The sequence below is a fragment of the Amblyomma mixtum genome, chromosome 3 (assembly GCF_055824585.1).
Source record: "Amblyomma mixtum isolate Tamu chromosome 3, ASM5582458v1, whole genome shotgun sequence".
NCBI lineage: Eukaryota > Metazoa > Arthropoda > Arachnida > Ixodida > Ixodidae > Amblyomma > Amblyomma mixtum.
Genome location: NC_143014.1, coordinates 29,041,633 through 29,185,811, shown reverse-complemented (window position 1 = coordinate 29,185,811; position 144,179 = coordinate 29,041,633). Strand labels below are relative to the sequence as shown.

General features: G+C 46.9%; 3 protein-coding genes across 12 annotated transcripts; 1 reads left to right on the top strand and 2 right to left on the bottom strand.

Moving 5' to 3' along the window:
- Positions 1 to 22,543: 22,543 nt before the first annotated feature.
- Positions 22,544 to 23,989, bottom strand: LOC149349515 (uncharacterized). Its single transcript, XM_089575462.1, has one exon. It carries the CDS (start codon positions 23,987 to 23,989, stop codon positions 22,544 to 22,546), a length of 1,446 nt encoding a protein of 481 aa, XP_089431588.1.
- Positions 23,990 to 60,642: 36,653 nt separating this feature from the next.
- LOC149349514 (E3 ubiquitin-protein ligase TRIP12-like) lies at positions 60,643 to 73,356 on the bottom strand. Of its 5 annotated transcripts, none has more exons than XR_016290104.1 (7): positions 72,422 to 72,627; positions 72,245 to 72,302; positions 71,702 to 71,846; positions 67,246 to 67,833; positions 65,908 to 67,207; positions 64,759 to 64,915; positions 60,643 to 62,087 (listed from the first exon to the last, which is right to left on the bottom strand). XR_016290104.1 is itself a non-coding variant. In XM_089578487.1 (7 exons), exons 4-6 carry the CDS (start codon positions 67,793 to 67,795, stop codon positions 64,808 to 64,810), a joined length of 231 nt encoding a protein of 76 aa, XP_089434613.1. In that variant the 5' UTR covers positions 67,796 to 67,833; positions 71,702 to 71,846; positions 72,245 to 72,302; positions 72,422 to 72,623; the 3' UTR covers positions 60,643 to 62,087; positions 64,759 to 64,807. The 5 variants fall into 5 exon arrangements, 3 of the variants coding, with proteins under 3 accessions (XP_089434613.1, XP_089434614.1, XP_089434616.1); XM_089578487.1 differs by having other exon boundaries at positions 65,908 to 65,957; positions 67,723 to 67,833; positions 72,422 to 72,623; XR_016290105.1 differs by lacking the exon at positions 67,246 to 67,833 and having other exon boundaries at positions 65,908 to 65,957; positions 72,422 to 72,620.
- On the top strand, positions 72,861 to 110,282 carry LOC149349513 (pseudouridylate synthase TRUB1-like). Of its 6 annotated transcripts, none has more exons than XM_089578484.1 (7): positions 73,595 to 74,063; positions 74,482 to 74,562; positions 75,454 to 75,509; positions 76,272 to 76,389; positions 92,941 to 93,138; positions 99,747 to 99,803; positions 100,691 to 110,011. In XM_089578484.1, the coding sequence occupies exons 1-7, from the start codon at positions 73,922 to 73,924 to the stop codon at positions 100,741 to 100,743; spliced, it is 705 nt and encodes a 234-aa protein (XP_089434610.1). In that variant the 5' UTR covers positions 73,595 to 73,921; the 3' UTR covers positions 100,744 to 110,011. The 6 variants fall into 6 exon arrangements, with proteins under 6 accessions (XP_089434612.1, XP_089434609.1, XP_089434610.1 ...); XM_089578481.1 differs by lacking the exon at positions 100,691 to 110,011 and adding an exon at positions 110,018 to 110,282 and having other exon boundaries at positions 73,614 to 74,063; XM_089578482.1 differs by lacking the exon at positions 100,691 to 110,011 and adding an exon at positions 110,018 to 110,282 and having other exon boundaries at positions 73,621 to 74,063; positions 76,308 to 76,389.
- Positions 110,283 to 144,179: the final 33,897 nt, after the last annotated feature.

The following is a 144,179-nucleotide window of genomic DNA, read 5'->3' as shown; positions in this document are numbered from 1 at the left end:
ATTTGTTGATTTAAAGAAAGCGTTTGATACCGTCGATCACGCTATTATGCTCAACAAGTTAAACCATTATGGATTCCGCGGTGAAGTCTACCGCTTACTTTCCAGTTACATTGAAAACCGTCAACAAGCTGTAATTATGAATAACATTATATCATGCCTTCAATATTTAAAGACAGGGGTTCCTCAAGGATCTGTTTTAGGGCCCATGTTATTTTCATTATATTTGAATGACTTGCCGAAGGTCCTAAGTTGCTCGGATATTTTAATGTACGCAGATGACACTGCGATCATAGTTACAGCTGACAACCATGAGGATCTAGAAGCAAAAACAAACACTGAATTGGAAAAAAATTTCAAGCTGGTTTTTTACCAACAAGCTAACAATTAATTCAAGCAAAACCAAATATATAGTATTTAGCTCAAGAGGAAAAGTCATCCATAGCAACCAAATTAACATTTTTATTAATGGCCACTCACTTGAACGAACACACTCATTTAAGTATCTTGGAGTCATTCTAGATGAACATCTTCACTGGAAAAATCAGATTAACGCCGTCTGTTCGAAGTTGGCCTCAGGCTGTTACGCCTTACTACAGGCCCGCGATTGTTTTAACACACAAACATTGCGTACCCTTTATTTTGCACTTATTAATAGTCATTTAACATACTGTATAGAATCATGGGGTTTGACATACAATACTTACCTTGATCCTATCCGGCGATTACAAAAACGGGCTATCCGAATTGTAACACAAAGCAAGTATACCGAGCCAAGTAAACCACTTTTCCAGTTATTAAATATCCTTCCTTTTGACCTTTTGCGCTCTTTAAAGATAGCGGTGTGTGTAAACAACATAGTCAAATATAATCAACCTTTCAATGCCTCCCTGTTTCGCTCATCTTCTCGACTCACAAGAAACCTTACACATAGTAACTTTAATCTACCACCGAATTATAACGTTTACAGCGAAAGATTGGTGCAGTTTTCAGGAGCCAAGGTTTGGAATGCTTTACCCCCAGAAATAAAACAGTCTCATGAAACAAATAGAGCATTGCGAACATACTTTATGAGCCTTATTTGACATATGTGACAATTGTCTTCGGTTTGTGTCTGTTGTACCATGTTGTTCATGAAAGATTTTTTTTTCCTTCTGCTGTAAAATGCACATTATTTTATTTTTTCCTTGTTGTATGATGTATTTGGGTCTTTCGCCGTGATTTTGTGCTGTTCATTTTTCACAAGTGCTGTGTCATTGCCTTGATATATTTTGTTTCTGAACCCCACACTAGAGTCTGGCTATGGGTTCAGTCAGTGTTTTGGTAATTTGTATGGCAAAAGTAGAAATAAAATGAATGAATGAATGAATGGCTATGGAGTCTGCTGTGCACCTTCCCCGCATGAAGTCCGTCTGCTGCTCAGGAAGGAAGCCAGTCACTTGGGTGATCCAGGTGAGGCGGGCCAGGACGACTGCCTCCATGGACTTGCAGGCTGAGGAGGTGAGGGAGACCGGCCGGTAGGAGGATGGCAGGCGGGAGGGCTTCTTGGGTTTGAGGATGGGTACCACAAGTGCCGTCAGCCAGTCGTCGAGGAGGGTCGCGGAGTTCCAGATGGTGTTTAGGGTCGCGAGCAGAAGGTCACTCTCCGGGGCGTCGAGGTTGCGAAGCATCTGGTGTGTGATGCGGTTGACCCCCGGAGCAGTCCGTCTTCGTGGACGGTCCAGGACTGTCTGTAGCTCATGGGCCACGATGCTTGCATTGCATTTGGCAGCAGCCAGGGCCTGGGTCTCTGCAGGGATGGGGGGCCTGGGCCGGAGAGAAGGGCTTCCGAGAGAAATGGGGCCAGGTGAGCTGGGAGTGCAGAATTGGTCGGCCATCAGTTCTGCCAGGGTGTCGGCACTAATAACCCTGGAGATTGCGATGGCCAGGATGGGGTGCCTGGGGATACGCGGGTTCACCAGGGACCTCAGCAGGCGCCAGGTCTTGCCCGAGTGGCTGGACCTTTGGATCTCCGAGCACACCCCTGTCCAGCTCTCCCGGCGGCGGCGTCTGGCATGCCTCCGGCAGGCAGCGTCAATGCGGCGGTAGGCGGTCCAGTCTGTGGGCAGGCGGGTTCTCATGGCGATGCGTTCCTGGCGCCTCCGGTTTGCCCTGAGATTCAGGAGGCGGATGTCTGGATGGAACAGGAGAGCCCGCCGGGACCCTGGTGATGCTCATGGCCTGCCGGGCACAGGCTGCCACATGGTCCAGAAAGACTCCGTCGGCAGGGATCTCTTTGCAGAATGCGCGGAAATCCTGCCAGCGGACCACCGCCTATGACTTGTCCTGCGGGGACCGTCTGGAGGCGGGCCTGAGGAAGAGGGGAAAGTGGTCCGACCCCAGGTGTCGTCCGCCTTCTGGTAGGCGTACCGGACCCCTGAAGAGGTGAACGCCAGGTCCAGGGTGGAGGTGGGGTGGGGCGTAATAAAGGTGAAGGGTGGTGGCCTCAGGAGGTAGAATCCTGCCTGCAGCATGGTCTGCAGGAGGTCTAGCTCCCAGAGCGGGTGGTGGCACGGCAGCCCCACTTTTTGTTGTGGGCGTTGAACTCCCCACACACCACGGCCTTGGGTCCGAGGCGAGCCAGGACTTGCGCCAGCATGGAGGGATCCCAGCGCTGTTGAGGGTAGATGTAAGTTGATGCCACGGTGGTGTCCATGGCACCCATCCTCACAGTGATGGCACATGAATCCAGGGGGCCCGAGTGAAATGTAGTAGCGTGCGGCAGCCGAGCGGCCGCAGCAGAGAACCAGCCAAGACCGGTGCAGGACAAGGAATCCGCGTTTATTGGTCTGACGCTTCTTTTATAAGCAGCGGTTGCTTATCCGCTGCTGCTATCAGTGCGCGTCATGGCAGAGTGACGCGTCATGCACTTGACGCTATCACACCGAGAGTGCGTCATCCAGGGCTATGACGGCGTGGGGGAGGTCGGCCCGCACGTAGATGGCACTTTTCGGGCCCCGTTGCTGGTGGCCAGGGTCGGGGCAGGGGGAGTTGCAGCAGGCCGTCGTGGTGCAGCGCGTGGCTCCTGCATAGCCCAGGAACCCAGGCAGGCGGAGGTTGGAAGGCTCCAGGTTGGTCTCCTGGAGCGCCAGGACATCAAATGGCAGGCGGCCATCTGTGATGAGGCAGGCCAGCTCGGCGTGCCTGGCACGGAGTGACCTCACGTTCCACTGGAGAACGTGAGGCCTTGATGGGTTTTTAGTGCACCTCTCCATGATGGTGGTCTTGGGGGGTCTGTGCAGCCAGGGCGGCCATACAGAGCTGCCTTGCCTCAGAATTGGCTGGGAGCTGGGGGATGAGGGCCTGGACAGCCAGTCGAATGGCGGCGGTCACGGCAGGCTCAGCAGGCGTAGGTGCTGGAGTGCTGGACGGAGCCCTGCGGGACCGGACCGCCTCAGCATACGTGGGCCTGGGAGTGCCGGTAGACTTTGGGGGGGGGGGGGCACTGGATGGCAGCCTGGTAGGTAGTGGGGTTCCTTGTAGCTCCTGCATGACGGCCTTTCGGTCGCCAAGGCAGGCTGTCTGTTGGAGCGCTGTCGTTTTTTGGCTCTGCAGCCGTCTGGTGGGGCATTTCGGGTCCATGGCACTGTGCCTGCCCCCACAGGGGAGGCAGGTGGGCGTCTTGGCCGTGCAAGCTGAGCGGAGGTGGGGCCCGCTGCACTTCACACAGCGAGGGGGGCGGCTGCAGGTTGCTGCAGCGTGATTGTACCCCCCACATAGCCGGCACTGCATAGGGCGTGTTGTCAGAGGTTGGACCCGGAACCTCATGCCCGCGATGAGGACCTCTTCAGGGGGTGGGGCCGTGAAGCGGAAGACCACTGCTCTGGGGCCGCGCTTGACCCCCTTGATCTCTACCGTGGACTCGATGGATTCGGCGATGGTGGGCGCGTCCACTTCCCTGCTAACACCGTGTATGACGCCGATGTAGCCGTCAGCTGGCCGCGCCTCGAAGGCCACCACCGGGATGGGGAGGAGGGATCGCAGGCTAAGGAGGTGGAGTCGGGCCGCCTCTGCCAGGACGTCTGCGGAGATGAGGTTACGGCGCCGGTTTTTTTTTTTTTTCATTCATTCATTCATTCATTCATTTTATTTCTACTTTTGCCATACAAATTACCAAAACACTGACTGAACCCATAGCCAGAGGCTAGTGTGGGGTTCAGAAACAAAATATATGAAGGCAATGACACAGCGCTTATGAAAAATGAAAAGCACAAAATCACGGCGAAAGACCCAAATACATCATACAACAAAGAAAGAATAAAATAATGTGCATTTTACAGCAGAATGAAAAAAAAAATCTTTCATGAACAACATGGTACAACAGACACAAACCGAAGACAACTGTCACATATGTCAAATAAGGCTCATAAAGTATGTTCGCAATTCTCTATTTGTTTCATGAGACTGCTTTATTTCTGGGGGTAAAGCATTCCAAACCTTGGCTCCTGAAAACTGCACCAATCTTTCGCTGTAAACGTTATAATTCGGTGGTAGATTAAAGTTACTATGTGTAAGGTTTCTTGTGAGTCGAGAAGATGAGCGAAACAGGAAGGCATTGAAAGGTTGATTATATTTGACTATGTTGTTTACACACACCGCTATCTTTAAAGAGCGCAAAAGGCGTCTGCGAACATCGCAGACGCCTGGCATGGAGTAGAGGAGGGCACTCCAGTCTTCCTTCACCGCAGCCTGGAGTGTGGTGGCCGGTCGGGGCAGGAATAGAATGGTGGTGAGCCGGATATTGCGGATGGTCGGGCGCCTGTTCTTGCGGCAAACCAGGATCCATCCCGACAGGTCCTCCGCCTCTGGAGATGGGATGGGGGTTTGGGACCCTTGCAGTGGGGCCTGTGGGGAACTGGTGCTCGTGCTTGGTGCCTGGATGTCTCTGGGAATGTCCTCCTGGGTGGACGGCTGGCTGTGGGCTGGGGGGCAACCCGTGGAGGACTCCATGTGCACTGCCATGGTTCCAGGTGGGGCTGGTGTGTCAGCAGGCGTCGGGGGGTTGGCAGTGGATCTTCCCATGGAGAGGGACACTGGGCATTACAGTCTGGAGCAGGGCCTTCAGGGCGGGACCCTTTTCGTTGGCCGCTGCAGGTGAGGGGACGGTCTGGTTGGTATCCGGGCTAGGTGCAGTAGGGGGGGGGGGGGCTTGACAGGATGGCCCTTTTGGTCCACGACCCCTTTGAGCCCGTTTGGTAGTGCGTGGGGGGGGGGGGGGGCAGGGGTTTTTAAGAAATGGGTTCGGGACCGAGTGACGGCCGGGGATGTCAAGGCCGCGGGGGGCCTCCTTGATCTCTTGGAAGAGGAAGCAGGAGGGGCAGCCTGCAGCTGCTGGAGTGGCCTGGATGCTTGAAGAGGGGGAACAGCAGGCGCGGCCAGAAGGTGTTCTCCCCTTCGCCACTCTTGCAGGAGGAGGTCAACTCGGAGGCGGAGGTGGCGCAGAACAAACTCGGGGTCGCAATCCAGGCTGGTTGCCCTGCGCTGGCTTGAGCCCTTAAGGCGGCGGTACCACGCTAGCGGCGGTCAGCAGCCGTTTTTCGTCATGTTTGTGTGAGCGGTGTGGCTCATCCGTTTGCGCTAGAAAAATGATATTGAGCGCATTGTAAAGATAGTTGTATCTTCTTTGCGATGGTATGTGTCGCTAAAAGCTATTCACGTTAGTATAATAGCAGTGAGCAACAGAGCGAGGGGCATAAAACGATATTTTTGCTCGACTTGCCTGCGTTTGCCTTGCTGTTTACGAAAACTACTGCTCCGAAAAGAAAACTGCTTCTGCAGCTTTTAGATGAAGTGTGACTCGAGGACCTTGCGTCAAGTTATTGAGTTATATTGGGTAGTTATTTAGAACTGGTGCCATAAAAAAGAGTGAAATTTAAAAGAATGACGCATTCATATCTCCTAGTCCAATTCATAAATCACAAACATATTTAGTAGGATTGTAGATAGTACCCATGTTGCTAATTCTTGAAAATTTCATTGAGCTACATGTCATAATTTTTTAGTTTTCATTGTTCAAAGTTGGTCGTAACCTAGAAACTGCGCTTTTTTGATCTGAGCTTTAGAAGCAAGTAAACGTCGTATAGAGAACAAATTTGGCACGCGAAATATTTAGGAAACATTCAAGGACCTGCTCAAGGCGGAATTTCGCTATGACAAACAGAACGGTATTACTGCGCCATTCAATTGCGCCATTTTTTGGTGCGCCGTAACCTCCGCAAAATACATCCAGCGCGAAAGATCACTGTTATATTCCAGGCTTTTTTGACAGGAACTGAAGTCGCTGGTCTTAATACTACCAGTGATGTAAATTTGGGTATGATAAACGACTCATGTTAGCTCTCACTCGCCCCTTTGTTGGTCGACGGGGCTGCTGCATTTGAATCTCGCGGGCGTTTTGACTCAACAATGGAGTTCCGCCGGTCAACGACAGCGGCGCTGTCAAACATTTTGAAGCAAGACTTATGAGACAGACGACTGACTTCGCTGAAACCTGTCCTGCCTTTCGGTCGTTTCTTCGGCTGCTCAGCAGGCTGTCATCGGCGTATCGTGCTGTTTTGCTTGTTGGTGTTTTTTTTACTGTGCTTTTGTATTTGTGTGCAGCGCCGTTTTTTATCACTTTATCTTGCCAGTTTTTTGTGTGTAAAAGTGTCAAATGGGGAATCGGCGGAAACACCTTCAGCGCAAAAGGTCGACGATGACAAAGCTTCGTACGCGCATGGCTGATGACAGTGCCAAACGCAGGTGAGCCATTCGGACCGCAATTTTGTTATTAGTATGTGCATTGAAGTCCCAACTGTACCTGTGTCGCGTGCGTGAGCTACCTCGTAGTGTGTGTTATCGAGTGCGGTTTTTAATGAACGCGTGTGCAAGATTACCAGTGTCACGGCACTGTGATATTTCGTAAGGCGAGAGCAGAAATCTGCTGCATAATTATTTGTTCCTTAGCTGGGGGCCTGTAGAAGTGGCTCTAAATTGGAGAGTTGAGGGGCTTGTGTTTAGAAATAAGCGATGAGTTTTAAAAGACACAGAGGGCATTGAGAGATATTTTATGTATATGACGACTCTCGTCCTGAGCATGCGCACGTCGCGGGTTGGATCCAGATGTGGCAGATGGAATTTTTTCTTCATTCCGCTCTGAAGTAAGTCTATAAACTGTTGGCATTTCTAAAAAATCTACTCCAGCTTATCTAGGGCGATAAAATCACCTGCTGATTCTGCATTGCGCAAAATATTTCGCGTTTGCGTTTTGCATTCCTCCTGAGCTCGTTAGGAGCTCGCAGTGCGTGGAAGCGGCAGTTTGCGTTGTGGGGGATGGACACCTTTCTATGCGAGTGGCATTTGGCAGCTTATGTGTAGATTATGATGAGGGAGGGGCAAAGCGTTATGAAAAATCGTACAAGCGCACTGCGAGCCGTAGCTACTGCAGATACCTTAGTACCGGTGAAAAACTGTAGTTATTAGCACTTGAAATTTTTTGCTGAGGACGTTCAATTTTCTTCATTCATGCACCTAGCACGCGCCTATGATGCTGATTATCTTCTAGTTTCGTGCTAGGAGGGCGGTGCTTTTAAAGAAATATAATTGTGCTCGTGAAATTCACTGCATAACTGTGGCTAGAGAAATGCGCTAGTCAGTGCATGCTTCTGTTTCGTATTCACTGCAAGTAAATTTTTCTTCTCCTACTTCGCTGCAAGAATAAGTTGCTTGTGTGTATACCTCTTCAGTTAATCATCCCGGCGATCGTGAAGTACAATTTAAGGAAGTCGAAGAAGCCCAACTTCTCATTTTTTATTGTCTGTAGTGTTGGAAAGGGGCCAGAGAGCAAAACTTGTGTTGCTTTTGAGCACTGACATTTCCTGTCACTTCCTGAAAATAGACTCGCATATTTATTTATTTATTTATTCATATGACATTGGTATGGTTTGTTTGCTTGCAGGCAGCCACCATGATGTGCGGGGGAGTTGTGCAAGGCATCTGAACGTGCTTAGCAGATGTTGCAATAAAATGGTCCTGTTTTTATAAGGAACATGCGTTTGTCTTTTGAAAATGCACATCAATGGAAGTGAATGAAGCCTTCCGCTTTTGCCTCTACCAGTGGCGAAGTGCATGTGTGGACAGTGCGATTTCACTAGCATTGTAGTGAATGCAAAATCATGCCCCCAAAATTATATGTCAATCACACACTGCAAGAAAAAAAGAATGCACGGATAACATTCTTGAAAGGTATATGGGAGCGTAGCTGGTGATATGCACGCGCACAATGCAGCAAAAACAATGCCAGTATCTCTTGCCATTGTTCGCACTGCATGAAATACCAGTACCTTCCCTCAGTGGTGTGCAAACCACGGATACCGAAATCGTTAGAAATGCAATTAGTTGTCAGTCTCGGCTACAGGGTGTTATGATTCAAAACTAGCTCTTGTAAATGGCGCGGTTTCCGGAAGAGCTGCTCCGCAATAGTACAGCGACATTTACTGCGCATGGCGCTGCACGAATGCGCGTGTAGTGTCTAGATAGGAGTAGGTGAGTTGCATAAATATGAAGTCTGCTATGGTGCGCTTGCTGCTCGCACCGCTGGCACTTCCTCTATGTGCACGTGCCAACCTGCTCGCGGGTGCTCAAAAGGGGTGGTGTCCCTCGTTGTTAGTCATGGCTGGAATTCCGCTCCGGTCAAGAATGGAGAAAATTGTGCTGCCGGCATGCGGGGCAGCTTGGTGCATGCGAGTGAGAGGGGGAGCTTGCGGAGCGGGCGAGCATAGTGTCTGTGGTGTGTGTGTGTGTGAGAGAGAGAGAGAGCGCGCTCGCCCTCTCCCGAAGTGCGCGCCTCACGTGTCAGGTCGCCTGCAACGGGAGGCTGCTGGAACCTTTCACGGTCCTCCCCACTGGCTGTATCGCCTCGCGTAATGGAAATACAAGCAGGTGGGAAGGTATTCCCTCCTCTTCCCCTCTCTCTGTACCCTTTGTTTTCCCCCTCACTCTCATCTCGCTTTCCATTTCCTTCCCCCAGCCCCAGCTCAGGTGCTTCTAGACATGATAGCAGATGCCGGTGCTGGCAAGAATCCTTTTACCTTCCTTTTCATTTACAATAAAAGCCACTTACTACTACTACTCAGGATAGTTCCGTGAACACGAGGGGCCGAGAGCTTCCGGTGAAATTTCTTGGAAACCGGTATGAAGTCCTTTGGCTGCGTGGTCTGTGGATGGCATTGGTGAAAACATTTCGTCTAAGAGCTATTTTTCAGCAGATTTCGAAGCCCTCTCACCAACACCATCAAGGACTTCAGGATAATTCAGCAAGGTTATGCGGGAAGCAGGTTTTACATGGCAAATTGTTTTTTGACCTGGTTTACAGAGCGGGGAACACAAAATGACGTTAGTGTCGATCCGTATTCATAAATTAGAAGAAAGACTATAAATATTTTAAAAATGGTGCTTGTCTACCTGATAAACATTTACGGCCAGATTTTCATTAGCGTGGTTATAAAAAAAACCTAACTGGAAGGGGCCGGAACTCTACATTTCACCAGATCTGACGAACGCTTCAGCCTCTTGCTCAGGACGGTTCCTCATGCTTGTTTACAAAAAAGCATACAGCAGCAGCATGCTTGCATTGTCTTCGCATTCCGGCCTTGAAATAGCATTTGCCACAGCGGTTGCTTTTGTGTGCATGATCATGAAACGTGAAAAAAATCTGCCATCATTTACACAGACATCTATTTTCCTGAATATTTCATGAAATTCTAAGATATTACGGGAGTAGGCATTGCAGTGGTGTTTGTAATAAAAATCTTTAGCGCGGCACCGAACCCTTGCTCTCACCGTCGTGGTGAAGCGGTGCGTTGCGCGTTTCTTTCCATGAACGACGCTTGCTCGGTCAACAACTGCGGGGGTGGAGGGAATGTACACTGCCCGGTATGCCTGCTCATGGATGCAGCTGCGGACATATAACAAGACGAAAATAACTACACACACACAAATACGCCAGGCCTTGCGAGCCTTGCGCGAGTGCGTTTGTTGAGTCCATGTGGAGAAAGAAAACAAAGCAGTGTGCAGGGGCGTTATTGTTCATTTCCCCTATCCCCCTAGCTGACAGAGTCCCATTATCTAAAAGCGACCGTCCACCCGGAAAGGCGTGTAGTCGATTTTTTTTTTTTTCGGCAGCAGTGAAGAGAAATGACGGCTGAGAGCCTACATGTTGCGCCGCCGGGGTGGGGGGTGTGTGTGCGCTGCAGGAAATCCAGAAATATGAGTTTACCGTAGGAACTTCGTCCAGCGTACTTGTATATACGTGACGATAATTAACGGTTTTAAACCCTAATTTCTGAAAATGAAGTGGCATCATGTTTGAGTAGTAATTACATTTTGATAGTTTTCAAATGCAATTTAGTGACTTTTCAAAAATGGTTTACCGTGTATGATCATACAAGTCAAAGCTGTTTTTGAAACCGTGCCATTTTCCGTGTTTGTGCGCGTGCGTGCGGGGATTTATACCCCTGTCACACGGGCAACTTTAGTGATACTTTCACGAAGTGCACTCCCCATGAACGAATGGCACTTCCATTGCGCTGTCACATGGCAAAATAGGTGCTATTTGAAAATCATGATAGTGACGATGGGTGTTGCAGGTAGTGACGATCGGTGCTGCAGCACATTGTGAAAATTAGTTTGTTTTCGCAAATACTTGGAGAATATTTCATAGCAAATGTAATTGCTAAACGAACAGAGCCATGTTTCCGCTGATGAAAAACCTTTGAAATGTCGCCATGTAACTTCGAGAGTACTCCTAGGGAGCTATCGAGAAAGTACAATAGTACAATTTAGGGGTTCGCAGCCGACCTTCTGTAGCAAGGCAGCAGAGGCTAGGCAGGAAATGAAAAGAAACTGGCTTTGCGCTCGTGACGGCAGGAGTGGTTTACCCTATAATCAGCGCATAAAAAGCTTTCTTGACTGACCGTCGCCCCGACTGCTTTCCTTCGCCACTTCGTACCAGAGCCCGAACAATGACCAGCCCACTTGCCACTGCGCAGTGACAAAGATCAGTCTCCTTCAATACGTGGTACATTGCTGACGACACGCTGTCGCTCCGCCACAGAATAGTCTTGGAGTAGAACGCCTCCGCTTATTTTTCATGCAGACTACTTCCGCACCTTCGTGCCGGCTTGCAACCTTTCTCGGCCACGAGACAGCTCAGCGGTTTGTGCACACGTAATGGGCGTAGAAAAAGCACCAGTGCGAAAAGAGGCATGGTGAATGCTTTGCGGATTGTGCAGTTGGTGTGGTGTATGAAATTCGCAGCATGAGAGCACTCAAAATCGCTAGAAAAGGGAACTGGATCTAATTTACCTCTTCACTGCGCAGAGTGGAAATGTGAGCCGGCGCTTGACAGCATCAAGGTTCTTGGCAGGAGTCGCGAATAAGACAGCGCGCGACGTTCTTTGGGGCTTTTCTCATTGCAAAGGAGCCGCATGTTGTAGTGATTGTTCTGCTGCTCTTCGAAATAAGTAACCCGCATTCATTATATGTTTTTTTCATAATCACCAGGCCTTGATAGCAAATGACTTCTAATAAAGAAGTCCTTTCTGCGTGTTATGGATTTATTGTTATGCGCTGAAAGCGTTCTGTCGCTTTTGTTGTTTCTTGTTTGTTGTTCTCTTTGGCGATTTATTGTATATCACTGTATTTTGCCATGATTTTCTGACGCTGCTTCTGCAAAGATACTTTTGTACAATAAGCAGGAAACCGGAACTTGGAGATCTACGGTCAAATTGAAGATGCTGAAGTCGTTGCAAACTGTGATTCCACGAAGGAGGGTTGATGTGATAGCAGTTGTGCGCGGATCGTGTGACTGAGTGCCCTGTATATATTTGAGCCCCAGACTTGCGAATAAACAATTGGTAGTCCAGCCACTTTATTGTCTGTTTCTCTTTTCCGGTTTTTATATTTTTGGATGGTTATTTATTTCTCATAATAAAGAGTTTTAGTTGCTGCAGTTTTTGTGTTACGCAGGAGTGCTGACGCGGGCACAGCTCTCATCATGAGAAATTAGTTGCTAAGTTGAGCTTTGCGTTTCGAGTACACATGTAGTATGCAGTCTTCCTCGACTAGCCTGGCTTCCAGGACTATTGAGGATTTGAGGGCTCTAGGAGGCTCGTTTGTGGCAACCCTGTATCCCGGTAGCCGATCAACGTGCACATCGTACAAAAAATGAGGGTGCCAACAGGGGTGCCCTAACAGTGCTCGTAAGGCATCAACTGGGGGGTACTGACAAACTATGCCCCTCGTGTGCCTCTGGAGTGGATGCCATTATCAAATTTTCTGGGCAAGTGGCTTATCACGCTTTTGTCACGTGAATAACCTTTATAACAACTATACAGTCAGGTGTGGCTGAAGAAGCAGGTTCGACATCTGTGCGCGTGGTTGGTAGATTATGTTATTTTTTCAAAATGTTGATATGATCTGTTTAGACTTATGCCTTCGCTCCACTGTTGTTTCTTTTGGAACAGGCATGTTTCTTCAGAAAAATAGTTGCCGCTACGAATGTCGAGTATGCTGCTGTGCCGGCCCAAGATGGCTCGCACATGACGTTAGAGACTCCGGCGTACCGCGTGTCGCTGCCAAGGCGCAGGGGTTAGCGCATCAGGTGACTGCAACACTTCGCGAAAAAGTAAAAAAATAAAACCATACTGCCAGTTGGCGTATTTATTTCTCGCTTCCAGGGTATTTTTTCGCGCAGTTTTTTGAACACGATAGACGAAATAAGTGTTACTGCGAAATTTGCAGTTGGACTGCAGTTGGACCCTTGAGGCCTCTTACTCAAGCGCTTTTTGGACGTACTATCACCATCAAAAGAAATGCGATCAGAGCGCAGGTCGAGCTGAGTATTCGAAAGAGCAACTTTTGAGAAGGAAAACCGAGACTCCTCTACTCTCTTCCTCGATTTTTGTTTTTCACATTCCCTCAAAATGCGGACTCAACTCGACTTCTGTCCGGCTCATGTATCCACGGGACGAATACCCTGTGTTGGCTGACGCTCTGACAACCGGTTCCGTTGCGCAGTTTCCACAGCTATTCTAAAATAATTTTTTTTTTTTTCAGCGAGAGAGCTGCCGGGCGCTCCGTGTTAGAAGGAGCACAGGGAACGCTGCGAGTAGCGAGAGAGGAGGCGGCCAGAGATGATTATCCTAGGGCGAAGACACGATCTTGCACCCCTGCCTCGCGCTATGGCTCATCGGTTGAGAAGCGCTATCCTGAAACGCCGCCATATATTTCGCATCGGCTCCTGAACAATGCAGACCACTGGGAGGCCAGATCTGCGAATTTCCGCTACCTATCACCGAAATTCACTTATTCTGCAAGGATCGATTTGCCCGAGACTTCAGCGTGAGCACAAAATGTTTTCTTATGCTGGAGCAAACACGAAACAGAGCAGCAGAAGCGATTTCAGTTGAAAAGTGACGTGAAAGCAAAAGTCCACTGATTTTGCGGACATCAGCTAGAGGACTACCACGGTGCGTATAGCTCTGACTTCCCGCATTCCCGGGAATGGAGAAAAAATGAGCCTTGTAATATACAAATTTAATACACAAACAGTGCCAGTACAAAAAGATGGGAGGGGGTTGGGGGGTAGTGCAATATCCACATTCGATCGCTTATTTTCTAGACAGATGCTGCCGCACGCTCACATCCGTGTTCACAAGACAGCAGGGAATCAGAACTGTTGGAATTATCAGAATTTCGTGCTGATCACTAACGATATCAGAAAAGCAGGAACGTTGCCTCGTGTGGCAACAAAATGCAGTTCCAATGAATGGATGGAAATGCTATGCTAAGGCCACAGTAGAGAGAAACTCGACGCGATTGTAATGAGTACTTATTAGCTCTTGCCAGCTATGTCCCGCAGTCTCCAGTCGAAGTTTCACAGGCAGTGTTTCCTTTTCGTTTTTCGAACCTTGGTGGTGGTAGTAGTTTATTTGACAATAAAAAGTGAACGAAAAGAATGTTGCCGGCTGCGGCCGTAAGCGCTTTCGGGATTTTTGTTATCATGCATGGATGCGCGGGCGGAAAAAAAAAATTCAGCATTACTTGAAACGCATCTCAACGTCACAGACTACCTCTCCCAAGCTATTATCGAGAACGGGTGGGAGATGAAGGGGGCTAACACACTGTGATATTGCTTTCTTTTCCTCTCCGCAGGTACTGACCCAACGACTTGAACGCAATATGTTTGTACCTTTCTGATACGCCTTATTCTGCCACTTTTCTCTTATTTACTGTTACCATATCAGCTTTCTCTTAGAATTCTACATAGCACTGGCAGTGTGTGAGTAAACAATAAAAACACTCGCCATGCTTCGAAATCTCGGGTTGATGTTTCCCTCCAGGTGTTTTTCCTGGAATTGCGAAATAAACGTTTGCATGGCGAACGGGAATCAATAGCACACAAGCTACGCGCCACGCGCCTTTGACGGCAGAAAAGGCTGTGACAACACACATGGCAACCGCCCTTTGAAACCAAGAGGTCATCTACTATTCCGCTGCATTCATTTCGACATCATCCATAGTTTTACGAAGGCCATAGCCCATAGATGTCTTGTGGCCCTTTGTTATGGATGCCAGTGGAACCTACGAAGCTTTATTTTGTAATATTGTTTGCCGTGGCTGCCGCTGCTAGTCATCAAAATATTTTTCAGGGTCGTGAGAAAAGAATAACTACAAAACAACGTGTACAACTCTGGAAAAAATGGAAACAAAATATAATTTCTGTAAATGTAAAAGATATAGAGACTTTGTGTTCAGGAAAGTAAACACAGCGCTAAATTCTACACAAAACACACAGAAAGACGGACAGGACGGGCGCTGACTCCAACTGAACACAATGTCACATCAACTAGCCCCGCAAAAGGTCACATACGAAATAGTACCTCCTAAAAAAGAATCGCCAGGCACCATGGCAGGGCCGGTAAAGGGGTGCGTGGGGGCGAAAGAAGCAGTACGAGTGTGCCAAACACGTTCGAGCGCGGTCGGTCGTCATTGTCGGGGCGTCTATCCCCCCTCCGTGACTAACCGCCTCCTTCTGCCACCATGCGAGCGAGAGGAGGTCAAGGTAACGCAGAGAGGAGGATCAGACCGTCTCGGAGGAGCGCTTTTTCGCTTCCACGGACAAGTGGAGCCGCCCTGGTGGTTGAACTAACGTCTTGTCCAAGAGGGCCGCCGTGGTACCCCCGCCTTAAGGAGGCCCCGACCACGGTTGACGACCTCGGCCTCGTCCAGGGAGGATGGAACAGCGTCAGGATGTCCTGTAGGGCCTGGAGGGCTGTTGATGGTCATCTCCTCCATAACTTGAGGGGGGGGGGGGGGGGGGTGACTTGCACTCTGGGTGGATGCAGTACCAGCCGAGGGGGGGGGGGGGTAGGGGCTGGAGCAGGCAGGTGTAGCAGAGGTTGAGAGGCGGGAAAATCCGTCCAAGAGCTTCTCGGGGGATGGCCACGTGAGAGCACTAAGGGTCCGCGGGTGTCCAGGAGCACTCAATTCGCGGACACTAGCACACACACACACTGGGCACAATCACTGGCCTCGACGGCCGCGAGTTTGGGAGGGCGCGATAGCGCGAGGAACGGCCACGTGACAACACAGTCAAAGGCTACACACACTGGAAGGGCGCGACAGCGCGGGGGGCGACCACGAGCTAGCACAGACACTGGCTAAACGCACATGAAGGCGCCACAGTGCGGGGGATGGCCACGCGGTAACACACACTGGCTGAACACACTCGAGGGCGCGACAGCGCGGGGGCGGCCACAAGTTAGCACAAAGGCTACACACACTGGAAGTTCGCGACAGCGCGGGGAACTGCCACGTGGCAGCACAGACACCGGCTAAACACAATAGAAGGCGTGACAGCGCGGGGAGATGCCCACGTGCTAGCACGTGGACGCTGCCTAAATGAACGGCTACGAGAGCATCGCACGCTGGTGGATTCATTGGCGGGGGGCAGCCATTTGGCTACGCATTGTAAGCGGTGCGGGTGCGTGCCGGCGTTTGATGCCACGTGTGTGCTTGGTAGGGGAGGCACAAGGTTAGGTCGCGAGATTTGTGAGGCTTATCACATTATGAGGGAAGGTGACAAGTGTGTAAGCACGACGTCACTTGCCCTGACCAGGAAAGAAACCATGTATCTGCGAAACAGTTTGCCACTTCTTGATTAGTTTTTGTAACGCAGTGTGCGCATGTGCCACTGAAGTGTTTTAAGTACATGTTTGGTGTAGTAAACCTTTAGTTGATGTTTAGCGCTCGTCCTGTCTCCTTCTCTGTCTTTGTCCTAGTTTTATGCGCTAGTCTTTTAATTAACTATGTCAAACCAACTAGCCCAGCTTTCCGCCTTGACCGCCTTGAGTGCTAGCACAGTCAATGGCCAAAACACTGGAAGTTCGCGACAGTGCAGGGGACGGCCACGTGGTAGCACAAACACTGTAAAAACACGCTAGATAGGCGCGGGAGGCGGCCACGTGCAAGCACCGATGCTGGTAAAACGCACTGGACCGGCGCGAAAACGCGGGAAACGGCCACGTGCAAGCATACTGGCTAAACACATTGGGTGGGCGCGAAAGCGCGGGGAACGGCCACGTGCTTGCACAGTCACAGGCTAAACACTCAGAAAGGGCGCGCGGGACGCCACGTGCAAGCACAACACAAGCTAAATACTCTAGAAGGGCGCGACAGCGCGTAGAATGGCCACTTGGTATCAGAAAGTGTCCGTCAGCGTCGGGAAGCAAATCAGTCACTCACCGACCAACCAATGGGCTTCAAGGGCAGCTGGGGGTTGCAGCGAGTAGGCCTCAGGAGGTAGAATCCTGCCTGCAGCTTGGTCTGCAGGAGGACTCTCCCAGAGCGGGTGGTGGCACGGCAGCCCCACTCTTTGTTGTGGGCGTTGAAGTCCCCACACACCACGGCCTTGGGTCAGAGGCAAGCCAGGACTTGCGCCAGCATGGAGGGAACCCAGCGCTGTTGAGGGTAGATGTAAGTTGATGCCACGGTGGTGTCCATGGCACCCATGCTCACAGTGATGGCACATGCCTCCAGGGGGCCCGAGAGTGCGTCATCCAGGGCTATGACGGCGTGGGGGAGGTCGGCCCGCACGTAGATGGCACTTTTCGGGCCCTGTTGCTGGTGGCCAGGGTCGAGGCAGGGGGAGTTGCAGCAGGCCGTCGTGGTGCAGCGGGAGGCTCCTGCATAGCTCAGGAACACAACCAGGCGGAGGTTGAAAGGCTCCAGGTGGGTCTCCTGGAGCGCCAGGACATCAAATGGCAGGCGGCCATCTGTGATGAGGCAGGCCAGCTCGGCGTGCCTGGCACGGAGTGGCCTCACGTTCCACTGGAGAACGTGAGGCCTTGATGGGTTTTTAGTGCACCTCTCCATGATGGTGGTTTGGGGTGGTCTGTGCAGCCAGTGCGGCCATACAGAGCTGCCTTGCCTCAGAATTGGCTGGGAGCTGGGGGATGAGGGCCTGGACAGCCAGTCGAAGGGCAGCGGTCACGGCAGGCTCAGCTGGCGTAGGTGCTGGAGTGCTGGACGTTGCCCTGCGGGACCGGACAGCCTCAGTATACGTGGGCCTGGGGGTGCCGGTAGACTTGGGGGGGGGGGGGCACTGGATGGCAGCCTGGTAGGTAGTGGGGTTCCTGTAGCTCCTGCATGACGGCCTTTCAGTCGTCAAGGCTGGCTGTCTGTCGGAGCGCTGTCGTTCTTTGGCTCTGCAGCCGTCTGGTGGGGCATTTCGGGTCCATGGCACTGTGCCTGCCCCCACAGTGGAGGCAGGTGGGCGTCTCGGCCGTGCAAGCTGAGCGGAGGTGGGGCCCGCTGCACTTAACACAGCGAGGGGGGCGGCTGCAGGTTGCTGCAGCGTGATTGTACCCCCCACATAGCCGGCACTGCATAGGGCCGGTTGTCAGAGGCTGGACCCGGAACCTCATGCCCGCGATGAGGACCTCTTCAGGGGGTGGGGCCGTGAAGCGGACGACCACTGCTCTGGGGCCGAGCTTGACCCCCTTGATCTCTACCGTGGACTCGATGGATTCGGCGATGGTGGGCGCGTCCACTTCCCTGCTAACACCGTGTATGACGCCGATGTAGCCGTCAGCTGGCCGCGCCTCGAAGACCACCACCGGGATGGAGAGGAGGGATCGCAGGCTGAGGAGGTGGAGTCGGGCCTCCTCTGTCAGGACGTCTGCGGAGATGAGGTTACGGCGCCGGTTGATGCGAACATCGCAGACGCCTGGCATGGAGTAGACGAGGGCACTCCAGTCTTCCTTGACTGCAGCCTGGAGTGTGGTGGGCGGTCGGGGCCGAAAGAGGATGGTGGTGAGCCGGGTATTGCGGATGGTCGGGCGCCTGTTCTTGCGGCAAACCGGGATCCACCCCGACAGGTCCTCCGCCTCTGGAGATGGGATGGGGGGTTGGGACCCTTGCATTGGGGCCTGTGGGGAACTGGTGCTCGTGCTTGGAGCCTGGATGTCCCTGGGCATGTCCTCCTGGGTGGAGGGCTGGCTGTGGGGCAACCCGTGGAGGACTCCATGTGCACTGACATGGTTCCCGGTGGGGCTGGTGAGTCAGCAGGCGTCGGGGGGTTGGCAGTAGAGGTTCCCATGGGGAGGGACACTGGGCATGCAGTCTGGTGCAGGGCCTTCTGGGCGGGACCCTTTTGGTTGGCCGCTGCAGGTGAGGGGACGGTCTGGTTGGTATCCGGGCTAGGTGCAGTAGGTGGGGGGGGGCTTGACAGGATGGCCCTTTTGGTCCACGATCCCTTTGAGCCCGTTTGGTAGTGCGTGGGTTGAGGGGGGGGGGGGCTGGGGTCTTTAAGAAATGGGTTCGGGACCGAGTGACGGCCGGGGATGCCAAGGCCGCGGGGGGCCTCCTTGATCCCTTGGAAGAGGAAGCAGGAGGGGCAGCCTGCAGCTGCTGGAGTGGCCTGGATGCTTGAAGATGGGGAACAGCAGGCGCGGCCAGAAGATGCTCTCCCCTTCTCCATTCTTGCAGGAGGAGGTCAACTCGGAGGCGGAGGTGGCGCAGAACAAACTCGGGGTCGCAATCCAGGCTGGTTGCCCTGCGCTGGCTTGAGCCCTTAGGAGGCCCCGACCACGGTTGACGACCTCGACCTCGTCCAGGGAGGATGGAACAGCGTCAGGATGTCCTGTAGGGCCTGGAGGGCTGTTGATGGTAGTCTCCTCCATGACTTGAGGGGGGGGTGACTTCCACTCTGGGTGGATGCAGTACCATCCGAGGGGGGGTAGGGGCTGGAGCAGGCAGGTGTAGCAGAGGTTGGAGGCGGGAAAATCCGTCCAAGAGCTTCTCCGGGGATGGCCACGTGAGAGCACTAAGGGTCCGCGGGTGTCCAGGAGCACTCAATTCGCGGACACTAGCACACACACACACACACACTGGGCACAATCACTGGCCTCGACGGCCGCGAGTTTTGGAGGGCGCGATAGCGCGAGGAACTGCCACGTGACAACACAGTCAAAGGCTACACACACTGGAAGGGCGCGACAGCGCGGGGGGCGACCACGAGCTAGCACAGACACTGGCTAAACGCACATGAAGGCACCACAGTGCGGGGGATGGCCACGTGGTAACACAGACACTGGTTGAACACACTCGAGGGCGCGACAGCGCGGTGTGATGGTCTGCGCCCGGTCCTGACTCTGGTATGGTAAGTGCGCGGTCCTTCTCTTGGAGCATTGCCAGGTTTTACAACTTTGGGAATTTGTTAGCCTAGGCAATCGAAGGTTGGTAGAAGAGGCAGCTGGGGCTCCTCTAACCACGTGCAGTAGAGACTTGCCATTGCTGAAATAGTCATGGACTGGAAGAAGCTGCGCAAACCAGACCTGGCTCTTATATGCGGGGAATTGGGCGTTGATTGTGGGTCCATCCGTAGAAAACCGGAATTGGTTAAAGCAATTGAGGATTTCGGTGCGGACGCGGACGAGATAGCGGAATGTTGGGAGCTAATTCAGGAGGAATTAGCGAAGGCACAGGAAGAAAAGAGGAAACGCGAAGAGCATGAAAGAGAGATTGAGAAAAAACGGCTCGATGAAAAGAAGCGAGAGGATGAACAAAAAATGAAACGCGAAGAGCATGAAAGGGAGATGGAAAAAAAACAGCTCGATCTACAGATAGCTCAGGCTGCACAGGCAGAACGCACTTGGCTAGAGGTGCCAAACACTGTGGCGAGTCAGGCAGCATCAAGTGCAAAAATAAAGAACCTCTTGCTGCCGTACAAACTTGGAGAGGACATAGGGTTCTTTCTCGTGAACTTTGAGCGGGCGTGTGAAAGTTGCGAGTTGCCGACCGAGTCTTGGCCGCAGAAACTTCTGACCATTCTTCCATGTGAAGTGGCTCAAGTACTCGCTCGCCTGACAAAAGAAGAGGCGGCAGACTATACTAAAGTAAAGGCAGCACTCCTAAAGAAGTATCGCCTGTCCGCAGAGGCCTTTCGGCGCCGTTTCAGGGAAACCGGAAAATAGCCTAAACAGTCCTTTCCGGATTTTGCGTATAACCATAAGGCAGACCTGAAGGAATGGCTAAAGGGAGAATAGGCTTTCGGAACTCACGACAAGGTAATAGAGGTGATCTGCCTGGAACAATTTTATGGTTCTTTGGGGGAAGAAATGCGCGTGTGGGTACAGGACAGGCCGGGAAATAAAAGCCTAGAACGCGCAGCAGAGTTCTATGCCAGGCGTGAAGCAGAGGGTGCGCGTACCCGTGTAAGCCCCAAAGCGAACAAAAAATTTCCGCGGACCGAGACGGGAGGCGCGGCAAGCCGCAAGTGGGAGCGGGACGAGGGCCACAAAGCAGAAGCGAGTAACCCCCCAAAAGGGGCGCCCGAGAAAGAGAGGAGTAGGGTTTTTGAAGCCAGAAAAAAACCTGTGTGCTACCGATTTCACGAGCCCGGTCACCTCGCCCACGCGTGCAGGAAGGAGAAAATCGTTTTCTCGTTGGTGGAGGCGGGCGATGAGAATATGCGCCTGCTAGAGCCATACCTGAAAGACATGCAGGTTAATGGCAAAGCTTGCCGGGTTCTGAGGGACTCCGAGGCAACAATGGACGTAATCCACCCCACGTACGTGAATGCAGATGACTACACTGGGGAATGTGCATGGATTAAGCAGGTGGCTGAGGAGAGCAGTGCATGCTTGCCAATCGCACGAGCCAGAATAGAGGGCCCGTTTGGCGTTCTGGAAACGGAGGCAGCGGTATCGCGGAATCTGCCAGAGAAGTTTCCGAACCTCTTTTCAAATCGGTCGGAGCAGATGCTCCAGGTAGAGGGACGTAGTTTCGGCGATCGAACCGTCCAAGCGCTCACTCGTGCGAAGGCTCGCGAGATTGCAGCTGAAGTAAATCGAAGGAAGAACGAAGGTTCTTCCACGACGGGTCAGGCAGGAGCAAACCCACAAGGCGATGCTTCCGAGACCAGGGGAGAGGTTCGCGCCAGGGACGGATGCGACGCCGAGTGCAAGGAACCAGTATCCGAGACGCAGGGCGACTCAAGGGAGATCGAGTCAAATGTCGTGCAACCACGCCTGGAACCTTTTTTAGATCTAGCAAAAGTCGATAGAAACACGATTGCAGCCGAGCAGGCGGCGGACGTCACACTTCGAGCTTTATCCAGCCAGACAGCTGAAGAAGGTGTGGCAAAGAAAAACATCACTATCCGTAACCGTTCCGGGGTGTTGTACCGACAGTACAAGGACTCAAAGGGGGTCCAGTTTGATCAGATCATTGTGCCACAGAAATACCGCACCGGCGTCCTTGAATTGTGCCATGGGGGTGGTTGGTCCTGCCACCTTGGAGTGAAAAAAACGAAGGCTTCCCTCCGTAGTCTGCCTGCTTCGCCCTAATACGGTGTAGACCCTGGTCCCGATCCCCGAGCACATCAACTGGTGGCAGCGGTGGGATGCTGCTGCCCCGGCCACATCAGCGGGGAACTGCCATGTGGCAGCACAGACACCGGCTAAACACAATGGAAGGCGCGACAGCGCGAGTAGGTGGCCACGTGCTAGCACAGTCAATGGCCAAAACACTGGAAGTTCGCGACAGTGCAGGGGACGGCCACGTGGTAGCACAAACACTGTAAAAACACGCTAGATAGACGCGGGAGGCGGCCACGTGCAAGCACCGATGCTGGTAAAACGCACTGGACCGGCGCGAAAACGCGGGAAACGGCCACGTGCAAGCATACTGGCTAAACACATTGGGTGGGCGCGAAAGCGCGGGAGACGGCCACGTGCTAGCACAGTCACAGGCTAAACACTCAGAAAAGGCGCGAGGAACGCGACGTGCAAGCAAAATACAAGCTAAATACTCTAGAAGGGCGCGACAGCGCGTTGAATGGGCGCGTGGTATCAGAAAGTGTCCGTCGGCGTCCGGAAGCAAATCAGTCATTCACTCACCGAACTGTCAATGGGCCTCAAGGGCAGCTGGGGGTTGCAACGGGTAGGCCGGTGTCCTGGCTTTGTCAGCCACGAAGGTAACTAATCACCAAGTCGAGGTTCTCTTTCGCCACTTGTCGCCGCAGACGATCGACGTCATCTCGTGACACTGAATCGCAACCGATTACGGTTAGGGAGGCCAGGTCACTGTCAGCTGCCACGAGTGACCGCAGCCCTGCTCCAGACACACTGTCCACCCTAAACAGTTCCAACTCGCGGAGGTTTGCAAATGTTCCTGAAGCAACGAGGGCCTCCAGTGAGTTATCTCTAAGGTGGCAGAATCCCAAGCTTGCCTCGGTCAGCTTGCCGCCATCACGCAGCATCTCGAAGAGCTGCTCCGGAGTCACTGTGTTCATCTCATGGGGGCAAAACTTTAGCCGTTCTAGGTGCCGGAAGTGGGTGGGCTGCAGGGTGGGCGGCTGGTCCAAGAGGACCAGCGTCTGGAAATCTTCTATCTCCAGGTCTGTCAGCATCGGGCAGTGCTTGCTGACGGCGGCCACATCCATGTCTGGCATGGACAGGGTAAGAGTCTTTAGGTGGAAGCCCACCGTCATCAGCACAGGCTCCATCTGGAGGCGGAAAAAGCTCTCCGATGATGGTGCGATCACCCTAATGGTCAGGTCCGTCAGCGACTTGAGGTGCCCCAGCGACAGGATTGCCTCCTGGCCCGTCAACTTCAGGTAGACAGATGTTAATGACGGGCAGATGCTGACGATGTGCGGCAGCGAGGTGTCGCATAGAAGCGAGTTCGAGCCGCGTTCCGTGTACCGTTCCGTGTACTCCACCAGGGACAGCTTGCAGTTCTCGGGGAACAGGAGCAGCGCCTCGGTGAGAAACGGCATCTGGAGCGTGCGGAGGCGGGGCAGGCCGAGCAGCAAGTTTAACGTCGAGACCACGCTGATGGGCGGGCCCGCGTCGCTCTCAAGTGCCAACGAACGCAGCTGTGAGCACGCCACGAGTAGGTAGAGGCTCTCGTCCGTCACGCGCTGGCCGGACAGCTCCAGCCCTGTCAATTCCGGACAGTGCTCGGCGATGGAGCGCACCACACGGTCCGTCACATTACACAGGCGCAGCGTGAGCCGGCGTAGCCGCGGGAGCTTGCGCAGGGCCTCGACCAGCGACGCGTCCTCCTGGTCCACGGCGTCGAACGCGAGCTCGACCAGCGAGAGCTCGACGAGCTGCTTACCGTGTTCCGAGATCTGGCGCAGGAGGCGCGGAAGCGGCGACGGCTTGTCCACGGGTAGGTGATATTTAATGTGGATGCGGCGAAGACTGTGCGTCAGCAGGTGGTAAAGCGAGGTGTCATTTGAATGTCTGTCTGACTCCACCGCGTGCAACAAATCCTCGCTAACGTGAGAAGGCAGTACGCCTTCCTCTTCGTCGTCGTGCGCCGGACACAGCGAGTGGATTGTGCGGGCGACGTAGTCGACGCAGAGCTGATACAGCGCCTTCGGTGCTATGTGGCGCGGCATGTCCGTTCCGCGGGTTCGGCGCGCGACGGGTCTGCTCACGGGTCGTCTCTCGGTCGCTGCGCCGTAGACGTTGCCACACGGCGGCCTGGCGACGGTTGGACAGGGCTCAATGACACCACGACCACCGCTCCGTAGCTTCTGGCTCCTCCTGAGCGCTAGGGTCCGCACCGGCCGCGCTCCTCCTCGTGCTGCTGTTAAGAAATCCTTCGGTCGGCGTCAGCGTCGGTGCCCACCTAGAAACCGTGAACTAGAAGCCGCAGTCCCTCGACACAGTCACCCAGTCGCTGTGCGCCTCTACGCTGACTACGGCAACAACGGGCCGAATCTACGATGCACGCGGATTCCAAGCTGCATTGAGGCACGCGAAGAGAACGAGCTGGCTACGTGCTACGTGCACGTGCACGTGCACCTCAAAATGGCGGACGGCGGCGGTGCACCGAAGCGCCGCGGCGCGGATTTGCGCCAGTGCATACCATCGAACATGTTTTTCAAGTATCACTTCGCGACCAAACCTTCTAGATTGTGCCCACCATAGATTGCGTGCACAGTCTCATTATTTTGTTAGAAAACTTTGCGTAATACCCTTTCGCCATTAGTGTACCGTGTATGAGTTGCATGTTGTGCTGTATTGTGGAGATGAAATGTCGCCCTTGCTGATGGTCCTTGCAAAGCTTTGATGAAAGTGTACCATCACACTGGCGGGCATGAGTTCTTTCCTTCCTCCATGCTGGTGGGCCTGCATGCTCGTGCAGGACTGCTTCATCATTTTCGAGAGTGTTACATTTATTTTGTTTAAATGTTTAATTAATATTAGCAAAATATTATTTGAGCATCTATTTGTAACATTGTGAAACAGAAAAAAAACGACATTAAGAACAGTCAAACAATGTTTGACCGAAACAAGAATGTAATATTGTGTGATGATTCGTGCGCGTACACCCGTGGCCGCACAAACCCGGTCAGTGACTCCCGGGAAGCGGCAGACCGCGCCATCCTGGCGGCGTGTCGCCACGGAGGGTCAAGGCCACATAGCGCATAGGATGGCCGTCGACGACTCCTACGGTGGGGATTAAGCCTGTCACGAAGATTCCAGGGAAGAGCTGCGCTGAGTGGACCCGGTCAGCGACTCTACCGGGAAGCGACAGACTGGCGTCGTGTCGCTACGGAGGGGGGCTCGACGCTGTCACGAGGAGGGAGATCTGCGCGGAGGGAACAAAAGGAAGCGGCGAGCGGGCGGCATGAAGCAGCCAGCGGCTACGGCGAAGGGGGAGGCTGCAGAAGACGGGAGGAACGGGCAGACACGGGCAGACACTGTGGGCTACTTTGTGCATGTACAAAGCCGACGGTGCTTCCATACATGCACAAAGTCGCCAACAATTAAAAAAAAGTAGCAAACAGGCATGGTGTTCCGGTGGTTTTTTCGGCCCCAAAAAAGCTGGCTGGGTTATGGCGCGGGTACCACGGCGGCCATCTTGGACAAGACGTTAGTTCAACCACCAGGGCGGCTCCACTTGTCCGTGGAAGCTAGGGTGCCTCGATGCGCGCGCGCATCGAGGCACCCTAGTGGAAGCGAAAAAGCGCTCCTCCGAGACGGTCTGATCCTCCTCTCTGCGTTACCTTGACCTCCTCTCGCTCGCATGGTGGCAGAAGGAGGCGGTTAGTCACGGAGGGGGGATAGACGCCCCGACAATGACGACCGACCGCGCTCGAACGTGTTTGGCACACTCGTACTGCTTCTTTCGCCCCCACGCACCCCTTTACCGGCCCTGCCATGGTGCCTGGCGATTCTTTTTTAGGAGGTACTATTTCGTATGTGACCTTTTGCGGGGCTAGTTGATGTGACATTGTGTTCAGTTGGAGTCAGCGCCCGTCCTGTCCGTCTTTCTGTGTGTTTTGTGTAGAATTTAGCGCTGTGTTTACTTTCCTGAACACAAAGTCTCTATATCTTTTACATTTACAGAAATTATATTTTGTTTCCATTTTTTCCAGAGTTGTACACGTTGTTTTGTAGTTATTCTTTTCTCACGACCCTGAAAAATATTTTGATGACTAGCAGCGGCAGCCACGGCAAACAATATTACAAAATAAAGCTTCGTAGGTTCCACTGGCATCCATAACAAAGGGCCACAAGACATCTATGGGCTATGGCCTTCGTAAAACTATGGATGATGTCGAAATGAATGCAGCGGAATAGTAGATGACCTCTTGGTTTCAAAGGGCGGTTGCCATGTGTGTTGTCACAGCCTTTTCTGCCGTCAAAGGCGCGTGGCGCGTAGCTTGTGTGCTATTGATTTCCGTTCGCCATGCAAACGTTTATTTCGCAATTCCAGGAAAAACACCTGGAGTGAAACATCAACCCGAGATTTCGAAGCATGGCGAGTGTTTTTATTGTTTACTCACACACTGCCAGTGTTATGTAGAATTCTAAGAGAAAGCTGATATGGTAACAGTAAATAAGAGAAAATTGGCAGAATAAGGCGTATCAGAAAGGTACAAACATATTGCGTTCAAGTCGTTGGGTCAGTAGCTGCGGAGAGGAAAAGAAAGCAATATCACAGTGTGTTAGCCCCCTTCATCTCCCACCCGTTCCCGATAATAGCTTGGGAGAGGTAGTCTGTGACGTTGAGATGCGTTTCAAGTAATGCTGAATTTTTTTTTTCCGCCCGATCATCCATGCATGATAACAAAAATCCCGAAAGCGCTTACGGCCGCAGCCGGCAACATTCTTTTCGTTCACTTTTTATTGTCAAATAAACTACTACCACCACCAAGGTTCGAAAAACGAAAAGGAAACACTGCCTGTGAAACTTCGACTGGAGACTGCGGGACATAGCTGGCAAGAGCTAATAAGTACTCATTACAATCGCGTCGAGTTTCTCTCTACTGTGGCCTTAGCATAGCATTTCCATCCATTCATTGGAACTGCATTTTGTTGCCACACGAGGCAACGTTCCTGCTTTTCTGATATCTTTAGTGATCAGCACGAAATTCTGATAATTCCAACAGTTCTGATTCCCTGCTGTCTTGTGAACACGGATGTGAGCGTGCGGCAGCATCTGTCTAGAAAATAAGCGATCGAATGTGGATATTGCACTACCCCCCAACCCCCTCCCATCTTTTCGTACTGGCACTGTTTGTGTAGTAAATTTGTATATAAAAGGCTCATTTTTTCTCCATTCCGGGGAATGCGGGAAGTCAGAGCTATACGCACCGTGGTAGTCCTCTAGCTGATGTCCGCAAAATCAGTGGACTTTTGCTTTCACGTCACTTTTCAACTGAAATCGCTTCTGCTGCTCTGTTTCGTGTTTGCTCTAGCATAAGAAAACATTTTGTGCTCACGCTGAGGTCTGGGGCAAATCGATCCTTGCACAATAAGTGAATTTCGGTGATAGGTAGCGGAAATTCGCAGATCTGGCCTCCCAGTGGTCTGCATTGTCCAGGAGCCGATGCGAAATATATGGCGGCGTTTCAGGACAGCGCTTCTCAACCGATGAGCCATAGCGCGAGGCAGGGGTGCAAGATCGTGTCTTCGCCCTAGGATAATCATCTCTGGCCGCCTCCTCTCTCGCTACTCACAGCGTTCCCTGTGCTCCTCCTAACACGGAGCGCCCGGCAGCTCTCTCGCTGAAAAAAAAATTCTTTTAGAATAGCTGTGGAAACTGCGCAACGGAACCGGTTGTCAGAGCGTCAGCCAACACTGGGTATTCGTCCCGTGGATACATGAGCCCGACAGAAGTCGAGTTGAGTCCGCATTTTGAGGGAATGTGAAAAAAAAATCGAGGAAGAGAGCAGAGGAGTCTCGGTTTTCCTTCTCAAAAGTTGCTCTTTCGAATACTCAGCTCGACCTGCGCTCTGATCGCATTTCTTTTGATCGTGATAGTACGTTCAAAAAAGCGCTTGAGTAAGAGGCCTCAAGGGCCCAACTGCAGTCCAACTGCAAATTTTGCAGTAACACTTATTTCGTCTATCGTGTTCAAAAAACTGCGCGAAAAAATACCCTGGAAGCGAGAAATAAATACGCCAACCGGCAGTACGGTTTTATTTTTTTACTTTTTCGCGAAGTGTTGCAGTCACCTGATGCGCTAACCCCTGCGCCTTGGCAGCGACACGCGGTACGCCGGAGTCTCTAATGTCATGTGCGAGCCATCTTGGGCCGGCACAGCAGCATACTCAATATCCGTAGCGGCAACTATTTTTCTGAAGAAACATGCCTGTTCCAAAAGAAACAACAGTGGAGCGAAGACATAAGTCTAAACAGATCATATCAACATTTTGAAAAAATAACATAATCTACCAACCATGCGCACGGATGTCGAACCTGCTTCTTCAGCCACACCTGACTGTATAGTTGTTATAAAGGTTATTCACGCGACAAAAGCGTGATAAGCCACTTGCCCAGAAAATTTGATAATGGCATCCACTCCAGGGGCACACGAGGGGCATAGTTTGTCAGTACCCTCCAGTTGATGCCTTATGAGCACTGTTAGGGCACCCCTGTTGGCACCCTCATTTTTTGTACGATGTGCACGTTGATCGGCTACCGGGATACAGGGTTGCCACAAACGAGCCTCCTAGAGCCCTCAAATCCTCAATAGTCCTGGAAGCCAGGCTAGTCGAGGAAGACTGCATACTACATGTCTACTCGAAACGCAAAGCTCAACTTAGCAACTAATTTCTCATGATGAGAGCTGTCCCCGCTTCAGCACTCCCGCGTAACACAAAAACTGCAACAACTAAAACTCTTTATTATGAGAAATAAATAACCATCCAAAAATATAAAAACCGGAAAAGAGAAACAGACAATAAAGTGGCTGGACTACCAATTGTTTATTCACAAGTCTGGGGCTCAAATATATACAGGGCACTCAGTCACACGATCCGCGCACAACTGCTATCACATCAACCCTCCTTCGTGGAATCACAGTTTGCAACGACTTGAGCATCTTCAATCTGACCGTCGAACTCCAAGTTCCGGTTTCCTGCTTATTGTACAAAAGTATCTTTGCAGAAGCAGCGTCAGAAAATCATGGCAAAATACAGTGATATACAATAAATCGCCAAAAAGAACAACAAACAAGAAACAACAAAAGCGACAGAACGCTTTCAGCGCATAACAATAAATCCATGACACGCAGAAAGGACTTCTTTATTAGAAGTCATTCGCTATCAAGGCCTGGTGATTATGAAAAAAACATATAATGAATGCGGGTTACTTATTTCGAAGAGCAGCAGAACAATCACTACAACATGCGGTTCCTTTGCAATGAGAAAAGCCCCAAAGAACCTCGCGCGCTGTCTTATTCGCGACTCCTGCCAAGAACCTTGATGCTGTCAAGCGCCGGCTCACATTTCCACTCTGCGCAGTGAAGAGGTAAATTAGATCCAGTTCCCTTTTCTAGCGATTTTGAGTGCTCTCATGCTGCGAATTTCATATACCACACCAACTGCACAATCCGCAAAGCATTCACCATGCCTCTTTTCGCACTGGTGCTTTTTCTACGCCCATTACGTGTGCACAAACCGCTGAGCTGTCTCGTGGCCGAGAAAGGTTGCCAAGCCGGCACGAAGGTACGGAAGTAGTCTGCATGAAAAATAAGCGGAGGCGTTCTACTCCAAGACTATTCTGTGGCGGAGCGACAGCGTGTCGTCAGCAATGTACCATGTATTGAAGGAGACTGATCTTTGTCACTGCGCAGTGGCAAGTGGGCTGGTCATTGTTCGGGCTCTCGTACGAAGTGGCGAAGGAAAGCAGTCGGGGCGACGGTCAGTCAAGAAAGCTTTTTATGCGCTGATTATGGGGTAAACCACTCCTGCCGTCACGAGCGCAAAGCCAGTTTCTTTTCATTTCCTGCCTAGCCTCTGCTGCCTTGCTACAGAAGGCCGGCTGCGAACCCCTAAATTGTACTATTGTACTTTCTCGATAGCTCCCTAGGAGTACTCTCGAAATTACATGGCGACATTTCAAAGGTTTTTCATCAGCGGAAACATGGCTCTGTTCGTTTAGAAATTACATTTGCTATGAAATATTCTCCAAGTATTTGCGAAAACAAACTAGTTTTCACAATGTGCTGCAGCACCGATCGTCACTACCTGCAAAACCCATCGTCACTATCATGATTTTCAAATAGCACCTAATTTGCCATGTGACAGCGCAATGGAAGTGCCATTCGTTCATGGGGAGTGCACTTCGTGAAAGTATCACTAAAGTTGCCCGTGTGACAGGGGTATAAATCCCCGCACGCACGCGCACAAACACGGAAAATGGCACGGTTTCAAAAACAGCTTTGACTTGTGTGATCATACACGGTAAACCATTTTTGAAAAGTCACTAAATTGCATTTGAAAACTATCAAAATGTAGCAATTACTACTCAAACATGATGACACTTCACTTTCAGAAATTAGGGTTTAAAACCGTGAATTATCGTCACGTATATACAAGTACGCTGGACGAAGTTCCTACGGTAAACTCATATTTCTGGATTTCCTGCAGCGCACACACACCCCCACCCCGGCGGCGCAACATGTAGGCTCTCAGCCCTCATTTCTCTCCACTGCTGCCGAAAAAAAAAAATCGACTACACGCCTTTCCGGGTGGACGGTCGCTTTTAGATAATGGGACTCTGTCAGCTAGGGGGATAGGGGAAATGAACAATAACGCCCCTGCACACTGCTTTGTTTTCTTTCTCCACATGGACTCAACAAACGCACTCGCGCAAGGCTCGCAAGGCCTCGCGTATTTGTGTGTGTGTAGCTATTTTCGTCTTGTTATATGTCCGCAGCTGCATCCATGAGCAGGCATACCGGGCAGTGTACATTCCCCCCACCCCCGCAGTTGTTGACCGAGCAAGCGTCGTTCCTGGAAAGAAACGCGCAACGCACCGCTTCACCACGACGGTGAGAGCAAGGCTTCGGTGCCGCGCTAAAGATTTTTATTACAAACACCACTGCAATGCCTACTCCCGTAATATCTTAGAATTTCATGAAATATTCAGGAAAATAGATGTCTGTGTAAATGATGGCAGATTTTTTTCACGTTTCATGATCATGCACACAAAAGCAACCGCTGTGGCAAATGCTATTTCAAGGCCGGAATGCGAAGACAATGCAAGCATGCTGCTGCTGTATGCTTTTTTGTAAACAAGCATGAGGAACCGTCCTGAGCAAGAGGCTGAAGCGTTCGTCAGATCTGGTGAAATGTAGAGTTCCGGCCCCTTCCAGTTAGGTTTTTTTTATAACCACGCTAATGAAAATCTGGCCGTAAATGTTTATCAGGTAGACAAGCACCATTTTTAAAATATTTATAGTCTTTCTTCTAATTTATGAATACGGATCGACACTAACGTCATTTTGTGTTCCCCGCTCTGTAAACCAGGTCAAAAAACAATTTGCCATGTAAAACCTGCTTCCCGCATAACCTTGCTGAATTATCCTGAAGTCCTTGATGGTGTTGGTGAGAGGGCTTCGAAATCTGCTGAAAAATAGCTCTTAGACGAAATGTTTTCACCAATGCCATCCACAGACCACGCAGCCAAAGGACTTCATACCGGTTTCCAAGAAATTTCACCGGAAGCTCTCGGCCCCTCGTGTTCACGGAACTATCCTGAGTAGTAGTAGTAAGTGGCTTTTATTGTAAATGAAAAGGAAGGTAAAAGGATTCTTGCCAGCACCGGCATCTGCTATCATGTCTAGAAGCACCTGAGCTGGGGCTGGGGGAAGGAAATGGAAAGCGAGATGAGAGTGAGGGGGAAAACAAAGGGTACAGAGAGAGGGGAAGAGGAGGGAATACCTTCCCACCTGCTTGTATTTCCATTACGCGAGGCGATACAGCCAGTGGGGAGGACCGTGAAAGGTTCCAGCAGCCTCGCGTTGCAGGCGACCTGACACGTGAGGCGCGCACTTCGGGAGAGGGCGAGCACGCTCTCTCTCTCTCACACACACACACACACCGCAGACACTATGCTCGCCCGCTCCGCAAGCTCCCCCTCTCACTCGCATGCACCAAGCTGCCCCGCACGCCCGCAGCACAATTTTCTCCATTCTTGACCGGAGCGGAATTCCAGCCATGACTAACAACGAGGGACACCACCCCTTTTGAGCACCCGCGAGCAGGTTGGCACGTGCACATAGAGGAAGCACCAGCGGTGCGCTGCGAGCATCAAGCGCACTCACCTACTCCTATCTAGACACTATACGCGCATTCGTGCAGCGCCATGCGCAGTAAATGTCGCTGTACTATTGCGGAGCAGCTCTTCCGGAAACCGCGCCATTTACAAGAGCTAGTTTTGAATCATAATACCCTGTAGCCGAGTCTGACAACTAATTGCATTTCTAACGATTTCGGTATCCGTGGTTTGCACACCACTGAGGGAAGGTACTGGTATTTCATGCAGTGCGAACAATGGCAAGAGATACTGGCATTGTTTTTGCTGCATTGTGCGCGTGCATATCACCAGCTACGCTCCCATATACCTTTCAAGAATGTTATCCGTGCATTCTTTTTTTCTTGCAGTGTGTGATTGACATATAATTTTGGGGGCATGATTTTGCATTCACTACAATGCTAGTGAAATCGCACTGTCCACACATGCACTTCGCCACTGGTAGAGGCAAAAGCGGAAGGCTTCATTCACTTCCATTGATGTGCATTTTCAAAAGACAAACGCATGTTCCTTATAAAAACAGGACCATTTTATTGCAACATCTGCTAAGCACGTTCAGATGCCTTGCACAACTCCCCCGCACATCATGGTGGCTGCCTGCAAGCAAACAATCCATACCAATGTCATATGAATATATAAATAAATAAATATGCGAGTCTATTTTCAGGAAGTGACAGGAAATGTCAGTCAACACAAGTTTTGCTCTCTGGCCCCTTTTCAACACTACAGACAATAAAAAATGAGAAGTTGGGCTTCTTCGACTTCCTTAAATTGTACTTCACGATCGCCGGGATGATTAACTGAAGAGGTATACACACAAGCAACTTATTCTTGCAGCGAAGTAGGAGAAGAAAAATTTACTTGCAGTGAATACGAAACAGAAGCATGCACTGACTAGCGCATTTCTCTAGCCACAGTTATGCAGTGAATTTCACGAGCACAATTATATTTCTTTAAAAGCACCGCCCTCCTAGCACGAAACTAGAAGATAATCAGCATCATAGGCGCGTGCTAGGTGCATGAATGAAGAAAATTGAACGTCCTCAGCAAAAAATTTCAAGTGCTAAGAACTACAGTTTTTCACCGGTACTAAGGTATCTGCAGTAGCTACGGCTCGCAGTGCGCTTGTACGATTTTTCATCACGCTTTGCCCCTCCCTCATCATAATCTACACATAAGCTGCCAAATGCCACTCGCATAGAAAGGTGTCCATCCCCACAACGCAAACTGCCGCTTCCACGCACTGCGAGCTCCTAACGAGCTCAGGAGGAATGCAAAACGCAAACGCGAAATATTTTGCGCAATGCAGAATCAGCAGGTGATTTTATCGCCCTAGATAAGCTGGAGTAGATTTTTTAGAAATGCCAACAGTTTATAGACTTACTTCAGAGCGGAATGAAGAAAAAAATTCCATCTGCCACATCTGGATCCAACCCGCGACGTGCGCATGCTCAGGACGAGAGTCGTCGTATACATAAAATATCTCTCAATGCCCTCTGTGACTTTTAAAACTCATCGCTTATTTCTAAACACAAGCCCCTCAACTCTCCAATTTAGAGCCACTTCTACAGGCCCCCAGCTAAGGAACGAATAATTATGCAGCAGATTTCTGCTCTCGCCTTACGAAATGTCACAGTGCCGTGACACTGGTAATCTTGCACACGCGTTCATTAAAAACCGCACTCGATAACACACACTACGAGGTAGCTCACGCACGCGACACAGGTACAGTTGGGACTTCAATGCACATACTAATAACAAAATTGCGGTCCGAATGGCTCACCTGCATTTGGCCCTGTCATCAGCCATGCGCGTACGAAGCTTTGTCATCGTCGACCTTTTGCGCTGAAGGTGTTTCCGCCGATTCCCCATTTGACACTTTTACACACCAAAAAAACTGGCAAGATAAAGTGATAAAAAACGGCGCTGCACACAAATACAAAAGCACAGTAAAAAAAACACCAACAAGCAAAACAGCACGACACGCCGATGACAGCCTGCTGAGCAGCCGAAGAAACGACCGAAAGGCAGGACAGGTTTCAGCGAAGTCAGTCGTCTGTCTCATAAGTCTTGCTTCAAAATGTTTGACAGCGCCACTGTCGTTGACCGGCGGAACTCCATTGTTGAGTCAAAACGCCCGCGAGATTCAAATGCAGCAGCCCCGTCGACCAACAAAGGGGCGAGTGCGAGCTAACATGAGTCGTTTATCATACCCAAATTTACATCACTGGTAGTATTAAGACCAGCGACTTCAGTTCCTGTCAAAAAAGCCTGGAATATAACAGTGATCTTTCGCGCTGGATGTATTTTGCGGAGGTTACGGCGCACCAAAAAATGGCGCAATTGAATGGCGCAGTAATACCGTTCTGTTTGTCATAGCGAAATTCCGCCTTGAGCAGGTCCTTGAATATTTCCTAAATATTTCGCGTGCCAAATTTGTTCTCTATACGACGTTTACTTGCTTCTAACGTTCGGTTAAAAAAAGCGCAGTTTCTAGGTTACGACCAACTTTGAACAATGAAAACTAAAAAATTATGACATGTACCTCAATGAAATTTTCAAGAATTAACAACATGGGTACTATCTACAATCCTGCTAAACATGTTTGTGATTTATGAATTGGACTAGGAGTTATTAATGCATCATTCTTTTAAATTTCACACTTTTTTATGGCACCAGTTCTAAATAACTACCCAATATAACTCAATAACTTGCCTGTAAGGTCCTCGAATCACACTTCACTAAAAGCTGCAGAAGCAGTTTTCTTTTCGGAGCAGTAGTGTTCGTAAACAGCAAATCCAACGCAGGCAAGTCGAGCAAAAATATCGTTTTATGCCCCTCGCTCTGTTGCTCACTGCTATTATACTAACGTGAATAGCTTTTAGCGACACATACCATCGCAAAGAAGATACAATTATCTTTACAATGCGCTCAATATCATTTTTCTAGCGCAAACGGATGAGCCACACCGCTCACACAAACATGACGAAAAACGGCTGCTGACCGCCGCTAGCGTGGTACCGCCGCCTTATGCCCCAGGATCACCGAGGAAGGAGCCCCACGGAGCGTTTGTACAATAAAACATGCTGAACAGTACGTCAAATGTGCCACGGGCGTAGTCTATCAAATCCCGCTCAAGTGTGGACGCGTGTATGTCGGCCAAACTGGACGCTGCATCAATGAGCGCGCAGGGGAGCATGCTCTTTCTGTAAGAAAAAGAGACGGGGCGAACTTGCCTGCCCATTGCATTTCATGCTGTGGTTGAGAGCCGATGCTAAAATACATCAAGATTCTGGGCAAGAGCAAAAGCAAAATAGCCCGCGAACTTTTAGAAGCTTTCCACATCAGAGAAAAAGCCGAAAATTGTATTAGCGATACCTCGGTCACCTTATATGATAGGGAAAAGAATTTTATCCGTGGCTTTCGCTGACCTTTGCAGGCCTGACTTGCTATCCCCGTCCCCCCACTCCTTTTTTCCCTCTCCCTATTCTGTTTTGCACGTGTGATTGCTGCATATATATGCTGTTGCGAAAGCAATAAATCTAGTTGATAGTTTGCGCTCTTTCTGTCTTCTGCTCCTTCCTGTGTATGTTTATTTGTGTGCGCAACGCCATCCCAAGAAAGCTATGCACCAACTCGCCCAGCAAGAAGTTCTTCTACAGCCTGGTTACTTTTGACAAAGACTGTACGTCTCCCTCGCTCTGTGGGTCAGCTCTGCCCGAGCAACCCTAGCGTGAGCATGACCGTTGTAACGGTTACAGACGCACCAAGGAACATAATTGCGGCAAAATGCTCCTGCAAAGCCAGCATGAACGGCCGATGCAAGCATGCTTCGGCGCTCGCATTCGCTGTTGATTAAAAACGGCGTCCTGCACTAGCGCCAGTCGAAGTTGGGGTGATATTTACCCGAAAGGAAAAAGCCTGTGCTCATGGGATGACGGTACATTACCTCATTACTTACAGCAGAATCGAGGCGAGTTTCACGGTAATACGAGGGTGTTCACAACAGCCACTGGAATGCTTTTCTGGAATAAGCACCGCTAGATTGTAAGCGCGGTGCCAAACTTCTCTTGCTCTTCCTTGAACAAAAATGCCAGGGGTGCACTGAAGTATGCTTGGGTGTAGCAATGCGAAAGCATTCCTCTTATTGCTGCCAATAATATTAATTGCTGCGTGTTCGTTGTTTTATGCCTGTGCTGTTTCTAAGTCGTGTTTTCGCTCTAACTTCGGTTCTACCGCATCCGAAGACGTGGGTCCCGCTTCTAGAGCGTCTAGTAAGCACACCAAAGTACTAATTACTTAGTTAATTCAGATAATAATGAACTCATTCATGATTAAATTGTTGATGAATGCAAGAAGTAATGTACTTGTTTGGCTAATTAATTTGGTTAATAATTTAATTGCCAAACTAATTCAACTTTTCAGTGACTTAACTGAATGTAATGCAATTCAATTAAATAATCAAATAAATAATTTATAAATTCACGGGTTCAATTATATTACCGCTTTTTTAAGTAATTGATTAATTCAACTCAAATTAATTATTACCCTTTTAATTGATTGCCCTAGTGACCTCATTATTTGTGCGTGATATTGATTTATTTAATCAACTGTTTTATTAATTAATCCGATAATGGATGATTGACAGTTCTCGCGGACACACACTGCCGACACGCTCTGATGACAGGTCCTGTACACGCCACTCATGAGACAAGAAATGCTTTCGCATTAATAAGCGTGGGGGTCCTTTGCTAGCTTCCGAAGAGTTTCCCTCAGTTTCATACCTGAATGGTGCGGTCACGACTTTTGTTGCAAAGTTTTGAGATTTTCGCTTCTCATGTTATGACTTCCTCGAGAAAATGAGCTTTGAGGACCTGGAGTGCACATACTTGCAACTTTTTATTCCAGGAAAAAAAGCGCAGCTTGTATTTTATTCAGTCAGCGTTTCGCAAGCAAAAGTGATATATTGTATTTAAGTGTGTATGCAAAATGCTGTGCCAGAATGGAGAAAAAAATTAATCTGTTTAGAATTAAGCATCCGACGAGTTTGCATACCTGTTAGTGCAGCCAACAACACAACACGTTTACTTAGACTTCGTTTCAGCAGACACAATCACACAGAACACCACCTAAATTAAGACCACCAAAGCAAACTCCACAGAAACCAACAACAGACTGCGCACTCCAATGCACCGTCTGGAGCCGCGGCCCATTCCGGCGACGAGAAAAGCGCTGAGAGGCGGCGCCACCCGTCCAGCTGTCCGGTCTATTATGCAACTAGTTTTGCTCACCTCTGAACGGATATCAAGAAATGGAGTCAGGTTTACTGGGGATGTCCCATGAGTGATAGTGGCAAATGGGTTATAACCAAAGTTTTCTGACAAAATAAAAGGGGCTGCGCATGCAATCCATGGCGAGTACTATCTAAATTAGATGTGGTTGCGATGTATGAAAATCATCCTCACTGTAAAAACAGTCGGAAAAGTTCTGGAAATCAGTGCTCGAAATATCCCAGCAAACCACAAACCTCCCGGAGATGACCAGATTAAGTCTGAACGTCTATGTACCGAGGCAAAATCTCTCAGACGTCTTATTTACCAACATTCGTTCGTGGAAAAGCTGGAGACGTACCCACGACATTATACCTGCCTTAACCTAGACTCCTCGTAGATATTACTTGTCACGTCCTGGGAATGTAAGATATAATTTAAGAATTCCATATTTTTCAATCGTTCGATATTTCGTGTTGCCTTACTGCATTTAAAGTTGGAAATTGCTGTTGACTACAAATTGGAGGCATGAGCAGCGCTGCCCGTGTTTTTGTGTGTTTTCGTGCTCGCTTCACGGCAACATTATCCTACCTAAAAAGAAAAATACGGGAAGTAGTAAAGACAAATCTGGATGCACACCCATCAGGTTTCTGACTCAACTGTACGCAGTTGATTTAAAATGCCAGTCACTTTGGTCAGGATTCGCATTGTTATTTCGGTTGGTCAAATGTTTAGGGGAATCCCCCAAGGTGGAGTAGAGCTGTATAGCTTTCCATTGTAGCCGTATGGCTGCGCTCGGGTGGATGTCAGTGAGTAATTACTCCCTTATTGCATTGTTATTTCATTACTATTCTTACATTCAATTTATACCTTGTGCTACAGCCAATGCAAGCTATCTCAACTAGACTGAAAAGTGAGGACACACTGAAAAGCTTTTTTGTTATTCAGCAGCCAGGACTATAATAACAGTTTTTTCTGATTAAGCAACTTATCCAACTATTTAAATACAAAAATTGGTTCAGTTCAATTTTTGGGAGTTAATTTTTCTCAAAAATGCGTTAAATCTGATAATCGCGCTAGCAATGGTAACTATTGGAATGTTGAACTGAGGAAAGCTTTGTTTGGCATTTGTGTAGCTGAATGTGTGACCTCATATTTTTTGGGAATATACTTCTAGAGTCCAATCCCCGCCGCGGTGGCTCAGTGGTTACGGCGCTCGGCTGCTGACCCGGAAGAACGCGGGTTCGATCCCGGCCGCAGCGGCTGAATTTCTTGAAGGCGAAGTTCTAGAGGCCCGTGTGCTGTGCGATATCAGTGCACGTTATCACTACGGCGTCCCTCATAGCCTCAGTCGCTTTGGGACGTTAAACCCCAATAAACCAAACTTTTTATCACACCAGCCTATGTCCACTGCTGGCCACAAAGTTTTCCATTTAACCCTGTCCTGTGCCAGCGGCGGCCACCTTATCCCAGCAAACTTCCGAACCTCATCTGCCCACCTGACCTGATCCGCTCTGCTGTGCTTGGATTCTCTCGGAATCCAGCCCGTTACCCTAATGACAATTAGTTATCTTGCCTTCATGTTACATGCGCTGCCCATATTTCGACTATGATGTTTTTAACTTAGGTTAATAACATCGTAGTTGAAATAACAAAGCCGGCCAACATGATACCCCTTTGAAACTCAGTTGGAATTCAACTGGTCCCAGTTGGGGCCAAGGGGGAGGCAAATTGTACTAGTTTTCCAGCAACTGGGAAACATCGTTTTCCACTTGCTTGAAACTGGGAAACATCGGAAAACTTGGTTGGGAAACATCGTTCCCCAGTCGAGGGCCAAATGGGAGGAACTGGGGACCAACTGGGAAGTAAGTGAGTGGTTTCATTTGTGGGTCAAGTGGGAAGCAAAAATTCCCAATTGAGGGCCAACTGCGCGGAACTAGTCGTGGGTAAAAACCAAATGGGAAGTCTTTTTACGGCTTGGAGGACGATGAGGAGGAAATGAATGCTGCTGTGGCTAAGCAGTCATTAAGCGCAGAAATGAACGTACTGTGAAATTAGATTGAAGCTGGCTTATGGCCGAATATCAATCCGATAGTACTGTGTGCACTGCATGCGAAAATGCCGGTAGGCGCTCTCCTGGCGAATAACGCCACTTCCTTCAAAACTCTGCATTGCGAGTTTAGCATGGGTCGCACTGCAGCGAACATATCGTGTGCCCGCGTTTATAGCAATGCTATTTTTTCTTCTTTTTATTAAGCCCGCTCTCTTTCTATCTCCAGCCCGTTGTGACATAGGCGTTTCGGGCAGGGTAACATTATAATTATTTATTTATAACTGCCCAACCACCGAAACGAACTTCTAATGCTGAGACAGTGATTACCGAGACATGACGTGACAGCCGCGTACCGGCGGCGACGCGGAAAGCGCGGTGAAATTGTCAGCGCCGCCATCGCGTTGACGTTCGTATTATCCCAGCAAACCACAAACCTCCCATAGATGTCCAGATTAAGTCTGAACGTCTATGCACCAAAGCAAAATCTCTCAGACGTCTTATATACCAACCTTTTTCGTAGAAAAGCTGGAGACGTACCCACGACATTATATCTGCCTTAACCAGACTCCTCGCAGATATTACTTGTCACGTCCTGGGTATGTGAGATATATAATTTAAGAATTCCATATTTTTCAATCGTTCGATATTTCGTGTTGCCTTACTGCATTTAAAGTTGGAAATCGCTGTTGACTACAAATTGGAGGCATGACCAGCGCTGCCTGTGTTTTTGTGTTTTTTCGTGCTCGCTTCACGGCAACATTATCCTACCTAGAAAGAAGAAAAATACGGGAAGTAGTAAAGACAAATCTGAATGCACACGCATCAGGTTTCTGACTCAACTGTACGCAGTTGGTTTGAAATGCCAGTCACTTTGATCAGGATTCGCATTGTTATTTCATTACTATTCTTACATTCAATTTATACCTTGTGCTACAGCCTGCAAGCTATCTCAACCACACTGAAAAGTGAGGAGACACAAAAACCTTTTTGTTATTTAGCAGCCAGGACTATATAATAACCATTTTTTCTGATTAAGCATGTTTTATTCAACTATTTAAAGTACAAAAATTCGTTCAGTTCAATTTTTGGGAGTTATTTTTTCTCAAAAATGTCTTAAATCTGCTAATCGCGCTAGCAATGATAACTAACTATTGGAATGTCAAACTGAGGAAAGCTTAGACATTTGTGTAGCTGAATGTGTGACCTCATATTTCTTGAGAATAAACTTCTTGAGTCCCGCTTTTTATCATCATGTCAACACTGTAATCATGTCCAGTGCAGTCCAAAAATTTCTCCAGTTAACCCTACCCTGTGCCAGCGGCGGCCCCCTTATCCCAGCAAACTTCCGAACCTCATCTGCCCACCTGCCCTGATCCTCTCTGCTGTGCTTGCTTGCCTTCATGCTACATGCGCTGCCCATATGCCTGTTCTATGCCGCGGTAAAGTGTACTAGTCGCGGACAGGCGGCGGCGGGGAAAGCGCGGTGAATTGTCTACGCCGCCATCGCGTTGTAGTTCGTATCGTATTTTAACAATAATAGCGCAAACTGCGCATGGCGATTGCAGCTGTGAAAAAAAGTAATATGCTACAATTTAAAAATTATTAACTTATTTTTCGTGCCACAGCAAGCCTGCTACTAAGTACAAAAAAGAGACGATACAAAATATGTGATAGTTCCGCACATCCGCACGAGGCTAGGTTCAGCCATAACGGCAGTGGTAGAGCGCAGGGCGTGTGCAATTTCTCATCGTGTTCCGTGGTAACGTTGTGTTTGAAGAACCTCGACACAGAATTAATTATTCCCTTATTATTGCTGGCGAGATTGTTCAACCGTTCTTTCCTTGATGGAGCTGAAGGAAGACAGTTTGCTTGCTTTTACTACTCGGCGAAGTGGACCCGTCAGTACGAATTAGGACTACAAGTCGTTTTCACCGGCTGGAATCGTGACCTGTCCTGGTGCGTACTCAGTCTCAATTTACTCATTGAAGTGTATTTTATGCTATTTTTGCGTTCGTAATGAAAAAATTCTAACGCATTTATCGGCACGTTATATTTTTACGCTCACTCGTTTGGCTGTTTTGCCAAACTCGCTGTGTATTGAAACAAAGGCTGGTGATGTATGCAACTGGCCTCTACTACCGAAATGTGGGCATGCGTTCGGATGGTGTGCCGAAGTGCGTGTGCAGGCACACTCCGCTCAGCACGACTGCCTTTTAGTGCTGCAAGGGCAACCTTTGACGCTTCATAGACTTGCGTCGGTAAAAGTGGCGTAAATTACTGGGTTTGTTTGTTGTGGTTGCTGTGCCATTCTCTTGTCACCTGTATAAGTGAACAATTATGCTTTATTTTGTAGCAACCCTTGCTCATTGGGCTCGGCAGAAGAGTATTGATGCCACCGCAGCTGTAAACCTGACGATTATGCTCAACGAGAAGATTCAGTGAAAGCGCCGAGCGCAATAAAATACTGACGCACTCGGAAGTCATCTGCAATGTTTTGGGCTCCCGTGATGGCCATGTACTCGCTTACTCAACTGTATTTGAGCTAGCTGGAGTGCTTGGACGTCCCGACGACTCCATAGGGAAGTCTGTGGCTGGGATGCAGTAGGTCTCCGTTCCATCTGGAATTGTAACAGGTGTCAGCTGCATCTCGTGTTGCAGCTGGTTCCAGTCGCAACTGGTTTAAGGAACAAATTTCCAGTTGCAACAACTGGAAATGTGTCCCTTAAAACAGTTGGACTGGAACCAGTTAGAAATTTTCTCCTGGGTATTGATCTATGTATAGTCATATTCTGATGTCTGCAGTACGTACTTACAACGTGAACTGGACCCCGATTTTCATGTTGTAGGTACGTAGATTTTTCGTAAACGGTACTAAAATGGATGTCTAATGAAGGTGTCTAATGTCCAGCGTAAATATCTCGCTGATGTCTATGGTACCTTTTATGGTTTACTGGGATATTTTATCAATAATAGCGCGAACTGCGCATGGCGATTACAGCTGTGAAAAAAGTAATATGCTACAATTTAAAAATTATTAACTTACTTTTTGTGCCACAGCAAGAAGACTACTAAGTATAAAAAAAGAGACGATACAAACATGCGTCAGTTTCGCACACTCCGCATGAGGGTCGGCCATGGCGGCAGTGGTTGAGCGCACGGCGTGAGTGATTTTTTTTATTCGACCTGTTCGCCATTAGGCATAATGAAAAGGGAAAGAAGGTTATAAAAAGGAGTGCAAACAAGCCTAGCTTAAAAAGCGGCAAAAGTTCGCGATAAAACGATTATCATGAGTCCACTTATGATAGTCGCCGGCAACGTCCCATCGCAGGCCTACATTTCTTAGGAAGCGTCGTCTCACGGAAGCTGTAGCCGGGCAAGTCCACAGCAAGTGTTTTTCGTCACCGATGACGCACAGAAAGTGTCAGAGCCGCTCCTGCCCGAATCCGGCGCACAGATATCTCCTCCTCCCGAGTGAGACTCCGGGGGAGAGGGTACGAACACGGAGGAATTAGAGCGCGTGTTCGCTGACGCAAAGCCTGCTTCTCGGAAACATGGGACAGGAACGGATCTGAGGGAAGAGGGGAAGGTGGCGGGATATCGGATGTGTCAAGGTGTGTCATTGCATCCACATTCGCTTATTACTGCTGGCGAGATTGTTCAACAGTTCTTTCCTTGATAGAGCTGAAGGAAGATAGTTTGCTTGCTTTTACTACTCGGCGAAGTGGTCCCGTCAGTACGAATTAGGACTACATGTCGTTTTCACCGGCTGGAATCGTGACCTTTCCTGGTGCGTACTCAGTCTCAGCTCACTCATTGAAGTGTATTTTGTGCTATTTTTGCGTTCGTAACGAAAAATTCTAGCGCATTTATCGGCACGTTATATTTTTACGCTCACTCGTTTGGCTGTTTTGCCAAACTCGCGGTGTATTGAAACAAAGGCTGGTGATGTATGCAACTGACCTCTACTACCGAAATGTGGGCATACGTTCGGATGGTGTGCCGAAGTGCATGTGGAAGCACACTCCGCTCAGCACGACTGCCTTTTAGTGCCGCAAGGGCAACCTTTGACGCTTCATAGACTTGCGTCGGTAAAAAAGGCAAAAAATTATTGGGCTTGTTTGTTGTGGTTGCTATGCTATTCTCTTGTCACCTATAAAAGTGAACAATTACGCTTTCTTTTGCAGCAACCCTGACTTATTGGGCTCGACAGAAGAGTATTGATGCCACCGCAGCTGTAAACCTGACGATTATATGCTCAACGAGAAGATTCAAGATTCAGTGAAAGCGCCGAGCGCAATAAAGCACTGACGCACTCAAAAGCCATCTGCAGTGTTTTGGGCTCCCGTGATGGCCATGTACTTGCTTACTCAACTGTATTTGAGCTAGCTGGAGTGCTTGGACGTCCCGACGACTCCATAGGGAAGTCTGTGGCTGGGATGCAGTAGGTCTCCATTCCATCTGGAATTGTAACAGGTGTCAGCTGCATCTCGTATTGCAACTGGTTCCAGTCGCAACTGGTTTAAGGAACAAATTTCCAGTTGCAACAACTGGAAATGTGTCCCTTAAAAGAGTTCGGCTAGAACCAGTTAAGAAATTTTCACCTAGGTATTGATCTATGTATAGTCACATTCTGTTTATATAGGCTTGGTTGGTTTAAACACCAAACCATCTTTATATAGACGTCTAGACTACGTAGACGGCGTACTTACACCGTTCACAAATATCTGATAAATGTCGAGCTGGATGTCTGCACTTCCTACTTATAACGTGGACTGGACCCCAATTTTCGTGTTGTAGGTACATAGATTTTTCGTAAACGGTACTAAAATGGATGTCTAGTGGAGGTGTCTAATGTCCAGCGTAAATATCTCGCTAATGTCCATGTGACGTTTTATGGTTTACTGGGATATGTATAATGCTATCTTATAGTTGACTCTAACATTATAATAACGTTTAGTAGACTATATTAAAGGGGCTCTGAAGATGCTCCCAATAAAGTTGCGGTATGCATAGGATGTTAAAGGACGCCACTTCACAAATATCCTCCAGCAAGAATTTTCTTAATGCGTTTCATGGAAGCTGAATTATCTCCTGTCAAAGTTTGAATTTACGCATTCTCGCGCCTTTCTCTCTCTCATCACTTTTTGCAAGCTGACATGTCGGCGCCTCCGCCGGCCCTACCCACTCGGTCCCTCCGCCGGCTACCGAAGCACGCAGAAGGTGGGGGAGGGGGCGGAGCTTGCGGCCTTGGCCATGGGAGCTGTGTGACGTCAGGAAGAGGCGACACAGCGAACCAATGGCAGCCCTTTGCTGATGACGTAAAGAGCATGGCATGACGCGTTGTGCGCGAATTCGGGCGAAAGCTCGGCGCTGCAGGTCGCCGCGAGGCGCGGAAGCTCGAATTTTAAAATTTGTATTGGAAATGATCGGTTCGCTTTTGGCGTCCAGTACGCAGCATGACCACTCGGTGGCCTGTACTCTACATTGTGCAAGCGTATTATAGGTAACCCGGAACACCCTTTTCAGGGACCCTTTAATGATTGTTTAGAATGTTAAAATAATATTTTCTATACAACTTACAACGTTGTATGTAAATTTTTAACGTTAATTTAACATTACTATGGAACCTGTAACATTACTGCAACTTGCATAACATTTTTCTAACTATTCCAATGTTCGGTGCTACCTGGGGACGGAGAAAGAAAGAGCATTAAACTACAGGTAAAAAACGTAGAAGGTAAAAACTGGATTAAATGCGCTCTGAAGGGGCTTCCAATAAAGTTGAGGTATGTCTAGGATGTTAAAGTACACCGCTTGACAAAAAATTGGAGGCTTATCAAGGTTAAGCCCAGTGGATGCGAAGCATGTCCTTAGCGTTTGGAGGCATCTTGACCGCATACACGCCCGGCGCAAAGACGCTGGCGCGGTTGCGGGCACAGAGACTGACGCGACGGCGGGCGCGCGCCGCCTCATCCCTGGCGTGACGTCACATATCACGTGATGCAGCGATGGTGGCGCCGCCGCCGCGTCGCGCGCGACGGCGCGAACCGAAGCGTGGAGGCCACGTGGTGGAGGTATAGTGCCTAGAATATTCTAGGCACTATAGTGGAGGCCTCCGCCGGGCGACGTCCGACGGCGCGATATGAGGCCCCATCTGCAGCCGGTGTGACGTCATCACGTGACGTCACATCACGTGATCTCACTTCAAGGTCAATGGTGGCCACCGCCGGGAGGCGACCGACGGCGCGATATGAGGCCCCATCTGCAGCCGGTGTGACGTCATCACGTCATGTCACGTGACCTACTTGAAGGTCACTTGAAGGTCAATGGTGGCCACCGCCGGGCGTCGCGCGAAGGCCCGAAACCTACGTTAATATGCTTCGCATAATATCTTCCAGTAAGAATTTTTTTTGTGGAAGCTGTCCTTCGCTGGTGCACGGCCGGACTCGAGGGGGGCGAAAGAGCGAGCGCGCCCCCCTCGAGACCAGCGCGCCCCCCTCGAGTCCGGCCGTGGCTGGTGGTGTAAAGAGCGCGGCATGACGCGTTGTGCGCGGATTCGGGCCAAAGCTCGGCACTGCAGGTCGCCGCGAGGCGCGGGAGCGCGAAATTTAAAATTATATTGTAAATGATCGGTTCGCTTTTGAGGTCCATCCAGTACGCGGCATGAATACTCGGTCGCCTGTACTCTACATAATGCGAGCGTATTATCGCCAACCTCGAACACCCTTTTCAGGGACCCTTTAATTCAACAGAAAAGAAGCAGAATATACAACTCAGGAAGAATAGGCAGTGCCCTACTCTTCGAAGCGAGAGGGAGTCTTAGAACGCGCAGCTACATAAAGAAATTTAACGAAGATGGCACATTTGACGTTTGTGGTAAATCTGTAGACAACCTCATGCTCAAATGTGATGGTATCCATCCGGATGTTTTCTATGGAGGCGAAATTCTAGAGGCCCGTGTACTGTGCGATGTCAGTGCACGTTAAAGAACCCCAGGTGGTCGAAATTTCTGGAGTCCTTCACTACGGCGTCCCTCATAGCATGAGTCGCTTTGGAACGTTAAACCCCATAAACCAAACCAAACCATCCGGATGTCGATGCAGGAACATTCTCCCCCTGAGGTAGATATGTCTACCTGAGGCAGGCCCTACGGTGTAAGATTCTTACACCGTAGGGCCGTAGATTCTTACACCGTAGATTCTTACCGTAGATTCTTCCCTTGCTGGTAATGAGGCGGCTCATAACCTAGCTCGAGAACTATCCCGCCGAGCTGGGTCGTGCAGTCCACCCGCCCGATACTCCGGCAAGGACAGGTTGTTTTCTTACAGAGAAATCCTGCAGCACTACAGGCTTGCAAGACTCAGATTTCCCCCAGCAGATAAAACGCTTTCCAAGCAACAGGCCAAAGCCTGGTGTAAACTTCAAACTAAAACCTATCCAAATCCCCAATTGTGTAGCTTCTATTCGGATGGACTCTACTCAGACAAATGCAAAAATTGTGATGCCAAAGCCGATCTAAATCATATGATCTGGAACTGCCCGCAGTCCCTACCCGCGAGTCGCTTCATTACCGACTCTGATCATTGGGAGGCTCTATTGCTCAGCCCCGACCCGGGGACACAGATCAAGCTCCTCCAGCTGGCTGAAGACGCCGCCGCTGCCCAAGGGATAGCGGCCGCCGTTTAAGCGGAAATAAAGTTCCACCACCACCACCGTTAACAATGGTCATGTAAACAAATCTCTGTTGGAAGTTAGTAAAAAGCGATTCGAAGATTGGTTGCTCAAAAGCAGAGGGGTGACACAAGGTTCGAAGTGCCGGTCTGAAAACGTATTTAAAGAAAATGGTGAGTTTTAAGACCAATTTATAACGCAGTTGAATAAAGATAAAGAAAAAAAAAACGAGCATGGTATCAACTGCTAACACTTCGTTTCAAAGGGGACGCTTCTATCTCCTATCCATCTATACATCTACCCAAATTTTGAAGAGCGCGTGCTTGAGCACATATGGACCAGGTCAGGGTTGCCAGGTTTGGCTACTTTGCGCCAAATTGGCTACTTTTGAGAGCTCTTGGCGACAAAAATTTGAGCTTGGCTACTTGGCTACTTTTTGGCTACTTTTGAGGTGCTATTTATGAACACCATTATCCTGTTGTACCTGCCAAATGCGAACTAGTTGTGCAAGCGCTTCGGTTTTCACTTCAGTTTCGGTTCTAGGCATGGTTTTATTCGTCAAGCAGGCTTCAGACAAAGATCGGCGACTTAATCAGACTTAAGCTTCGTCTTAAGGGCATGACGAGATAGCATTAATGGGTTAATGCCCAGATATGTGGAATTGGTCATTATCTACACTTACTGATCGCTGTGAGTCCTACCACTCATGGCGCCGTGGTGCAGTGGTTAAGCAATACGCTACTTGTGCCCAGGTTGCTCTTCCCAAGCAACCAGTCTCAACCAACCAGTAAATTAACTTCCACAACTTGCAGGGTTGCCAGGTTTGGCTACTTTGCGCCAAATTGGCTACTTTTAGGACCGCTTGGCGACAAAGATTTGGCCGGCGTTATTGCGACCGGGTGAGAATAACGGAAATCCAAGCCAAAGCGTTATTGCTACCCGGTGGAAATAACGAAAAGCCGGCCCAAAGCGTTATTTTCACCCATGGATTGCCTTGGCTTCGTTTATTGTTGTCGGACGGGATTTGAGCCGCCGTTTTTGCATCGTTTGCTTGTGATTGCGGGGTCGCGCTTCGATTTTAGGCGGTGTGGTAAAGTTTCCTATGGTCATGCAGGCGTTTTGCATCATTCTCACCGTGTATATGTGACCTTGGCTTTTGCGTGACGCGTTGTGATCGCTTGATTCGTTGTGAAAGGACTCTTGTGTGCTTGCGTTGTTTGGGTGCTCGCGCTTGTGCAGTGCCTTCGAAGACGCTCCAGCTTTCTCCGGAAAATCTTGTTATAATTAATCGACATGAATATGTGCGCTCATTCATTTCGAGCATTCAACCTGATTTGCGCGGAGGATATGCAAGTTAATAATGTGAATTCATTACAACGTGGGGCCAGGGTCATAAATACGATCCAGGCACCGTGGTTTTGCAGTCTCCGAGGCATTCGTCACTTGAAGCGAGCAGTGGTTCCGTATGTACAAGGTCGTCCACCGCGAGTGCGTGGCCTCACTCTGGAGGGCCACTGCGTCCGGCGCGGCCGCTCATCGCAGTCAAGTGGCGCAGGAGAAGTTGGACCTGGACGTGGTGCTTCACCTGATCGACCACTTCGCTTCGATGCGCGGCCGTGTCGTGCGCAGTGGCCCTCCAGAGTGAGGCCACGCACTAGCGTGTTCGTACTAAGAGTGGACGACCCTGTACATTCTAGACGAAGGGCAGGAGTTTTCAAAACGCACCAGGTGAATATTGCCCACGTGCTAACTATAGTAAATTGCGCGGGGATTTCGCAAATGTTGAAGATGCTCTGCCTCGTTCGAAGTTCCCTGGAATCGTTTACTTTGCGACGATTAATTCGGTCTACATAGGGGGAGACAGCTAGAAACGTACCCAGGCGGCTGATGGAGCATCGCAGTGACGTCTGCTGGAATCGAACAGCTGCTGTGGCAGAACATGCACAACCAGGGCGTGAAATTGCTTGGGAGAATGTGGAAATCTTTGCCACTGAAAGAAATTTGTAAGTGTGGCTGCACCTGGAATCCTTTATAATATAAATGATGCTGAAGACAGTCATCAGAACAAAGGGAAACCTTCACCAGGCTTATGCAAAGTCATTGCCCTGATTAGTTAAGGAGCTGCTTTGTCATGACCGGTCCTTCATTTTGAACGAGCAACCTGTTAGGGTTCTGAAATGTCAGTGTGTTCAACATGGTCAGTGACCAACGTTTCATTCTACTATTAAGGCAAAATGGAAACTTCACGACAAAGTGTGCCCTATGCACCGAAGCTAACAGCAGTTGTGCCCTAAGCCCACAATATATTCCACAGTTAACATCAAAAAGGTGGCCAGCAGGCTCAGAATCTTTAATTGTTTTGTACCACTTCTTGTCTGAATCCACGCACTTTTTGTGTTAGAAAGCATGGGTGGCAGAAAAGACATTAAAACAATTGGTGTTCTGCATTGGTGTTCTGTGGGAATACTTAATTCTGTCAGTAGGTCATCCTAGATGGCGTGGTAATGGAGTGTACCCCCCCTTTAAAACATTCATTTACCTATGAGATTGAACGTCGTTTAAGAGATTAGGGTACTGGTTATAATAGCATAGACATGATGGCACATGAACAGCTTTCATAACTGGCTTGTCTTTTGAATTTTTTATTTAACTGCAGTATTGCTCTCCATTGAAGCCATACTAATGATGATTCATTTCTTCCTGTGTACAGTGCTTCAGCCAGGAAATAAATTGATTGGTTGCAGCTCATTTCCCATGTTTTCATTCCTTGTTTGTGTGCTTAAACTACTCAAACTGATATGATATGCTTTCTTCAATTCTAAGCCAACTTTCTCAATAATAACTCACCTTGTAAGCAATGCATATAAGCAGGAGTAATTCACAAGGCACATTTCACTTGTCCGTAAGTGTCACAAATACTCAAAATCAGTAACTTGGTATTGGTTAACAGCAAGGAAAACCTTTTTTTCATTGTAATAAATCTTGCTACTGTGTAGATATTTGTGTATGTTAGTTGCTGTTGAAATGAGGTGCTCGACGTGAGCATGGTCGGCCGCAATTTCATGGCACTTTGTGCACTGCCAACTTCGTGCTTCTGCTAGCAAGGTTTTTTGAAGTGCTGTTCAAAGAGCTGCGATCATGTATTGTTGGGATCAGCTTAGCGAGAACCACTGGAACTTGCAGAAGCACAATGAGTCCTTCAACTGGGGCTATTTGATCTTGCAGTGTAATGATCATTTTAATGTTGGATAGTTGTAATTCTGCTCTTGCTGTCTTATTAATATGAGTGGTAGACACCTTTGACCATGCCCCGAAATCTCTACTTTACAATTCAGAGGTATGGACACGTTATACAAAAAGTGTTTCAAATTGTGCTCCTAGGTATTACATGTTTCGAGAAAAATTTTTTACCAGTTTTGGCATTGGCAGAGCAGCAAAGGCGGGTATTAAATTTGAATCAAAATAGTTATTTTACCACACATTCTAAAATTCTCTGCAATTCTTGATAAAATTTGGGAGTGATATTAGGATGGCAAGATGTTTTTAACATTTCAATTGCCCTTTTTTTGACGACAAATTTGTCACAACAATATTGATATTTCTTTTGCTTTACTATAAATTTTTCTTTCTTTTTACCATTCAGTTTCAACACTGCAGACAGTCTTGTTTTCTGTTTTACAACATCTATTTCTTTCCTCTGGTGCACTGATTTTCAGCTTTTCACAAGCACTACAATGAGCCCTACATTTCATCACGTAATGACCACATGTTTAAAGTCTGTGTTCTTGCATGTCATATGGTCATTTTATCCACACACCAGTAACGACTGGAACCACTTTTTTGCCTTTGTCACTGCGATCGTCAATAACATCGCCTTCAAGAAAGCTGCAACTGATTTGTTCTGTTAATAATTTGTTCTGTTCACCCATTTCTCTAAATAATGCCCTTGAGCCTTGAGAGTGAATAAGTAAGGTGATGGAACAAAATATTTTAACGCATAATTTCTTTAAATTCAAATTGAATTTTCTTTTCGTGCAAAGAGGGAGCAGCCACAAAACGCTACTGCTGTCAGTGGCTTGACAAGGTGACCCAACAGGTGATGACAAATGCAGTGTATATACCGAAACACTGAACGAAAAGCATGGGCAGGCTGCCACGGTGGCTTAGTAGTTTTGGTGCTCAGGTGCTGACCTGAAAGATGTGGGCCTGATCCCGGCCTTGTTGGCCTCATTTCAATGAAGGCGTAATGCTAGAGGCCTTTTGTACTGTGCAATTTCGGTGCACGTTAAAGAACCCCAAGTGGTCGAAATTATCCACAGCCCGCCACTACGGCATCCCTCATAGCCTGAGTCACTTTGGGACGTACGATAAACCACATAAAACCAAACCTCAGACAAGCATGGGCTCATTCTACTCGGTCATAAACTGCACACACATACTCATTACAGCTTATTGAACAGCAGAACAAAAGCAAGTGGCCAACTGTCCTATATACGATACGAAAAATAAGTAGGTGAATAAGCAGCATTATTTAAAGACGTGGGGTGAAGCAACGAATCATCCATTTAATTTATACAAAGGGAAGAAAGTTGATATATGGCACCCACCAAGCTAAAGAATAGACAGACACTCCAACATAATCACCAGTAAACAAAATATATTGAGGAAAACGAGGTTTCAGACAAGTTTGTATGACACTTCAGATGTAACTGCAGCGCAAACACCCACATTCCAATTAAGGAACACACGCATCCATGGATTCTGCAGCAGCCGCATGTGTGTCTGAGAGAGAAACAGATTTATTATGACGCAACGTGAAGCGCCGTGGATATCTTGTGCCAGGGTCACCAAAGCCATCTGGTCCATATCAGCTTGTCCGATGCTGTGGGTAATGCTGTAATTGAAAGGCAATCATCATCATCAGCCTGACTACACCCACTGCAGGGCAAAGGCCTCTCCCATGTCTCTCCAATTAACCCGTTCTTTTGCCAGTTGCGGCCACTGTATCCCCGCAAACTTCTTAATCTCATCCGCCCACCTAACTTTCTGCTGTCCCCTGCTACGTTTGCCTTCTCTTGGAATCCACTCCGTTACCCTTGAGGACCAGCGGTTATCTTGCCTTCACATTACGTGCCCTGCCCAAGCCCATTTCTTCCTCTTGATTTCAGCTAGGATGTCATTAACCCCCATTTGTTCCCTCACCCACTCCGCCCCCTTCCAGTCTTTTAACGTCACACCTATCATTTTTCTTTCCATAGCTCGCTGCGTTGTTCTTAACTTAAGCTGAACCCTCTTTGTTAGCCTCCACGTTTCTGCCCCATAGGTGAGTACCGGTAGGATACAGCTGTTGTATACTTTTCTCTTCAGGGATATTGGTAAGCTACCATTCATGATCTGAGAGAACCTGCCATATGCGCTCCACCCCATTCTTATTCTTCTGGTTATTTCCCTCTTATGATCCAGATCTGCGGTCACTACCTGCCCTAAGTAGACATATCTCTAGCCACCTCCTCTGTGACTGCCCTCGTTTTGAGCGAGAGCGCAGTTGCCTAGTTGCTTCTCTGCTCCGCTTGGACTCGTGTCCTTTAACAGAGTCTAACGTTCTGGGTCCTTGGACACAACCTTCCAGACAACGGAAAGCGGTGAAAGCGCTCCTGAATTTCCTAAGGGACTCGGGGTTGCATTCCCGCCTATAATCTTTAAGTTTTCAGTGCGCGCCCTCTGTCCCTGTGACATAGTGGTCGCTGGTCACTTAGAAGACTCATTTCCTTGCCGCTCTTTTTCCTTTTTTCCCCTTTGTTCCCCTCCCAAAGTGTAGGGTAGCCAACTGGGCATCGCCTGGTTAACCTTCCTGCCTTTCCGTCCTTTTCTCTCTCTCTCTCTCTACTACTTCCAGCACCTTGCTACCAATTGCGAACTGCAGTTCCCTTGCTAGGCTGTTGAACATTACTTTGGTTTTCTGCATGTAAATTTTTAGCCCCACCGTTCTGCTCTGCCTGTCTAACTCATTGATCATGCTTTGCAGTTCTTGTCCTGAGTGGCTTAGCAAGGCGATGTCATCAGCGAATCGCAAATTACTCAGGTATTCTCCATTAACTCTTATCCCCAACTCTTCCCATTTCAGGCCCCGCAATACCTCCTGTAAGCAGGCAGTGAATAGCATTGGTGAGATTGTGTCTCCCTGCCTGACACCTTTCTGTACTGGAATTTTATTGCTGACTTTATGAAGAACTATAGTAGCTGTGCCATCGTTGTAAATATCTTCCAATATTTTCACATACCACTCTTCCACACCCTGATTCCGCAATGCCTGCATGACAGCTGAGGTTTCCACTGAGTCAAATGCTTTCTCGTAATCAATGAAGGCTATATACAGGGGTTGGTTATATTCTGTGCATTTCTCTGTCACCTGATTGACAGTGTGAATGTGGTCTATTGTCGAGTATCCTTTACGAACGCCTGCCTGATCATTGGTTGACTGAAGTATAAGGTTGTCCTGACTCTATTAGCGATTACCTTAGTATATACCTTGCAGGCAACGGACAGTAAGCTGATTGGTCTGTAATTCTTCAAGTCCTTGACGTCTCCTTTCTTATAAATTAAGATAATGTTAGCGTTCTTCCAAGCTTCTGGTACTCTCGGTCACAAGGCATTGCGCATACAGGGTGGCTAGTTTTTGTAGCACAATCTGTCCTCCGTCCTTCAACAAATCTGCTGTTACCTGATCCTCACCAGCTGCTTTCCCTCTTTGCATTGCTCCTAAGGCTTTCTTTGCTTCCTCCTTCGTTACTGGCGGAATGTCCCATTGCTGTGCTCGACTGCCTCTCTCAGTAACCTGATGATTGCATTCGCTGCTGTATAGGAAGGCAATGGAGTCCAGCTCAAGTTAAGGACATTTTTTTAACATTTTCTTTAACAAATTTTTTAAACATTCTGTGTTTTTTTAATCATGAGGAAGGCGATATTACAAGAAGGGGCATTACATTAATTCTTGACAAATTTGCAGCTGAGCTGTATTTGTCATTTGACAAATTGTTTAACTGCGCTTTTTTTCTCAGTGTTCAGAAAATCTTTGATGTGATAAAACATAGGATTTTACCAAGCAAACTGTACCTGCTAGGCTTTTGAGCTCCCTTTTTCGCTATCCTTGAGAATTTTTTGTATAGCCATTCATTATTAAATTAAATAGCCAAACTGAACCTGGTGGTAAACTACCAATATATAGAGGCTGGTAAACTGCTGGATTCTATTTTATCTTCCATACTATTTAAAAAAATTTAATCACTAATGGCTTGAGCTCGATAACTTCAGGTGCTTGGTCTTCTAGTGCATGGACTGCACAGTTTTGCTCACAGATCAAGTACACTTTGAAACAACAATGCATTAGTTGCAGGAAAACATAAATTATATATGCTTAAATCATTTTATGACAATGGAATTTCAGTTAACGCACAAAAACAATGATCTCTTTACTTAATCGTGGTTCTCTATCCTGCAGCTGTAATTCAATAGAATATGTGAACTATATCAAATATCCTAGCATATTCTCTTATACTATAGTGGTAGCTTATTATGTTTGTGTCACATTACAGAAGATTCTGTGGTTGCTCTTTAATGTGAAATCCTTGGCTCTAGTATGCATGAGAAAAAAACAATATTAGAACTCAGTTATGATACTCTTAGCTAAGATATTACAATATTTGTTTCAACTCCTTCATGTTTGCCATGTGGGCAATATAGCTCGAAGAATGTTTGAAATGTGTTTTGAATAGCCGTCTTCTGTCACCAAGTCTACACATTTTCCTGTTTCTAGGTCTTTCCATAGTCTTTCTTACAAACAGACATCACCATTTTTTACAAACAGAAATTACTCATCACCATTTTTAGATATGAAACTTTTCAACAGAATCTAGTACTTCCCATCGAAAGTTGCGGAACCACAAAATTTAGCTGGGTACAGCTAGGAAGGCAGCACACTGGCATATATATACCTGACAACTTTGGTGGATCACACAAACAGCTCTTTACTGTACCATCCGTGCACAGCCTAAAGGGGCAGCTGAAGCTGCTGTATTATTCTTCAGTGTTTTGCTGCATTACCACGCGCAGTCTTCTGGCAGTGAAAAAGGTGTGTGTGCGTGCAAGTTAAATGAAAGTGCTTTTCCGAGATGGCATCTTGGGAAAGAACAGGTGAGGCTGAAAATGTTTAAGCACACTTCTTGCAAAATCACATTCTCATTATTGATACACTAGGATCAGCATGACTGTAACATTTCAAAAAGAAAAAAAAATAATCTGTATTTGTTGTGCCTGTAATAATTGTTTCGTGTAGCTTTTGGTTGTTTTGATTCTTTTGCTTCCGGTAGGAGTAATTGCACAGTTTGCCCTTATGTATTTACAATTGTCAGGCTGTTTGTAATCTTTAATTTAATATTGTGTGAATGGAAGAAAAACAGCAAAGAGGTCTTTTCAAAAATGTGTGAACAGAACGAGTGCAGTACATTTTATTTGTTCTGCTCAGTAAATGACCTGATTTGAAACTTTGCAAACATTATTCTGAACATATTGATTTATGATTGATTTATACTGCAATCTGGGCCTTTAAATTATTTCACAGGGGCTGTTGGCTCTTATTGTACTGTCTGCATTATTTTTTCAGTGAGCACAGGTTCATCTGATGGTATGTTCTTCCATGCTTCATCTTTAATGGGGTAAAATGTGTGCTTTACACAATTTTCTTGCTCAGCAGCTTTGATAACAACTAAAGTCAAGAGCTTTCAACCTGACATCTTAACAATAAGCAAATTATTTCTACTTCTATTTAATAAGGAAAGTTGAGCTTTGTGATGACCAAGTAACCATATGACCCATGTCTCACATTGCAGTTCTAAATCCCCACTGTCTCTCTCTGCTTGATGAAAATGCCATCATACCTTTCAATGAAAATTAAGTGGGTCTTGTACTAATATTGCACTTACTTGAAGGAGCTTTAAACCTTTTTTTCTACAGTCATGAATGCAGTAGATAAGCTATAGTTCAGGTGAATATAATTTGCTTTCACTGGGCAATTGCCATCTGGATTTACATACGTGCAAGGGAAACATCCTAAACTGAGAATTTGGCATAGTAGCAGCTGATATGAACTAATATCACTCAGTCTCAAGCAGAAATCTGTTGGCCACAGTTTCAAATTAAGAATCATAGCTGTTTGCTAATATATGATGCCACACCTTCTCTTGCAAAGCAGCTTCACTGTTCGAGCTGGAACCAAGTGAAACTGTGTAATCAAAACTGAGGTGTGCCTGAAACATAATTGCAAATAGTTCCAGTTAATGACATAATAAAAGCCAAATGTTTGTCCTGGACCAATAGCAGGTCAACTTCACAAGCATGGCAGATTTCGAGTGGTCACCAGCTACGGAAACCACAGGGTTGTGTGTGATCTCAGCAGGGGTCAGTTGGGATTTGTGAGACTAAACTGTCTACATATTCAGTTGATACCTGTCAAAAGCCTGCAGGTATTTCAGCTGTGTTAAGGCTTCTGCTGTAATCTTTCTGTGGAAGATATGTCCTAGCTGGGATTAGTTCTTTTATAAGGAACAGCTCTTAAAGGGATCTGCTTTTACACTGGCTGAGCTTGAAAAACAGTAGCAGGGAATAAAGTGTGTATACACTTTAGTTACCGCAGTGGGAACTGCTCGAGGAAAGAGCTGGGTATGGACTTGTAGGCGTGGATGCGAGTGCTCCTGGCCCGTACAGTTTCGCCCATTTGGGCACCCCAAACTCAGTGCGCTGCAGCCGCGATGAGAATCACAATTTGAAAAATCTAAAAACTGATGCGGATATTACGGCCAGCTATAATCAACCTCTCAATAAATAAGGTGCATTACTGCAACTGGTAAAAAGTTAAATATGTTATATTAATTTACAAGCCTGCGGGTTAAATAAACATCTGAGCTGTATTTAATCTATTTAAAAAATTGCCACATCTTCAGTGAAACAATCCGTAGGCCATCAATTTTGAACTTATTATAGCTTGTAGAGTACTTTCTCGAAGATAAATTAGGATTGGCATATATACGTTGCAACTGAAAACTCTCACAGTCACCTGCTGAATCAATTTGATTTTATTTTCTTGTTTTTGCAGTACACGCTTGAGTTATTTTCTACTTCAGTGACTACTACACATTTCACATTGCAGTAAAAACCAGTTCAGCTGCAAATGTCGGTGCACATGCTACGACGCATTTCGCTAGTGATTACTTCTCTGTTGCAAGCGATCAACCTGTGCAAGCTCACCCCGTTACCCATGCTTCTGGCTGAAAACCTCAACTGCAGCCATGGAATCAGCATTCTTGAATATGCATGACATCTGTGGTCATGTTGTCGAGGTGGTGATGTACGTGATTTGTGTGCATCTGAGAGAGACAATATGAAGTTAAATTTTTGGGCAACATATACGCGTGTACAACCTAAAGTGAGAGTTCAGAGTGCACTCAAGTGTCCACATATAGTTGTTAAATGCACCAGAGCGTCGAATGCAACAAAACACATTGCTGCAGAGTTTTTCACAGGACCGCAAAAAAAAAAAGTAACAGCCAGGAAACGTAGATGAATGTTTAGCGTGAAAAAAAATTGTGCACCGTTGCCTGCAGTTTTTTTTTTATTATGACGTGTGCACCATGTCCTTCTCTGGATTGTTCTGCATGAGCAAAGAAGACCAAACAACACAAGTGATGAGTGTGCTATTTTTTTCCATGATGCTATGCAAACTGTAGCTCAAATGTCCATTCCGCTTCTGAGCAGCTGTCTGTGGAAGGGTTTTAGCAGCTAAGAGGGAGCATGCCCAGAGCGTGCGAAGCTGCGGTACGCGTGCTCCTCTTCGCTGTTATCACGGTGGCCGCGTTAATCCCATACAATCATCGCCTATTGGAATCTCGAAATTGTGTATCTTAAGGTGCAGGTGACAAGAATAAAGCGGATGGCAGAAACAAAACCATCGGAGCCAACGCGCGCAACCGCATCTCGTACAGTGCTGCTTGTGCCGTCTGCCGCGGCATAGTTTCGTTTTCGCGCTTTAGGGTCGTTCGCGCTGGCATCACAGCGGCGATGTAACTGTGCCAACAGCCCCACCAAAAATCACCTATTCTGTAAGCGTACTCGCTTTGGCGTGGGGGCTTCCCGCCATAAGTCGTCTTACACAGCGGCGGACAAGCGCCGATAGAGTGTATAGTTTGCTTTTTCTACCCGGCGCCGACATTGCATACGTATTGAACGAATGCCGGAACGGTGTAAACTATCACCGCGAGGCGACTTCCGCGGCATACGATGCGGAAATTATGCAACAATTGCGTTATGTAACAGATACAGGCGATCGAGTTTCAATTAAGTATACAAGGGCTTCGATCTGCGGCAGCTGGACTGGCTCATGAAAACGTACCACTGGTAAAACGCGGCAACCGCGAACGTAACAGCGGGGTTCTACTCAACGTTTGTTTTGAAAGAAAAAAAAAATCAATCCTTCCACTTTTCATTGTGAGGACTATAGAAGCGCCAGCTGCGGAACAACATATAACGCGTACTTCCATCTCGTATCGATATCATCGTTTCGCTGTTCCGCACGCAAGCACCACGATCAGTCCTTTTAGCGGCAAAACCTATTGATCACGACCCTTCCTCAAACACACACACTCACGGTGAACTCTCGTTGTTCGTGCTCGCTTTTTTAGCTCAAACTTTTGGTCAAATTCTATTCGAACTGAGGGTGCCAAGAGTGGACACGTGTGAACGGCGCGGTGGTTTTGTAGCCGCGTGCTCTTTTTGAGCAGTCTTATATTTATCTTTGTTGTAAGTAAACTTTTGAGATTTGCGCCAAGACTTTTGAAGACGAAAGTAAGGACCATCACGTTTAAAGCCAAATTGTGCGCGCGCCATATATATCGTTGCAACGCCAAGCGCCAATGGTCGGGCATATCTCGACGCTCAAATCATGCCGATTTGAAATTAAGGGTAAGGGGACCGAAAATAGTTCTTGACACACAGTTCGGAATAAAGAGAGCCCGACGAGAGGGTTTAATGCATTCACTGGTCTTGTCATTCTTATATGCGACCGCTCATCAGCACTGGCAGCATTAGCGGCGCCTCATAGATGCCACTCGATCGGCCTCGCATGTTCTAAAATAAACTGGCCCCACGTCGTGACAGGAGCGCAGGGTAAAAAAAAAAAAAAGAACTCCAGTGAAGCAGCCGCAGAGACCACAACCCACACCAAGCAACGCGCGCATAGTGCATGTAATGACCCTTCATAGACTGTCGGTCCGGGGGGGCTCGAAAGCACGATGGCCACGTGCAGCACGCTGCATTGCCATGCTTCATAATCGGTCATGACAGGTAAGCTGTACGGCCGTTGAATAAGCGTGTACTACCGGCAGTTTTGTCGCACTGAAATACGAGATTTTGACCGGACCGAAGTACCTTTCTGTAAATGGCGCAGATTTGAATGAGGCGATTTATATGTGTGTGTACAGTACACACCCTACATACCTCTCGGGCAATAATGGCCATTAGCAGATAAGAAAGGTCAGAGCAAGAAAAAAATTTAATCTGACATTAACAAGTGATGCGAATTCAATCAGCCACTGTTCTGTTTGAGGAAAGATAGGTCAGAAACGATAAGAGAAGACTGTAAATCGAATTTACCAAATATTTTAATCATTTAGGGTCCTTTTTTAACAGGTAAAGACCAACATTACCCAGTTTGTGCACCCAAAGCATCATGAAAACTGGGTGAAACCCAATTCCTGCTCAAAAAGTGCCTTCAAGAGAAATGTAGCCACGTGTTTTCCATGTCATGAATTACCGTGGAAGAGTTTCCTTTATGCTCTTTCAGAGTGCAGTTTAGGGAAATACCAATTTCACTAACTGCCAGCGAGAGCCAAGCGCTACAGAATCTGTCTAGTTTGTTGTTGGTTGGAACCCCAGTAGTGCTAGGACGGTTGCCTAGCCCTTTTGAAATACCTACAAAGACCATTCAATTAAAAGCACCCAGATTACAATATTCAGCAAGAGCTTTCCTAGCACTGTCAGTGCTGAATGAGGTGGCAGTATAGGTAGAAGCATCCCACACCAAGGGATGGTGCAATCAGAAAAGGCGCGACCTACCTGTAAAAAAAGTTGAAATTGGCCCCTCCTATGCATTGAAAGTACACGTGCAGCACCCACAAACATTCATTACCTGATTAACATTTCCACTGGGCTTCAGTACCCTTTTAGCAGTAGTCTCGGAGCAGCTTGTCAGTGAAATTTATTTTCCTCATTAACTCTGCAGCATTTTCTGCTGCAGGGGCACGAACAGAAAGGCAATATGCGGCTCTGCAGAGGAAACAATGTGGTGGCTGGGTATGGTCTCAACCGACTGTTTTGTAACATGGTTTGTCTATAGGGCCAACCAGTTGTTAGTAATCTATTCATACGCTTCATTAATCACCGACAAGGCATGTTGGTAGGAATGCTTTATTTGGCACAGCAGTTCCGGCCGACATAGGTCTATTGTCACTCTGGTTGCAGGCCAGGGTGCAGACTTGTGAGCACGTTCTTGAGCCAGTAGCCTGGAACGATGAACAGGTGCCTGGGACCAGAGAACGCCACGCCCCGCAAGGTCGGTTGCTGCAGTCCCTCCCCTAGTGTCAGCCATATGCAGGGTTGGATGCCATGAAAAGAGAACAAAAGTGGGCAAGCTGAGAAAAGTAAAATGCAACTAATAAACCACTAAGAGAAACCCACAAATTCACACAAAAACATGGAATGCATGCAAGACAGAAAAAGATTAGAACATCTCCCAACACACTATCGCAGCAGCCTACACACTCCTGTAGTGGCCTTGTGCATGGACATTTGAAAGATCTAAAAAAAAAGATAAAGGCAACATTGTTCAAGATGTGCTGGAAGAACGACACACAAAAAGTGTGCACAGAGCTCAAGAGAGAATGAAAATAGTCAAGACAAACAACAAAAGGGTTTCACTGGGTCAGACCAGTACTAATTAAGAGGATCAAATTATCAGGTATCAAGTCTTGGCAGTTAAGCTTGGCCAGCCAGCAACACTGCTGCATTTCCTTTTGTGGCTCCCGACGCTGGCGGCACACAGGAGGTCAAAGGCTCCATATGCTAAACCCAAGACCTATAATGGGGAAGGGAGGGGGACACCAAATTTTTTCGTTGGCGTCTTTGTTTGAAACATTGCGTATTGCCCCAGGGCACATATACATGCTGCACCATTGATATATGCACCATAAATAATTTATTATCGTGCTACTTATACTGAGTGGTTTCGCTTTCTGAGCGCCGGGGTGTGTCATAACGTCACTCCCAAGGAAGAGCAGCAACCCTGGTCACGCGGGCTCCAAAAGTAGAGACAAAGGAACTGCTGCGTCGTCTGCTCTCGTACACACGCTGTGTATAGCAGGGCTTTTCGAATTGCCGGCTGGTACTACGATATGCTTAGCAAAGACAAGCGGGTGAGGGGCAATGTCGAGTTTTGAAACCAAGCAGCTCACTTGGGACAATCACTGTTGGAATACGCGATTTGGCCGTTGTATTCAGCTTTGGTTTTTAGACTTGGAACACTCAGCCCATTCCAAAAGGATAAAAGGGTGCAACATTTTCCGGCAGTTTTTTTTGGTGATCTCGCACTGTATGTTGTGCATTCATAAGCAGATAAAATTTGTTTTGTACAATGCATTTTTAAAATAAATATTTGCTTTCCTTGTGATCTAGATGCCAACTGAAAGCAGCATCTGCTTGCATTGGATGAAAATGCTCCCAGTGCAGCGCATTGGTGCTATCCACATTGCACATAAAGTACGAATCCAATCCCACGCAAATATCTTTCCGCGTGCGTTACATGGTCGAGTTTCCTTGCAGTGTGGATGGAATAACAAAAATCTGCGGACAAAAAGACAAAAATGTAGCCGCTAAATGCATTCCTGAGTTAAATATGCTATCTAGGCGAGCTGGAACATTCAACAAAGAAAATTAAAACTGGGCGTCCAGCAAGCTACTCATTTTGAATTCCCGACGGTTGAGGCGAGAAACATAGTGGCGATAATAATGGACAGTATACATGATCAATTCACAGAAAAAATTTATGAAGCTGCAAAAGCTGCATTGAAAAGAGATTTGCTTTCCCTGTTTGAGAAAGCTCTTTTACGAAGTCCATCTCTTTATTATAGGTGGCTACCCTTTTCTTTATTCTTCCCAGCATTTGATGTTCTCTGCCAAGTGCGTGTCAACAAATTTTTCATTTTGAAGCAGACAATAGTAATAAAATTCACAGCAAATACAACTGAATATTCTAGAGTAGTTCAGATATTAATACAGATAGTTAAAATTACAATACAAACATGCTTCCTCAAAATGCAGCAATGAAACCGAGTATTCCACACCAATATTTTACTCCTCATAATATATCACATCCTAATGCTTATTGAGCATCTCAATGAATGAGGGGAAATCATGTAGAATGGTACAATTTGCCTGAAGCATAACTGTGAGCAGGGAAAAACATGACAGCCTGAATTTGTAAGCTGGCAAGTGGAGATGCTCCTCTTGTCACAGTTCGCACTGAAAGGGCGTATGACCTGATGTGGCACATTGCTGAGAAACAAAAGATTACACAAAAAAATAAATGAACAGCAGCTTAAGCTACAACGCGAGTGAGAGCTTTAACAAGACTACGTCTTCCACGCTGCCTCGTGACACCTAGAGACAGCTACAACCGTGGAATGCTGTCCCAGATGCATCATTCTTGACGGAACATGGCCTGCTTAACTCTTGTGTATGGGTTTCACCACACTGGAATCCCTTGCCATAACAGGCCCACAGATGCTGGCACATTTCAATTCGGAATCTGTGCAGCAATTTCGGCAGCTGTTTTCCGTCACACCAGACGAGAAGTGCCTCAGTGATCTGGGCTCTCAGATTTGGAAGTTTCTTAAAATTATGCTCACAAGTTTCTGCTCTCTTTTAATGGTTCATAAGAGTGGTGGCCATATGTGCTTTTACAGAAGAAACAAAGAGCACCACTTTGAGAAAATGCTGGAAAATTATCTAAATGAAACACTCCGCATGCTTTCAGGGGATTCATAAACTGCTCATTGTACTGCCAGAGATTATTTGGTTGGTTGGTTGGTTTATGGGGTTTAACGTCCCAAAGCGACTAAGGCTATGAGAGACGTCGTAGTGGAGGGCTCCGGAAATTTCGACCACCTGGGGTTCTTTAACGTGCACTGACATCGCACAGTACACGGGCCTCGAATTTCTCCTCCAAAGAAATTCAACCGCCGCGGCCGGGATCGAACCCGCGTCTTTCGGGACAGCAGCCGAGCACCATAGCCACTGAGCCACCGCGGCGGCGCCAGAGATTATTTCAGGCTTTCAAAGGTTGGTTTTTCTACCAGTGAAAAGTACTGCCTTTTCCTGCCTTTCCAATGAAGGCACCCGTGCTCACTCTGGCACCCCTTTCGACAACAGCAATGCCACGGGACAAGCACCAAGAGAATTCCTTGTGTTTGGCGCATGATAGCCATAGTTGCTTATGCGCCATAAAACCCCATATAACTAACCAAGAGATTTCCATAAAAAATATCAGCTTTTTATGACCTCATCACAGCTCAAACTGCAGAGAAACTAGCCTCTATTTGTTTCTGCAATGGCCTACAAGATTGACGAGGCCCGAGAGCAAGATTTCTCGATTGATTTTGATGCCACGCTAGGGTGGCAAATTTACTGTAGAGTCCAGGAACCTGTACAGAATGAACCAGAATATACAATGCTCACATCATGGATGAAAAGAAAAAGACACCTAAAACAGACAGGCTGCCATACCTTATACATGTTAGAAGCAAAAATATGCCATGCCAATGTGGAGAGACCGTGTGCTGGGCACTCGCAGTACCGTTGAAACTTGCGGCAGACCACTGCGTTAATTTCAGTCAGTCCTTTTTTCTAACTTGGCCACTTTCTTGATTGTATCCCTGACAATTCCCTCATTTCTCCAGGTAAAGAAAATTCCCCTGATGATTCAAGGTTGCTACACACCCTGCAAAGTCATCACAGCCCTTCAGAGAAATACAGTAGAACCTTGGTTCGTGTAATCTGCCGTATAACAAACGCAAAAATTATGCATCTTACGCTATTTTTCTTCACAATATAAATCCTGGATAAATTTCTAAAACAATTCCCTGGTGTACATGTCCATAATTTCGTGAAATTCTGACGGCATGATCCATTCAGAGACTAAGAGGAAATGCCAGCCAAGCTAGTCATCATTTTTCGATACTTTGCCCAAATGCACCTGAGCACTGCGGAGAAGGCTATGAAAAAAAAAAAGCAAGGAGACAAAGCATCTTAAGCACTATATAGTTATATCTGGTATCGTAAGCGGATTACGCTGTAGTTCAACTTTCAATATCACACTACAGGCAGTGCAAGGCATAAACAGTGAAAAGGTGATGAGCGTATGCAGCCCGGCGCTTGCTCATTTGTGAACCAGGACATAGTATGAAATGGTTGCAGTTGTAAAATAGCAGCCACAAGTGGACATGCAGGCACCAACCTCAATGATCTTGCAGTCAATGGAAGAGTATGGGTGCCATAGCCCTCCATCATCCCTCCACTTCCACAGCACTGCATCGGTCTGGTGGGCGTTGGGCTTTACAAGGAGTGAGTCCACCACAAAGATGCCATCTTGGGGCAGCACTGGCATCAGCTCTCTGTGAATGGAACATCACACAAGTTTCACAAAAGCGAAACAGCAACATTTTAAAGCAACATCCTGTTAACGGTACTGCCAATGAATCACACCATTACAACCAGCAGAGGTGGTGGTGGCATGCTTTTTCCAAGTATACACAGCAAGTAAATGGTCTTGCTAATGCTGTCAAATAATGATGCCCCCCAAAGAGCTAAGAAGTTCTACCCTAACTTGCAATTCAGAAGCCAGTCACGTCAGATAGCGAACAGAAGTAGCTCACTAAGAAACTAAATTAAAGCCTATATTTTGGCCTACTTTCAGAGAACCTACCTCATGCTCAACACGCTCTGAAACCTAATGTGTGCAATTGTTGTACCTTGCCACTGCTGTGTTGTCAATGTTAGATTTGAAGCAGAACAGCAGCAAAGAACAACATATAGTGTCCACGTCTACTGCCAAAACAATTTGCATAATGGTCATGACATTAACAGGCGGGTTCAATCCCGCAGCGGCCGGGATCGAACCCGCGTCTTTCGGGTCAGCACAGCCGAGCACCATAACCACTGAGCCGCAGTTCAACCTCGCTGATAGAGTCCTGGTGCGTACGCTCAAAATTGCAAGTAAAAATGTTCCATGGAGTTATACTCCATCTCTTCCAGTCAATACATTCCCAGATTACGCAATTTCTTAGCACCTACACTCAGAATGTAAACAAATTCTAGTCACACAATACAATTAGCAACCAACTGCACATGTGCAAACATAGAACTGTTTTTGAGAGCGATGAGTACAGTAACTTCTTCTTCAGTCTACAACATACTAGTATAATCAGCCAACTCACCCAGCAGAAAGTTTTACTGAAATACTAAAAGCTCCGGATTGGCAACTACAAAAAATTGAAAGCCTTCAATTGCAGCTAAAGCAAAATGCACTCCAATCAGAAATGGCCACAGTTACAAAAGGCAGTGGTAGAAATTCCACAAAGTGGATTTGGAAATCCACATCACTTACGCGATAAGTGATGTGATCTCGTAGAGCTCTTGGGGACTCCTTGGAACAAGCTGAAACAATGGAGGAAAAGAAGCACATGGTTAGAAATACCTTAAGAGCAGCGGCGGCTCCTCCACACTACACAAGTGCAATGGGACAAAGTATCTGAAAACGCCAAGGTTGATGGACTGGATGTGCCATGAAGCTCCCGCCCCATGAAAAACGAAAACATGGAAAGAACTTGCAAGCGCTAGAAAAGGAGCTTTCCAAAATTTGTGCCAGCACACACACACACACAAAAGTTTTAATGAAGTGAAAGTGCCAATAAATGCCAGGGATTAGGAAACAGTGCAAAACCTGGACATGGAGACAATCGTGTGCAGACCAGCAATCAAATTTTTTGAAGCTGCTAATTCAAGCTTCTTGCATAATACCAGTGGTGCTCCAGCCATTTCAAGTTCTGGAGCAATTTTTGGAGCAGAAAAATATCCATTCTGGAGCACATTTGTATCAGAACTAACCCTGGAGCAACATGGGAACAGCATGAACGGAATAAAGGAGTCACAAAGAGTTTGTTCCTAACGAGATAAGGTTCAGCCATGCGTAGCTAGGAAAAAAACAATCACAAAAACAGAGAAAATATTTTATTAATGCTCACACTGCCTTGCATGCAAGTTCAACCAAGTGTGCTTGACTAAAAGTCCAGAGAACACGTTTACTAGAATCATTCTTTTTTCATGTTGGCTCTACAGTTAAACGTGGTCATAACGAAATTTTTTAAAAGTGAGATTTTTCTTTACATTTTTCTTTACAACCACGCGGCAGTGATGGCCGCGCACTGCTCGTGTCTTTTCTTTTTTGCTATGCCCTATCATTTTTCGCTGCTTTTGAGCATGAACAGTTGTAACGCCACGTGGTATGACGTTCCTAAAGAGAAAGAGCCGGAGATGCGCCAACGGCACTGGAGCACGGCGCGTTGCGCCAACTGCAGCGGCTCGATGCGATCGGCGTTCCTCTCATGTCAGTTCGTGCTTTATCGTCACGGAACTTTCGCGTGGTTCTAACAAATTTTGAGTGGCTCAGCACTAACAGAGAGAGGGCGTAGCCAGTTCGTTACATCAAGGTCAACTCCCGCAACACCTTTACTACATGAAGGTCTGAAATCACGCGCTTCAATGGGGGCGGCGATGGTCTTTATGACTAGGCTTCACCGGACGCTCTCTGCTCAGTTTTTTCCCCTACGGGAGCCGGCTTCAAAAAATGTGAAGTAACAGCCTCTCCAGAGTTCTTTCCTTCCTCCATAAAAACTGGCTGCTAAATTCTACCACAAGGCCCTCCAACCAACCCACCAACGCCCACCAACGCCCTAGGTTGCCAACTGCGAAAACATTTTAGTAGGTTGTCAACCGAAATCCTGAACGGCTCTAAATATAGTAGCTTTCCCGCGACCGTGTCTTCTTTTTGGAGCAGCTAAGGAGCAATATTGATCAATTTGTCACTTTTGGAGCAGACTGGTGCAGCAAAATGTAAATGTATCAAAATGGAGCAAATGGAGCAGCTGGAGCACAGCACTCGCAACATCCAAGAAAAAAATAATAAAAGAAGGAGACAAAAAAAGGGCGGGGGGGAGGGGAGGTGGCAAAAACATTTGCAGACACTATCGCGTCAGGATTTTGCATTCATTGAAAAGCAGAGTGCAATCACCTTGAAATCAGTGAGTGGCCAAGCGGCTGCCTAGGGAACCTCTCAGTGTCCTTAAGTTCTTACGCAAACGATGATACCCTATCCAGTTTGCCACTTGTAACAATGCCCATGAGAAAAATGAATATTACGCACCACACAGCATGTGCAGAGGAGGGAATGGCCACGAGCATTTTGGAGCAGTCTTTGTCGCAAGCCAAAATTCCATTAGGAGTAGTTTTCCAGTTTTGTAGCTGGTGACCAATACTAAGAGAAGGTAAAGATATGGATGTGCAGTGTGTTAAGCTAACTGTGCCAAGGTTTAAAAAACTACTCGCTGCACAAAAGACGCCGTTTTTTTTTAAAAATGCATATTTAAAAAGGAAAGTTCATGAGTGCTCTTAATGCATACACCACACTGACATAATGAGACATGTTGCTGACATGCCTAGCCTACTTGCAGCTGCTTGATGCGTCTGGAAAGAGAGCACTCTTCCCTCCCATCGTCAAGGAAAGGGGGGGTGCCAGCCTGTCCCCACCACACCCGAGGCCCATCACTAACCTGTTTGCGGGTGCAGGTGTACGAGCAGCCACGGCCCTAGCCATGCAGATGTACCCATTGCGATAGCTACTGCTTACCGCTGTCACATGACTTAGCCTTTCTGCAGCAGATTTCAGTTTTCCACCATGCACCGCACCTACCATTGCTGCGTTGCCGGCTGATCTGCGCCACTGTGCAGCTGTGGTCCCGCCCCATCTCACTGCATTCTCATATCACCAACGTTTTCATGGATAGCGTGTTTCCCAAATGAAATAACCAGCATTGTGTCTCACATCAGGGCGAAGCTCTCAGTATCGACAGCCACGCTGCCTGTGAAGGGCTCTTTGCAGATGTTCTGCAGCAGGATGGCGGCGTCATCATCATCAGCCTGACTACACCCACTGCAGGGCAAAGGCCTCTCCCATGTATCTCCAATTAACCCTGTCCTTCGCCAGCTGCGGCCACCGTATCCCCACAAACTTCTTAATCTCATCCGCCCCCTGCTATGCTTGCCTCCTTTAAGGACCCTTAAGGACCAGCGGTTATTTTGCCTTCGGATTACACACCCTGCACAAGCTGCGTTCAAGGCTGAACGGTAGCTATGCAGTTAAAAGGTTTCGTGAGCACATTTTTAAAAATGCATCAGGTATCATTTTTTACCAGGTAAGTGGATATATTTAGGCTGCTTTCAGTTTGGGCATATTGCCGCTTTGCACATAGTTTTTCTGCAGTGCTACGAGGTACGCCTTAATGAGGTTTCACTGTACTTATGAGTAGTAAGGTTGCTGAATTTGGTGCGTCTCAATGTGAAATCTGAACCGACGATACATCTCCTGCAGTGAGGCCCATGACCCAACTATAAAAGTGAAGTTCTGATCTACTGCTATGCAATGCATTCAGAACAGGTGCTGCCCTTGATGACCTCACAGATAACTTTGAAAACAATGGCAACAGAGACATCAAAGTTTGCTCTCCACCATTGGCGCCATGTTTGCCGCTGCTCTAATGTCATTTTCCACAGTGGCCCACTCACAACTCACCTCAATTCTGACTGCGGTGCCAAACCAGCAAACAACCTAGAAGTGGTACTATGCGGATGGATCTTATGGCCATGCCACTGCTCTAATTACATCACACCACTTTCTCTCAGTCCCATGGCAACATTCCTAGCAAAGGTGGGGGAAGGAGGAAGTTGGAGCACCACAAAAGCCAAATGTACAACAGGGACACAGTGCAGTGGCCTCGCTCAAAGCTCTTGCCCAGAGCTCAAACAGCATAGGCATTTCTGGCTGAGCTTACAACTTTTGTCACACCCAAGTTGACACCTCACCAGCCACACACACTGCAACAATCACACACGCCAACAATACAAGATCTGGCGATATGATGTTAAGCCATCTGTGCTTTAACCAACCCGAAATTCTTACCACTCAGTCCAGTAGATGAATTCGGTTCTCTTTGGCAATACATCCAGCCCATTACTGTTCACACCTATGGTAAATTATCATTTCGACCTCTCAGATTCCCTCATCAAGAGGCATGAGGGCAATTGATTCAGTGTTTGGTTCTTGGGACCAAGAGGCATTAAGCAATAACTACAATTTCTGGGTAAACCCTCCCTGAAGGGGCCACAGAAAATCCTCCACCAAAGCTGCAAATTATACTTTTTGAACAGGAACTGCTTTTTGTTGTTTATTTATCAGTTTATCTGTACCTCAACGGCCCAAAGGCAGCATTGCATAAGGGGTGGGCTGACATGTAACCTCCTGCCACAGAATTTTTCACAAAAGGCAAACTGAAGAGCTAAACTGCCCATCCCCATCCTTGAGGCTTTTTTTCCTTTCATAATTCCTACTGCACTGGAAGCCCTACGTTGGTGCTTGAACCTGAATGCCACACACCCATAAGTGTGCCGCACACATCTTTTATCAGCATAGCACCATGCAAGATCATGACAAAGCCGCATTTGAGATCAAGAGGTGCAAGTACACAAAACAGTAGGAACGAAACGAAAACACTAAAGGCCCGTTCACACTTGCGAGTCGCAGAGGTCGCGCGACCGTTTTGGTCGAAAAGCGACAGTCGCAAACGGTCGCCCTGGTCGAAAAGCAACAGTCGCGGGCCAGTCACTCGCTGCTCGATTTATCAGCCTCGTGACTGCGAGTCGCAAACCGCTGAACCAATCAGCGAGCGAGCCAAGCTTCCGGCAACGACACCGCTCACAGGCGCGCCGGGCGACGACCTGCGCTGCTCCTAGTCGTCGCTAAGCCTAGCCGGTTTCATATCGATGCCGCAGCTGAGGGCGCTTTGGATCCTGGCCAGCGCTAGTAATTAAGATGCTGCTTTCATCACCGCTTTATTGTGGACCTTGTGTCATAATAATATCAAGACATGCTTGATTTCCGCGACGCCTTTAGCAGCGGGCTAGCAGACAACAGTCGAGCCGCGTTGGGCAGCAGCAGCAAAGCGGCTATCGGAAGAAATTTGCATGTGTCGCAGTTATCACTTTTGCCAGCAACTCGGTATTGGCCAGCGATCTTCAAAAATGTTTCACTGTTTACATTCCTCTACCCAAGGGCTTGGTATGTTCGCGAATAAGCAATATTGGCGCATTTTTCTGACACCGGAGGCCGACATACTGCAGGCTGGTAGGCCGGCCCTGCAGAGAAGCGCGCCTCTGTCCTCATAACGTTTGTACGACCGCGGTGCACATCAAAACCGCCACGACATCCTCCCCTTCGCTCAGGTCATCGTAGTACATTGCGAATAGCAGTTTAGAGGAACCGAGCGCTAGCGCAGGAGGCGCGGTCAAAACAGAGGAAACTCTTGAAAGCGCGCGAACAACGTCATTCCCTAGAGTTTCCGCTTCAAACGAGAAGGCGACCCGATGGTCGCGCTTGCAAGTGTGAACAACAGTGTTGTCGAGCTGCTGCCTGGTCGCAACCGACTGCTGGTCGCGTGCCCTTTGCGACTCGCAAGTGTGAATGGGCACCAATGCTGTGTGAGTCATCCCTGTGCTCCATCTCTTGGTAGCCTCAAAAAGTGAAACTACAACAAGTATCTACTTTTAACTTGTGGGAAAAAGAGAGACACAGAAGGAACAACACAAACAACGCCTTGTCCTTGTCTTTCCATGTGTTCTTCAAATATGGGAACTACTCCCTCATTCAGCTACCTGTCCTACCTACATTCGTCTATGGCTTCTCGCCACTGCTTGTCTCTAGAGGCACAAGCGTTCCCGGTTTCACAGCAGGAAGCCCACTTTCAAAATTATAATCTGCTAGATCCGTGACAGCCTGTCACACACTGCAACAGTGCCTTGCGAGCTTTATGCATCTCACAAGCTTCCAAAATATCAAAGGACATCAAGCACCTTGTCCACAACGTTCACCTCCTTCAGGCATCTCTGCAGCATCACCTGTAAAAAGGCTTTAAGCTTAGAGGATTTAAAAGAAAGCTTGCTTTTCCAGTTGCCTCATGCGCTCCATGCTAGTTAGCTACCTGGGTCCAAGCACCTTCCCCATGTAAAGCCGATGCTCAGTGCAGGTGGCACAGCACTCGAGTTATAAAATTCACAGAAGGTGGAGAGCTCACCCTGTGGCTGATTAATGCCTTTGCTGCTTCCGCATTTTATCGTCTCATTTGTTCAGCCTCTGCGCCAGCAAGCGAACGCCGGACTCGAAGCAGGAATCGGGAAGGTCCGTGCACACGAGTAAACTGCACTTCGGCTTTTCAAGTGCTGTGAAATGAAAATAAATTTAAAAAAAGAACATGTTTACGCGCTCCGGACACCAAAGCGTTTCGGAAAGCGGCTCGCATGGATTCACAGCAACACAACTGTATAATAAACCATTAAGTCAGTATTCGACACACTTTCCTAGCAGCGGGGTCACAAAAAGTCGGACCACGTACAAAACTCATCGCATAAACGGTTAGCTCAACTGGGCTGTTGTCAAAAGTTTCCCGCCCTTTTTTTTGGGCGCACGCTAAAGCTGGTAATCATGCGTGTTTTACATGGCCAAGAGTTACGCTAGGGACGGCTGACAAAAGGTACAAAAACATACTCAGCGTATATTCTTTTCTGTGAACTGCACTGAGCTTTTGAGCAGAACTCGGGATAAAACAGATGAGTCTCACCTTCAGGGCCTTTGTGTCCACTGCCGGGCAAGCGGGCTCAGTGCTAGTCCTGGGTGATCTGCAAACACAAAATATTTGGGCGCAAGGAAGTTGACAACGGAATGCCGAATGTCAGATAACGGGCAATCACTCAATACTTGCATACCAAAAGAAAGAAAGAACAGAGAAATTGCTCACGGGCAACACGAGCGCGCGCAGCACACACCGACCGGCCATACAGCTACTGCAAGCAATGCTTGGCTCGGCTCAAAATAAATCAAACAAAAAAATGGCCGGACGTGACGTCGTTTTTTTAAACCGGATGCGACGTCACGGGTGGAAATAACGCTTGCGTTATTTCGACCGGGTCGCAGGAGACACTTCCCAAAGATTTGAACTTGGCTACTTGGCTACTTTTTGGCTACTTTTGAAATCGAAGTTAGGCCTGTAATGGACCTCTTTTTCTGTCAATGGTCCATGCATCTTTGCTTGTCAGAATGCCATACGTGAACACCATTATTCTGCGGTGCCAGTCTTTCTGTTGAAATTTTGCCTGTAATCATGTCCCAGACTTAAAATACTTCTCGCTCTTGTGTTCTCCCAGGTGAGATTCCGCCTCCGCTATGCAATGCTGATATGTAGGTTTCCTTAGAACCAGCAGAGTCCCTCAATGAACCAGCAATAAGAAATGTCCCAAACCCATTGACTAAATGCGCTTCAGCTAAATAAGGATGTGAATTGCTACTTAGCTGATATACCTTGTTTCCTCAGTTGGATACTGGTTCAAAGCGCGTTGATCGGTCGCACATGCTAGCCCGACATCCAATTGGATGATGCTGAGAATTGCAGTCTATAAGTTAAAATTTTTCAGGGAAAATACGGTTTCCTTTTAGCCGATTACTGGGGAACGGGGAAGAGCAAAAGGCCTTGGAACGCGATGACGAAGGCTCTTTGTATCGTACAGCGATAACCCGAGAGCCATGAGTTCACCAGTATACGGCTGAAAAGGAAGCCATGTGACCTGAAAAAATTTGACCAAGACTATGCTTTCTATGCCTTTAGAACATATGAACTGCATGTGGCGATCAGTCTGTTTTCGCAATATAAAGCTGAAAAAAAGATCACAGGACAGAAACGGAAAAAGAAATAGGCATATCAAATCAAACCCTTGTTTATGGAGCAGTGAAGAAATTTCATGCAAAAATCAATGCCAGGCATGCCATATATATATAACGGAATTAAAATTGCCATGGCTGTGGCTTAGGAACCACAATTATTTCTCCTCTGAAAAGAAGAAAAACTTTTCTGATTGCTTTTCCCACACTCTCTTTCCCTTCAGAAATTCATCGCGCGTTTCCGTGCTTCTGTCCCATGGTGTTAATTTATTTCCTTTCATTTGATTTGCCATGATTTTGTAGTTCAGAGTTATTCGTATTCGCAATTACCCTGCGTCCTGCAAGAATTATATAATTCTTGCGCCGTTTATGCTTTTGGTGACGCTTTTATGCAACCTTGGCGTATTTTTGGCTACTTTTGACACTTCGGCAGCTGGTTGGCTACTTTTTTTGGCGACTTTTCTGCTTTTTGTGGCTCCTTTTAAAATTTCGGACCTGGCAACCCTGCATATGGTTCCGTGCTTGGTTCCGTGGCTGAGCGTGACGAAGTGATCCCGCGGTATTTTACCTACGGTTCATTAAAATGGGCGCAACATCTCTAATTAGTAATAGAGCATTGGTAAAAGAAGCAAGAAAAGTTGTGCGCGCAATATTTCCGGTGCTTAAAGAGAAGGGTGAACTTCTAAAGGACATCACAGAGAAGTTGTTGCTGGTTTTTAACCACGGTACGTATTATATGTGGTAGTGGAAAACTGAATTCATGAGAAAGTTCGTTGCGCTGCATCTTTTCGTTTAGTCAGACTTAGTGTTGTTGAACAATATGCTTCGACCATTGTGAATTTAGCGGAGTTGACTTTTGAGCGTTCGCATTTCTTTAGAAAGAACTGAACACAGTGTAAACGTTCGTAACGGAAGACGGTATTCTGCTCGCCGTTTACAGCAGTGCTAGTTTTAAGCGCCAATATGAGTCCCGAGTAATCAACGTATGTACTATACCTGTACTACTCGGAACGCCGCGTCTTCAGTTCTACCGCAGTTCGCAGAGATTCCCATTGCACATTTTCGTTTGATCTTTCACTTGAAAGTATAGTGTTGTGTTTCGGGTTGAGGCCAAAAAGCCGAAATTTATGTTTTTCTTCTTAGATTTGAACATCCGCCTGCAGCAGTATGCCATTCACGTGCTACCGATTGGACATCTGGATAACTTTGCCCGAGGTGTGATCGGTGAGTTGCCTTAGTTCTTTGAGTGAGTTCTTTGCATGTAAGTAGCCAGCCTTTCAGAAGGTAGCGCTGCACACTGTGTCTGGGTTTAAAAGAAGCTGAAGCCAACTTCGTACCTGTGCAGTTAATCAAACATGAATGGTTATGTCCTTAGCATCTGAAATTCTGTCACTAGGACTTTCACAGTGGTGTAGCGAAACAATCATCTTCATGTTTTCTTTAAGGTATTGGGCCCCTGAATGCCCTCATTGGCTGAGTCCCCGTTGATAAAGATATGCTGTTGCCTTGTTGGCAGGCATTATTGTGATCAGATTCTGTATTCTCTGTGCCACATTGAACCAAATGCACTAAAAAAAGAATATATATTCTTGTTGCATAAAATGCAAAATTCAGCCATAACTAACTTCAATGTCTAATTTCTTTTCCCCTTCCTTCATGGCACGTTCCAGGTGTCCACTCACTATGAGACTGCTTCGGTGCCTTTCCTTTCCTTATGACATGCTTATAACCCTTATGCAGACGGACGGGCACTCTGCCTGGATTTGGCAGAGCAAGGATGGTCACTTTTCGAACAGCGCTATAAATATGAAAAGGAAGCATTCTGCTTCATGGACCATGTCATGGTCTACCACGTTGGCACGGCCTTCACCCATGCACGTGGGAGGAGCCGGTCCTTTTTTTTTTTATCTCTGCCCCCTTCATCACTTCCTTTCCGCCCCACACTCCAGGTGATGCCCCAACATGTAACTACTTATAAGCTCTATACACACTCTGTGGCTTTGGCAGTGAGGACACTATGCTATGAATCAGATGTGATCCCCAACCTTGCTCTTCTGATGAATGCAGCTCACACAGCTATTCTTGTAAAATGCAAATGTCCCCCTGCACTTCCAGGCTACTCTGTGGGAACAAATATCACAGCATTACGTTGGTTGAGGCTTTCTAACAGGGTGAGTAATGAATGCAGGTAAGAAGTGATTTGTTAACTTGGTACCAATAATGGCACATGTGCGTTGTTATTCATATATGTGGAAGTCGCACTGTTTTGTGCTTAATGTTTTTCTTGGTGATGGTTTTCCTTTGTGTTCACTTCTGTTTGTAAAATACTGAGTTGTGTAGTTTCTCTTTGTTGTTTGGTATTCCAATATTGAGGACAGGTAGCAGATTTGATCCTAGCCTTGTTGGCTGCATTTCAGTGGAGACAATATGTCAAATGGTTCATTTTCTGTATTTTTTTTTCACTTTAAAACACCTTAGCTAGATTAAATTTATCGAGCCCTCCAGTATGGTGTGCCTCATAGTCACTCAGCTTTGGCACAAAAAGTTAATACATTTTTTCAGTAATTCCATAACTTGGGCTGGTATGGGAAATATGTTTTTTCTTGTTTTTCATTTGTGGGGTGCAGTGCTGCCTTTGCTTTTCTCCTGTTTAGGTACAGGGCAGTGTTCTACTATTGTAGAATGTTAGCAGAGATGAAGCAAAGACAAGAGATTATTAATTTTTTTAATTCCATGGCAGTGTGATATGTGAAAAATCTGTCTAGTGGAAAATAATGGTTAGCATCAGCTGGAAAAAAAAATGGCTTTAAATGAATGCAAACTTTCAAACAATTGGCTGTCGGTCAGTTCTAGTGGGTATATTTTCCTTTCTGTGCTAAATGTATGTATCTTGAAGTTTGTTTTGAAGTTTACAGCAACTTTACTTTGCACAGGTGAAGTTTGAGCTAATGCTCTTGTTGGATTTTCAGAAGTTTGTTGTGAAAGGATCCTTTGGTGTCGAAACTTCAACTTACAATTCATTGGGTAACGTCGTTGGGACAGCCTCATATGGTGAGAACCTTTCTTGATACGTCTTTTTATCGTTTCGTTTGTATGTCTGTTTGTGGAGTAAGGGTGAGTGGGTACTGGTAGTGACACAGTTCAATGTGTACAAAACAGCATTCAGTACCAACGTATTTCTGTTAGCACGCAGATGTCTCGCTGTGCTCTCAGCTCTCTTAGGTAGGTCTCCAGTGCACAGTTGTAGGTTCTTTGCTGTACCTTACCGCAGCGGTGGCCTAGTTGTTAGAGCATCTGCCTCGCATGTGGAAGGTGCGGGGTTCGATCCCCAGTGCCACCGTGTGCCCACCGGTGATACAATGGGTACAAGCTTCCCCTGGCCTGGTGCTCGGCTTATTCAGGGTGAATTGCTTGGGAAATGCGTCTTTGACCCCACCTTGAGTAGAAGAAAAAACCTTGTGCCATGGCGCTCTTTGGCCACAGATGTTCCTGTGCCATAAAAATTCATCATCATCATCTTTGCTGTACCTTACATTCAAGTTCTGCTATAATTCTGGTGCTTCTGCGGGCAAGTATGCCTTGAAATCTCAGACTGCTCAAGTGGCTTGAATTCTCAAACTCCCATTTTCAACTATTTTTTGCAACCGTGTATTTCTTTGCATGTTAGTCATTGTATATGTAGTTAACGGTTAGCAGTATATAGTATAGCATAGCGGAAGCTGCACAGTAAAAAAAAACAGTTCAGTTGTCAATTGCAAAATTTCCAATTGGAAACAATTGAATTTTCTGTTTGGAAATTTGTCCTCATTTGGTCCAATTGGGATTCAATCCAATTGGGCCAAAACCAATTGAGGCCCAAATAGAACCAATTGGACCGCTGGCAGATGCTGCCTTGCACCGGCATCTTTTGCAAGGAAATCAAAATTATGAAAATGCCTTGCTTCTGTGGAAGTCATGCCAAACAAACATGCAGCAGTGAACAAAGTCACACATGTCTAGCACGTACAAGCTCAATATTATACCTACAGAACTTGATATACTCCTTTCTTGAGACCCTTCTGCTGGAGTCGGTGGCACTTCTCCATTTATTGAAGTCATTTCATTTAATCATCACCCACAGTGTTAGGGGGAATAATGAAAGCAATTCAACAGATTAGCCTGCAAATTTATATGAAAAATCTAAAGTTCACTGTTCTGTATTTATAGAGAGCAATATGCAGATCACATTCAGAGAAATCATTCTCTCTCAGTTGCACATTCCAATTGAAAAACTTCTAGTTGAAAAATTTGATTGGAACCTAATGTTTTAGTTCTGTTAGTTTTTTTTCTAGAAAGCCAACTGCAGCTAGCCCCAACAAAAAAAAAAATGGAAATTTCAAACCAGTTGGAGGTCCAATTGGTTTTAGTTGTATTTTCAAATTGGGTCCAGCTGTGTTTCTAGCCACCCAACCAATTATTTATTCATTGGACCCATTAGGCAGGTATTGCATTCAGCAAGTATTCACAAATTTGTCACGAATAAATTGCACAAAATGCAATATATATGAGAAGTATTGAGACCATTTGGGCTCACCAGCTGGAAACTCAACAGGTCCAACGGGGGGTCCATTTAGACTACATCATTCCAATTGGAACCAGTTGGTTCCAACTGTTTTTTTTTTTTCACTGGATGTGCTTGAAGTGTGGGTTTTCACCATTCATCCTTGTTGACATGTCTGCTCAGAACTGTTTAAAATGTGCCAGTGATGAAACCAATAAATATCTGTTTGAATTTTTTGCAACAGGAAACAGTGCTGCAAACAAGGTACAAGTAACTAACAAGCATACCTGATACTGGCATTGTCTATCTAGCCTTGGCTGCACTGCGGCATGGATGAGGGCAAAAATTTGTTGTTCTGTGGTGGTGTTTATTTATTTATTTATTTATTATCAATACTTCAAATGCCCCAGAAATGGGGTATTACATGAGGGATGGGCTGAATGTTCCACTAATGAGAGATTGGATGGCAGCCTTGAAGTGCAATGGATCGGAGTGGTGCGCGGAGTCGATTGGCAGGCTGTTCCAATCTCGAGCAGTTTGCACGGAAAATGAGCGAAGATGAGCTGTAGTCTGTGCTGGGGGAGGGTAGACTGCTTTAGGGTGGTTGGTGTGGCTTGATAAACGATGAGCTGGCAAGATAGCTGAAACATCAAGTGGGCCGTGATAAAGTTTATGAAAGAGGCAGAACCGAAAGATGCAACATCTCGACTCGAGATTAGTAAGATTAGCCTCAGATTTAAGTGCAGTGATGCTGGTGTGATACGAGTAGTCTGAAAAAATAAATCTAACTGCGCGATTCTGAACTGATTCGAGGGTGTTAGAAAGGTTAGATTGATGAGGGTTCCAGACTGAGCATGCGTATTCCATCTTCGGCCGGACAAATGTGAGATATGTTAATGTTTTAATTGAAGCAGAAGAGAGTCGCAAGTTTCTACGGAGGTAGCCAAGAGTGCGATTGGCTTCGTTTGTTATGTTTGTTATGTGTGCTGACCAATTAAGTGTGTTAGAAAATGTGATGCCGAGATATTTATATGACTGAACAGATGATATTTCAGATGCACTTATTTCATACCTGAAGGGTTGATAGTTATAGCATCGATGGAAAGAAAGCAATGTCGTTTTATTGGTGTTTAAGGACATCAACCAAGTGTTGCACCAGTCTTCAACATGTTTAAGGTCGTCTTGAAGTAAGCGAGAGTCAAAGGTGTTATAGATGGGGCGGTAGATTACACAGTCGTCTGCAAATAGGTGGATATGAGAAGTGATATTATTAGGCAGGTCGTTAATATAGATTAGAAAGAGCAAATGCCCAAGTACGGTGCCTTGGGGGACACCGGAAAGGACCGAGGAGCAAGACGATGAGAGTTTATTTGTATACACGAATTGTTTGTGGTTAGTGAGAAAATTGCGTATCCAATCCAATACAAGGAGGTTAATGTGTAAGCTTGAAAGTTTAAGTAGAAGTCTGTGATGGGGAACCTTGTTGAATGCCTTTTCGAAATCCAAGAAGAGAGCGTCCACCAGAATGTTTAAATCAAGATTAGAGCTTATGTCTTTGATGAATAAAGCTAGTTGAGTATCACATGATAGCCCTTTGCGAAACCCATGCTCATTAGGATGCATTCTGTTGGTATTGGTAATGTCACTATGCATAAAGTGTTGGCTGCATTGGCCACGCTCTAATGGAAGGAGGGGGGGGATAGAAGCCATGTCTTTTCACAAGCCTTAGAAGCATGCGTAACCCAAACTGACGTGCAATGAGGTAGTTCGTTTTGGAATCAGACATGGCTAATGCCAATAGATTGAGACCACTGGGTGAGAAATATGCAGCTCGTTATTCTAATGTCCTTTCAAAGAAACGTAAGCTGAATTACTTTCACTTCAAGACAAAGGCCTCTTCCAATGCTCTTCAAGTATCCCTGTCACACACCAACCACGGCCATCTTATGCCAGCAAACTTCCTAATTTCTTCCCTGCACTTTACCTTCAGCTGTTCTTCGTTGGCTGTGTTTTCCTTGGGGAAATCAGTGGCATATAGTTCTGCTGAGGTGTTTGCCTTGCATGCTTCCAAGTTCTTTTTGTAGTCTCTTTTCTATTTTTGCACTCTTTCCAAGTCACAAGCCCAGCTGGTGGGCTGCTTTTATTTTTTTGCCCGTTTTGTTTACTGCTGGTAGTGTGAATGAGACCTTGGACCGGTTATTTAGATCCCTGAATGTCCAGTCCGGAAAACATCAATAAATAACTGCATATTTGGTGATATATGACTGTGAAGGTGCTAATACTTCACAAGTTATCTCATACCAACTGATCTCGTCACAATGCCTCCAGACACTGGTTTGGTTTGGTTTATGGGGTTTAACGTCCCAAAGCAACTAAGGCTATGAGAGACGCCGTAGTGGAGGGCTCCGAAAATTTCGACCACCTGGGGTTCTTTAACGTGCACTGACATCGCACAGTACACGGGCCTATAGAATTTCTTTGGAGGAGAAATTCTAGAGGCCCGTGCATTGTGCGATGTCTGCACGTTAAAGAACCCCAGGTGGTCGAAATTTCCGGAGCCCTCCACTACGACATCTCTCATAGCCTCAGTCGCTTTGGGACGTTAAAACCCCATAAACCAAACCAAACCAGTGTCTGCAGGCATTGTGAGGAGATCATAAAAAAAAAGAAATTACTGGGGAGGCTCCTGCAGTTGTATAAAAAAGCCAACTGACTAAAGAATGTTATGAGAAAATGGTTGAAATGAAAAGATCTTGCCTTATATTGATGGAATAAAGTATGACATTGCTGGTAAAATGGGGAATGCCAATTTTAATTCAGCATAAAAAATTGCAGGGAGCTAAATAAGGCAATGGTATGTGGTAAAACATCAGTACTGTTGGTGTATCCCACCATGTGCGCGCCGATCAGTACACCAGGTGTCCCAGCCAACGTTAGCCAAGCATTCAAAATATACCAAGGCAATGTAGGTGAAGGCAAATTCGACCATGTTGTTGACCATTGTGTATAATTAAAGTGTAGTGAAGCTCCGCCCACATCTGAACTGCCTCACACAATACCTCTACGACAAAAAAAAAAGTAGTCAGTTGTTGAACTTATCTTGTTACCTGAACAAGAAGATCAGCACGAAATTATAAGGTCAAGAATTTTGATGTATCTGGCTTGTTTAACGCAGTCAAGTATTAAAAAGCTGATTTCCTTTACTGTCGTGATTTCAGACCGGAGTAATACAGGGCGACGCGGGCCATAGTTTACTGTTACCAACTGCCGTTTTTGAAGCTAATAATTCAAATGAATAATTAAATAAAATAATATTTACTTTTTCGCTGTTTCATTTCCGGTGCGTATGCCAGTGCCAGATTGTAGAATGTGCCAAAAAACGTCTAATTCATCAGTTTTTATTTTGGTGTGTGGTATGCATGGTTTTGAAGTTTGTAAGCAAACATGGGTGCTGATCACCAATCTCCACTAGGGGACTGGATGGCACATTGGGCGCTTGAAAGTGAACCCACTGGAAGTAAGCGGCCTCGATCCAGAAGCCCTAGTGGGTAGGGCGCTTGGCTACTTAGGCATAGTTCGCGGGTTCGAACCCGGCCGCACTGGCCGTGTTTGATAGAGGCGAAACGCAAAGTCGCCCATGTGCTGTGTGATGGCAGTGCACGTTAAAGATGTGCAGGTTGTCGAAATTATTCCGGAGCCCTCTACTACGGCACCTCTTTCTTCTTTCACACCCACCTTCCCTTCCTTACGGCGCAGTTTGGATGTCCTCCGAGATGTGGGACAATTACTGCGCCATTTTTCTTTCCTCCTAAATCAATTTGATTTTTAACCCGCCATCGATGAGACATCGGCTGCCTGCAACTCGAAACTGAAACTGCAGCAGCTGTATAACGAGGGACGAGTGTCGGAATTTCCGCCATCGTTCACCTTTTTTTAGAGCAAAAGCTCTACGACTCCTCCCATACAAAGGTGAAGGTCATGTGGCTATGAAATTTGACCTTCAAACCAGGAGGAGCGAAGGCTTGGCTCTGACGTCATGCCATGTGATTCCCCTTGCCACAGCTGCGCACGTTGAGCCGACAGTGCTTGCTCGCCTCTCTAATATCGAATCACGAGACTCGTTGCGCCTCGCCACAGCTGCGTATGCGGAGCCGACAGCACTGACGCAACTGCCAGAAATCACGTGACGTGCCGTCTGCTATTTAAAAGTGTGTGGCGTGTGCTTACCTTCACACACAGCCATGGATGAGCAACATGCCGGAACTAGTGCTTTGACGATGTATCATCACCGTAAAGCGGAACCTGATGATCTTTTCGATATGGAAAGGTGTCAGATTAGGTGACCATGCTTAAAGGTGCGTTGAAGAGGATTCTGAGCTCATCTTTTTACCGTGGGAACTCGATCTCCACTCTTTGAGCATTCTTAGAAACTTCCAACTGTTCTCCTCTGCCGCCAATTTCTCTATTAAATTGAATTAAACATCTCGGCTCCCTCCTTTTTTTTTTTGAACTCGGTTCCGAAACTAGGAGGAGTCGACCAATGCATGGAGTGCCTTTCAGCCAGTCATGTGGTGGCTTCGCTTTCGCTTTTATTTTGTTTTTTGGGTTTCCATGAATAAGCCATTTCAGTCACAGACAACGTAGCCGCAAAGAGCAGCGCTCTCCAACGCAGGATTTCTGAACGCAGCCGTTTTCAATGGTGCTGCGAATGTGACGGGGCAAAAGGAATGATGGGCGCTGGCGGCAAAATTAACCTGGCCATGTTCAGTCGGAAAAGCAGCGGGCACGCTTGCTTCCGTTAGCTATGCGCAGGTTGAAATAAAGCGACATTTGTAGTCGTCGGTCAGGTATTTCGTCTGTCGGGCCATAAAAAAATCGCAATTTGAGAAACGAAGTGGCGCTTCTAAACATAAAGACTCTGCTTGCGAGGCGCCAGACGCGTAACGCTGTCTGCCAACTGGAAATAGGAACGCAGGTTAGTGTTTTGGCTTGCGTGTAGCTACCAGGAACCAGAGCGCCCGTTGGTTTTTCCACACTTAATGTGGCCAGGTCATCAGTGTTAATTTAAAAAAAAATTCAATTCTGCCGCCAGTGTCTGCTTTCCCCATCACAATCGCAGCACCATCGAAGCTGCTACGTTCACGAATTCCACTTTGGAGAGTGCTGCTGTCGCATTGCACAAGCGTGGTGTGCGTGTGCGTGTGTGCGTGCGTGCGTGTGTGTGTGTGTGTGTGTGCGTGCGCGCGCGCGTGTGTGTGTACATATACATATATATACACGCATACAAAGTATATATACATACACACACATACATACACAGGGTGTTCTGTATTTATCTGTCCGCGTTGTACAACATTCTCCTGCGCAAACCACTACTCTATTTCAGCTCAAGTACAGACCACAAGGTAGCTTACAATAGTCTGCGTTTTTCAATAAATAATTTAACATCGGAACTTGCCTGGACTGCCCAGAATCGGTGAAAAACTGGGGTCTTCTGCCTGCAGAATTTTCATCGAGGCGAGCAGGATAGCCAATTCGAGAGGCTGCACCTTCTGGCGAACTGCGAGGCAACCAGTATCCCTGCTTGGAGCTGGCCAGGTGGCGCAGCCTGTCAAATCTGCTGGTCTTCTCGCCTAGACGAAAATTCTCTGCGAGACGACTGCAGATTTTCGCCGATTCCGGACAATTCAGGCAAGTTCCAATGTTTATAAGATTTATTGAAAACGCAGACTATCAAAAGCTACCCTATGGTCTGTGCTTGGGCCCAAAGAGGCAAGTAGTTCGCGTAGGATATTTTACAACCCACACATAAATACGGAACACCCTGTGCGTGCGTGCGTGTGTGTGTATATATATATATTTCATATGTCACGTGGTGTCTTTTCAATGCGGAAAATACTCTATAGCACGCATCAAAATAAAAACTGGTGCATTAGACATTTTTTGGCATGCTCTGCAATTTCGCACCGAAATTTTTCCCGGAAACGAAATAGGTGAAAATTGGTTTTAAGGAAATGATGCTGTAACTGTCTCATATATCTCGGTGGACACCCAAACTGCACCATAAGGAAGGGATAAAGGAGGGAGTGGAAGGATAAAGGTGTGCCGTTGTGAAGAGCTCCGGAATAATTTCGACCACCTGGGAATCATTAACATGCTCCAACATCTCGCAGCATGCGGGCGCCTTTTGCGTTTTGCCTCCATCGAAACATGGCTGCCGTGGTAGGGTTCAAACCAGGTTACTCTGGCTCAGTAGGCAAGCGCCCTAACCACAATTTTTTTCTCAATTTATTTAATTATACAAATACAAAAATACTGGACTAGCTACACACAGTGGTCCATAGTATGATTGAAGTTGCCTCGGCTAATATTAGCTTGGACACCTGGCGCACAATGGACTTTTGTTAGCTCTGACTCGCTTAAAGGGGCACCGCGATGTTTTCCTCAATAAGGCTGATCTGATTCAATTGATTCCCCGTGCGTTCTAGAGACCAGTGAAAAAAGAATTATTGAAATCGGAGTGTGCAATCGAAAGTTATTCCACTTAAAAAAATTATTGAAATAGGAGCATGCAATCGAAAGTTATTCATTCCACTTCGAAAAATCAAAATATAAGATCAGATGAAAGAGCGTTTCACTTGCCATTTTCACTCACCCAGTGCTGAGATTTGGCGCTACCAATCAACCGCGCCTAACAGAGACGCAGCGGATGCAATTGTTGCTTTGCAGTGGCAGCCCACAACCGTTCATTTTGGTGGCATCGTACGCGCTATAGGCAGGGCAGGTGTGACGAACTCACCAAAGGAAGCTCCACGATGTTTCTTTGTTGGTAGGACTAGAAGGCTAACACCGCCCCCGCCTCGCCTCTTGTCCGGCTTTTCTCTTCACATTTTTGGGCAAGATAAGTCAGTTGGTTTTTATTTTTTATTTTTTGCTGCCATCTTGGTGTGGGCTGAACAACAGCGCTTGCCTCCACGAAAGTTTGAAGCGAATTTGAAGTTGTGGCCCCTACCGTTATTCTTGTTAATTTTCGTTTGCTTTCACTGGCTCTTTTCAGTTTTTGTGGCATGCGAAAAGCTTGCAGCACTCAGTGACATAATATTTTGGATCCATTTTGCGTGTATAAAGGCGCTAGGTTCAAACTGGATGCCCAACCAATTAAAGGCAGCACCCAATCTGGCTGCTTCCTCATTTCTGCTGCCGAAAATCTCCGCTGCATTGAGACACCATCGACTCGAAAGAGCATTTCTGTATTACGATTTCTGTCGATCTTTCAGCCAGGCATCACAGTCAGCATCCCTGCTTTAAAGGGGGGATGCTGGTCTTGGAACAATTTTTTTTTTAATTTATGGTAGCATTCTTATCATAACCACCATTAAAATGTGCTTTGTTATGGTGAGTCGAAATATGTAATTAGATTTTGAACAGCTCAAATAGGATATGAGTTATGTGGAGTTTTGTGGTTTTAATTGGGCTCTTTGTTACAGTCCATTTGCCAAGGAATGTTTTTAAATTATTAAAAATATTTAAGAGCTGCATCACCCAAGATGCCATTTGTGAAAATTGCATTGCTGAAAAAAAATATATGAATAGAACGCACAAAATGGGTTGGCGAATAATTTAGGAAAGCAACGACCGTAATTACTCGGGCAATTTGTGCACCCTTTAATTTATTACGTGGATTCTTAAAAAATATATACCTTTACTGGCATATTTTGCACTCCCTACTGCGTAAGCAAACCTGCATGCACGCAGATGCGCGTAGAGCAGGCTTGGGAAGATTGGCGCAGCTGCGTTGCCGTGTGTGGCTGCGAAAGACGAGTGGTGTCAAAAATGTTGGTAATTCATTTTAAATTGGTTCTGGTAAAGAGAAGTCAATTGCGCGCCCTTTACCCACTCGCTTGCTCCAGCGATCGCTTCCCCGTACGAATGGCTGCGAAAGCAAACTTCCGGTAACCTCTGGAGCGTGCATACTTCGCGTCAGAACCCGAAACTACTGAACTGTTGGCTGTTTGGCGCTACTGAACCGGGCCGCATGCGAGGGCGCCGTTGTATTGCCTTGTATCTCCTTTTGAACCTAACTCCTAGCTATGCGATTGTATCGTTCCGCGTTTACTCCTTTCAGGTGCACACGCACCGTCATGGGCGGGCGCCCTGGTGAAGGGGGCTTATGCATCGACTTACAATTGGAGTCAACTTTTTTTTTTTGGCCAGCGAAAGGCGTTGGTTGTGGGGTCGACTTATATGTGGCAATATACCGTAAAAATTGCACATTATTGCCTTTGTAGTGTTTTTAATGAAGTGCTCGCGAAATCTCCGCATATTTTGCGCGCCCACTTTTTGAAGGCTTAATTTTAAAAAAAAAATTGCGTGAGTACATGTGGTAATTAAATTTAATGCATGATATAAAAGCCAGTATGAATAGCATCATTGTTTAGCTCTACTCTTCCTGAATATATTGATACCAAGCTCATTTCAGTTGCTCAAGGCAAAGCAGTTGAGGTTTGTGTGCACTTGTTGAGTCGCGGGAAATCGAGTAATGGGGAAACTGCTGTAGTATTGGCTGTGCTTCTGTGATGCCATCTTGAAAGCAGTCAGATAAAAAAGGCTTGAAACGAGCTTTCAAGTAGCAAAATGACGGCGATCGGAGAGCGGTTTCGGAATTGCGGTCGCGTGAAGTGAACATCATTTCAAAGCTCCCTCTTCGTTTTTAAGCCGCGTGACTCTCGAAGTATTAATTTTTTTTCGTGCTTTTGGATCGTTTTGAGCGTTGATATTTTGCAGAGATATAGTTGGGAGCATATTTTCTACGAAAAACTGTTTTTTTTTTAAATAGACTTCGTCGAAAATCTCTGTGATTTCAAGACTTGCATGCCCGATTAATTTGGGCTTATGACAATTTGAACTGATGCTGTGGTCAAATCATCTTCAGGTGTCAATTGAAAAGGTTCCCCTCAGTTAGAAATCCATATAATTCAATCAAATTTTCAGTTCCCTGCGAACCCCAGTTATTGCGAGTTTACTCCATAACCTAGTTGTTGTTAATGCTCCATTTTTTTTTTATTAGTCTTTGTTAGGTATTGTTCTTTGCTTTCTCCTCAGTTGTCCTTTTGCTGTTAAAAAATTTGTGCTAAAAAGCAACTCTGTCTCCAGATCAGTGAATGGTTTGGTAGTCAACAGCAGCTCCTAAATGGGGTATGCATATAGTACATTTGTATGCATGTATGTAGTAGTAAAGAAGGAATGCAGGAGTTTAAAATGCATTTGCCAATATCACAACTCCATTACGCAATGAAGAGTCTCATTTTATCAGCTGGGGCTGCATTTGTTTATCGTCTGTAACTTTTCTTGGCCTGCAATCATAATCGTGCTCACCATTCATTGTTTCCATCATCAGAATGCCCACTCTTCAAGAAATTCCTTTTTAAATTGTTATGTGGTATTTGGAAGCCACTGGTGCAGGATCGGGCATTTTGAACTTCAGGCCTTCTGTCATGCAAAAAATATTAGGGTCCTTTAACTTTTCCGTACCATGAGAAAACTGGGCATCCAAACATACTTATGTAGACTGAAATCTTATTGACGCGACAGCTTTAAAGGCCCTGTTGTCCGGAAAATTCGGTGTCGCCATTATGAGTGAGAAATCACGGACATGGCTCTGGCAGGTGGTCCCCAGAGAGCAATTTAGGAGGCAGCTGGGCCACCCAGGTAACGGGAGCTTGCGGCGTCATCACAACCTGCCCACCGGGGCAGGTGGCAGGTAAATTAATGATTGGTTGCTTGGGAAGAGCAACTTGGGCCGCACAAGGCCTACCACTGAGAGCACCTGCCATCTCACAGCAGTGGCGCATCACTTAACTGCTGCACCACTGTGCCAGGAGGGGTAGAGGACTCCCAGGGATCTATGAATGTAAAGTAGAGAATGACTGTTTGCGTATATGGGAATTAACCCATTAACGCTATCGAGTCATACCCTTGAGGCGGAGCTCAAGTGTCCCCTCTATTTTTTGCTGCTGTTGATAAAAACAGTCCAGTAACAACGTTACATCTCATTACGTGTCTGCTTCACCGCATGGGTGCCTTTGGCTTCACTGCATAGTGCCGTATGGGGGAGGGGGTAAGTTCTTTTTTCGGGCAGAATGGCTGTATCTATAGAGAAGCGGTATTAGATGTTGGCCACATAATGCAGGCACATGGAAAATACTGGCTAAAATACTGCGGACATCTTAGGTGCAAACAAAAAAAGTAGTACTGCAGTGGAAGGCAGAAAATATTGCTGCCTGGTACACAACAGTTGACATTTTGGGCAGGTTTCTTGAGATATTTATTGTCTAAACTAAAGTCAGACAACCTGACATCATCCTGATGCTCACTTCAACTGCTAGCATGAAAAAAAGTTATTGCAGTGGCCAAAAAAATGACAAAATTGAGGTGGTTTGCAAGATGGTCCGCATGTCGGGGAGTTTTCGATGCTAAGAAAAGTTTTGCACCGCGCTCTTGCATCTTGCACCAAAGTTCACCACTGTGTAGCAGAGTTACAAATTACTTCAAAACTGAAAGGTGAGTTCTTGAACTACATAACTGATAGTAGAAGTCATTCATAGGTAACATTGAAATAGCATGTAATATCTATTGGTCACCAGTAGCCCATGCTTAATGGGCACGGTACAGAAAGAGTTAAGGCTAGTGTTGGGCCATTTAATTTACGGCTTTGAAGGTTTTAGAGCAGATAAGTGGACTCAGTACTTTTAAGCTCATTTAGAATTGGTAAAGTTGAATTTTGTAGGTTCTCTTTTTTTTATACTCATTAAGCAGTAAGAGCTTTCATCTTTGGATATCATAAATTAATGAATCCATTGAAAACATTTTGAGTACTTTTGGCTGCTTCATAACTAGTGTATACTGCTGGTGCTACATGATTTTTACAAAAATTTAGTTGCTGTCACTCCTCACTTGAACTATAATGAGGTTTAATTGATTTTTCTAATATGTGTGTTTGATGATGTTAGGATTGGGGCATGTGCTGGACTAGCATAATATTTTTAAGAGCGAGGACAAGCTAATTTATTTTGCACATGAATAGCAGCTTCAGTGCTTTTTGTAAATTATGTTCTGTGATCGTGGAGCTATAATGGCGGATGATCATGGTGATGACTTTTAATGGCTCAAGGGCAGCTTTCTCTTAAGAGCATCATGGTACAGAGTAGAGTGTTTTTCGTCTATGCTAGGTTGGTTCAAAAATCCATTTTCCCAAGCATATCACCCAAGAGGAGCCAAGGATCAGGCTAGGGGAAAGCTTGTACCCATTGGAAAACTAGTGGGTACTTGGCACTGGGGTATAATGGAGAAAGAAATTTTTGTGAGTGCTACATAGTTAAGCAACTAATGAAAAAATGCCAATAGCACCGCCTTTAAGTAGTGTTGTGCTCTGCGTTGAAGTACCCTTGGGGGTGTGTAAATATTCAAAATTTTCGAATAGAGAAATAATTTTCTTATCTGATTCGATGAATGAACCAAATACTGCACATTCACAGTTATTTGAAATGAATCAAATATGATTGCATTTTTTTTAATAGTTTTTGAATAATCGGCATGAATTTCGAATTGTGCAAGCCGTAATTGACTTTGATGGCTGTTTCAAAAATAGGGCCCATTCCGATACTGCACAGAATACTGCTTACAGTGGGTCTGCGCATTCAGCGCCGTCACGCGGTGCATTCGTGTGGCAGCATTGGTCCCCAAGATGGGGCGGTGCCTCACTGTTCAGCCAGGTTCAGTAAACTCTTATGTTCATGCCCGATATCGGAGGCCATGTCCCATAACCCTCATCTCTCAATTGAGATGTGGCACTCCATGGCTTTTAGTCAAGACCATTGTTGCGTTTTTTGACAACTGCAGCTTCAACTCTGTGAGTTGTACAATGCTGCAGCCAGCGCTTCTCAGATTTGCATGAATATTCGTTTTGCATGAATGTTCAATTTGGTGTTTAACTACACCATTTTTTATTCGATTCGGTATCGTAGCCAGATTATTCGTATTTGATTAGTTTTCAAAAAAAGTACTATTCGCACACCCCTAGGTAGCATGTGTACCTGCCATTGCAAGTTATTTTTATTGAAACCAAGGCTGTAAATGTTCTCATTTTAGCTCGACACTTCTACCGTGGACCATGCAGTAAACTCTCGTGGAGATGAATTTGGTCAAGACACATTGTCCAATAAGACGAACAATGTGAGAATGTTTAGTAGGTCTCTTGTAGGATGCAGTGTAAAAAAAAAAATCAGCTTAAGACCCAACTCCTTCTGTTAAGACTAACCTTTGCAGCGACTGTGAACCTCGGCACCCCGTGAAATGGCACTCGCGAAACATACACGGGACACTGTCAAGGAAATAAAATAAAAGAACAGAATGCTTCCAGTAAAGAAAGCATGCCCTTATAAAGATAGCATCCGCGTACCATCTTGCAAAGTGCAGGGAAGCTGTCATGCAAGGGCACTCTTTTTGGGGGGAAGGTGGGGGAGAGCTTTTTTGTCATTGCTGGTAAGGCAGCGGCAGGGCACCTTTGCCCAGAAATTGGCCAAATTACGGAACAATCACTTTCTCAGAAAAGTTTCAAAATGGTCGCAAAGCCCCGCTCCTATTGGTCGGCACTGACTGGCAGACATATCAACCAACAGGAGGAGCGCTTTGTGACAATTTTGAGTCTGTTTAGAGATTGTGATGGCCCGTAATTTGGCCTTTGTGATATGGGCATCTTGGCGTCGCGTGGGCATCATGGGGGCACTGTGCACACCTGTTTTTTTGACTTGGGGCCTGATTTTTCGACCGACACGGCATCGCAACATGAGTTATTGCAGCGCAGAGATGGCCAGATATCAGCACCTCATACGCACTGCCTGCAGCAGGCGGAAAGGCGAGCGGTGCCTGCTCGTAGAGTTGGTAACAGCTACGTTACAGGAGGAGCGGGATAAGAAAGACAGGTGACTGTCCAGTTAGGCACCTTCAGAGCTCGTGGAGCTGGAGGGAAAGCAAAAATCATATAAAAAGGAAAATATCAATCACTGTGAAAAATAGAGAAAGAGGATGGTTAAAAAATAAAACTAGACCAATGTCACTTTCAAGTAGGGTATATCGTTAGCTAAATTGCCTAAATTGTTTCATGCCTTCACTTTTCAGCTCACTCCATGCAATGCTCCATTTGTAATTTGTAGAGGTTGGCACTATTCGTTTGTAATACCACCAGTCTGTGCTTCTTCCTGCGCGGTGTTTATTGTGTGTATATACGCCTGTGGATAAAAGGGGGCATCTTAGTTTATTTATTTATTTCACATACTGTCAATCCCATTGGGATTTTTACAGGATGGGCATATAGTAAGAAGGTACAAAGCGAATACAAATGGAATGGTATACATTAAAAACACTGTTATTTGCAAGTAATTACATGAATATGGGAAAAAAAAAACACGGATAACAGAAAATAAAACACATAACGAGAGAGTATTTTTCACAGAAAAGGGTGCAATTTTATACATTGTAAATAATATGTTCATACAGATGCTGTTACATGCAGTGATACGAGTGGTCTGTTGTACTTGAATAATTATGATTTAATTATCTATTTAATTATCGCGCAATTGTTCTACCAAAGTTACAAATTTCTGCAAAGATGTATTAGTAGTAATAGACGGGTTCAAACTATTCCATTCTTTTATGGCAAGCGGGAAAAATGAATATCTGAAACAGTCGGTTCGGAATGCGTACTCTTTAAGGGTTAATGGGTGCTTATGCCGGGATGGTCTGGATTCTTCTACAGATATATATAACGAAGTATCTATGTTTAATGTGTTATGAACTGTTTGCAAAATGGTTGGGTGTCTGTAGTCTCTCCTGTGGCTCCCACTCGTCTCCTTGAGACGCGGCCCAATATTCAGCCTTGCAACACAATTCTCCTCTCACTGCAAGGCCATTTTATTCATTACCTTCATGTAACATGTATTTGGATGCACATGGCATGCTCACATATCTTTTTTAGTGACACTCAGCTGTTAAGATGAATTTCTAACAAGACAAATAAATTCTCATGGTACCTTCAAGTTCGTCTTAAGGGGAGATGCTCCAGAATTAGATTCTTTTTTTTTTTTAAATGTTTGTGCCAGCTGACTAAAAGTTGTGCAGTTGAGGGATCTTTGTTAGTTCTTTTTAATTCTGTTGTCAATTTTCACCTATCTTGCTTTGTTCAATTTTTGCAAGTCATGCATTTGAAATATATGGATTTTTTTTTGCACTTATTTGGCACCGGTATATATACCCACGACAGCTCTGAGAAATATCTCATATTGCTGATGATGATTCCTTTTATGCAATGAGGTAAAGTTTGCCATGTATTAATTTCAGAATTTTCCAAAAATTAAAACTCTTTGGAATGCCTCATTATAATAGGACTACAGTGGTTGTAACAAATTTGACTACCATTGTCCACCATAAATTACAATATATATAATGTAGCTGCATTCTGCATATGGTAAAGCATATCCATACCAAATTTCACTGTGGTGCGGCTAGAGTAACTGCAATAATGGCGTGCTCAAGCACTGCGGTTGCTTGAAAACGATAAAGAAAAATGCATCCCAAGTGATTTGAAAAGACAATGGCAATGAAGCTTCTGGGAACATAAAGAACTCCAGATCTGAATTGTTGTAGAGCTGCGAAACTGCCAGAAGATGCGTCTCAAAAAAGAAGGCTGCATTTAGCTGTATGCAGCACCGTAATAGTGGGAAACACTGCTATTTAAATTCGTTGCCGTGGCGAATATAGCCCAACTGTGCTTGTTTTTCAGTCACTTGGTGTGTTTGCATTGCAGGTTTTAGTAATTTTGCATGTATATGCGGCGGTGGCATTGTTGGCCATGGAAGAGAAAGGTTGCTTGTTCCCTTAAAGGGAGTAATCTACTATAATCCAAAAAGGCCTGTAAGTGCTGAGGCACGAGATTGCTGCTGTAAATATCGGACACTACTGTGCCCTTTGAGTCTCTCTTATGCTGTGGTGTTTAAATTGCATTTCAGATCATATTACAGAAGAAAAGCTGGAGAAAGCATTCCAGCAGTACCTTGGCGAGATTGAGCAGGCGATAGCCCCTTGTGATGGGGTTGAAATACCACCTGCTCATGCTGTCAAGCGAGAGCATGTTGCTGCCACAAAACGGCCAGCCATCTGCCACAGTATCAAGTGCTCCGAGCTCTACCTGCCGAACTTCTCTTTTGGTATTATCGTCATGCATTCATCACAGTACTGCCAGAGCAGTCAGACATGAGTGGGCCCATGTGTTGTTGAGTGCTTTGCACAACATTGATGTGCAACTATGTGATGAACATGTTCTTTAAGACTGTTTACCTAGAAACACAAATGCTAGTTGCTCACTACATCTTAAAGGGACTACGAAATGCCATGTGCTGAGGTTAAGTAAAGCAGATGAGCGGTAGGTATTCCACAGCTCATTACCCCACCTCAAGAATTTTTGAGCTAGCTTGAAGATATTGGCTATTAAAAATGACTCTCCTCCTCCTCCCCTCAACTCATACACGCCAAGACATTAAAAGTAAGGGGGGGGGGGGGGGGGGATAAAAAGAAAACAGACTGGGGACTGCGCCCCATCCATCTGTCATAAGCTGACGCTTGATTTTACCCACTTCCAATTGTCAAACTATCTGTTTTTCCTCTGCATTGGGTTTCGCCTTTCCGCAGCAACTGGAACAGATGACTTTCACAGCAATTGGAAGCATGCCTGTGATGTCATGGCTACAACAAATGGCATTTTCTGGTGGCCTGTCGCTCACCATGGCATCACTTATGCCGTTTAGAAAATAGTTTTAAAAATGATCACCAAGCGATGATCGACCAGCCCGGGAATTTTGAAAAACACTGAGTAATAAATGGCCGGCTCCGCTTAAAGGGCTCATACTTAGTGTTAATTCATAAAAGCATTTGTTCTGCACATTCAGTACATTTACCAGTAATCTTTGAACTCATTTCGTAGTTCCTTTACTATAAAATGGTGAAAGATTGTGTTCTGTAGGCAATGTTCACATTTTATTCCGGCCCGGTAGACAACCTGCAGTGCCCAGGCAGCACTGCACAGGCAGCACTGCAGTTTCACTGTGCCTGAAAAAGATGCAAGACCATATTCTGAACAATTAGAGGCATGTGTTTCACTGATAGCATTTCTTGCTCTTGGTGCTCTGAGTGTAGCCCAGTTAGCTGACGCGGGCTACGCGTGTCTTTCAGAAGCCATTCAGAAGTTTTCTTACATTTGACTCTGGCTAATTGATTAACAGTCAAAGTAAACAGGAAAGTGGATTAGCTGAAGGTGTATTTTTTAACAGTTATGCCCACTGGTTGCAGGATCTGTGCAACACTGAGCCTCTTCCTGTGCAAGCTCATTATTTCAATCATCTTGTGCAGTAGAGCATGAAAAGGTTTAGGGGCAGAGAAAATTCTTGAGAATGATCCTGTGTGCATTTTTCCTTTAACCCTGAAAGGTCTGCAGTCTAAAACCCAGTCTGAAACCTGCCTGATGGCTGTCTGGCAGTGCTGCATTAAGTAGACATGAAGCAGAGATGTGTAATATAAGATCTGTATGCAAAAAATACACAGTGTTTAGCTCCAGGGGAAAAAGTTTAAACTACAATGCTATCACCTTGCATGTAAATAATGAGCCCTTACAACATGTAACAAGTTTTAAATACCTAGGTGTGCATTTTGATTCTGATATGCACTGGAGAAATCACACAAAACAAGTTTGTTCAAAACTTGCGTATGGATGCCATATTCTCCTGAAAGCGCGAGAATGTTTTGAATTCTCCGTTCTCCTTATACTATATTTTGCTTCTATACACAGTCAGTTAAGTTACTGCATAGAATCTTGGGGCAACACGTACCCTACATATCTTGAACCCATAGTCAGATTACAAAAGAGAGCTCTAAGAATTATCACATACTCAAACTACACTTGCCCCAGCAGGCCACTATTTCAGTCGGCACATATTTTATCTTTACATTCTATCTACACATTAAAAACAGCACAGACAATTCATAAAATACTGCAATTAAATGACCCGTTTCATCACAGTATCTTTATAACTCCTAAAAGGGACACTAGAGCTGCAACTGCAAATCATTTTAACCTACCAATATGCCGCAATACTTACGGGAAAAGGTTGATTGAATTCAACGGTGCACAAATATGGAATGACATCCCTAATGATGTTAAAATAAAAATTAATTTTTCACAATCGCTTAAAATATTTTTACTGAATCTGTAAGTTTCCGCCGGTTGAGCTGTAAATTCTGTACCCAAATGACTGCAAAATTGTTATTATTTAAGGTTACTGCGTACAAAGAATGTATGCATGATAACAAGTGTATATATTAGCTATGTATGTTGTGATTTTAATATTTTGAAATTATTTATGTGAGAAGTGTTCTCTCCACCTGCCGCATTTTTTGCAATTTATCATTGTGTTGTACCCGACACTAGCCTTGGCTGTGGGTCCAGTACCATTGTACATAGTTTGCTGTATTCATTTCTGTTTTCAAATTAAATTAAATTAAAAATTAAAAAAGTGTTGCACCCATTGCCATTCACCAATGCTTTCAGATTATTTACAAAGATCAAACAGTGGTTCTAAGCTTAGTGAAACAATGGACAGCGTGTTTTAGGAAGGCAAGCAGCATTGCAAAAGACAACCTGTAGTCACTATGGTCATGGGCAGCTTTTGCTCCGGAACCTGGAAAACTGTTTGACCACCTCATGTGCACAAATTAAAATTTTGTATTGAGTTAGATGGTGGCTTCTGTGCTTTGGAAACTCTGTTGGCATTGTTGCTATGTCTCAAAAGATCTGCCAGCTGTTTGCCCTAGATGTTCACATTGGTGCAAAAAGAGCATTGCGTGCAAGCTTTCTAGGGTTTATTAGAGAATTTTAGTATAGCGTTAGCGTGATAGCGGACCTAAGGGAAATTACGTGCCGCAAGCAATTTATCCCCACAGACAGTTTTAGTGTAGCGTTTTGAAAACGCTAAACGCCATCTGCTTGACATGGATGCCAACGGTCCTTCTAAAATGGTCGGCATTGCCGCTAACTTGCCAAAGTATAATATTACCAAGTTTTTTAAACGAATTATTAGTGCAGCGTTCATTTTCGTCTGCAAAATAACCCCAAAATTGAAATAAAATTAAATAAAAACGTAAAACAGTGGCGCCATCTAGTAAAGGCAATGTTAACTACAAGCCGTTGGAGCAAGAATATTTGCCATCACATGACGTCTAATGTTCAAAAAAACTTTTGTAAATTTAATATAAACTCTCTTTACATAATTTAAGTCCATAAAACACCGCGAAAAACCTCCAAATCTATTTTTGTCTCATTCCAAACGTTTTTGCTAGGTTTCTGCTGCGTTTCGGGCCGTTGCAGACGGTAGCAGTGCAGCTTGAGGTTCCATTAGGCTTGCGCGCTCCAGAATCGAGGTCGTATCTCAAAAACTGGGCTGAATTGCAGCTTAAACTTTATCGTCGAAGCAAGGTAAGTCGTAGCGAAAAGCAAAAACACTAGTAGTTGCCGGTAAACATGCCGACCGGAATCGTAAGAGCTGCTGAATTGGCTTAAGCGGGCGGCTGTCGCTTGAAAGGACACCGCCATGTTTTCACGCTAAGGGCGCAAAAGCCGCAACTGCCGCAACGCTAAATTCTGAAAATTGCGTGCGTACGCTAACACTATTTCCCCGTTAGCGTTCTCCGCATGTGCGCTCTGGACCTGCTATTCCGCTATGCACGCAATTACGCAAAGCCCGCAATACTAAAACTCTCTATTGAACCTGTAGAGTTTCTGGATAGGTGCACAATATGACACCATTGAGCTTGAGTTTGGCCTGGGTTCAGAGGGGTGGGGGAATTCAACATCACAGAAAGAATCTAGATGGAGTCACTGGAAAGTAAAATGCTGCAAACTGTCTTTTGGGCATCAAAGGCTTTATTCTTCTAAATGTCTTGGAACTGGAAGGTCAACTTTGAACGCTGTGCAACATTCCTGATTAATCTAAAGGCCCGAATTATCAGAGTCACTCCATAGGAGAAGAAAACCTTTCTGATGGAAAACAGTTACACAAGACCCTGCACAAGCAGTAAGGTGTTGCAGCACGTTGCCAGTCTTGGCAGGATGCATTTACTGCACGCACCAAACAGTCCAGGTTGGACACCTCATGACTTTCTTTTTGGGGGTGGTAGAAGTGGTGCATGGAGAGCATTTTTGTAGCTGTGATGACGTGACACACATTGCGAAGCAGTGGGTTGTCTCTGTTGGTGCTGTGTTTTATGCCCGTGTTATACGGGCAGTTTCAAATGCTGTTCAGTTGAACGGTAGTTCAGCTTTCTACTAACACTGATCTGAATGGCAGTTGACTGCAGTTACACAGCACATTCCATGAAACTCAGTTTACCTTCTGGATCATGTGATCGTGCCAGGTGCTGGTGATTTATAGATCAAAAAGTGCATTTTTTCTTCATTTCAAACTTTAAACATTGATTGTATATTTTAGTTCATTGAACTACAATTTCTGCTTAAGCTTTGTGCTTTGAGTACACCGTAACTGAAGACGACACACAGCCAAGACCATCCAGTAGAGGCACGTTTTACTTCATCACTTAGCCTTTGTTTTTCTGGTGCCGCTTGGTCGGTTTGCACGTTTATACTTATTCAGTCAGTGAAAGTTGTAGATTGGGACTTGTTTAGCCAGGACAAAAACCTTTCGCTTGATTTAAGGACACATGATAACGGGAAATGCTGCTGACTGGCAATGTGGCACGTCTGCTGATTGCCATCTGGTCAGTTGACTGGTTCAACTGTGGTCCCCAACCTCAGTTGAAAGAACTGCCGTTGAGATCTCAGTAGCAGTTAGCGCTGCTGTGAAACTTAACTACTGTTCAGTTAAACTGGCAGTCAACTGAACTGCAGTTAAAAATGCCCGTGTAAAAGGAATATATTAGGGATACAGTGTAGAGACTGTAGTTCATAGCTGGCAAAATGCACAGAAAATGATGGGGACTATGCCAGAAAATTAGGTATTGTAGATGTAAAAGTGTACTACGAAGAAGTGTTGTTGCGCTGTGTGTATCAGTTGTAATTTCCGTGGAAATAAATAGGAGGAATTGCTCTTACAGCAGCCCTTGCTTGGAGTAAAAACTGAACACCTGCCATGGGTCTGAATCCTGTTCCATTCAAAACATGGTTTATCATTGCAGAACTTGTGCCATAGAATATTTAGCTTTTAATGTCTTCAGAACATTAAATAAAAACCTTGGTGACTTTGGAAGAGACTGAAGACTAAACCAAAGAAGGAATAGATGAAAGTATCTCTAAGTTGGACATTGCCATAAAAGGAAAAATAAACAGTGCTGTTGTGCATGCAATCAAGGTCTTTATTTTTTGGCCACAGCCCCTTTTACATGGCAATTTGTCTGTGCACACACATTCTATGTGTGTACTTCTAATTGTAATTTAATTGTAATTGCAGTTGTAATGTGTAATTCGTGTGTACAGTTGTGGGTTCCTCATTTTGAATCGTGCTGTACAATATTCTTTGTAGTTTTTCTTTCTTGCGGTTGGCATACATTTAGAGGATGATAAATTCATGTTTTTATTTTGTTTTATGGACAGTAGGCCCCTCATATGGCAGCTGCTGAAAATTGATTTTTGCTTATCAGAGTACCTGCTCCAAATTGCTTGCATCACCTTTAACATCGCCATCAGTCCTGTCATCCTTTTCCTCTGTATTATTCTGTTACTTGAGAAGTTGGCCACTTCTTACATTCGGTTTGTCATTGTGTTTGAAAATGACCAAAACCTGCAGTAAAGAACTTATTGAATATTTTGTCGAACTCCATCTGCAGCCAGGTTTTCTTTAAAGTTGTACGCCTGTACATTAGTATTAATGCGGTGGCATTAAAAGCCCCTTTCACCTGAAAATCTGGTGTCGGCATTGTCAGTGTCAGCATTGTGAGCGAAAAATCACGGGCATAGGTCTGGCAGGTGATCCCCAGAGAGCAACCTAGGAGGAAGGTGGGCCACCTAGGTTCACATGAGTGACCTTGCAGTGTCATCACAACCTGCCCACTGGATAACAAGCAAACTGCCCACCATGGCAAGTGGCAGTTAATTTAATGACTGGTTGCTCTGGAAGAGCAACCTGGGCCGCACAAGGCGCACCGCTGGGAGCACCTGCCATCAGAGGGCAGTGGTGCATCGCTTAACGGCTGCACTACTGCGCCAGGAGTGGTAGGAGGTTTGGTTTGGTTTATGCGGGTTTATTGTCCTAAAGCGACTCAGGCTATCAGGGACGCCGTAGTGAAGGGCTCGGGAAATTTCGACCACCTGGGGTTCTTTAACGCGCACTGACATTGCACAGTACCTCTAGAATTTCACCTCCAAAGAAATTCGACCGTCGCGGCTGGGATTGAACCCACATCTTTCGGGTCAGCAGCCGAGCGCCATAACCACTGAGCCACCGCGGCGGCAGGAGGGGTATGAGGACTCCCAGGGATCTATGAATGTAAAGTAAAGAATGGCCTTCTGCATATATGGGAATTAACCTAGTACGCTATCGCGTCATACCCTAAGGTGGAGATTAAGTGTCCTCCAATTCCCAATTTTTTTATTCACAGTCTCGCTGGCAAGCTAATTCAGAACATATGTAGTGTTTCTAAAGTATCTTTGTTCTTCATTACTTGCAGTTATTTGAGTAGCAGTAGCGGTTTTATTGTCTAAATATAATTTAAAAATTAATTATGTTCTTTTTTTCATTTTTTTTTTTTTTTTCAGAAATAGAGTGTGGGCCAGGATTTTCGCCTCGGACATTTGTGCATGACTTGGGAAAAGGTGGGCAGTTCATATTTCCAATCTGCTTGAAGACTTGATACTGTGCTAAACGGACATTCTTATTGCAGCCACTATATTTTGTGCCCTGTTTTCTTTGCTTATGTAGGCATCTCTTTGTGTGTGCTAATCAACCACCCCATCACTGTAATTATTTTTATTTATCCACAAGGGCAAAATACATTGCAAATTGGTGTGGTTTCTCATGCATTGAAAAATGGAGATATGTAGTAGAGTGGTCTTAAAAGGACTGCGTTTAGATGGAGGCACCTCCTTTTACTTGTTGGTGTTAGGGGTTAGGTGTCATTGAAGCTTCAAGAAAAAAAATAGCTGGTGGTTTGGCAAGGCTAAGCACGAAATATTGTGTGAAAGCACAGTTTTTTGCACGTGGACACCACCGCCACGTACCTGAAAGCATGATTGAGGTTGTCCACTCGCCCAGGGAGCCAGTTATGCGTGTCTTCAACATTTTCATCGTCAGTGCCAATTTACCCAATGTACGCCGGCAGCCTATGCTCCAGTGCCGCGTTTCCGCAGCTGGGTTGTCAGTGCCAATGCCTGTTGCTCTAGCGTTGTGTTTCTGCCACAGCGTTGTCCACGCCAGTGCATGCAGCGCACATTTATCTGTCACTACTGCCACATAGCTCAAAGCACGAGTATTAGTTTCATAGTAGCGTTAGTTGATGAAGGAGACGATGTGCAATGCACAGCGCGAGAGTGTGTTGCTGCTTAACACGAGGTGTATTTGGCTGCGGCCATAGCCTAGTGTTCTCGCCCAGTGGCCAGCAAAGCTAATCTGTTCGTGCCGCCCAGGGTTTGAATCCCAGTCTCAGATATTTATTTGATTTCTTTTTATTTATTTGTTTCACTTGGCACAAACCCACAAACAGCGCAAGCATACAAACATCACAAGATCATGCTTGGGGTTTACCCATTGGAATAGTGCTTTGACACTAAAAAGTCTGTAAGTGCTGTATCACTTGAAATATATGGCTCCGCACATTCAGTGGTGAGTGTGCGGGATAAATATTGAATATGAGGTTAAGGATCTAATTAGAATAATACTGCAGTAGAATAATGAAGTTGTTTTTCGGTAGAGCTGTGCACGGTTGTTAGTGTACTAAGGATTCAAGTTAAGCAGAATCTAGAAGGCTAGAATAAATAGCTACAGCACCTCCACTAAACCCTCTTTCATAGCTAGAATGCTGTATTGCGCCGTTTTGATACAAGTAAGGTTTTCTGCACCATGCTGCTCCAAAAGCATTTAAGTGGCCAAAATTGTGCCTACCTGTGCCAAAGACCGAGCGAGCCTGATTTTTTTCTCAGTATATATTACAGCTTTCTGGTTTTATTAGGGGTGCGTGAGAATATTCAAATTTTGAAATAGTTTGCGAATTGCACTTGCTATGAATAGTTCAATATGCCCCACACTTCAATTATTTCAAGTATTTGTCCAAGCAGAATATTCGGAAATCCCGAAATTTGTTGAACTCGCTGCTAGCCATTGCGATGTTTCGAAACTGTGCCCACTCGCAGCACCTCGCACTTGTCACATCAGTTAACTTCCTCATTCCTCTTAGAATCAACAGTCAGCATGCCACGAAAGTGCTCGCGTGGTAATGCTAAGCCTTCCATAGAAACCAATGTGTGGATGGCCTTCGAGAGCTGTGCGGCTAGTGCAGACTCTGGCGCTTGTGGGTTGGTTCACGAGGTGCGGCACCGTGCAGCATGCCACCGTGTCAGGCCACGACACAGTCTACAGGGGTGATGTATGTGCCGGCCAAGGAAGTGTTCAAGCACCAGTGCTTCTATCACTTCCGATCACTGCCGTACGAGATGCAGCGTGCATGGAAACGGGTCTTGGGAGGATAGCAGAATTGGGCATAGCTGCGGCAGATGGGCGCTCCTGTGGTCTCTTCATGGAAACTGATTTTTCTAGCCTATGCAGTAACAAGCAAAAAAAAAGCGGATGACAGGAGCAAAAGCCATGGAGCCAGCCTGTGTAACCATCTTGTGCAGCGTGACCCGAGTGGTGCATCTCACAGCGTAGTTTCGTTTGCGCACCTTCGGTCTGCAACAGCATTTGGGCCCATCAGATGATTCACAGTGTGCCGAAATTGATACGCAAGCGCTAAGCAGTTTACATCTCGTAGATATGGGAGCTTAGAGCCCAGATGAAAACGTTCCGATTTCCAGCTGGATTATGGAGCCGTAAATCGTGCCCTTTTCCAGCTGGAGGCCTCATGGACCTGCTGGCGTGGCATTGCATGGAGGGGCAGTTGGATTAACAATGACTTGATTGGATTAACCGTGAGGTCATGAAAATTGGTCTGCGCCATTGGCTGTGGGGGGCCTCCTTTGAGGGGCATCTGCCGCTTTGTTCTTGAGTTGTACCCAACTACCTTCGAGTGCTCTCCCTCCTCACTGCCGTGGAAGCGCAACAGAGAGTGCTTGCTTGCTGGCCACAAAGTGCACACTAAGCAGCGACAAAATAGCATGGCTTTGTAACATATGGAGACACCAAAATTATATAAAACACAAAGCTTAGTATAATAACACACAAAGAAATATTCTGCAATGAGAACAGCAATCACACTTGCACACACTGCAAAATAAAAGTTGCTTATTACACAGGTTCAAAGGACACTACTGAAGACAGTCACGCTCCACAAGGCACATCAACAAAACATTTAGAATGTTTTGCTGCAGTCATTTCAATTCAGTACTGACAGCGTTCTAAATATAATTAGCCTGGAGTTTACTTTAGATTTGATCTCTAAGTTACTGTCATGACAGTATTTCAGTGGGAAGCTGCTTAAAATAGAAGGAGATATAGAATATTTCGCATTCTGTAGTTTTTATATGTCTTAGAAAATTTCGAAAGTCTCTGATTTTCTTAATACTCTAGGCTTGTTTTTCCAGGATGCTTAAATTTATGTGAGTAGTTTCTGCTGATTATTACATGTTTAAAGGGACCATGAAAAGAATTAAAATACGCTTGTAAATGTTAGAAGTTATGCTCAGAAGCACTGACACCAAGTATGAGTCTTCGGAACTCAGCCGGCAATTTATTATGGCTTTTTAAAAATCGCGTTTTTTAAAATTCGCGGGCCGATTGGTGTCTTCGTAGGGAGCGATTTTGAAACCAAAACCGGGAAAACAGACGTCACTAGTCCCATGACGTCGGTAGGCCACCACACGCTGTCATTCGCTCGAGCCGCGGCAGCTACGACGTCACGGGCACACTTCCGGTAGCGGTGAAAATCGTCTGCTCGAGGCGCCGCGCGACCCCCTCGGGCAAGCGCGGGCCAGGGCATTGCCTTCACGCATATGTTTCCAATTTACCTCTGCCGCCTCTTTCTGCCGGGAGTTCGGGAGCAAAGAAAGCGCCGAGACCGGAGAGACGCTGCCGACACACGCTGCTCCTCGGGAGTGCGACAACCGGAAGCCGTAAACCGAACGTCAGCGAATGACGTATTCATGGGCGGAGCCCAGTCCCGGAGCTGTTTTCTTTATTTTTTCTTGGTGCTCCGCGCGTATGAGTTGAGGGGGGAGAGGAGGAGCGTGATTTCTAATCGTCTATAACTGCGTTGTTATTCATGCTAGCTCGAAAATTCTTTCGCTGGGGTGACGAGTGATGGATTGCCTATCTTTACGTAATCTCAATTAATTTGTTTCATAGTCCCTTTAAATATATCTTGAAAGTAAGTGGGCATCAGCTGCATGCATCTTTGTGGTGCTATCTAGGGTCTACGAAGACCTGCCATACAAAATGTTTGCGGTGATTCTTTGCAGTAACCTATCGATCTGACTTACTCTTGACAATACACATGAACCTCAAACAGTGACATCATACCTTAACGCAGACGCTCCTATAGCCTTGAACTTAAGGTGATGCAACCAAAATTAAGTATTAAATTTAATTCTGTACAGATACATAGCAGTTACATGGAGATGTTTGATGAGGTGCTCTGTATGATTTAATTGATTTATTGGGGTTTAAACTCCGGCTATGAGGGACACCGTAGTGAAGGGCTCTGGAAATTTCGACCACCTGGGGTTCTTTAACATGCACTGACATTGCACAGTACACGGGCCTCTAGAATTTCGCCTCCATCGAAATTCGATCGCCACGGCCGGGATCGAACCCCCATCTTTCGGGTCAGCAGCCGAGCGCCTTAACCACTGCACCGCCGCTAAGCTGCCCAGGACATGTTCACATTAGAATGTATGCCCAGATGTTTGACTGTATCAAAGAAAGGGTAGAGGAACTTATTGGCATCTAGGGCAAAAAGTACTGTGCAGAATGACCGATTCATTTAAAATAATTGTGGGGATTTTTAAAATAAACCAGAACAGTCTTCTGCTTACTAAAGGTGCATTAAAGAGCATTCTAAAAAACTTTTTTTTGCTTTTATTTTGTTTTTATGGGTTTCCATGAATAAATATCTGATAAGTGCATGCCTTCTGATGAGGCATGCATTATCTGATGAGTGGTAAAAGGCATTGGTGGGGCATGTCAAAGTTGTAATTTTATGATGGCAGTCCAGCTGACGTTATGTGTATGTGGGTTGCTGAAGCTAAAGATCGTGAAGCGTATTATGGTAGTATATTTTATGGAGCGAACATAGCCACAGAATTTGACGACGCGCTGACAGTAGAGGAAGGTGCAAAGTAATTTTCTTATTAGTGGTGCTGGCACTATGATCATAGTTGTAAATAATGTAACGAGCAGACTGATTCTGAATAGCTTCGGTGGAGGTTACTAGAAAACCAAGGCCAGGGCCCCATACAGGGGCTGCATACTGAAGTCTAGAACGAACGAGGGTTTTGTAAAATTGTAGTTTAAGGGATGAGGAGATGGTTGAGACCTTTCAGTTCCAAGTAACCTATTGAACAGTTAGCATTACCAGTTATGTAGTTGATGTGCTGCTGCCATGAAAGTTTAGAAGATATAAAGACGTCAAAGTATTTGTGCGATGTTACTTGCTCTAGCACAGTGCGCTGTAGTTCATAAGAAGAGGCATGAGAGTTAGTTTGTGATACATGGATCATTTCACAATTATTACAATTCAGAGTCACTTGCTAATCCTTAGACCATGCACTGACTGAGTTAAGGTCCAAATGGACAATTCCTTTGTCATCAGGATTTATTATTTAATGGCAGCTTGTACAGTCATCGGCAATGGGGGGAGGGAGGCGGGAGGGAGCCTTGCAGGACGCTGGAGTAGATGGGTGAGACATGAGTAATTTTGGTTAATCATTACATATTGGGAGTGATTAGTAAGAAAACTGCTCAACCATGCAGAAACATTAGTATCCAGATTAAGTTTGCTGAATTTAAAAAACAGTAGACCATGCAATGCCTTGTCAAAAGGCTTAGAAAGTTCTAAAAATATGCAATCAATAGTGGCCCCCCAGTACAGGATGCTGCGAAGGAAATGAGTGAATGATGTCAGCTGTTTCACACAAATAATGCTTCATGAAACCATGTTGGGAACTGTGAAAGAAGGAATGGCAGTTGAGGTTGGTGGCGAATTGGTGTGATATGGTATGCTCTTGAATTTTACTCAGGACGCTAGTCAAAAGAATGGAGCGATAGTTGTTATGATATTTGTCACCAGTTCTATGGATTGGAACCGCCTTCCACACTGTCCAGTCATCAGGTACCGAGCATGTGGATAACGACTGTTCGAAGTGCGTCATTAAAATGATTGATGAATAGGAACTTTCTTTTTTTTTACAAATTTTGAATGAATGTTGTCAGGACACACAAACAGAAGACAGTTTCAAGTTATCAATAAGTTTTTCCGCACCAGTTGGACTGATAACTATAGAAGGTATTGGAGAAAACAAATTATGGTCAATATATGGCTTACGAACATCCAAATGACTGGAAAACGGTGCTGCAAAAAAATCATTCGAAGCAGAAGCACACTTCTTTGTATAATGGTGCACAATTAGTTGAGTCAATAACAATAGTATCATTGTCAGGTCTGTTTACTATTTGCCGAAACTGTCTTGGATTATAGTATGTAGCAATTTGAGAAGTGTGTGGTTAGTAAAAAAGTTCTTGGATTTGTGTAATGCGCAAGTGTAAGTAGCATTAGCGGAACGATAGGCATGCCATTGCTTTGGCAGTTTCGATAATATAGCTGCACGACAAAGGCTTTTTCTTGTTTGCTAGTCTTGCTAGAGCTTTGTCGTACCATGGTGATTTAGTGGCTTTAATGACTCTTAAAGGAATGTATTTGTAATTAAGTTCTGCTACCTTATTTTTGAGCATATCCCAGTTGCAAGTTTCGATGTTCAAAGTTTTGCAAGAATCCATTACAAAAAGACGATAATGCGAGGTTAATTGCTTCGTAATTTTTGTTTGCATAATTTGTAACCATCTTTGCTTTATTCTTGTTAGCACGTGGAATAGAAAATCCAGTGCAAATTCAAGAAGTGAATGCTCAGTAAGGCCAGGAAAAATACTGATGTTCGAAATTGTTTCTGGACACGTCGTTAAAATCAGGTCAAGTGTGTTTGTGGAATGACTTGCACATCTGGTGGAAATTGTGACCATTTGAGAGTAAAATGAAAGGTTGAGTACAAATCGGTGAAAATTTAGGCTCTGAACTGACAGGTCCATTGCAGGTACAGTCTGCCATCCAAATGATGTTAAGGTAAATAAAATCGCCTGTAAGAAAAATTGGTTAGTGGGAAATCGAACACAAATGGGATTGGTAACATCATGGAGGTTATTCATGAATGCTTGGTCTCTGGCGGTGCATGATAACATGCCCCAATCATAATCTTTTTACCTCTCATGTTTAGCGAAACCTACGTTATTTCAAGATTACTTGTTACACGAATTGCGCACGAGGTTCTGTTGGAGCCTACGGTGATTAAGGTGCCACCACCTGACCTATAATATCTGTCATTACGATAAAAATTGCAGTGTTCGTTTGATTAAAAGATTCCATGGTTGCTTATATTACTCAAATGCCATGTTACTGTTACAATGTGCACTGGGCATGAGTCAAAGAAAGTGCAGTTGCTCACGTTTCTTCAGAGCACTTCGAATGTTATTGAGTACAATAGAGAGCTCATTGAAGGATTCAGGGCCCCTTTGCAACTGCTAAACTGTAGTAGTGGTGCCTAGGCTGATGCTACTAGCTGTAGGGCTAGAGCAAGGTGGCGTGTGCTCAATGACAGCCCTGTCAGTGATGGAGGGCGTGTTTAGCACAGAGTCACTCACACTTTTGGTGGCTGGGTTTTAGACTTAGCACTTCCTGTTCATATGAAGACTGTTATATTTAAGGGCGAATGCGGGTTTCGGAGGTGAAGTTCTTTGTTTTTTTGCTGTAGAGGGATGAAATTTGGCACGCTTATTGAGAGGTGCACTAAACGAATCAATACAAATTTTCACTCATATATTTTTAGTAGTTTTGACATTATAAATTTTTGATCTGCTCCATTGCTATACCAAACTTGCAGAAAGCCTGATGTGACAACAAAACATGGTAGGAGCCTAGAGTTTCTCTTAAATTTTAGCCAAAGGAATGGTTTATGCAGTGGCATTCTCTGAATATTTTTATCAACCTGAGTCTTTTCTTCGCGAAACATTATATCTCTGCTTGCATAATGCAGTGTCAAATTTGTGATAGAGTAAAAAAATGATAAAGTAATTCAGAAATATAAGGACATCACAGCATAAACAATTTATCAGCCAACACAGTGCAAGAAGCCACATGAGAATCCATGAAGCCATTGGCATGCTATGCTTTCTGCAAGTAGGGCAGCCAGGTAAAAAAATTCTTTTGAGAAAACTGGCATTTTCATGGAGACCTCAACCTGTTTTTTGCTACCTACAGTGATAAAAAAGTTTAATGTAACTTCTGAGCTTTTTGGGGGAGGGAAACCTTTCAGGATAAAGTTAGTAAGGTCTTATAGATACGAAATCTGTTGTTTTCTAAAATTTGATTTTTCTCAAGAGATTCATGATTTTAAAGCCGCTTACCCCGTTAAGCTGATATGACGAGCCACACAGCTTTGTAAATTCAAAGAGACCTTTCCTAGTAAAAATCACATATTTGGAATCTTGGGTTACTAATCCCTCAGTGAAGCTTGATTTAGTGTTCTCCTTCGGTGTGCCTTTTAACATTATTTCAGGGCCTGCAGTAATGCTGATATTTCCCATGGGAAAGCACCTTCTTGAGCAGTGCTTCTGGATGCCATTCTTGTTAAAAAAACTTGAAAACCGTCTTCATAACTTACTTCGAGAACTAGATGAAAACTAGGGGTGTGCGAATATTCGAAATTTTCGAATATAATTTGAATATTATATTGTTAGTATTCGTATTCGGTTCGAAGTCCAAGTATTCGTGTTGTTTCGAATATTCGACATGACCCGAATATTCGTATCCAGCCGAATATTCTATTGCGAGCACCGGTGTTCATTTCGGTCCGCAAGTCCTATCGACAGAGACATAACAACATGGCGGCGCCCAGAGCAATGCGTAACGTTGGGCCATGCAGTAGCTGACTGCACTGGTGAGCTGCTTTGTGGCTATACCTGCGAAGCTGGTATGATCAGAGCTGTGCACGAAATACCTCGCAATACGAGCCAGTTCAGTTCCAATTGAGAGGGCATTTTCTGTGGCTGGAGAAGTCGTTTCAGCTAGAAGGGAACTACTTCTGCCTGACCATGTGGAGCAGCCGGTTTTCCTTCACGACAACCTTTTATGTTCATCCCAGCAACGCACTTTTGTGCTTATGGCAAGCTAGCCTTGATCAATGCCGTGTACCAGCCATCTTCTATGATATTTCCACTCTTCTAAAAACAATGTTTGAGACTTTGATACTTTTTGTGCAGCCACACACACCTTTTGGGCTCATTTCATCACTGATAGTTGAACTGGGATGTTCTTGGGTGCTCAAATAAATGTTTTGTAGTGGTTAAATGCGTCTGTCCTTGATTATTCGATATTCGATTCGATATTCGGAACTAAGTATTCGTATTCGATTCGTATTCGAAAAATTTGATATTCGCACACCCCTAATGAAAACTCATTCTTTAAGTCTGTGCTGAAGTATGCGTTGAAACTGCATACTCACCTGTGCACTTTCCTTGTTAATTTACTCAAGAAAGCAGCAAAGGCACTTCTTGAAAGGGCCTCACGAGCACGTTACAAAAGGAAAATCTTGCGTTATAGTAAACGCAGGAAATAAATGTTAGGAAAACAAATGTGAAAAAAATATAATGATGGAAGAAAAAAATAGTTTTTGAGAAAAAAGTCTAGAATGTGCGTGATTTTTGGCAAAGCTGAATATGGATAGCGGAGTGATTGGAAAAAAATGTTTGGAAAAATACATAACTTAAAATAGGAAAATACATCAACTGTGCAGATAAATCCATAACAAAAAGGTACCGCACAAATTCTTGCATTATTACTATTGCATGCTACTAATTTATATGTTGATATGTGTTTAGTCAGTGTATTTAGATGCAAGCATTCTGGGGCTCTACCCTACCTGGTCACTTGTAGCTCATCAGCATTGCTGAGGGTACGGGATTCCAGGTGCTTCGTTTTTTACAGCGACAGCTGATGAGCACCCATTCCTGAGTTTCACATCATAGTCGTATGTTGGAGTCGTTGTTGTAACGGGTGGGTGCATTGCCATAGACCACTCTGAGGGTGGTTACTGTGGGAGGAGGAGGGTATGGCAGAGTGGACGAATGCGTAGCTGGTGGGTGGTGGTTGTAATCACAACCATCCGGAGGGTGGTTACTGTGAAAGGAGGAGGGTGTGGCGAGAGCGTAAAAAAGGCACAACTGTTGGGTGGTTGCCACAGGAACCATCTGGAGGGTAGTTGCCCTGGCCTCAAACGGAGGTTACAGTGGAAGGAGGAAGGTATGGCGAGAGTGTAGGGTGCAAGCGGAGGGTGGCTACCACGGGAAATACCCAGAGTGTAGTTACCCTGGAAGGAGGAGGGTATGGTGAGGGCATAGGAATGCACAGCTGGGGAGGTGGTTATCACAGTAACCATCTGGAGGGTGGTTACGTTGGAAGGTGGAGGGTGAGTATGGTGAGAACAGAGGAATATAACATGGTCCATGTAGGGCAGTTGCTGAGAAACTCTCTGCTTGAGGAGAGGGTCATTGGTAGTGTTACAGGCCTAGAGCGGTGGACCGTCCTGTCAATTTTTTTTTCTACCACTGTTTACAGGTCTTGGCAGCTGTGCTCATGTGACACACTTGGAACAAACTGAGTATGGTCCTTTTACTCTGGAACATGCGCTGCCAGCCTACAGATGGTCATGGGATGAGGCCAGTGCATTATCGGAGAAGCTGCGCATCGTGTGGTCCTCTCATGTTGATAAAGTTCGCAGCGATATGAAGCACCGTTATCATCTCTTTCAAAACCTTGCCAGGTACTACTGATGTAGATAGCAAATATGTATGTTGGCAATAAATAGTGGTACTTTCTTGAATTCAGGCTTGTCTTGTTTGTAAGCCCGCAAAGTCTTGACAGACGTTCATAAATTGTTTACATAAGTTTGATATTTTGAACCTTTTGCTGCAAGAAAAAACTAAATATTGTCATCCTTCTTTGTTATTTTTTTTCATGCTTCTCTCTTTCTGCCGCTATGGTTACACCTACATTTTCCCTTTCCACTGCCCGCTGTATTGTTTTTCAAGCCTTTTTGTTAGCTTCCAGAGTTTAACCTCACAGCTGGGTGCTGGTAGAACTGACACATTGTTCGCATAAACTTCTTAGTTTTTTGGAATTAAATCACAAAAAAAACACTTTGTCTTTATGCGCTATTAATTAATAATAATTTAATTCCAAGAAAGTTATGCACTATATATCTAGCTCATCTACAAGTTTTGCTTAACTTTTTTTCTTTATGATGTTGGGACAGTGTACTGTTGATCTTTTGGGAGTGTCTCCCAAATGCAGTCCAAACAAGTCTTGTCCTCCTGGTTATTTCACTCTCTACATTCCCAATCAGCCATGACCACTTTGCGCAAATCGGATGTTTCACTAAGAACTATCAGTAATATTTTAAAATGTTTTTTAGTTAAAAGAAGACATTCTCCAGCATGCTACTGTTACTGGTGGCAGACAAGACACCAGACAAGTAAGACATGTTCGCTACTAAGCTGGTTAAGTAATATGTAACAGGGAACTTTCAACTGTTGCTGTTAGGCACGTCATTGTAGTTGTAAATTTGTATCGCCGTTAGTAGTAGTCAAACCCGATTATGCCAAACTCGGTTAAATTTGACGTATCCTTTATATCGAATGATTTCTTGGCATCGTAAAACTGCAACGTGAATATGTTGGAAAATGTACCGCTGCATCGTACGAAAATTAGCCGTCGCATCCGTTAGATCGAACTTGGGACAACGCCCGTCGACTCCGGAAACTGGCTTCCCCTTAACATATCTCTGCGGGTTAACTTCCCCTCACGTCTTATCGATCTCCGATCGCTCCGATCGACTCAAGAAGGTGGCTTTCCCTCAGCGCATGTCCGGAGGTTGGTTTTTCCGCGTAGCCCTGCAGGTGACCGCAGCGCGCGCAGACCAACGATGACCAAGGGCGTCCGCAGAATTTTTTGCAGGGGGGGGGCCCCATTGGCTGTTGGCGCCGGAGGGGGGGGGGTTATGTTCGTAGCAAAAAGGCACTATTTGCGGAGTAAATTTATTTATTTATAAATAAATAAAATAAATAAGTAAAATACACACATGAAAGAAAAATTACAAACAGCAAATTAAAGCGTGGCTAGGAGAGATACATTGGAGTTTATCAGCGAAGAAACAATTAAAATTAATAAAAATGCAAAAAGATACTATCACTTCGTGGAGAAGAGTGCTCAGTCTTGCTGCATACGGGTTCTCGACACACCCGGATTGATGACCAGCACACAGCACAATATGTTCACAAACACGCAACGACAGTCAGTCAGTAAACAGCAACTGTAGACGCCTCGGATTTTTCTGGGCGAATTGCGTGATGACACGGGTGATAAATTCATTCCTGTGCTTCATTACACGCTCTCGGTGCACACTCATCATACAAAGGCCGTCCAGTCTGTCGTTTGTCATCGTTGAGCGTAGCCACGTTTTCACTCTCCTCATTGTACTGAAGGAGCGTTCGACCGTACAGGTAGTAACTGGCAAAGCCAGAGCCACCTCAATGGCTTTTGCAACACCAGGGAAGAATGTCTTGGCCTGATGTAGAAGCTCGCAGTAAGTTATTTCTGATGGGTCCCCAGTTTTGTTGCACCACATCTCGTACCAAGAGATGGCCTCTTCCTTGAAGTTGTCGATGCCGTAAAAGCACTGGAGTTCTTCGGCGAGAACAGCGAACTCAACACGGCTCAAGTGCTTCATTTTTGATGGATGCAGCTGGAGAAGTTTGAAGCTCCTCTCATTGCTTTCAGAAAAGCGCCGAGCTAAAGAAGCAGTGAGGGAGTCCAAGTACGGCACATATATTGCCACACGGTAGTATTCCTCCGGCGACTGAATCCCGTAGTTGTCTCGGTGGGCCTGACGAGAGACTTGTCTTGGCACAGATATCACCACATTTAAGTGATTGGCTGCCTCCCTTGCTGCATTCATGATGTTAGAGAACTCCTCTACAGCGTTCGTCCGGTGGCCGCGAAAAATACGTTGCAGCTCAGTGATGTGGTCATGCACAGAATGGAAGTCCATGGATACACCTTGCAGAATGTTCGTAACTGGTTCGAGCCGAGCGCTGTACTTCGCTACAATATGCAAGCAGACGATGAAAGATGAGCTTGTTGTTGCGCAGTAGAGGATGTGAGCTCGTTGTCTAGTTGCAGCGTTCGAGCATGATTCCGTGGACGCGAGCTCCTCGAGTGCTTCGACTATGGCCACGTAATGCTGAGAGAAGATCCTAATAGACTTATATTTTGCAGACCATCTTGTCTCACACAGCATCGGAATGTTCGGCACCAATTTTCTCCGGAGTACGCTCTCGCGGAAGAAGTTTATGGTTTGTTTGATTATGCCAATTGTGTTTCGAATTTCAGAGACGTCGTTCAGATCGTTGATGACGAGATTTAGTTTGTGACTTGCACAGTGGAAAAATAGTGCCTTCGGGAACTGTTTTTGTATAATTTTGTTCACTCCAGCTTCTTTTCCAGCCATTGTAGAGCATCCATCGTACCCCTGTCCAACGAGGTTCGAAAGAATCAGCCCGACATTCGTCAAAAACTTCAAGATTGCCGCGGCGATGCAAGCGGAGTTTAATTGCTCCAGCTCTACAAATCCCAAAAACTGCTCTCGAACGCACACTTCGGCTCCCGCCTTGTCAATAAAGCGAACGCCTATAGACATCTGCTCTTTTCCTGAAATATCTGCAGTTTCGTCAGCAAGAACGGAAAAAGCAAACGCTTTGTTAGCTTCGGTAACTATCTGCTCTTTCAGGATGTCGCCACAGATTGTGATGATCTCGTTCTGGACGCGGACAGAAGTGTACTTGGCATTGCCAGCAGAAGAAGCGAAGTGCTCCTGAAGTAGAGTATCTCCAGCTTCTACACGAAAGTCAAGCAGATCATTGAAGACTCCACTATCGGACTGCTTGCCGCGAATTGGCAAGTCATGCGTCGCGCAAAAGACAATGGTGGAAACTATTGGAAATAGTTTCTCACGGTTCCTTTCAACTTGCGCGTGGAGTGCTCTGTTCAGCTGCTGTACAACGGGTAGCTGCTTGCCTTTCATCACATCCATAAAGTTCTGTGAGGCCGTCATTGCCTCCTGGTGCCATTGGGATTTTACGTGATCCCTGCACGCCTCGTGCATTTTTCTGTAGTTACTGAAAGCGCGCACGATAAAACTTCCTTGAGTACCCCGGTGAACACGTGGAGGAAAAATGACGCAAAAACGACAAATAGCGCCTTTCGCTGTCGCTGAGTACGCAAGCCAGGGGGCGTAATCTCCCAGCCATTGATGTCGAAAAGGCCTCTTTCCAGGTGTTACATCCTTCTTAAAATCGTATGTAACATTTGGTGACCATGGCTTAGTAAGAAGACGTAACTTCAAAAAGTCCGGTATGCCAGTGAGTTTAGCTTTGCCTAGAAACTCTCCTAAGTCATATTCTTGAGGCAAGTTATTTGTTTTCTTGATGTTGTCTCCGGACTTCGATCCCAAGCAAGGAGAAAGGGAATCGTCTCGGCTTACTGCGTGACCGGAGCTCGCTGGTGAAGTTCCTTCCATGGAGACGACGACGTCGGCTACTGTCCGGTGATGAAAGGTTGCATCGCTCTGGTCAAATCCGGACTTAAATCCCAAGAAAGGAGAAATGGAATCATCTCGGCCTGCTGCATTACCTGAACTCACTGTTGACAGAGTCCCTTCCATGGAGTCGACGACATCAGCTACTGTCCGGTGATAAAAGCTTGCATCACTCTGTTCAAATGGTACACCGTTGTCACATATCACACCAGAATCTGCAGGGGCGCATTTGGATAACGCTTCGTCAGACAACCGCTGACGCTTGAAGAAGCGCCGAATGTCCATCATTCGGAACCGCGCGAGACAAAGCTGGCTATGGAGTTCTTCGGGGTTGGTAGTGTTAAAAATATATACACATTGATTGAAAAAACGGTTGAATGCGTACGTTGAAAACAAAAAATGACTATATATACAACGAAAACTTATTTACAAGATAAATGCACGCTCGCAGCTTCATACACCTCGCTCCATCTTGCTCGCGCAACCGCACAGTCGAGTATTTGCACACACACTACTCGCCGCTCGTCGTTTTCTCGTCCGCTGTCTTGATTGTTCTCAGCTTCGTTGACAACCGGCCACTAAAAATACCGAAGCACAAACACAGAGGCGCGCACACATGCAAGGGCCTACTTGCCGCAGTATCCCCGAATACGCACTGTTGGAGTTGAGGGTTCAGGACAGGAGTGCCGCTGAGCGAAGAGGTAGATGGCGAAAGGAGAATAGGTTTATTTACATTTTACATTGGTGGTTAGAAGTGAGACGATTCTGCCGCATCCGTTGTCGAGTTTTATATCCTTCTTGTTCCCTAAAGTCCCTAGGTTGAGGACGCCCTTGCCGGAGTGGGAGGGGCCTAGAGCTTTCACCTGTGCGCACACACACGACACTGCACTCACGGTCACGCCCCCTTCACATGTGGAGTCTGAGGGAAAGAAGGTTGTCGTCGAGGTAGCGTTGACGGCGGTAGGTGATGGCCTCCGGCCAGCCGAAGGTTTCTGCGGGTCACCGACATCTGTTGATCATCAAATGCCACCCGCCGCTCGAGGCCAGACGCGAGGTCACGAAAACGCCGAAAGTGGTTCCTCGTGCTTGGGTCGGAGATGAGGCCCGCCAGCTTGTCGCGGTGCTTGGGCACGCCAAAGAGCAACCGGAGACGAGGCCCTTTGTTCCCTGGCACGGTCACGGCAAATGGGGAAGATAACGTTCGTCTCCCCGAGGCGGCGGCGGCGTTCTACACGTGCAGGCACTTTGTGAAGGGGGTCTGGTTTTGTTCCTGCACTCCAACCGGGCAAACTCCGTAATTGAAGTCAGCTGGCACCTGGGTCCTCTCGGTGCTTGTGGTCCATGGCGGCAGGCCCGAAAGCAATCACCCTCAAGTCGCTAGCAGCCATACACAGTAGAAACAGGCGTGCTGGCGGCCACCCGGCGAGACTTGTTGTCGTCGTTCCTAATAGCACTTTGGGGGTGAAAGGAACGCCTCGCGACTTCCGAGGGGAAGGGACACTCGCCACTCCGGTCGGAAAATTTGTTTTGTGTGTTTTTATGGGGTTCAGAGCCCCAAAACGACTCAGGCTATGAGGGACGGAGTAGTACAGAGTTCCGGATAATGTCGACCACCTGGGTCTCTTTAAAGACCATGCACTGACATCGCACAGTACATGGGCGCTGTTGGGATTTGAGGCCCAGCCAGAGGTGACAGGCGAGCCAGGCAGGCGCCATCGGGCTGCCTTGACCAAAGGCGCTGGCTTCCGGAGAAGATGCAAGGAACGCTGGTGTGGGGGCGCCTCTGGAGACTGCGTCGCCGTGAACAAAAGCAACTGCTAATCCCCTTTGCCGAAGATTCTGAAAGCGGCGCTTCTACCGAACTGCGCTCTCCCGTGGATCGGAGGAGACAGCGAGCGGCGGCGGCGCCAACTCATCGCCTGCTTGCCCTTGAGCAGCCCGACAAAGCGGGGGTGGACACGGCTGATTTGTCCCTCCCTCCTGAAGAATTCATCGGTGGCCGGATTGTGCACTGTCTGCCTCCGTGTGGCTATCTCTCTAGAGATCAAAGAAACAGGCACCCATCTCAAGACGCCTCGAAACACATGCTCGCCGGTGCCGCTGTATGTCTGCAACGACGCGTCCCCGGACGCGGCACTTCGCAGATGTGACCCAAAGCTGGAAGCGGGGCCGCTTTTACTCTTTTTGCTGAGCGCACCGCCGCCCCTGGTGTGCGGCCATCACTCACGGTTAGAGTGAGTGATTTTCCAGGGGGGTGCAGCCGCCCCCCCTTGCCCCCCCCTCCGGACGCCCATGACGATGACGCGGATTTTCCATCTCGTAGCTGGCGGGCGAGCATGGAGGAAGAAAATGCGTGGAGGCCTCCGCCGGGCGACGTCCGACGGCGCGATATGAGGCCCCATCTGCAGCCGGTGTGACGTCATCACGTGACGTCACATCATGTGATCTCACTTCAAGGTCAATGGTGGCCACCGCCTGGAGGCGACCGACAGCGCGATATGAGGCCCCATCTGCAGCCGTTGTGACGTCATCACGTGACGTCGTGTCACGTGACCTACTTGAAGGTCAATAGTGGCCACCGCCGGGAGGCGACCGACGGCGCGATATGAGGCCCCAACTGCAGCCGGTGTGACGTCATCACGTGACGTCATGTCACGTGACCCCACTTCAGGGTCAATGGTGGCCACCGCCGGGCGTCGCGCGAAGGCCCGAAACCTACGTTAATATGCTTCGCATAAAAGCTGATTTCGTTTACAGTTCCGATTGGCCAGCGGAGTAATACAGGACGCCGCGGCTCAGTGTTAGCAACTGCTGTTTTTTTTTTAAGTTGTACCTACTATAGTAATGTACTTAAAATACTTCTCGCACCTGCCGCCACGGTGGCTCAGTGGTTGTGGCGCTCGACTGCTGGCCCGAAAGACGCTGGTTCGATCCTGGCCGCGGCAGTCGAACTTCGATGGAGGCGAAATTCTAGAGGTCCGTGTTAGTGCACGTTAAAGAACCCCAGGTGGTCGAAATTTCCGGAGCCCTTCACTACGGCGTCCCTCATAGCCTGAGTCGCTTTGGGACGTTAAACCCCCCATAAACTTCTCGCTCCTGTGGTCACTTAAAGGTGCGCTGAGAAGTGCCGGTATGCGTAGGATGTTAAGGACGCCGCTCATGGAGGGAAGACCTCATGGTGGAAAGGCCGGCCCCCCACACACTCGGCCCCTCCGCGGGCTGCCGATGCGCGCGGGTGTTTCCCGGGTGGCGGAGATTCTGGCCGCGGCCATGGTAGCTGCGTGACGTCAGAAAGAGTTGGCACGGCGAACTAATGGGCCTTTTCGATTTACCGCGCTCGGGCAGGTCTCTGGCTGCCAGAAAGTTCGCCTCTGAAGACGCATCATGGTCACATGGGCAGGCGGCCACCGGAACCAGTCCACCGGCAATCACGGCGGCAAGCAAGTCGCGGATTACGGAGGACAGATGCTCTCCGTAGCTTCGCGTCGTTTATAGTGATCTAGATAGTCTCGTTGCTACGCACGCGTCCGGCAGAAATAGGCTGCTTAAGATCGAAAACAACGACCTGAGGTTATTGAGCGCTGCCGCAGAGTGGAGAACAAACAGCTGATCGTGTTCGCACCCGTACACATCGGCGACGACAACGCGAGCGTGTGCCTTCGGTGCACAGTGTTCTGTGTAAGCTTCGAGAAATTCTCAAAAGCATGCGATGAGCTATCGCAGTCTATCGTGTTTCAGTCGACACTACATAGGACAGAAACACTGCCCGTGCGTTGCTTATCAAACGACACGCTGTACTTGGATTATCGCTTGTTTGTTTCTCAGTAATTATGTATGACTGGTGTGACCGCAGACGATCGACCCGTCGTGGTGATTGACTGCTGTGGTCGTTGCGATTTCTACGCTCGTTAACTGCTTTCTGTAAGCTGTAGTCAGAAAAAAATCGGGATACGTTCCGGTCAACTGTAGTCTGTCGGCCGCCGGCTTTTGCTGTGGGTAAGGAATGCACGCATAATCTCGACAATAGCGCATATCAGCTTATTGAACGTTCAGCTAGAACAGGGGTTCTCAAACTTTTTTGCTTGGAGGAACCCCAAAAGCCTTCAACAAGTTCCAGGGAACCCCCCCCCCCCCCCCCCCCCCGCTTTCACTTATCAGCAATGTTGTCGAGTGCATTTTTGCAAAGAGAAAGTTGCAAAAGTTAAATGTTTATTGCACAGATTAATACAAATACTAATGTGATGGGTGGTACTGCTTCCCTTTTAAGAGCAAGTCAAAGCGTGGCTCAGTAGCACTCAGAGCCAGTCTCATATCAGCTGCCGGGTCAGGGACGGTGAGGGTTCTCGCGGAACACAAGACAGCCCGCGGAACCCCTGTGTTCCGCGGAACCCAGTTTGAGAACCCCTGATCTAGAACAAGCGGGTGTACTGCACAAATTAGCTGCGTGTCATATCTGTAATGCTACAGCTTTACCGCAGAGAACTAGCAGTAAAGGCTCTACAATCAAGCCCTGCGTGTCGGCGCCTCACGTACTGCGTGTGCTTGCATGAAGATCAGCGCTGGGAGATTCTTTTTATCTCTTTAATGAGCCAAACGCGAGGAGATGCATGCCTACGGTACTTCTCAGATATTTTAAGCGCATGTGGCAGAAGGCCCGATCAAGCTGTACAACAGTTGGCGACGACATAATCAGCAAATCGCCTCGATCGGCTGCCGCAAGTGACAACTGTGTGGCCACATATATGTCCGCAAAGATGCCTCCAGCAATGTGCTCGTGAGGGCTTTTAATAAAGGACGCGTTTCAGTCAAGCGTTTCTCAAAGCATATCCGCCTTTGCACTGCGCCGAACGCATGTGAAGACCATACGCTCTCGTATCGCGCTGAACTATAACACCTCGCAAAACACGTTCAGCACGTGCGTACTCTGAGCTGGAATCTGCGGCTGCTCTCGTGAAAGGCCATGAACACCATCGCAATATTACCCGGGCGCACGAAATTAAAAGTCGAAATATTTTGTGGATCAGAAATATGCGATCGTAATATGAAGCGAGCATTTGTGCTTGCGAGGTGGTGAGACGATCGAAATACGATCGCACGTACGCACGCAAAACATATAAACAGCGAGAACTACCGCAAAACGTGCCATTGCAGGCGACACAGACGATATGCACGGTGGCCTAGTCGAAACAAGCGCCTGCATCGCGCAAAACATCGCATGAAGAACCGCGGTCCTTCTATAGTCCATATAAAAATGGCCGCGCGAGCCTCCCGCTACCATACCACCTCTCCGTTGTCTGCTAGTTGCCCGAGCGCTGCCAGCACAAAATCGTCCTGGCAAGTCTGGCTGCCCGCTGGCAGCCCGAAACCGCCCAGCCAGAGAAAAACGAATGCGTTCCGGGCAGCCACCGGAAGTGCGCGGAGCAGCCAGAGAAAATCGAGCCCCTGGCGCCGCGCTCGGGCAGCCCGCAGGCAGCCAGAGGCGGATAATCGAAGAGGCCCAATGATAGCCCTCCGCTGCTGACGTCAAGAGCGCTGTATGATGCGTTGCGCGCGGATTCAGGCGAAAACTCAGCACCGCCGGTCGCCGCGAGGCGTACAAGCGCGAATTTTGTAAAAATATATTGTATTATACTGTAAATGATCGGCTCGCTTTTGAGGTCCTGTAGGCGGCATGAACACTCTGCGGCTTATACTACACATAACGCAAGTGCATAGCCAACCTCAAACACCTCTTTCGGGACCCTTTAACGTTCGCCGCACTTGTTTTTCCAGGCGAGACTTCCAAAAACTCACCTCCGCTGTGCAACGCTGATATGTAGGTTTCAAGAAGAGCCCTTAGTCGGGCTTGTTTGCGCATGTTGATGGAAACGACTGAACAGCGCTAACAGACAGGACGGAAGAGAGGGGTCCTTTAAACTGACAAGTCAGCACAGTGCACGTTTATCGCTGACAACTTTGGTTGTCCGAGCAGGTGAGGGCGGAATTTCGACGCCCAGATGATGGCGTCGTGAAAGATGATGACGTACGTGAAATCATTCATTCCTCGCACTATAATAGATTGGAATAACTTGCCATCACACATAGCTACTGAGGTTAACCTACAATCGTTTCAGCATTCGTTAAAGCAAACCATGGGCTAACAGATTTGGTATTTTTGTTGTATTATGTGCATTTACTGAGTATTTTATTCTGCGTTGTTTGTTGTGTTATTTGTGTACATTACTAGTTTTAATTCATTATTACGTGTATTTTGTTTCAAATGCCTGTGTCATATTTTTATGCTTGTATCGCCCCCCCCCCCCCTATGTAATACCCTCGCACGAGGGCTTAGGGGTACTGTAAATAAAAAATAAAAAGTGGCGATCGAGGCACTCCTTTTATTATACAACAGCGCAGAAGACAAGGAACAAAACTAAGAAAAGACGACACGAGCGCTGACTTTCAATTGAATTTTATTATACGCTTCTATATATTTAAATCCCTCCTGCCGAGGCAAAGTTAAAAAGAACCTAACTAGTCAACACAGATTACTACCTATGTTTTCGCAAAGGCGGAAACCCCAATTCACGGCTGTCAAGTGATAATGACGGTTGGCTAATGCAAGAGGAACCACCTTTGGCTATATGATAAGCCCCAACTACCTCCCTTACGGTCTTGTCGCTATGTGCGATAATGACTGACGTTTGATTGAACAGTGGGTTGCACGTGTGATTTTTTTTTTGCCGACAATGAATAATCCAATCTTCCTATTCATTGTCGGGAAAAAAAATCACACGTGCCACCCATTGTTCAATCCATCCGTCCGTCCATCCATGGGCGGGCGTTTGGTGTAATAAATTGGTTTATGAATTCACCATTTCTTTTAAATACATTTTTCATCCTGCACTTGTAACCTTATGTCACCTCCCTGCTTTTGAGCCACCAATCTCGCAGTCGCTTTGTCGCTTTCTGCTAACTTCTACCGCAGATTCATTCTCATGACCATTGTTATCTTTACACCCTAGGGCCTCAGGGAGAGTGATTGTGCCTGCATCGACATCTCGATGGATACCGCCCCACTGTGTATAAGATGTTCAATTGTTTCTACAGATTTACCAGACTGCCCATGTGTCATCTTCTTGGTTAAATGACCATCACGCGCTGTGCTGGCTCACCAACTTGAGGGACCCGTCTGCTCACCTCGCTCGATGGAGTTATACGACTCAAAGAGTTTGACGTCACCGTCGTTTACAAGTCCAGACGCAGCATTCTGACGTCGGCTGCCTTTCACGAGACGTGTAGATGCAACACCATGATGACGGCGCCTTCCTACGACCTAACAGCTCCAGCACTCCTGCACACCTGCAACGCTCGGAACCCGACCTCCAGCGCCCCATCGAGCACCTCCTGGAAGGCAAGATTTCTTCACCCCCATCCTCGTTCAAGAGGGGCTTTGAAACAGAATTCGCGCCAGTTGCGATTTTTCCCAGCGGCTGTTGAGCCCGGCGGCGGGGACTCCGTCCTAAGCATCCCCACGCGCAACCCCCCCCCCCCCCCCCTCCTCACGTACGCACTCTCGCTGTCTGGTCTCCGACGATCAGAAAGCAGTTGTCTGGCCAGTTACCTCTTGTACGCGGAATTCCGGCTCGGGCGTCAGCGAGGCCAGCCGGGGCTCGGCGCGGGACGTTTCGGCGCGATAGTTTACGTTTCGTCGCCGCCTCTGATTCGTCGGTCCCGGGCCCCGGGCTGTCTGGGGATGGTGAGGGAGAGAGGGGGACACTACGGGGGGACTGTGGAATGTGGCGGAGGGCAGTAGAGGTGGAGATCTTGGATGTGGCGGTGTGCTCGCTAACCGCGCGTGTGTGTGAAGTGTCAGCCGAGAGGTGGTCGGCTCGTCGCGAAGTGTCTGGGCAACAAGTAGCGACTCCGGGGACCCGACATCGACAGCCCGACGCCTATCTCGGACCGGACCTCAACCACCCGAACAGCTAAGCCCCCGCCACTCCCACATTTACGAACTTTTATTTATATTTCCTCTCGCCTGTCATATTTGATACTGTGTGTCAAAGCTAAAATTGGTTCCGTCTGTCCTGTATTTGCGCTGTGCTATTCTTGATGAATTGGTGAAAGTGTTGTTCTATTTGTTAATTAAATTCTGTTCACTCTCATTCCCGACTCCTGTGTCGTGCCTCCGGTCAGCGGCTGGTCAGGCGTGGACCTATTGCCGGTTAGCCACTCGGTCCTGCTTAAGATCTGGCACCTGGGTGGAGGTGTTTGTCTCTCCTCCTCTAGAATTGGTAACAGAGAGTGTGGAGCCCATTGGTGGCCTGCTCCCACTTCGTGACAGGCTTTTCTTCTTTCTGCGTACAGAATGATGGCCTCGTGAAGACCTTCGCACCGAACAAAACCCAGGGTGTCGAACCGGAACCGAACCTGAACCCGAAACCGGAACCGAACCCGAATTTTCACCCGGAACCGGAACCGAACCGAACCCATATTTTTTTCGCCATCTTGGAGCTGAACCCGAACCGGAACGATTCAAAGGAACCGCTCCGAACCGGTTCGGGACTGGGTTCAGCCTCACTTTTTTTTCAACCCGGCACACTTTTTTTTTTTCAGACAAAAAGAGATAGTCTAGTGCGTAGGTTTGCCCATCCGAAGCTGTCTGCGCTAGAAAATGCGAAAATAGCACCCAGTATATTCGACAACAGAACTGAATGGAGTGTGGTGTCTGGGAAGAAACGTAATTGAGGCTTCTGTAATGTACTGGCACCAATTTCTTCTATTTATTTATTTATTTATTTTGTCCATGACCCCGCACCTCCACCAAATGAAAGGGGGTTCGCGTACTAGTGAACTCGGCGATACAGTTCACCAAACAGCTGGGCGGACGGCAGCAAAATCACAGTCAGTCTAGACAGCCAGAGAGCTGGAGCCGCGCGCCGGCACTTCGTCGTCAACTACTTCGTCTGCCATCGAGGCAACAGGAGGCGCGTTCATCATAGTTCAGGCGCGTTCATTGTAATTCACTACAGTTTATTTATTTATTTATTTATTTATTTATTTATTCGCAGGGGCTGAAGCATTACAGAGAGGAGTGGGTAGTAATAAGAAATATACAAGAACAATTTTGGTACCGCAGAATTAGATTATATAATCGCTAACAACACTCTTAAGTAACTCGGGAGTTTGTAATGCATGCGATGGAAGCGGAGGGTGGTTACTTTTCTTAGCTGTCATGGGGATGAATGAGGAAGAATGAAAGTGGGTGCGACTGCTTGGCACTTCAACATTGAACTGATGGTCGCTGAGGGAAGAAATATATGAAGGCGGCAGAAGTAGCGAGTCTCTGAGATGAGGGTTATAAAAGTAGATTTTGTGAAACAAACGTAAACATAAACATAAATAGATATCATAAACAGACATTGTACGTCAGGTTTATATGAAATCTTGAGTTGTTACTTCTCCCCCTTTATATGTTTGTGTATGGTTGTAATAAAATTGTTAGCACTGATCTAACTCAATAAAGGTCTATAGACACCAAATTTTTGCTTGCGTGTTTCCTTCTTTCAAACGATGCTTTCGACATTGGTGCTCATGGAGTACCCCGTAGTATTCGCCTACTACCAACAAATAAATTATATTTGAATTTCTTCTTGACGCTGTTCTTGGTTTATCAACAGAGCGATGGCTCTGACGTGTAGTTGAATTCAGGTTACATTAGGCACGAAAAAAACGGCAATATAACTGCTAATATGTAGTTTGTTGTAATACTAGCCTATTAAGCACGCTGGATTAAGTGCATTAGTGACTAAGAACAACGTATCAGCGTTTATATCACAGTTTTTCCGCACGTCACGTGAACTAATGTTCAACTACACGACAAGGCCATCGTTCGGTTGATGAAACCGATACCGAAACAGCATGGGAAAATAAATTCTTTTCTGAATTATTCAGCGGCCGTAGGCGAATACCACACGGTGATACAGGTATTCTATTATCTAGTGCATCACTTGAAAGAATAAAATACGCAATGAAATTCGTTGTGCATAGTACTTTAAACACCTATTTAGTATACCTTCCCGTTCTTTGCGTCATTTACCCCAAATTTATGAAACATTAGCGCAACGACCAAACGACGTTGTGGTGATAGATTTTGAGGAAAGGAAATGGCGCAGTAATAGTCTCACTTCTCGATGGACACCTCAACCGCGCCGTAAGGGAAGGGAGGAAGGTGGGAGTCAAAGAAGGAAGGGAGAATAGGGTGCCGTAGTGGAGAGCTTCAGAATAATTTGGACCAACTAGAGACCGTTAACGTGCACTGACACCCCACAGCACACGGGCGCCTTTTGCGTTTCGTCTCCTTCGAAACGCCGCCGGGTTCGAACCCGGGTACATCGAATAAGTAGAAGAGTGCCCTAAAGTCTGAGTCACCGCAGTAGGTAGTACAACATTTACTTTTTAAGCGCTCGTTGTCTCCGACAGCTCACGACACTGAGACTAGGGCGGCAGAAAGTTAGTCCCCACAATCCGCCTCAGGAGGGCAATGGGGGGTGGGGGGACGGTGAAGATTGTTGAAAGTGCATTTTTACAAGTCAGTGCCCGGATGTACGCCCACTGGGGTGTGGTGTGCATCAAGGGTGGAGGCTGCACGCACGCACGCACGCACGCGCACACACACATCCCCCACCCCCACCCCCGCAAACAGTGTGGTTATTTTTGGTAAAGGAGGCTATAATGCTAACGCAGTTAAAAAAAAACAACTAAAACAGTATTCATACTCCGAGTTGGATTCGTACTAGTGGCGGCGCAACAGAAAAGCTCCGTTTAGAGAAGCCTTAGGCTACTCGGCCATGTCCTAGGCTTTTTTTGTTATCTTGTTTGCATGGCATATTAGCAACCTTTCTGACCCTCCTTGCGCCTCGCTTGATCTCGTCGAATTCAAAGAACTCGGTAGAAGTCCTTACGCCACCAAGACTCCCTTACTCCGCCCGCACATAAAAATTCCGGAACCAGTCAGGAGGCTGAACTTGCACAGCATATTCCTCTTGCTGTAAAGAGCACTGTTCTCTCAACAGTGACTTCGCTGAACGCGGCAGTTTTGCGTGTTCCACACGCTAAGTGGCCCTTAAACACGAGGAGTTCGCACGGAATTCCGAAGTCTTTCATCGCAGACAGAAATGTTGCACTGAAGTGCATGATCTCAATGTATTTTTTAACAGACTGATGAATTATGTGAAAAAAAAAACACAGCATAACGACAAAAAAAATCATTTTGTGGCTCAATGATTTCTCGTTGCTCGCACAGGTACCAATTCACTGACCACGGCACAAACGCCTTCTTGGCGCGAAGGTACGGCCTAACACGTAATGTCCATGTTTGAAGCGTGAAAAAGGTTATACCGGCCTTTTGAAACTACAGTCGAGCCCATTTATCACGAACCTGACGGTCACGCGGAATCCGTTCGTTATATCCGATGCTCGTAGTAAGCTGACTCTCCGTACAACAGCCAAAAATACTAAGGCCGCTAAAAGTGGCGTTTACTTCTTATAGAACTGCGTTATGCGCGCCTGCTTGTGCAAAACAGAGCCTGCAGCGCCTCTTTGCAGGCTATCTAGGGCAGTCATTTAATCCTCGTCGACACCCTTGTTGCCAACTATCAAATTCAGGGACTATGTATAACTAATCATGGTTGAAGTATCCACGGCAGCTGGTGGCACGCTGGCCACATAAATAAAATTCCTGGAAGTACGGGAAGGCTCGTACTTTGTGTTCAACGTCTTCGTCAGAGCACGCTCTTCTGCGATTTTGTGGTCCGCAGGAACTTAGTTATCCGAGGAAACATCTGGACAGCTAATGGTCACGTGTGTTTCGAGCTTCTTGTTCCGTTCCTGGGCTCATGCAGCGACGAAAGTAGCGCAGCGCTCGTGGCACCGAATGCATCAGTTGCAGCACCCGCTCAATGACGCTGCCTGCACTTGGTAGCAGAGCAAAAGATGGAGCCGACTGGGCAGGCAATGCATACCACGTGACTAGCATGGCTAGTAAGGCTTTTAAAATTCTCAAATCACTGCTGTTAGTTGATCCATAACCATGGTCAGCAGGGTTGCCGTTGGGAATTTTTCAAAAAGAGCCAGAACTGAAGCTAAAAGTAGCCAAAAGTAGCCACGCCACCTGATCTTGGCGCCAAATTTGTAGCCAAGTAGAAAAGAACCATTATTATAAGCAACTTTTATTAATGAACAATAAACAATATCATTTTGAATCAACACAAAAACACAGAGTAAATAAAGAGCACGGAATTTTGGGCCTCTTGCTCGGCCTTGAAGTATCAGGTACGTTGCAAATAAATAAAAGTTCAGTCCGCGTAGTTTATCTAGAGTAGATAGTCTTCTTGCCGGAGTAATTTTGGCACATTCTATTCAACAACTCAGCAGGAACGTTAAACGATGATGCTTTTTTTTTTTTCTTGAAGTCGTAGCCCAAATTTGATTCACGGAATCGCCATAAGCAAGTCCAGCTTCATTTTGTTACGGATCTCTGTTTTCGTAAAGTTCACGCAAGAGAACACGCGCTCTGCATCAGCATTAGAAATTGGAAGGGTCAATTTTCAGTGCTCCTTGCGCCAGGTGTTGAAAAGGGCATTCGCCGCAAGTGTCCTTGTACGATGCCGCTGCGTGCCAGAAATTCAAACATGATGTGCGATCAAGTTCACCGCTAATTCTCTGCTGCTGGCGTATTCCAGACTCCAGTTCGTTGGAGGAATATATGCGTCGAGGACGCGCGCGTGCATCAAGGCGACCAGGACAGCAATGAGGACAGCAAAGCTTGGAAATAATTGTTCTTTCCTGTTCTTGCTTGCTATTGTATATGCAATTGAAAAAAAAAATGGCTAGTAAGTGCGCCAAAAGAGAAGTTCAAAGTAGCCAGAAAGTAGCCAAGGAGCCAGCGTGAAATTTTCATCGCCAGACGGGGTCGAAAAGTAGCCAATTTGGCGCAAAGTAGCCACCAACGGCAACCCTGATGGTCAGTAGCTTCACTTTCGGTGATGTCCCTTTACCGTGCACGTACACCGCGCTTCTTCCACCTGGGATGCTTTGGCTAGCCGGCGAACACGTAGGAAAATATTGCCCTCGTAGGCCACCGACGCGGGCTTGGCCGGCGATTACTTACTGCTTCAATAGAATTATACCATACCGTTACCGTGTTTACGCTACCGTTTACAGTGTTTCCAGACGCCGGACTTTCCGGTTAGCGCTGCGCACTGCAGTGCCCCCTTTTATTGCATTTTTGGGTCGACATATTCTTTCCTGGGCGGTGTCGTGAAGGCTGAGAGGCGCTCTCTCATATCCGCGCTTACTGGAAGCACCACCTCTTCAACTCCGGGAGTAGTTTACGGCGCGTCCTCGTTCGCTATAACCGAGTGGTGCGGACAAGTTTTTGACTGTATCTGCGACGAATTGCCATTGCCCTTATGCATATTTTGACGGCAGCACCGTACCCGTTCGTAATAAGCAAGCGTATATCTGCGGCCGTTATAAGTGGGCTCGATATACATCCGCTGAATTCGCTTTCATATATTACACAGGTATCAAAAAGGCTAGGTAAGGCTGCAGATATATGGGTAAAGGAAGCAATGACCGATCACAACCTTAGTCATTTGCCTTGTGGAGAGGTCGTACAGGTGTCCGAAGGAAAATCGAATAGTGAGAAAACCGAATGTATTAGCATAAAGTTCTCTCACGACCATGTCCAGAAAAGACAGACGAGCACATAGTCGCCTATTTAGCACAGCGGCCACAAAGGGCTTGTTTTGTAGTTTTGAAAATAAATCCCCTGAAACAAGTTGGTGGAAGAATAGTGTACGGCTGATTCACCAGACTCTATCAAGGGCCCAAAAAATCTGTAGACGCACAGGCTCTCTTTGATAGCGCCCCAGAAAAAGTTACAAAAATTCTATGTAGTGCAAGCATATATTCTTCCAAGCAGAATGCTGCATTTACAAGAATGATGCAACACAGCATCCCAACGAAGATGTTAGCAATTTGCATCCGTGCAGAAAAGAAGCGTTCTCAACCCATCCATGAGTGTGTTTTGTTATCACAATCTTTTTATCAGATCAAAAGACGTCGACGTCATCATAATAAGCTAAAGTTGTAATTTGTCCCTGTGCTAGGGAGAAGCCACGATTAGCTGTGTTTTTGAAGATACTGAGCTATAGGGGTTCAAAATATATAACACGAGTCACAAAGGCGACATCGAAGAGATGATTTAAATAAAATATGTGTGGTAAGCTCTGGAGAGGGAGAGCCAGTGCTCCTAAAAGGCTCTCGTTGGGTGGGGGATGAGCGGTTGAAGGGTTCTCGCATATTCCCGTACCATGTAGGAAAGGAGGGGGTGGGGGTGACTGGCAAGTCGGTTTCGAGGTGACAAAAAGGTGGCTGTCTGTATACAGGTGCCGATACATGACAGCTTCGTTTCTCAATAGTGCGTGGCAACGTAGAGGCCGCGTGTGGGGGTCATGTCGGCGCCCGCGTAAGTGCACTGTGCCCGAGAAATTCCTGACTGACTCCAGCTTCAGGATGACCAATTACTCGCGCGACGAGTCTCCGAAACTGCTCAAGCTGGTGGGTTTTGTAGATGCAAGATCCACCGGCTTTTCGTCTTATACCTAATCAGACGGATTATAGTGTACACAGCCGATATACATTAATTTCGATTTCAATGCAATTTGCGGCTCTTGCCGTAAATACGTTTTTTTGCCACGGACACTAAACAAAGTGGGTAAATTGAGAACATATCGCATTACACAAATTTTTGAATTTTTTATTTTATATATCGATGCGCCGGAAAAAAACTAAACAGCATAAAAAGGTTCATTAAAACCCATCTACGTTCTAAATTTTTTTCTGTACTGAACCCGTTTGAACCGGTTCAGTATGGTCCGAACCGGTTCGAACCGGAACGGAATGCCGCTCTGGAGCCGAACCCGGAACTGAACCCGAAAGGTGTGAACCCGAACCTGAACCGAACCCGAAAAAATTCCGGTTCGACACCCTGACAAAACCGCTTACCTCCTTGTTGTACCTGCAAGTCTTCGTGAGGAAGTTCTGCAGGCTTCACGCGGCGAGCCGACAGCTGGGCATCTCGGATTTTGTCGCACCCTCCGCCGCACTCAAGAAAAGGCCTCGACTGTCAGCCGATGTCGCACATTATGTGAAAATCTGCCAAGATTATCAGCAACGAAAGACTCCTCCCATCCGATAAGCAAAGTTCCTCAACTCTGTTGAACCTCCGTCAAGGCCCTTCCAGTCGGCATGGAACGGCTTAGCCCTTTCCCGAAGTCAACATCTGGAAACAAGTGGATTATCGTAGCGACCGAAGTACCCGCTACACCGAGGCAAAAGCCCTGCCGAACGGAACAACAGAAGCAGTAGCCAAATTTTTCGTGGAATGCATCCTTCTGCGACCCGGCGCCCCCGAAGTGCTCATCACGGACAGAGGAACAGCGTTCACTGTGGAGCTGACGAAAGCCATCCATCGCTACAGTCCAACAAGCTACCGGAGTACGACTGCATACCATTCAGAGACAAACGGTCAGACATGGTTGCCATGTATGCCGACGCCAAACACAAGACTTGGGACGCCATCTTGCCTTACGTCGTCTTCGCCTACATCAGAGCAGTGCAAGAGACCACACAGACGACGCATTTAAGGCTCGTCCATGGCAGGGAGGTCACGAACACGCTCGACGCCATGCCGCCCAACGTCACCGAAGAAGATAACCTCGCTATCGCCCCATACATGCCAACGTTTTTAGATCCCTTTCAGTTCGAAAGCTGCGGTGCGCGGGTTGTCGCCTTCCCGTTTCCTGCCGCGCGGTGGCGCTCGCCACGCTGTTTGTTTGCCCGACCAGCGTGGCCCTTCGCGCCTACGCCATCGTCGCCGCCGCCTGATTTGGAGCAGCCAGCAGATATCAGCATGGAAGATATCAGCTCTCCTGTGCCACTTGTTGGCAGTGACGCTTATCTTACAGTATACAAAAGCTTCAAGCAAGGGTGCTTAAAGCATCCCACCAAAAAGATGCTAGAGTTTACCAACATTGTAAACTAAGCAATCTCGAATTCTTTGAAAGAAGGTCCCGTTTTTGGGGACATTTTTTGGGAGGTGCTAGACGAGCTGCAATTGCAAAACCTTGCTCGGCTTGGATGTGCAGAGCATATGGCCACTTTTACATGCCAACTGCTGCATTTTGTCATAGTGAAACGCATGCACTTCTATGCGAGAGACAACCGTCGGCTGGAGAACAGAGAAAAGGTTATTGCAAATAAAAAAGTTCGCCTTCTGTAGCCATTCCCTCCGTGCTTCCGATTTAGTGTGTCTGCATTTAATGCTTGTCTGTGTTCAATGAAATTAACATTCTAAAAATGAAAGTGCAGGACGCTGCTCCCGTCTGTGCGATCATTGCAAATAAAAAGCTCTTCGATAGTTATTCCCTCCCTGCATCCAGCTAAGTGTGTCTGCATTTATAGTTGTGTTCACTGAAATTGGCATTCTAAAGAACGTGCAAAATGCTGCTGGTATGTGCGGTGCTTCGTTGATAATATAGCGCGGAATTTCGTGACTGATCTAGAAGTGGAACATCGCTAGTTTTGACCTTTCATTGATGTTTCGTGCATTCTACCGAAAAAATATTGATAGCTTTACTCCAACATACGCATAGCGCTAAAAGTCGCGAACGCGATGCGATAAAGCGCAATGCAAACGATTGGTATTTTGCGAACTGGCATCACCCTGCGCTTTATCTCACCCTTACTAGCCAGACGAAACATTTATTTAACCATGAGACTGAAGTTTCAACGTGACAGCTACAAAAGTGCAGCAAATTTGAGTTCGACGTGTTCGCTCCCAATGTTATCGCGGATGAGAACAGGCTGTCACAGCAACTGCCAAGCGCGAGCGCTCCGGCGGCTCCGGGCCGACAGCGACAGCAGCGCCGCGTGGTGAGTGGAAGCGGACGGGGGCCGCTTTCTCGGGCTCGGCCCGGGGGAGCTTGCAAACTGAAAGGGATCTAAAAACGTTGATACATGCAGCGCCCGGAAAAAGCTCGACGACTGGCCAGGCGGCACATTAAAAACCAACAGTGCACCGACGCTACCTGCGCCGACGCCGCGCGGAATACAAGCCAGTGACCGCGTGGGGATGTGGAGGCCCATTCGTCGCCACGGACTGAGCGAAAAGCTTCTGCGCCGTACAAGATCATTCGTCGATTTGGGGAGCTTGACTACGACTGTGATGCTTTCTAGCGACAGCATCACAGCGGCATTGCGCACGCCCAGAAGCTGTACACGTTCTGCGCCTGCCTTAGTATGCGCGCTACTTTCATTCTCACTGGCTGTTTTTGCATTCTGTTTTTTATGCCCGCATTTAATTTCATTGTAAACCATCGGGTTGATGCTTCTTTGAGAGAGAGATAATGCCGCATAGCTTTGTAATGTTTATTTCGTCATGCTCAAGGCCACCGGCACGTGGGTTTATCACTTCGCAATGTGATAAAGGCATTCTTTTCGACGACCGCTGAACACACTTGTAGCTGTCGTCGCCGCGGAGTCACTCTGTTTTTTGTGGGCGCAGGTCAGCCTAATACACAGTGCCTTTTAGAGTACCTTTTCGCCGTCTTGCTAACTGCCGTCACCACCAAGGGAGATGCATAGAAGCCCATACGTTAAAAGTATGGCAGCTTGGATGGATGGATGGATGGATGGATGGATGGATGGATGGATGGATGGATGGATGGATGGATGGATGGATGGATGGATGGATGGATGGATGGATGGATGGATGGGTGGATGGGTGGATGGGTGGGTGGGTGGGTGGGTGGGTGGGTGGATGGATGGATGGATGGATGGATGGATGGATGGATGGATGGATGGATGGATGGATGGATGGATGGATGGATGGGTGGGTGGGTGGGTGGGTGGATGGATGGATGGATGGATGGATGGATGGATGGATGGATGGATGGATGGATGGATGGATGGGCGGGTGGGTGGATGGATGGATGGGTGGATGGGTGGGTGGGTGGGTGGGTGGATGGATGGATGGATGGATGGGAGCGCCCCCTTTGAAACGGGGTGGTGGCAATTGCCACCATGCTCAGCTTTTCTTTCTTTATTATTTTTTTTGTTTACTGTGTTGGCAATTCTCATTAAGATTCTCCATCACCTTCGCCTACGGTTTCCTACAATTCTAACCTTATGCCACATCTCTGCTTTTCAGCCACCAATCCTCCAATCGCTTTTTGCTGACTTCCACTGCAGATTTATTTACATGACCATTGTTATCTTTAAACCCTAGGGCCTCAGAAAGAGTGACTGTGCCTGCATCGACATCGGGATGGATACCATCACATTTGATTATGAGGTGTTCAATTGTTTCCACAGATCTACCACACACTGCACATGTGTCATCTTCTTGATTAAATTTCTTTTTGTAGCTGCGCGTTCTAAGACACCCTGATCTAGCTTCAAAAAGTAGGGCACTGCCTCTTGAGTTATCATAGAAAAATTCTTTCCTGATCTGCCTTTTCCAGAATCAATATAGTTCTACACTATGTTTCTTTTCCATTGAATTCATCCAATTTTTAACTTCCGCGTTTTTAACCTGTCGTTTAATGCTCTTTCTTTCTCCGTCCTCATGACGGGCATACTTACTGGTTAGTTTTCTAGTTCTTTTCCGCCACTGTGAGTCAACGTTCTTTCTGTATAAATATTTAAATACCTTAGCTGCCCATCTGTTATCGTCCAATTTCCTCAGGCGTTCTTCGTATAGTATTTTACTCTTAGCTTCCCGTGCCTCGAACGATGCCCAGCCCATATCCCCTTGTACTGCCTCGTTTGTGGTTTTGCCGTGGGCACCTAGTGCTAATCTTCCAACAGCTCTCTGATTTACGTCTAATCTCGACTGAACTTCTGCCCTTAAGCACAGAACCGCATTGCCGAAAGTAAGTCCCGGCACCATTATTCCTTTCCAAATACCTCTTAGTACTTCATATTTGTTGTACCCCCATAATGCCCTATGTTTCATTATCCCGGCGTCTCTTCGTCCTTTTGACCTAAGAGCCTGTTCATGCTTTTCCGTGTATGTCTGCCCTTCGTTTAGCCATATCCCGAGGTATTTGTATTCGGCCACTTTGGGTATTTCGTGGCCTTGTATTGTAAGCTTATGTAAGCGTGGCCTTGTATTGTAAGCTTATGGTGTGGAGCCAGCGCCCTCTTCGAAGTGTGCGCACAACTAAATATTGACGTTATAATTAAAAAAAAACGTGACGTCATGGCTCGTGATTTTTGTCGGGAGATGTTAGCGTACCAACAGGTCCAACTTTGTTTTTATGTCTGAAAGGTACTGCCACGTATCATTGTAGTGTTTGTTCATGCAGCTTGCTGACAAAAAGCGCTGCTGGCGGTCATACTGGCGGGCTCGGGCGTCGAGAGTTTTCTCCATTGTGGATGCCTCTTCTACGAATTCAGCGACGGTTTTCGGTGGGTTGCGAACGAGGCCGGCAAATAGTTGCTCTTTAACTCCTCGCATAAGCAACTTCACCTTCTCTTCTTCCTTCATGTTCATGTCGGCACGCCGGAAGAGACGCTTCATCTCCTCAGTATACACTGCAACGGTCTCGTTTGGGTGTTGCATGCGAGACTGTAGCAGCTGCTGGGCTCTCTCCTTTCGCACGACGTTTGTGAAGGTCTTCAGAAGCTGTTCCTTGAAGGTTTCCCAGTTGGCAAGGCTGGCTTCCTCATTCTCGAACCAGACTCTTGCTGGTCCCTCCAGGGCGAAGAAGACGTACCTAAATTTCATGGCGTCGTCCCAGTTGTTGAAGACAGCCACACGGTCGAACTGCTCCAGCCATTCCTCGGGGTCGGCGCCAGGCGAAGCGTCGAAGGTTGGTGGCACCCGGGGCTGCTGCAGAATGATTGGAGTGGTCGTCTGGGGCAAGGTCATGGTGGACGTTGGTACTTGCTTTCGCTTCCGGGTAGGGTCCGGCAGGGTCCCGAACTCAGGTGCGTCCCCTTGCAGGCGTCGGCTTGCGCGGTGGACTGGACTCAGGTCCTGCGGTAGATGACTCAAAGGGCTGGCGTCTCGACTTGTAGGGGGTGTCCGGAACATGGGAGGCTACCCAGCACCTCCACCAGATGTCACGTTGTAGTGACGGCAGTCCAGCGGACAGGAAGACACCAGAAATACTTGCAAACGAAGCTCTTTATTTGGGCTGACTTGCGCCCTCAAAAGAACTGAATCACTCGGCGGCGGCGTAAGCAACAGGCGTGCTCGGCGGTCGTCGAACTACGAATGTCCGCCGCTCGCGGCATCGCTCAATTTAAAGGCGGCAAGGAAACTTCCAGATAACAGGACAAGATCATCTACAGTAATCTAGAAAAACCTAGATGCAGCCCTTCATGGCTGCGATCAATCGAGATTAGTCTGGTCGCTTCTCGCGCCACGAACAAAAGTGATAACAACCCTTTCCTGCAGCCTTGAGCGTGAACGAACAAACACTACAATGATACGTGGCATTGACAGGGGACTGTAAGCGGCGCTTACAGTCCCCTCCTGTGCTCGGGCACTTTGATGAAAACGCCGAAACCGAAGTTCATACCGATGCAAGCAGTGTGGGCTTAGGAGCGGTCCTCGTTCAGAAAAATGGCAGACAGGAGAAGGTTATCGCGTACGCTAGCCGTTCACTGTCGAAAGCCGAGGCCAACTACTCGACCACCGAGAAAGAATGTCTCGCCATTATTTGGGCCACGTCGAAATTTCGCCCCTACCTGTACGGACGACCATTCAAGGTTGTGAGCGATCACCATGCTCTGTGCTGGCTAGCCAATTTGAAAGATCCCTCCGGCCGCCTTGCTCGTTGGAGCCTGCGCCTTCAAGAATTCGACATAACTGTAGTCTACAAATCTGGCCGCAAGCATTCCGACGCAGACTGCTTGTCGCGAGCCCCCGTCGACGCAGCACCGGAAGAGGAAGACGACGACGCTTTCTTAGGACCGGTAAGCGCGAGCAGTTTCGCGCAGCAGCAGCGCTCGGATCCTGAGTTGCAAAGCCTGGTTGATTATCTGCAAGGCAAGACCGCATCGCCTCCCCGAGGGTTCAAGCGCCAACTGTCGTCCTTCGTCCTTCACAATAATGTCCTTCTGAAGAAGAACTTCGCGCCCAACAGGACAGTGCATCTTCTTGTCGTGCCCAAAAATCTCAGGCAAGAAATTATGCAGGCATGTCATGATGAGCCGACTGCAGGGCATCTCGGGATTGCTCGCACGTTGCACCGCATCCAGGAGAAGTACTATTGGCCGCGGCTAGCTACCGACGTTTCGCATTACGTGAAAACGTGCCGTGAGTGTCAACGACGCAAAACGCCTCCGACTAGACCAGCCGGACTCCTGAACCCCATACCACCGCCAACTAAGCCCTTTCAGCAAATCGGGATGGACCTACTCGGCCCCTTTCCTACTTCATCATCAGGTAACAAGTGGATCATCGTGGCCACCGACTACATGACCCGCTACGCCGAAGCAAAAGCGTTGCCTAGTGATACCGCAACAGAAGTTGCAAAATTTTTTGTCGAACAAATTCTCCTCCGACACGGCGCACCCGAAGTACTCATCACAGACAGAGGAACAGCATTTACAGCGGAACTGACGCAAGCCATTTTAAAGTACAGCCAGACAAGTCATCGGAGGACAACTGCCTATCATCCGCAAACCAACGGACTCACAGAGCGTCTGAACAAGACCATCGCAGACATGCTCTCCATGTTCATCGACGCCGAACACAGGACGTGGGACTCTATTCTGCCCTACGTGATCTTCGCCTATAATACTGCCACCCAGGAGACAACCAGGTTTACTCCATTCCAGCTGGTATACGGCAGGAAGCCCACAACAACACTCGACGCAATGCTCCCGCACGTTTCCGACGAAGACAACCTCGACGTCGCCGCCTACCTTCAACGCGCCGAGGAAGCCCGAAGACTTGCACGGCTTCGCATTCAAGACCAGCAGCACACCGACGCCCGACGCTACGATCTGCGCCGACGAGACACGCATTACAAGCCAGGTGATCGGGTTTGGATATGGACGCCAGTTCGCCGCCGCGGATTGAGCGAAAAGTTGCTGCGACGCTACTTTGGCCCGTACAGGGTTCTCCGTCGCATCGGTGACCTCGACTATGAAGTCATCCCCGACGGCACGACAGCATCTCAGCGACGCCGCCCACGCCCGGAAGTCGTACATGTCGTACGCCTGAAGCCATATTATGAACGCTGAAGGACTCGAAGTTTCATTCTCCGTGTTTATTTTCTTTTAAAGCATCGAGACGATGCTTCTTTGGAAGGGGAGTAATGCCACGTATCATTGTAGTGTTTGTTCGTTCACGCTCAAGGCTGCAGGAAAGGGTTGTTATCACTTTTGTTCGTGGCGCGAGAAGCGACCAGACTAATCTCGATTGATCGCAGCCATGAAGGGCTGCATCTAGGTTTTTCTAGATTACTGTAGATGATCTTGTCCTGTTATCTGGAAGTTTCCTTGCCGCCTTTAAATTGAGCGATGCCGCGAGCGGCGGACATTCGTAGTTCGACGACCGCCGAGCACGTCTGTTGCTTACGCCGCCGCCGAGTGATTCAGTTCTTTTGAGGGCGCAAGTCAGCCCAAATAAAGAGCTTCGTTTGCAAGTATTTCTGGTGTCTTCCTGTCCGCTGGACTGCCGTCACTACAACGTGACAGTACAATTATAGGTATAATTATAGCTCATCGTTTGAGAGCCATTCTCGAACACCAGAATTTTCAAGCGATGGTTTGGGACAGAATTGTGCCAATTGACTTTTAGCTCACATAGAGTCTATAGAGAGAATTTTTAGCCAGTCAACGTTTATTAGTTGAAAACAACACGACTCAGAATAGTGACACCAGAGGTTGCTGAACTAATCCACGAGACAAGTTTAAGTTTTGCACGAGCAGAGAACGAGCTATGTCTGTTGTGCCTAATGGCATAAGAGTGCTGTAAATTGCGCTGCACTTACCCGGTGAAATGGGACCTGCCTTTTAGAACACATGGAAGATAAATTTTCGTCAATACAATAAAAAGCTACGCAGATCGAATGAAACATAATCAAGCGCCCACAGATTGAGAAAGCAAGATAAGGCGTATGGGAGAATAAACAAATACGAATAGTGAGCTTGCACGTACGCAGCAATTCTGGACAAATGCTTTTTTTTTAACGAGAAAGTGTTTATGAACGCAATTCTTTCATATATTGTAAGATTTCACTTCAATGATCAATATATCCGCAGATCTCCTTTCAGCAATTAAGCTTGGCATTTTCCGCTATTAACGTTTTTGATATCGTCAAAAGCTTTCCTCTTTGCTTTATTGTGGCAGTCTTACCTACTCGTTGCGAACGATGGAAAAACTTGGAATATTTTGCTACGCAACGGAAGAATGTACCATTGTCTTCAATATTTCCACAACAGTACCATGCAAGACGACCGTTCTGTTTAGCGGCGGCATTGCCATCGCTGCGCGTGCTGTGTTCTCGCCTTCGCCGACCACGGACTGTTGCCGCCCTGCTCCTGAGGTCCCAGTGCCTTTAACAAACCCCCATCCTACATTTGGTGGAGGTGCGTGGTAACGATATCGGCTCTGGAGCTCCTTAGCCGCACTCTTCCGACTCCTGCGATGCCTGTGGACATCGAACATCAAGCCGTGCAAGTAGGCCCACCGACTGTCATCTGTGCCGGCTCCCTTCGTCAAACGGACCCGGCTATCTTCAGCGGAACAGATGAACATGACGTGGAAGATTGGCTCGCATCCTACGAGCGGGTGAGCCTGTATAACAAGTGGGATGACGAGACAAAGCTCAAAAACGTAATTTTTATCTTACCGGCGTCGCAAACTTATGGTATAGCAAACATGAAGGGGACGTTGCGACTTGGTCGGCCTTCAAGACGATGTTCTCCAAAGTCTTTGGTCGCCCAGCTGTCAGACAACTTCGCGCCGAACAACGCTTGCGTGAACGGTCGCAGCAGGTCGGCGAAAGCTTCACTAGCTACATAGAAGATGTAATCGCCCTCTGCAACCGAGTGAACATCAGCATGCCGGAAGCTGGCAAGATCAAGCAGATCTTGAAAGGCATTGATGATGAAGCCTTTCAAATGCTGCTCGCTCGGGACTTGCGCACCGTTTCGGAAGTCATCACGCTGTGCCAGAGCTTCGAGGAGCTGCGTAAGCAGAGGGTCCTGACTCGTCAGCACTCAGCTCAGGCAGAGTCACTTTCTGGACTGACACCGGCAGCTGACAGCTCCTCTCTGCTGCAGCAAATCAAGGACTTTGTACGTGAGGAGGTGGCCCGTCAGCTTTCGCTTTTGCCTAGCCCTCAAGGGTCGCCACCATATTTGGCCCCGGCTCTCCAACATGCAATTCGAGAGCAGGTTGCTGAGGCGCTTCCGTCAGCGCATTCACCATCACCTGTCGCAGATCCGCTGGCGTACGCTGACGCCGCCCCAAGACCAGTCGCCACCCCTCTGCATTATGCCAACGTCGCCCCAACGCCCGTCCAATGACTTACGCTGAAGTCGTCGCACAACCTCGGCCGCCTACGTACCCTATAATATCAGTGCCCGTACAAGCGCCGGCACCTTATCTGTGACCCTCTCCACGAGACCGAGATCCTTGGCGCACGACGTATACCCGGCCTATTTGCTACACTTGCGGATTGCCTGGCCACGTTGCCCGCCATTGCCGTCGCCGTCTCCCAGTTTCGGCACCGCCGGTCGGGTACTGGCCTCCAGCGCGTCAGTACTCCGCGTCTGCTGAGCCCCGTGCGTCCACTCGTCCTTTCTCCCCCGACCGTTATTAGGAACGACGACAACAAGTCTCGCCGGGTGGCCGCCAGCACGCCTGCTTCTACTGTGTATGGCTGCGAGCAACTTGAGTGTGATTGCTTTCGGGCCTGCCGCCATGGACCGCACGCACGGAGAGGACCCAGGTGCCAGCTGACTTCAATTACGGAGTTTACCCGGTTGGAGTGCAGGACCAAAACGGACCCCCTTTCCGAAAGGTCTGCACGTGTAGAACGCCGCCGCCGTCGCCTCGGGGAGACGAACGTTATCTTCCCCATTTGCCGTGACCGTGCCAGGGAACAAAGGGCCTCGTTTCCTGTTGCTCTTTGGCGTGCCAAGCACCGCGACAAGCTGGCGGGCATCATCTCCGACCCTCGCGAACATCTGCAAGCACGGGGAACCACTTTCGGCCTTTTCGTGACCTCGCGTTCTGGCCTCGAGCGCCGGGTGGCATTTGATGATCAACAGATGTCGGTGACCCGCAGAAACCTTCGGCTGGCCGGAGGCCATCACCTACCGCAGTCAACGCTACCTCGACGACAACCTTCTTTCCCTCAGACTCCACATGTGAAGGGGGCGTGACCATGAGTGCAGTGTCGTGTGTGTGCGCACAGGTGAAAGCTCTAGGCCCCTCCCACTCCGGCAAGGGCGTCCTCAACCTAGGGACTTTAGGGAACAAGAAGGGTATAAAACTCGACAACGGATGCGGCAGAGTCGTCTCACTTCTAACCACCAATGTAAAATGTAAATAAACCTATTCTCCTTTCGCCATCTACGAACCTCTTCGCTCAGCGGCACTCCTGTCCTGAACCCTCAACTCCAACACCGTGCAGCGATTACCGACCGCCGTTCCCCTTCGCCGCGACGACGCTCCATTTCTCCGATGCGTCGCCGCCCAAATAATTCTCAAGAGGAAAACTAGATGTCGCAGTTCCCGAGGCAAGAACTGCGTTCTCGTCGAACTACCAAAGACCTCAGCTGTCACCTGCGAACCTTATTGACGTTTCGGTCGAGGGAATTTCTGTCATGGCCCTTGTAGACACTGGCGCCGCAATTTCAGTAATAGACGGAAGACTTTGTCGCCGCTTGAAGAAAGTTAAGACGCCAATTGCCGGTCTCTCGCTGCGCACGGTGTTGGAGACGGGGCTTCTACCCCACCGCTGCCACCAGTGTTGGAGACGGGGCTTCTACCCCACCGCTGCCACCAGTGTTGGAGACGGGGCTTCTACCCCACCGCTGCCACCAGTGTTGGAGACGGAGGGGTCCTGGAGATGACTGACTCGTTCAGCCCCGCAGGTCCCGGCTCCGAATGACGATGTCGGACTGCGTTATCGAGGAAACTGTACAGAAGGGTTTATTTTACATAATTACAGATGAGAAGGGAATGCTCTGATCACAAAACAACATCCCGTTAAATACAGTTCGTATTCCCCAGATCCCTGACTGGGGAATTCAGTTTGAAGAACGTTGTCCAATCGGATGGGCAGTTGATGACGCTGGCGGTACCACCCACGGCAGGGGCGGTGCTGATGCTCTCTCGCTCTCTCACAGCTCGGGGGATGAGAAGGGGTAGATCAACAAACACTGAGGTGTCGCCTTGTCCACTGCGGCTAGTCTTCTGTGCGTTGCCGCCGCGGGAAAGGAGTATCCCGCAGTCTCCCCGCAGGTGAATGAACCTCCTCGAACTCCCCAGCCGGATGGCCGAAGCACGAGATCTCTTCGAGTACACAGCGCCTTTCAATTAGCAGCCTCGCTCAGCGTGACCTTGCGTAGCATCACCCGTCCGGTGACCCGAAGACCGACTCGGCCAACGTATACCGCTGCTTCCGCCGTGCGTCCCAGGCCCGTGGGACACAGCGCCTTTCGATCGGTTCGGATGTTCGGTGTGGAACCACCCCGTCCGTCGTCTTCTATGATCGAGTTTTAATTCAGGATGTCCTCTATACGATCGAGTTCGTCGTCCTGCCGTGTTGTTCTCACTCTGTTATTTTGGCTGGGATTTCCTGTCTCGTCATACCGCTGTCATCGCGATTGCGCTCGCGCTGAAGTCGGGTTCTTTGCTCTGCCCCAATCTCTGCCGGACGCTGCTCCTTCACCGCCATGTATTAAAGCCCTCGTCGCCGAAGACATCGACCTGCCTCCATGCTCTTCCGTCCTTGTGCGCCTCTCTTGTGCCCCTTCCCGTGATGACACTGTTCTTTTCACGCCAGCCCATACTTTTCTCCGGCGCAAGTGCCTTCCTCTGCCTTACGCCGTATTGACTATTTCTGCTGGCCTTTCCGTACTGTGGGTCTGTAACCCGTTTTCCTACCCAGTGCTTTGCGCCGTGGCGAATGTGTCGGCAGTGTCCAACCTATCGCGTCTATTCTAACCCATGAGGAGACTGCCGGTTCATCGCACATCAGTCTCGCTGCGCTCAGCCCACCATCTTCTACACCCACTCCTTCATCTACCGAATTTTTTCTCCGCTCCATCGACGCAGATCTTCCACCACCGCAGCGCACGCAGCTTCTCGACTTGCTCCACCAGTTCTGCGCCTCCTTCGACTGTCATCACAGCTCACTGGGCCAAACGTCGACTGTCACACATCGCATAGATATCGTGTGTCGGCACCCGAGCGCCAAGTTATTGAAGATCAAGTCGACCAAATGCTCAAGAGCGTCGTGATTAAACCCTCAAGCAGTCCTTGGGCTTCGCCAGTTGTGCTTGTCAAAAAGAAAGACGGCTCCATCCGTTTCTGTGCAGACTACCGCCGCCTTAACAAGATTACGCGCAAGGACGTGTATCCCCTGCCACGTATCGATGACGCGCTAGACTGCTTGCAAGGTGCCGAAATATTTTCCTCTTTAGATTTACGTTCCGGGTACTGGCAGGTACCCATGGAAGAGGCCGATCGCCCCAAGACAGCTTTTGTAACACCTGACGGCCTATATGAATTTACGGTAATGCCTTTCGGTCTTTGTAATGCTCCCACCATGTTTGAGCGGGTGATGGATACCATTCTCCGTGGTCTCAAGCGGAAGACCTGCCTCTGTTACCTCGACGACATCTTCGTGTTTTCGCCTGACTTTGACACTCACTTTTACCGCCTGAAACACGTTTTGACCTGCCTCTCTGACGCCGGCCTCCAGCTACACTATCTTAGTTGACTATTTTGCCTGTTGATCGCATACAGTAAGTTACAATGGTGCTATTAGTGTCGGTAATACCGCGTATATTCCGTTTTTTAATATTTTAATTTCCTCCCAAAAACAAATTCATGGTTCTGATGGTGTCCCCACACAGTGGCGGGTTTCAGCAGCGGATATGACATCACCTGGCGCGAGCTTGATGATTGTACAAACAGTAAATATACTGCAAATGGTGTGAATAAAGAGATAAACATTTTGTCACCTGTCTGCGTTTTATATTAGATCAACAAAAACAACTTGTTTGTCTTAGATAAAAGCCCTGCAAAGCAAGTAAAATAAAAATACACCGCCAGGGGTTCTGGCATGGAATCGACGCTGCCAGTCTCAGCAACATGCTCAGCAAGAACGAGTTACAGAGAGCAGGCAACCATGGAGTGCAAACTTCCGCGACGTGCTCTGGCAGGCTGTTTTGATTGGTTGCGCCAGGTGCCGTCATTGGGAGAGCGAAATAGGAGTCCGAAGCCCCGCCAAAATCGAGTTGAGGGCAGCGTTTTGTTTGCTTGTATTTTGAAATTTCTTCATTGAATAATTCCCGTTCCTGTGCATCGATTCCTATAATTCTTTTTAAGACAGCATCTGTGTCGCATAAAGAATCCACCTGAAGTAGCCGGTATCCCCCCAAGCAGTGTTTCGCAGCCCCTTTAAAGAAGTGCCCTTTTGCCGCTCGCCAACTCACCATTTTAGGCCACGTTGTTTCCAAGGGGGGTGTCCGTCCGGACCCGGCTAAACTTCGTGCTGTGGCTGCGTTCCCTCGACCTACTTCTATCAAACAACTGCGCAGCTTCCTAGGTTTGTGCTCCTACTTCCGTAGGTTTATACGCAACTTTGCCTCAATCGCTGCACCTTTGACACAACTTCTGTTCGGCAGTTCCGATCTTTCGCAATGGTCCCAAGTGTGTGACGACGCCTTCGATTCCTTGCGCCGTATCCTCACTGCCCCACCGATACTGCGCCATTTCGACCCGACCGCACCCACCGAGGTCCATACCCAGCAAACCACAAACCTCCCATAGTTGTCCAGATTAAGTCTGAACGTCTATGTACCAAAGCAAAATCTCTCAGACGTCTTATTTACCAACCTTTTTTCGTGGAAAAGCTAGAGACGTATACCCACGACATTATATCTGCCTTAACCTAGACTCCTCGTAGATATTGTGTCACATCCTGGGGATGTAAGTGAGATATAATTTAAGAATTCCATATTTTTCAATCGTTCGATATTTCGTGTTGCCTTACTGCATTTAAAGTTGGAAATCGCTGTTCACTACAAATTGGAGGCATGACCAGCGCTGCCTGTATCTTCTTGTGTGCTTTCGTGCTCGCTTCACGGCAACATTATCCTACCTAGAAAGAAGAAAAATACGGGAAGTAGTAAAGACAAATCTGAATGCACACGCATCAGGTTTCTGACTCAAGTGTACGCAGTTGGTTTGAAATGCCAGTCACTTTGGTCAGGATTCGCATTGTTATTTCATTACTATTCTTACATTCAATTTATACCTTGTGCTACAGCCAATGCAAGCTATCTCAACCACACTGAAAAGTGAGGACACACTGAAAAGCTTTTTTGTTATTCAGCAGCCAGGACTATAATAACCATTTTTTTCTGATTAAGCATGTTTTATTCAACTTATCCAACTATTTAAAGTACAAAAATTGGTTCAGTTCAATTTCTGAGAGTTATTTTTTCTCAAAAATGTGTTAAATCTGCTAATCGTGTTAGCAATGATAACCAACTATTGGAATGTTGAACTGAGGAAAGTTTTGGCATTTGTGTAGCTGAATGTGTGACTTCATATTTCTTGAGAATAAACTTCTTGAGTCCCGCATTTATCATCATGTCCACTGCAGGCCAAAAATTTCGCCAGTTAACCCTGTGCCAGCGGCGGCCATTTTATCCCAGCAAACGTCCGAACCTCATCTGCCCACCTGCCCTGATCCTCTCTGCTTTGCTTGCATTCTCTCTGAATCCAGCCCGTTACCCTAATGATATTAGTTGCCTTGCCTTCATGTTACATGCGCTGCCCATATGCCTGTTCTGTGCCGCGGACAG

Bases quoted from the DNA above. Each gene is read 5' to 3' on its own strand.
- LOC149349515 (XM_089575462.1), bottom strand. From the start codon at position 23,989: ATGCCGCGCCACATAGCACCGAAGGCGCTGTATCAGCTCTGCGTCGAC.
- LOC149349514 (XM_089578488.1), bottom strand. From the start codon at position 67,795: ATGGAATTTTGGCTTGCGACAAAGACTGCTCCAAAATGCTCGTGGCCA. The intron at 65,958-67,722 runs GTGCGTAATATT...CCATTGTTTCAG, and splicing joins TCCTCTGCACATGCTGTGTG to CTTGTTCCAAGGAGTCCCCA. The intron at 64,916-65,907 runs GTAAGTGATGTG...TTCCATTCACAG, and splicing joins GAGATCACATCACTTATCGC to AGAGCTGATGCCAGTGCTGC.
- LOC149349513 (XM_089578481.1), top strand. From the start codon at position 73,922: ATGGGCGCAACATCTCTAATTAGTAATAGAGCATTGGTAAAAGAAGCA. The intron at 74,064-74,481 runs GTACGTATTATA...TTTTCTTCTTAG, and splicing joins GTTGCTGGTTTTTAACCACG to ATTTGAACATCCGCCTGCAG. The intron at 99,804-110,017 runs GTGGGCAGTTCA...CACTGTTTACAG, and splicing joins TGTGCATGACTTGGGAAAAG to GTCTTGGCAGCTGTGCTCAT.